General features: G+C 34.3%; 3 protein-coding genes across 15 annotated transcripts; 2 read left to right on the forward strand and 1 right to left on the reverse strand.

Annotated features, from left to right (window-relative positions):
* Window positions 1-3204: 3204 nt before the first annotated feature.
* LOC129953829 (protein pecanex) lies at window positions 3205-23363 on the forward strand. The gene is made up of 9 exons (XM_056067312.1): window positions 3205-3978; window positions 4054-4226; window positions 4287-4417; window positions 4476-8525; window positions 13742-13902; window positions 13963-14362; window positions 14416-14762; window positions 14819-16564; window positions 21437-23363. The coding sequence occupies exons 1-9, from the start codon at window positions 3826-3828 to the stop codon at window positions 21878-21880; spliced, it is 7605 nt and encodes a 2534-aa protein (XP_055923287.1). The 5' UTR covers window positions 3205-3825; the 3' UTR covers window positions 21881-23363.
* A 9444-nt stretch (window positions 23364-32807) lies between these two features.
* On the reverse strand, window positions 32808-36731 carry LOC129940449 (probable ATP-dependent RNA helicase kurz). Its single transcript, XM_056048796.1, has 5 exons — window positions 36564-36731; window positions 36319-36507; window positions 33276-36247; window positions 33017-33219; window positions 32808-32958 (listed from the first exon to the last, which is right to left on the reverse strand). Exons 1-5 carry the CDS (start codon window positions 36636-36638, stop codon window positions 32873-32875), a joined length of 3525 nt encoding a protein of 1174 aa, XP_055904771.1. The 5' UTR covers window positions 36639-36731; the 3' UTR covers window positions 32808-32872.
* Window positions 36732-44204: 7473 nt separating this feature from the next.
* Window positions 44205-108829, forward strand: LOC129943398 (amyloid-beta-like protein). Of its 13 annotated transcripts, none has more exons than XM_056052816.1 (11): window positions 44205-45025; window positions 81237-81407; window positions 82377-82515; window positions 93968-94189; window positions 94258-94727; window positions 94806-94946; window positions 95084-95233; window positions 95294-95910; window positions 95991-96135; window positions 96206-96382; window positions 103803-108829. In XM_056052816.1, the coding sequence occupies exons 1-11, from the start codon at window positions 44966-44968 to the stop codon at window positions 103902-103904; spliced, it is 2394 nt and encodes a 797-aa protein (XP_055908791.1). In that variant the 5' UTR covers window positions 44205-44965; the 3' UTR covers window positions 103905-108829. The 13 variants fall into 13 exon arrangements, with proteins under 13 accessions (XP_055908791.1, XP_055908793.1, XP_055908781.1 ...); XM_056052818.1 differs by having other exon boundaries at window positions 93971-94189; XM_056052812.1 differs by having other exon boundaries at window positions 44206-45025; window positions 94258-94739; window positions 94794-94946.
* Window positions 108830-138512: the final 29683 nt, after the last annotated feature.

Consider the following 138512-nt stretch of genomic DNA (forward strand, 5'->3'; position numbering starts at 1 on the left):
AAAACTACATAAGGAAATTATTGTTATTATTATTTCGTAAATGCCATTCTGATTTCTCTCCATTATTGAAATTAAAAACAAAACAATAATGCCTCTCCAGTTTAGCTCATTTATTAATGATTTTAAGGCGAAAGTTTATAACAAAAAAGTTGAACAAAATGAGCCTAAGAAATGAAGAATTTAAAAAAAAATATACATTTTCGAAAGAGAACATCATACAAACAATTGGAATTATCCGTTCGGACCTCAGCAGCGACAATAGAGGAGGCCACATTCCCATATACATCAAAGTAATGGGTGCTATAAGATATTGAGGACAGAACGAGGTAAGTTTGTACTAAATGTTCACAACTATCTAAAATCCATACCTTTTATGTTTTTTTTTTTAAATTTAAGACCATGGAGCAGACATCCACGGATTTAGCCAACCTACGCTTTGCCAAATTTGTAAGTGAGTGACAAGAGCATTAGCCACCAAAAGGCCTTTGCTCATTTAAATGCCAACTTCTTTTTCGGACCAGCTAAGAACTATGAACAAGTTCTCTCAAATACAGGAGTTTCCAAAGGTGGTTTGAGCCATTTACTGTACCCACATAAGGATCCCAAAAGAAGGAGGTCCATCAGGGCAGTACTATATAAACAGAAAAGAATACTACTCGCTGAATACCAAAGTAGTATGCGACAAATCCCCAAAAATTAATGACATTGTTGACATTGATATTGAGAACTAACGAATTTTTAGGGAAAGCAGAATTAAACAAAGATTTGATGATGGGGAGTTCAATGGTCGTCTGTTTGGGGATGGTGGGTACCATTGTACTAATATCCTCTTTTCCTCCGTTTTGAATCCTCGGACGGATGCTGAAATAAAATACAATAAAGAGGCTTTGGCGTCTGGAAGGAAATATTTCGCATTTTGTTATCAAGTAAGAGGTGCTTCTTAGAAAATGCCAAAACAACTATTATAGTCTTAGCAGTTCTTCATAACTTGGCAATTGATTTCCAGGATCTTCTTCCACCCACAACACAATTGTTTATATTTTATTTGTTGTGACAAACAGATTACTCCACTTTTGTACTTCTTTTGACTTAAACATTGTATAACTTAAATTTATAGTAGATTTTTTTACAAATGGGAATTTTTTGCAACGTTCTAGAGTCTACATTAATCCTTATGCACTGTATAACTATATATCTGTTTAGCGAATTCTATTAGGTTGCCTTTAATATGAGTCAATTTATAAATTAAGATATTTTATAATTTGGAATATTTTATAAAATGGGTTATTTTTTAACCTTGGTGAGGCCTGTCCTGCAAGGGTCTTGGGTTCAATCACTGCTTTTGCCACTAAGGTTTTTCACGGATACTGCCTTTTGCGACAAATTGAAAATCCTCCAAGAGTAATTCATGTCACGAAAACAGCTTTCTCAAATTAGCCGTTCGGATTAAGCATACAAACTGTAGGTACCCTCCATGCCTGACATGAATAACACACAAATTTGGTTAAGAGTTGTAACTCACTAGGTCTCGGTTCTCCACAGACAGTTGTCCCACCTAACTTAGTTATTTACTAAACCATTCGAGAATCAAAGAATACATAGTTTAAAAATATGAACACCTTATTTTCCTTATGCCTAATGAGTATTGTTAAAGGAAATAGTGCATATGCAGTTGTAACTAAGCAAGTCCAGAGTTTATGCTATTTATAAATAAATGTAAACCTTGGTTTTGGGCTAAGCCTGTATTTTAACTATAAGCATAGGAACACAGTTCACAGTTCGTGTTTAAAAAGTTATAATTACAGACAAATGCCAAATTTGATTTGAGGTGAATTAAAAAGCTGAAAAAGTTATTTATAAGAAATAACTGTATAATTTTGTTTTCGGACTTTTTCAAATTTAAGTTTATGTATCTCTTCTTTGTAATGACTTTCATTACAAATTTATTTGCAGCGTTAGTGGAGAACGTGCTTTCATTTTAACGTTCTTTTTGGTAGTCACCACATGACTCAAAAATTCGAGAAATCAGCTGTTAAATGCAAACAATGAATTTTGCCATCTTTTTTTTTAGTTGTGCTCCTAACTTTGCATTGTCCAGTGTCTCTCGTAAAATAGCTTTTGTTGGTAAAATCCTTGTTGCAAAATTTAATTCTATTTTGGAATTCCTTATTATCTTTATTTTCAAAAATACTCTGTTTTTTTTTTTCATTTGTGATCTTTTTTCTGTACATTTAAATGCAAATTACACTTTTATACAAGTTAGGACTTTGAGTCATTAGCCACATTTGTCTACCAAAATTGAGTAATTTTTAAAATCTCCCTTTATCACGGCATGTTCTTCTGGTGGTTTTGGCATCAATCAGATTTACAGTGACTCTCAGAACCTTTTCCATTTCAGCAGTGCTTCGTCTGTCTGCAATTTTTACCCAATGCTGCTCCTATAATTATTGTACTTCGTTGAAGTTTTTTTTTACAGATTGGTTATAGCTTTCAATGGAAATTTTCTATCATTGGAAACAAATTTCCTGATTAGAATCAAGCATTTGAGGTTAAAGTTGATCGGTAAAAGTAAAACTGACAGGTGGGAATACAAAGAAATTGGAATGCTTTCAATGGAACGATTATGTTCCAAAATGTGAAATCAACCATCAGCTGTTCATTAAAAACTGTTTAATCATTGAAAACTTAGAAATGAACTAAAACAAAAATTATGAATTAAACAAGGTGTTTTTTTATTAGAACAAATCTGCAAGTGATCAGCTCCATTCTGACACCAAACATATCAAATTTGACTTTTTTAATAGCTTTTAAATCTCTAAACAAAATTTTCTGTGATAAAAATCAACGAAACTGGCCCCAATTCTGTATGAATACGGCCAAATATGCCTTGTAAAAGTAACCTCTTTTGTAGTATAGGATTTTCTTATAAAAAGTCTCCCCATCTTATGTTTGGTATCTTGTTTAAGCTCAAAATGTTACTGTTTGCAGTCAAATTGAACTATTGTATTTCAGATTTCATATATCTGTCGTACACTGTTTAACAGTTGATTCGAAACAGACTTCTCGAAGGCTATTATGTCGATAATACAGGCTTGTATTGCAAAAATAGAGATACCCAAAACGCATTCAATTATGTTTTTGTTGTTGTTGACATTTACTACATTTTGACGTTTTGCCCTGCACTGTCATCCGCCGAGGAGCGCTCTCACTTAACTGTAAAAGTGTAAAATGCCTGTCAAAACTTGTCACTCAGCCACACAAGACAAGAAAAAATCAGTCCAAAGAACTCAACGACGATATTGGATCCCTTTTTGCATAAAGAAAAATTCAATAAAATCACAATAAAAACCAACTATTCCAATTAAAAATCCATTCGGTACAAACACAAAGTGCGTCCATAAACACTTTCCCACTCCAATCAGATACAAATCGCATCCCAATTGACCTCGCGCTCTCATCAAAGACCTCATTGCAAAATCGTGAAAGAAAAATAAGAAAAGAAGAAAACACCACTACCCGCAGTAGCAGCTATCGGAATCAGTCCAACCAGATACCAGACCTGTGACCAGGAGAGAAATTTCCAAGGAAAAGTGAATCACAAAATAAATAGAAATATGAGTAGGACTATAATTTAAATAACAATTCTTGAAATTGTTTCGCTAAACAGAATTAAACTAAACTAAACCAAAGATGATGTAAACTTGTGTGTAAAAGAAAAACAAATAGGAAGGCAAGAAACAAAAAAGAAAAAACGAAAAACGAAACAGATTTTGCCCAGACCCGTGTGCTGCCCGCTTCCGTGCGGGGGGAAATGAAGTGTTTGCAATGGGGTCACAAACCTTGGAGATACTTCGCCAAGGCGTGTGGGCCTCTCTAACCGGAGGCTACTTCTACGATCCGCATCAGGATTCGTTTTGCAATATTGTGCATTTGTATCTTTGGCTATTTTTGCTCTGCACTCCCTTTGTAGCGTATTTGGTAAGATGAACCTCTTTTGAAATGATACATGCTTAGGTTTTGTACTAACGTGTTGCTTTTGTTTTTAATTGATAGTATTTTCCAAAAACCCTGATAACATGGGGAACGTATTGCTTCTCTACCACCCTTGTCATAACCTCGGTGAAACTTATCAACATGGCCTTGCACCGATTGTACGACAAGGCTCAAGCCATGTCCGAATCCAACTTGAAGAATCCATTTTTTAAGGGCTCCAAGGATATTGAACGGTAAACTGAGTTGTAATAGTTTAGTTGATATGACTCTTAACCTTCTTCTTTTTATTATAGGGAAGAAGAATGCGGAATTGAAATGCAAGTGTTGGGAAATGATCTCCCCTCAAGGACGTCAGTTGATCAAGCAATTGCTGCCAGTGATGAAAACAGTATTTTATCAATGGAAAATATCAATAGCACCATTGGTTAGAGGCTATCAATGTTCTCTTTCTGAAAGTTTATAACCTATTGTATTTTTTGTAGATTTAAAAGTTGATGTTCATAGGAAAAACAGTTCAGAATCAGTTGAAAGTATATCGTTTTATGCGTCCTCCATATTGCCAGCAACCTCGAACACCCACAACATAGCCACAACCTACTACAAGGATCCTTCAATATCTACGTCACATTCGATCACGATTCAGCCACATCCGTGCTCGTCACGCGGTAGTGGGGCAGTGGCCAAAAGCAAATCCGAGCTGAACACTAAATACCTCGCAGTGTATCCAGAGCACGACGATCAACCGAAAGCACAAGATTCATGTTCCTCATTAAGTCATCATCGCAACAAAAACGACGACCAGAAGCCACAGGAAGACGGTTGCACCGTCGTAGCTGGTGGTGCCGGTGGTAGTCGAAGAAGACGGACAAGGCTCCGTTTGGAGCGACAAAACAGCTTAGATGCTGCCGCTGAATCAAGTATTTTATCCCGCATCGAGAGAATTCCCCGCGATTCCATGAAACCAATTAGCAATTCCTGTAGTCATCATCACAATACAAACACAACACTCAGCAAATCAACGAGACTTCAAAGGCATCGCAGCTCTGAGACGCACGACGAACGGCAGAAGCACAACAGCCGACATTTGTTCCTTCCCATTCATCATGAGCAACCGCAATCGTCGTGGATCCTGGGCTCGTCATCGGACATGTACCTGGAGGACAATTGCTACACAAAGTCCGATCTGGGCATTGAGAAAATCGAAGGTAACGTCAATCGCAACAAGGTGGGCTATCTTATGCTTCAGCATCCTCACCACCATCAACAGACTCCAATGAGAAAGGACTCGAACAGCACAATGTCAGCCCTGCAGCTGCCGGTGACGGCTGCTGTGTCCATCAACCCAAAACAAAGTAGTATGAAAAAACGAAGACATTCCAACGCAACCTCGCTGTATAAGGTGCAGCATGCTCCTTCCACATCGGGTGCGTCTACGGTGCGGCGGATCAAGAGCGCTGCGCTTGAGATTTCTTGCCCCCATCCATCGGTGTCGAATTTAACACCGCATCCGAACAGCGTGGAGGCGATATCGGGACAGCAGATCAAGAATCCGCTATCAGCTTTATTGCCTCCACCGAGTAAGTGCCTTGTAAGGAACCCACACCTCAATCTCTGCCCCAAGTTCGGAAGCTTCACAAACTCCAATATGGCCATTATGGAGCCAGTCTATCCGATTGTGGAGCAGGCCGACGAAAAGACATCTCTGGACTTGGACAGTTTAGAAAAAGTGACTGTGGATGAAGAGGATGGCAGTAATCGGGGTGATGACGACGATGAAGGAGACGGCGAAGAAGCAGAAGGCGATGACGAAGACGGTGGGAAAGATGTCGAAGCAAACGGGGAAGCTGAAGCGATATCCAATCAACAACAAAACGCAACGCAACGGCAACGTTGCTCAACAACCGAATCCGAATCTGAGGTAGAACGCCCGCGGGCGCACTCAACAGACTCTGAGACTGACAATAACGGCTCCCGTTCACCTCTCCTAACCAAATCTATGACCAATAACCAGAAACAACCAAAACCTCTTGTCAGTATTCGACAGCACATCATCGACATAAACCGCCAACATAACGGCGAAGGCGGTGACTCTGGCTGTCCATCCAGTGATTGTGAGCAAGTGAGCGCCAGTTCCAAGGACATGCTGCTCGCGATCGATGTAAATTATCCTGCTCCAATGGAGCAAATTCCAATTCAGGTTGATCAAATTGAAGTGCACCACGACGACGCTGACGACGAGAAGGCTACAACTTCGGCTAAAGCAGCTGGAACGATGGATGCAACTTCAAAGAATCTCGGTGCTATTCCAAAGGTCGTCAAATACAGGGAAATTAATGAGACCGGCGGCGGCGATGATACGACTGTCGACGGAGAGGATAACCTCGATCAGCAAGTGCACAAGCGCAAAATTGCCAGTCGGACATCTTCATCCACGTCCTCAAGGAGTTTGAGTGAAGAGAGTTTTTCCAATGACATCTACAAGACTTTGTACAAAGACCACTGGGTAATGTACAGCAGTAATGGTGGACAAGCGAGCAATACGGCTTCCTCTGCGATATCGCACCCGCACCACCATCAACACCATCAACATCAACATCATCACCATTATCCTTATTCCAATAACGAAGCGCAAGCGGGACTCGGCATAGCCGGTGGCGGTTACGCTTTCGACGGAGAGTACATGTTGCCCCTGTCCGATCGTGTGATGTACATGCGCGAGAAACTGAGGCGTTCTTCCAAGCAAATCTCAGATCCTGGCGGCAACTCGTCAATTCTCGAAGAGGAATTCCCCCCAGTCACTCTGCTTCCACCAAACCGGACTGCAGCGGCTGCACTCTCCATCCAGGGCTTGATAAGCGACTTTGAAGACTCGTCAGCCGCCGCCGGTGACCAGAACCGTACTAGGTGTGGCACTGCGGCCATGTTGAATGTAGAACCGCATTATTGTGATTACTGGCGACCAGCGTGTAGTCTTGCGACTGCAGCAGCGGTAGAGAAGGCAGCCCAACCCAAACGCTTCTACAAATACCAACTGAAGCTGCTAGGGGGCCATCACGAAGTTAAGATCGAGATGGACCGTCTGCAACTGCTCGCCCTGTTTGACCGTGACCTGCACTGGTGTCAAGTGCTACTGGCGATTGTACTCTCCACTGGCGTATCATTCTTCGGCGCCATCATTCTGCAGCTCGAGTACTATAGAGATTTATGCGCATTTTTGTTTTGCGCCGTGATAGCGGGGAGTCAGTACTCGCTGGTGAAGAGCGTTCAGCCCGATGCCGCCTCGCCTATCCATGGATTCAACAAGACTGTTGCTTATTCGCGGGCAATTTATTTTACTGTGTGTTCGGCTTTGCTACTCCTGCTTCATCATACGCTGCAATGCGATGCAGAAACCGAAACCGCCGCTATCATTCATCAAAAATTTAAGTTCTTCGGGATCGTTTTCGTGCCGGAAGTTGTGTTGGGCATGTTGCTGGACATAATGTGCATAGTTTTGCTAAGTTTCCCCGTCATTTTCAGCCTGGGCCTCCTTCCTCAGATCAACACCTTCTCCATGTACTTCCTCGAACAGATGGACATGCATATATTTGGGGGAAATGCCGATAGTAGTCTGTTAGGGGCGTTTCTTTGCGTGATTCGATCAATGCTGGGCGTGATGTTGCTCTACGGACCATTGTATGCTGCTTTGATAGAAGGCAAGGGCACCCAATTCATTCTGTTCTCGATATTTTGTGGAATGCTCATTCCGCTTGGCTATCATCTATCCCGATCAGCCAGTGATTTCAGTCACTTGTGGGCTCTTATTAAAACCAGTATCGCCAGCACATACCGCGACGATGATGATGAATCGAGTGGAAATAGTAAAGTGGAGAAACCAACAACGACGGTTACTAGTGGCGAACAAATCGAAATGTCCTCAATGGAAAAGAAACCTACCGAGGATGTTTCATGTGAGAAAAATAGCTCGGCTGATGTAGAGAGACCCTCAGCTTCAGTGGAAGTGGAAGAAGACAAAACATCCACTGGCACTACAACCCAACCAGATGTCTCAACTCTAACCGGCTCCGATTCGGAATCGCCCGATCCTCTGCCAAAGAAACTTCAGTACACAGTCAATACCCGCCTCAAGAATGATCTCGTCGTGACAACACTTCTGGCGACGATAATGTTTGGCCTGCATTGCAGTACCGTTTTTACGGTCCTACAACCAGATCTAAATGTCGTTCTTTATTGTTTCGCGGGTGTTTTTGGTTTATTGCTGCACTATGTGATTCCGCAGATGCGCAAACACATGCCATGGTTGTGTTTTGCCCGTCCAATTCTGCGACAGAACGAGTTCGCCCAATTCGAAGTGTCCGATGCTGCCAAGGTGATGTGGTTTGAGAAATTATACATCTATTTGTGCATGGTGGAGCGTAATGTGTTGTTTCCGCTGATAGCGATATCAGCACTTACCGCTGACTCAAAAGCAATTGCTGAAAAATTCGGTGTGGAATGGGGAACGCTTATAATTGCCGTATGTTCCATGAAATGTAAGTAGAACCTTCTTAAATTACTTAAACTTTATACTCATTAAGTAGTTCTAAATTATTATTATTATTATATATTTCTCTTATATTTGGGTTCAATTTCTAAGAGAATATTAATTGATCTTAATTATATTTGACAAACTTGGGTAACTCAGCGTTTGGATAATGTCGTTTCCATTTAGAATTTTCTCTATGAAAGGCTTCTTTCTGTTGCAGTTTTGTAGCAGGTGATGGAGGTCAGATGTAGTATTGCAGGTAGGACAAATGGGAGGAGGTTCTTTTTTGAGGAGGTGGAGGTGGGTGGGAGAGAGGTCAAGTCGGAGTCGGATAAAGTTTTTTATTTTTGATTTTTCGCTGTTTGTAGGGTATATAGGTTTTGATTAAGTTGGATTCACTCCTACATTGTGGTGATTGTATCTTTTGCATTTCTTTTCCTGGGTGCTAGTCAGTTTTCTTGTGATGTTCTTCACAAGGTCATTCTTGAAGTAAATATTGTAGAGTTAGGTTGGTGAGTTGCTTGAGAGGCTGGCGGCATTATCCGCTAGTTCATTGCCACGGATGCCAACGTGTCCAGGGGTCCACATTAGTTTTATGTGCTGGTTTGAATTTATCAAAAAGAAGAGGATGTTGTTGAAGAGATTGGGGGAGTTGTTGTTGGTATTTTTGACAGCTTTTATTGAAGAGAGACTGTCTGTACATATAATCTGCTTATTTCCTTCTTTTAAAGCCTCTAGAATGGCAGTAAAAATGGCAAAGGCTTTGTGGAAGTATTTCATTTCTTCATTTGTGATTGCAAAAGCTGTGGTTTTGGATCCATCCGTAAAAGTGAATTTCCAGTTTTTGGAATTGAGCTCAGATGAAATAAATCTTTCGATATATCTCAACGTTTGTATAGGTTTTCCTCTAAGATGCGAAGTTCATTATAAAGGGATTAAAGTCGATGAGCCAAGGAGGTTTCAGAAGAGCAGAATTTTTTGTTTTTAACAACTCTTGTTTTGGAAATTCAGAGTTACCAGATTGAAGGATGGTGAAATGGACGATGGTGTCTTATAATTCCTTTTCCGGTTCAGTGTTAAATATCAGTTTAGCATATAGTTCACATTTGATTTTTTCTCTTCGCTCTTCAAAAGTAGGGAGCCCAGACTCTGCCAGAATGTTTTTGATGGAAGTAGTACGGAAGGCGACAACACTTTATATTTCTGCTTTATGGTAGATTGGTTTTATGATCTCGAGTTTGGATTTCGGAGCGTTGCCATAAATAAAAATACCATAATCTATTTTACTTAATATAAGTTGTTTGGTTATATCAAAAAGGGTGTTAACGTGTTCGCTACTTTTCTTACTTGATAATTACTTAATAATATTAGACCGTGCAGCTAGAGATATCTTAAGATCTAAACAATGATTGTGCCAATTGTATTTACTATTAAATATGAGTCCTAAAATTTTTAAATTTGTTACATTTTCAGTTTCTACATTTTTTATATTAATTGACAGAGGTGTACAAAAATGTTTCCGTCATACATACAAGACTTTGCCTTTTTGCTTAACTTTCGTTAAGCTCCAGAAGAAACTGTCCATTCTTAAATGTCATTAAGAGCATTTGTGAATGAATTTTTAATTTCCATAACATTTTGGTTTTGAGGCAGTAATTCTAAAGTCTTGTGCTTGGTTAAAATGTCACATATATATTGAAATGCAATAGAGAACAAAACAACACATATTCCGTTGTGTAGTCTGCATGTAGCAGAATAGGAGTTATTAGTTTTTATGCAAAAATTTCTATTTTTAAGAAAAGCTTTAACATAATTTAAAAATATTAGGACCAAAGCCGCAATCTTTTAATTTTTTTTAACACTACATGTATTCCTATTCTATCGAATGCTTTTTCAAAGTATAGGGTGAGTATAGATGCATGGTTTTTGGAGCTCAGTGCTCTAGAGACATAGTCATCTATAAAAAGCAGGGCGTCTGTACTACTACTTGATTTAGGCTTAAAAGTTGTTTAGATTCTGCATACCACATAATTCGTTTTGCGACAATTTTTTCGAGGATTTTAGTGGTACAAGAGAGGAGAGAGATGGGTCGGAAGCTATCTGGAGTTAGTTTACCTTTGCTAGGTTTAGAAATCGGAAGAATTGCCGCAGTTTTTCAGCTTTGGGGAATGACTACGGTTTTAAGAATCGTATTATATAGTCTTTGCTTTGTCTCAGTTGAGAGGTTTTTAATCAAAGGGTACGATATTCTGTCCCTGCTTAGAGTTTTACCTTTTAGTTTATAAAGACAGGCTTCCAGTTCAACCATAGAGATTTCACACTCAATGAGTTCGGCTTAGGAATAAGCTGCAGACAAGACGATTGATTGGGTTATGGCCTAATGTTTCAATGTATTTAATTAATGTTTAAGGAGAACGGATGCTACTCGATATTTTCCCTGGTGAGGTTTCTGGACTTATTTTTGACGTAAAATCCTCAAAGCTTTTTGCTTTCTCAATTTTAAGCTGACTCCTGAACTTCGAATTAGCTTTTTTGAAGGCAATCTATTTATCTTGATTTGTTTTTGTTTTTTTTGAATGAAAAGTTTTTTTTTCAAAAAAAAAACACGAAAATCAGAAAAATGCATTAAATCTTTATTTAGATAGATAGGACGGTCCATATAAGTTAATGTTGAAGATCATTTCATTCAAATGTTGATCTTGACTGCGCCTCAATTGGTCCATCGGCTTAGACCAATTTTGGCATATTCTTTCCAACATTTCAGCCGGTATCTCAAGAATGAATGCTTCAATGTTGTCTTCCAATGCGAAAGAAATTACGAAACGTGCGTCAGCTGTTTAAACCAGTGTTGCCGAAAAGATAATAGCTACAAAATCACCCTTTATATTTAAATTACTTATTATCTGATGGTCCTCATGCCATTTCATTATCAGATAGCAGCCAAGTGTAGGCAAGCCTTCTTGAGTAAGACAAAAATAAACCAATTATCTGCAAATCTTCGAGTTGCTTCGAGTTGTTCTCTTACTAGTTTTAAGACAATCTTTGCTACCAGGCAAAAAACAAGTGCCTCTTATGTTTTGCAATTTATCAGGCTTTTTTTTGGGAGCCCTTCCCCCTTCTCCACTCTTCGGGGAAGAGCACAAAAACCAATGCTGGCTGCAGCAATGCGCTCGATGAACTTGGCGTTGATTGCAGCAATTCTGGAGGAATTACAGTCCTAACCCTACTTTGTTGTTTTTCAGTGCTTTGATTGCGATTCATATCTCTTCTTTACTGGGAGGTGCAGTACGTTATCGTGAATTTGTTGCATTGGGCAACTCAGAATTAAAATCTAAAGACATTTTACATTGATCTTTATTGTCTTAACTTAAACTTATAATTAAATATTAAACGATAAATGCATCTCCGTGGAATTTTCCTTTCAAAGACGAGAAGTTCCATCATGACTGTCTTTGAAATTGTGAACGACACCAGGAAGCTGTAGGCGATGATGGGGCCTAACAATTGCTTGTAAATTAGCAATTTATTTGGCTGGCCAAATTAGCCTTTCTTGAGACAGCTCTCGAGTGGGGTTGAATTTTAACAACTTATTAAAGTGAATACCCAGATATTTGGAATTTCTCTTTGCTGGTATTACTGATCCATCTGAAAGCGAGATTGCAATGCTTCTGCACCTTGTCGCCGATCGACCTCTAACGTTGCTGGATCTTCGGAAACAGACTAGCTCCGATTTCGTGGTGTTGGTTCTAGTTCTCCATTTCTTATAAAAGTGATACAGTCTGCTAAGATAATTACGGGGGACTTAGATGAAGTGTATGTGAGCGAGTCATCGGCGAAAAGAAGACGCTGGGTGCGGGTTGGTCGCTGGTCACCAAGCTGAAGAGGAACGGTTCAAGTTTAGAGCCTTGAGCTACTCCTGCTCTTAAGATTTTCACTGAAGATACATCTTTTTAACTGGACAAAGAAGTTCCTGGAAGAAAGAAATGAAAACAACATTTTAATTAGAACGGATAGGAAACCATGTAGGTTTAATTTATCTGTGGGCACTTCGATCCAAACGCTTTCAAACGCCTTTTCGACGTCCAGGAAGCAGGCAATTCAACCAGCGGGTTATGTGTTGAGTGCTTTTCCCGAATGCCAAACTTAAATTCCGGGATCAGGTTGTTCTCGGAGCTGAAAACTTTCAGTTTTCTAAGGACGACCTCTTCTCGAATTTGGCTGATGTTGTTGAGGAGAGAGATGGGTCTGTAGTTATTGATTTGGTTCCTTGCTCCTTTCTTTGGGATTGTCACAATTTTGGCCATTTTCCATTGTTGCGGGAAGTAGCAGTTGTTGAGGCGGTCGTTGAGAATGATGGTCAGGAATATGATAAACGCGTTGGACAGTCTTTTCACCATTATTACACACTATATTGCACTGCGCTAACTCGCCAAGCGCCCTTACAGGTCAAATATGAAAAGCGAACTCAACTCAATGCGTTTGCCTCACTTGACTAGATGCTTTATGCAGTTCTACTCTAAACTGTTATACCTTTGAGCAAGAGGAATTTCCCTGCTCAATAAGTTATACTGATTCTAAGGATGATTTACACTATGGGTTACATCATGATGTTGGAGACTCCATCAGGTCCCGCGGACTTCTTAGGTTTCAGGGTGCTGATTATTTCGCTGACTTCTTCCTTTGTGTATAATTTTTCATATTCGATGGGGTCATCGGCTGGGTGTTTCAATGTTTGGTTGACCAGCTCTTTGAACTGACCTCTCAATTTCCGCAAGAAATGGTCGATCGGTTGATGGAGTTGGTTTAAAGTTGTCTTCAAAGAAGGACGCGAATGCTTCAGCTGTGCCACTTATTGATGAAATCTCGGTGCCATTATTCAGAATGGTGTCAGAAATACTTTCTTTGCTGCCAGCTATCCTGTTTATTTCCTTGAATGCTCTGGGACCGGATTTTATTTAACAGTTATATACGAGAATGATGAGAGTTTTATACAGCGACATTTTGGTTACTCGAAACTGAGGGCTTTACTCAATTGTTAACTTAGTCCCAAGAAACAACGATTTGAAAAAGTATTTCTTGGTTTGAACTCAGCGATAGTTTCGTGCGAGTATGTTTAAAATTAAATAAAACTATTTCAAAACAGATGAGTATTTAAAATATTTTAAAAAAAATATAACAAAAACATGTTTTCTTTTATAACAATAATATAATTTATACTTTCAGTTGTTCGGAACTCTTATTCGGATGCAACCAATCAGTACCTGATCATAATATTCACGGTGCTTTTCTTTAAAGTTGATTTTGTATTTGCCAGCGAAACATTTCTGATTGATTATTTTTTCGTTTCCTTGGCCTTTCGAAAATGCTGTGATTTTTTGTTAAAGGTAAGAATTCCGAATACGAGCCGATACAATATTTTAATAACTTTCATAATTTTATTTTAGCTTCAATTTATTGTAACGTATATAGCCCCATGGCAAATAACATGGGGTTCTGCATTTCATGCTTTCGCACAACCCTTTAGTGTTCCTCATTCAGCAATGTTATTTTTGCAAGCAGGAGTCAGTGCAGTTCTATCCACACCACTGAATCCCTTTCTAGGGAGTGCGATTTTTCTCACCTCCTATGTACGTCCTATAAAATTTTGGGAACGTGACTATAACACTCGGCGCATAGATCATTCAAATACTCGACTAAGTTCACAATTAGAACGCGATCTTGGAGCTGACGACAATAATTTGAATAGCATATTTTATGAGCATTTAACTAGGTCCCTGCAACATTCTCTGTGTGGGGATTTATTGATGGGCAGATGGGGAAACGTAAATCAGGGAGATTGTTTTGGTATGTAAAAGAAAATCTTTTGTATTCCAACAATTAACCGCTTGTTTATTCAGTTCTAGCCTCAGATTACCTGAATTGTTTGGTTCACATTATCGAATTGGGCAACGGACTGTGTACATTTCAAATGCGAGGTCTGGAGTTTCGTGGAACCTACTGCCAGCAACGTGAAGTAGAAGCCATCACTGAGGGCGTCGAAGACAATGATGGATGTTGTTGCTGTGATCCTGGCCATTTGCCTCGAATGCTGAGTGCGAATGCCATGTTTTCTACTCGTTGGCTAGCATGGCAGGTAGTGGCGGCACAATATGTCCTTGAAGGCTATTCGATTTCGGATAACTTGGCAAGTGCAACTCTGCAGGTTTTTGAATACCGAAAAGTTCTCATTACTTATTACATTAAGGTAAATTGTAAATTTTGAGTCCTAGCTAATATTAATGGTTGGTTTTTATTTTTTAGAGTATAATTTACTACGTAGTTAAGAATCCAAAGGCTGAACGATGGCTCTTAGCCTCAGGACCCATTCAAGACTCTCTCGCGGATACCCTCAATAGGCAATTTGTTGATTTGGATCCAATTTTCAATTATAACTTAGACGAGGACTTTGATCTTCGAGCATTGGGTATAACCCGCTCGAGTTTTTGTTCAGTCTATCTGAGTTGGATTCAATTCTGCTGCGATAAAAAAAAAGATTTATTGGTCCAACCAAAACAGCAACCTACTGACGCGTCAGTTACTAAAGAAACTATCAAAACAGAACCAAAACTGCGAAGAGCAACACCTACTGATCATCCAAAACCACTGCCAAGCAAATCTCCTACGATAGCAAGGGACTCTCCGATCGTCTCGCTATGTCTGGCTTTGGGATTACTCGCACGCCGCTCGCTAGCGACGGCCAGTCATAGTTCTCTAACCGGAGTTGAGTTCTTCTTACATGGCCTGCATGCATTGTTTAAAGGTGACTTTCGAATAACATCGCCGCGAGACGAGTGGGTGTTCGCGGACATGGATCTCCTGCATGCTGTTGTAGCTCCAGCTGTGAAAATGGCACTCAAATTGCAGCAGGATCATATATCAAATCCTGATGAATACTTGGATCCTGCTGCTTTACATGAGGCGATCACATCGTATTCGAAAGATTTGGTAATTTCCCATGAAGCCGATCCGGTTTGGCGTAGTGCAGTGCTGAGAGGAGCTCCCAATCTTCTCGCTCTGCGACATGTCATGGAAGACGGCTCCGATGAGTATCGAATCATTCGGCTAACGAAGCGATTCCTTAGTTTTCGCGTGATCAAACTCAATAGAGAGTGCGTGCGCGGCCTGTGGGCGGGCCAGCAGCAGGAGTTGATTTATTTGCGGAATCGTAATCCCGAACGTGGAAGCATACAAAATGCAAAACAGGCCTTACGAAACATAATTAACTCGTCATGTGATCAGCCAATAGGCTACCCAATATATGTATCCCCGCTGACGACGTCCTATGCCGATACAAACGATCAGTTGTGCAGTGTGATTGGGGGTCCCATTACACTGGAATCAATAAAAACAAATGCTATTGCTTGGTGGCATCGTGTGCGGGAAAGATGTCGCGAAGGTTGCAGTAGCGGAAGTGCGACAGTTGAATCAACTGGTGACACAATTCCAGACATTCCTTCGGTGTACTTTTCGCCTGCGACAGCTAACAATCCCAGCAGCATAACATATGGAAGTCAAAGCTTAGCCACACCCGCAACAAGAAGTGGTCTGGTGGGGATGCATAAGCCAACGAGTTCAACTCTTTTGGCTGGCTTGCTGAATCGTGAGCGAGAGAGCCAGGATAACCCACCCGCACTTCGAGAGCAACGGATACGAAAAGGTCCACCCTATATACCACGAGGTGATCGTGAGAGGCGAGCCACTCTGCCAATAACTAGTGGTATAAGTACAAATGGTGCTGACTCATCAAGAGAACTAAATGAATCAATGGGCGGCAGTAGCACTACTTCCGAACTACGTCGGACAGATTTCTCGGAAAGCAGTCAATATACAAAGATGTCGACTTCGTCGGGGAATCTGGGGATAGGAAATATCATTACCACGCCAGGAGACTATCCCAGGAAGTCAAAAGGTCCAATAAGTTTGACTCGAACAGAGATTAAGTCAGAGGATAGTATAACCTCGCCCATAGAGCTAAATAAAAAGGTCATAATAGTAGATGGCATGGAGGTAAGTTCAATCATACAAATGCAAATTTTATTTTGTTATGTATTTATTAAAATATTAATATACAATTTGAATTAACTTGCTATGTAGTTAGAAGTTCAGCAGATACATTAAGCAAGATCCAGCTTAGTGAAACTACCGATTATTCGGAACTTAATCTTTTTTGTTATAGTTTAGTTCCATTATTCTATTGTCATGCCTATCAACTTCTACCACAGGATGGTCAGTGCAATAACACACAAGGAGCGTCATTCATACCTGTTTTATTTACCGTAGATCAAGTCTGGATAGTAGTGCGACTTCCAACGAATTCTATGTACTGTTTGACTCCATCCCATTTTCCGCAACGAGAGACTTTTGTTACGAGCGTTTTGAACGTACACAATTCTTCGTAGATATGCTATTCTTATCAGAAAACATCTGATGAAAAATTCATGGTTTGATTTGATCTGTAAAGAGGGATCAAGGATGTAAGTTTACGTATTTACAAAGCCAAACTCACTGAGGAAAACCGGAATAAGTTTAAATAATTTAAAAGGTCCGGTGAGGTGCAAATTACGGCAGAAAACACTGCATGTCCCGAAGGAAGTAAAAATTTGTGGTCATTTGTAAAAAATGTGCGTAATATCTTCGTCAGTACCGACGCTAGTTTCCAATGACAATGTTTGCAGCACAGTTTGCTGTTAATTAAATTCTGCAAATGAATGACATGACTCCTGCAGTAGAAGCAGCGCAAACAATTCTATGTGACGAACCTTCGCACTCGTAAAGTTGCTAGAGTATTCAAAAATCTTGACATACCCAAATCCTCTTGCCTGGATAGCATAGTATTGTTCTATTAATGCCACTGCGTAAGATTTTCCATTTTTCTACTCGACAGTCTCTTTCCAAGTGAATGGAAAACAGCATTTGTCCAGTCTGTCCTCCCCCTCCTAATATTTACTAATTGCACTTATGTCACTTGTTTCCAGGGTCATGGAAACGTTAATCAATTTTCAGTATAAGAAATATCTCGAAGAACAAAAGCTTCTTAATTAAAGTCAGTATGACTTTGGTAGCAATTATATGGCACCAATCTTTTTTCGTACTCGAACTGTGGCGAGAGTTCGCTGGCCCAGACGGTATCCCCGCTATTATTCTGAAGAGGTGTACCTCAACAGTTGCAAAACCACTGCGTAAGCTTTTCCATCTATCCTATTCTGGTCTCGTTCCGAGTAGTTGGAAAACTGCATTTATTCAGCCAATCCCAAAAAAAAGGTGAATCTTCTTCTCCCACAAATTACCGACCGATAGCACTAACGTCCCTTTTTTTTATCAGCTTAAGAAATATCTTGAGGAACGAAAGCTTCTTAATGACCGGCAATACGGCTTTCGTAGCAAAAGGTTCAATGGTGATCTCATGATTCATCTTACCGAACAGTGGAAAAAATCTTTACATCGTTTTGGAGAAAGTAAGATTATTGCACTTGATATTTCAAAGACATTCGATAAAGTCGGGCATCTTCCTCTCTTATCGAAATTGCGTGCTTTCGGTATCGACGAATCTCTTCTTCGTTGGATTAGAAATTTTCTTTCGAACCGTTCAATACAAATTGTTTTGACGGATTCAAGTCCAAGCCCCAGGGCTCCGTTTTGTTTTCGACCCTCTTCCTCATTTTTATAAATGATCTCCTGTATGCTACTTCTTATCCAATACATTGTTTCGCTGACGATAGTACTCTTAGCTTTTCATATTCGTTTCCAGACTCACAACCCTCCTCTTCAGATGTGGAACTGCAAGGGCAAAATATGATTAGGTCTCATTAAATTCCGACCTACAGAGCATTGTACAAGAAGAATAAAAAATCGTGTGAATTTAATGCTTCGAAAATCCAATGTCTTGTACCGTTAAATCGAGATATACCCTCCTTGCCACTATCTATGATGTCTAGGTTTTTTGAGACGATGCAAGAATTTTTTCTCTCCGTCTGATCTGGCTACAATCTACAAAACCCATATACGTCCGAAACTTGAATATAACTCTCATCTCTGGGCTGGTGCTCCAGTAACTTATTTAAGCCTCTTGGACAGTATTCAAAAAAGACCTTTTATCATCACCAACTCGTTTACGTTACTCGAACATCGACGCAAGGTTTCGTGCCTCATCCTTTTTTACCGTTATTTTATCGCCAGTTGCATTCCTCCCCTTAACCAATTTAACCGTAATACCCGCGCTTCTAGGAATGCCCATCAGTTTACAATTGAGCCCAACTTCGGCCGTACTATTAAGTGCATAGATTCATTTTTTAGCCGTACTACGCGAATGTAGAACGCCTTGCCACGCTCCATCTTTCCCTGTCATTGCAATGTTGAGAAATTTAAAATCAATGTATACCGACACCTCCTATCCAATCCTTCCCTCTTTTCCTAATGCTCACACTGTGTCTTTGGCATAATAAAGGTATACAAAAACATTTTAGTGCTCGCTAATTATAAAAAAGCAAGTTTATTTTGTATTGGTGTGGTTAGGAAAGCGTCAAAGCTTCTTCTTGCCGTTTGTTGCTCCAGGACAAGAATTATTGATTGCTAAACCATAATCAAGTTTAAATTAAGATGAACATTGCTCTCTTATGTTTCACAATGTTCATATTAAATTGAGTTCAGTTTAAAATAACGTTCAATTGGTTTTCTGAACATCGTTCAAAGCTACCCATCTTCGAACCCTTAGCTTCCATCTTGAGAAGATCTTGAGCACCAACGTGCCACAGAACTTTATATACAAGAGATACAGAGAATCAAATTTCAATCGTCAGTTGTGAGAACGGAATAAGTCCATTTTGCAAAAGTGTTGGGATCACGTGGATTTGAGTAGAATGAGATAAACATTTTGTTTGTAGTCGGTTCTGGAAGCCAGGTATAACGGTTTGAAAACGTTGGACTTATTCCGTTCTTGCAACTTAAGGTTTGAAATTTCAAATAAAACTCAAATTTTAATGAAATAAATACATAATTTATTTAAAAAAAGTTTTAAATGATAACAAAATAATTAAGATCCAGTATACTATCAGACGAAATGCTCGTTACTTAAAATAATCCATTTCGTTTTGCGTTGGATATTATTGTGTTGCATTTGCAGGGAGTGTATATCCGATCTGTTCTTCTTATAAGCGTTTTTACTGTACCAAAATTCCGATCAAAGCAGGAATGGGTGACCCCGTATAGGAAAGTACTGATGAATAACCTTAAAACGGCCCCATGAAACTAGTAGCAGGAAGAATCTTACTAGTGTTTTGTTCCTATTTATCCCTCCAGAACGCGTCACTAAATACATGTAGTTCTTTGATAACAGGATCAAGATTTTGAATACTCTTCCACAGCATACTGCAAACGTCATCAGGTCCTCGCTTTGCTATGCCTTCGTGGTACGTATAAAAGTCCGCAGTCATATCATGGACGCAAAATATATTGAGCCACAGTTTTCGCAAATAAAACATTTGCACTGGAATCTTCGGCAAAGGCAGATTCTGCATATAGTCAAAAACAATAGCTTCAACATCTTCTCTTTCACCACCACATAAAGCCAGCACTTCTTGTTGTTCATTGTAAAACTTTTTTGCCCTTCTCAAATGAATCATTTTTTTTTTGCGGCCGCCTCACGTTTAGCAGTATCGCTTAGTCCTGCACTATTCATTTTTGTACTTAGAACTTCACGACTTCTATCCGTTGTGCCACCTTAATTTTTAAAAAAAATAATTTTCGCGGATACTGCCTCTTGCGAGGAGTTGACAAATCCTTCAAGAGTAATTCTTGTCATGAAAAAGTGTTTTCTCAAAACTAGCCGTTCGGATTCGGCCTAAAATCGTAGGTCCTATAACAAAATGGAGTACGCTTGTCTGCATATTCTTGTTTTAACAATATTTGACATTATTATGTTGTTACCAAAGGAATGTTGTCGTTTTGCAGGGTTTTCGATGCCTGACAGAGGCCGTCTTCGATCCACTGGCATGCATTCTATAGGGCTCACAGCGTAAGCGGTTTAACCTTTGGGCTTCTTGCTTATATAAATGTTTTCTCCTTTTTCCTCGCTTCCTCTTACTTATAGATGGTGACTCCAGCGGAGTCACTAGACATTTCTGGGAGAGATTAATTTTTTTTTCCTAAAAGAAAATTTTGTTAGAAAAAATCCACGTCATCGCTTAAATGTTACACTTACATGCTTTTAAAACCTTTAAAAATATATTTATTTAAAAAGCAAAAATTACTTTCTGCAAAACCTGTAAAACTCAGAATAGTTTACTCTCTAATATTAAAAACAAAACTAGATATTGATGGAGTTTTTCGCGATCCGGGCACTTTTTCGCACTGTTTGAAAAAACATACCTGTTTTATATTTTCTTCTTCTTTTTTATAAAGTTCGTTGGTTTTCCTAATAACCCCAATATCTTTATGATTCCCTGTTTGCCAAATATTTACTTTTTGGTAAAAATAAACATTTCTCTGTAAAAAAATAGGTATCCAATAGAAGGGTATTATTACCCTTATAATAGGGCCAGGTATAAATAACGCAACTTCGCGTTACATTTCATTAACTCAAAAAGTCCTGGACTTATTCTGTTCTTCAAACTTATGAAATTTTTCACCCCCTGTAACTTCGACAACCAAATTATTTTTTTTTGTGTTTTTTTTCGACTTAGAAGATGCGTCTGCGTCTAAAGATAACATCTGCATCAAACAATGAATTTAGAAAAAAAGTGGACTTATTCCGTTCTCACCACAACTGACGATGCTTATATTTTTTTTAGGGAAAATGATCTTTAAAATGTTAAAATTAATACACTTTTCTTTAGAAAAGAGAATTGGATTTAAGCTCAATATGCTTTTTTGTTTCACATTTAGATCTATGACTGTCTAGATATGGGTCGCCGCATTGACGTAGTTTGGCCAAGCGAAAAAATGCGGGCGAATGGTGGCAGACTTTCTTGGAATGACTGGTCACCGCAAGAAGGAATGGTCGGATATGTAGTGCACTATTGGTCGCCAAATCATGCCGACCAACGATTTCGATCGCATGTGAATCGGACGTTATATTTGATAGAGATCGGTGAACATTATGTGCCAGTTGGCGAAAGGGGTATTAGAGAATATAACCAAATAATTGACAACAGAGAAAGTATTAGTCGCTCGTCAACAATAACAAACGCAATCGAGTTAGGATCACCCCCCGAGGAGGTTGGCACACCAGTGACAACAGCCAATAGTGCCGAACAAGTCGTGGAAACCATCGACCAGGAGACCACCATGAGCGAATCAATGACTGAACTAACAACGAGCGAAGTATGACAGGTACCTATGATCACGTTCCCTCCGGCTCTGCCGCCGCCACCATTGTCGTCGTCTGCGTTGCTATCGGAGTACCAATTAGGCCAATCAAGCTACCCTCATGTATGGCGCTTGTCTTAACTCGACGCCCATCTTTACCCTCTCTCTCTCTTTTTCATCTTAGATTCTTTTTATTCTTCCTGTACATATTAAATGCAAAGCAAACCAATCTGTAAAAAAATATTAACCATACATAAAATATATATATTTACAAGTACTCAATAAATATTATAGTTTTGTAGAAGAAATAAAATATAGTTAATAAACAAACAAACAAAAATAAACAACTAAGCAAATATCAATTGATTATAAAGGTTAAATAAAATATAACAAAAATAAAAATATATATATTATGGATAAGCTCTCATGTTGCCTTAAACGATTAGACTGATTTTCTATATTTTAACGGATTCATTGTCATTTTAGAAAAGAAAAAAATACACAAAAATATTAAAGCAAAACAAATAAACAAAAAATGTAGCCTAGACAAATAAAATAGAGGTTGCAGATAGAAGAACTCATAATCATTCTTCTTCTTCTCCTTCTTTTTCACAAAAATAAAAAACAAAAAAAATACAAACACAAAAAGAAAACAAATTAAATTTAAGAAAAAAAATTGTATTTTTGAATTGTAAATAGTTATGGTTTTTTCGTTTCTCAATAAGTTTATCATAAATCATTTTACACACCCTCTACCCCAACCCCCAATCAAAAAAAAAACACTCTTTAAAAAAGCAAGTGTCTCCTATCCAGAAATTTGTTCGTTCATTTCTAAAACAAATGAAAAAGCGACTTTTAAGGCTTATTCCCATTTTCTTCTTCTTCTAATATACAAACAAAAAAAAAAACAAAAATGATAACATTTAAATTCTATCTCTTCTAAAATTATATAAATAATACAACAAAATACCAAAATGCAACACACAAAAATGATACTTATTATAAAAACAAAAATTGAATTATATAAATTTTTAACAGTTAATTACTAAATAAATTATTCATTGAAAAGTAGAAAAAATAAAAATGCTGAACTAAATTAAAAAAAGAAAATTATATGAAGAATTGAAAATTAAAAATTAGGAAAACAAAAAAATGCTGAACTAAATTATTAGAAGACACTCACACACAAATGAAGAGAAACGTATACATTTAAAGGAAATAAACAATTATTGCATTCTAGTGTATTTATTTTAAATTAACAAAACAAAACAAAACAAAAATTAAATTTAAAAAAAAAAATAGAAAAAATAATAAAATAAACTTCAATAAACAAACGAAATAGAGTTACATAGGAAAAAATTAATGCATATATAAATAATAATTATTATCGAAAATACTACAAGTGTTATGTATATAGAAACAAATAATACAAATTCAGCAAAACATTTATTTAATGATATTTCTCGTAAATGGATCCAATAAAAATTATAATTCAAAATCTCTTTTTTAGTTTTAAAATTTTTCGAACTTTAAGATGTTTGGCAAGAGAAAGTAAAAGGTTCTTTTAATTGGGGTTATCGGGAACTTCTATTCTCATGGATTTGTTCCCATATTCGAAAAATTGGTATTCGGGAATTTTTCGAAATTGGGAAAAAATTCCTATGGAAAAATACCTATCAGCAACTTTTTTGTCATGGGAAAATCTTTCCCCGTTATTTAGATATCGGAATTAAAACATGAGCAAACAATGTAAGCAATTCTCAACAAAATAATAATGAAAATATTAATACAAATTTATCTTTTTAAGGTCGAATTCAACAAATACTCACCATGTTCACGTTTTAATTAGTTTTATGGAAAAAAAATATTGCTAATGGTTTCACAACAAATCGGCCTAAGGAGAATGTATCAGAATTTTGGAAAGAAGTAGACAAAGAACTTAACAGTTTGGGCCCAATAACAAAATCTATTTCTGAATGGAAAAAGTAGGTGATAAGTTGCTAACCCTGATTTTTTTTAGTAATTTAAGGTATGGGTTGATAACAAAAAGTACGTGAGGAAGAAAATGTCTGAGAACACAAGACAAAAAAAAGCAACCGGTGGAGGCCCATACAAGGAGTATAAATTTAGTGCGTTGGAGGAAACGATAATACGAATTTGTGCCCTAGAAAAATTAGTGTAAGAAGCTTTAACTTTTGGTCTCCCAGCTGAACATTGAAAACAGAACTTTCTCGTCCTACAAAAAAGCCACACAAAGGCATAACTTGTAACGTCGCTTTGCAACGAGAAATTGAAATCCAAAAAGAATTCTGCATCAAGGTTGAAGAGGCAGTTGAGGCTATGAAGCGACACCAAAAAGAAATGGAATACCATTTCAAGAAAACATACAGGTCCAATGACAAAATTAGTGAGTTTCTGAAGAAGATGTTGGATGAAACCTCAAGGCATAGCTTTGAAATGGAAGTGATGAGAATGCAGGAAGTTAAAGCAAAGTTCGAGTTCCAAAAACGTTTCAACACCAACAAAAACTTCGTTGTTCTCGTTGTATTTCATCGACTAATAATAAAAATGATATTCTTTGCATTATTAATTAAATATTAGTTCTAGGACGAAAGAACTAATTTTTGTCACTAAGAACTGACTGTCAAATCATCGAAAACTTTGTTCGAAAATAAATTTATTATTTTCATGTTGGAACTTACTCACGGAAAGGGAAAAATTCCATTTTTGAAGAGGCTAACAAAGCCATCCACAAGCATAAGAACAACAAATCCCCTACATGGGGAACTCATCAAATATGCCAACTCATTAACCCAATATGGGAAGAGGAAAGTATGCCCGATAACTGATCAAATAGAACAATATGCATAATCTACAAATAAGGCGATTCTGTGCAAATATTACAGAATCTAAATGCTAAATGTTGCCTAAAATACTCTATTCATCATTCATGTGAGCGTTTGAAAGGTTGACGTGACAATATCCGCATATACCAGTGTGGCTTGAAATCAGTCAGATTAAAAATATAAACAGCTCAGCCGAGCCTTTTCAGACAATACAGGGGCCTGATTATGGGATTCGCGGCGAATAGTTTTGCCAGACGGTTTGTCATTTTTAAAACAAGTGAACTGTGGAATAATATGTTTTAAATAGCTTAGGACCCCCTCGGAAAAATGTTGAAAGCTGGAAAAAAGTATGCATACATTTTGTTCTTTTACCCCATTCATACTATGATTTTTTAAGGTTTGAAAGGATTTCAAATACAAACCTTTCAGAATAAATATACACCATATTTGATTCCATTTTTTTAAATTTTGTTTATTGAACAAATCACCGCAAATTTCACGAATTCAATCAAAACAAAGTTTGTGGAAAGCTGTCAAATCACTGGAATAAGGGAAGAACTATTTTTGCTTCGCAGCTAATTATTTAATAAGGAAATACGACGCGAGTCGAATTTGAAAGGTAGAATTGAAAACGATCCGGTGCGAACTTAATAATTAGGCGCCCCTGATCAAAGAGCTCAATATGATCAGCTCAAGCAGATTAACAATACAAACAGTTCATTCGAGCTTTTTCAGACATATGAAGGATTTGTGCAATAGAGGAAATATATTATTATACATTTTAATTGTTTTGAAAAATAAAAGCTCGAACCCTGCCCCGCTTACTGCATCCGTTATTGGTGCGTTGCCATTTATTTAAAAGAAAATGTGAAAATCTGTTTGAATTTTGCAAAGACTCATCTCAATTGGAGTTCCCAAAAATGAGAAACGGTTTTGTTTTCTGACGAATCAAAGTTCAATATGCACTGATCGGTTGAAAATGTCAAAAGGCCAAGAAGTGAGAGGCTACATTCAAAATACACTAAAAGGACAGTGAAACATAGAGGTGGTTCAATTTTGGGCCTGCTTCTCTCGCCAAGGAATCGGTCCAATTCCACAAGTGTAGGGCATAATCAAGTCTGAAGACTTCACATGACAATGATCCCAAACACAAGTTTAAGTGGATTACAGAAAAAAGGTTGAGGTTTTACCATGGCCAGCCCAATTCTAAAACCTAAACCTAATAGAGAACTTGTGGGAAATTGTGAAGAGAAGAATTGGGGGCAATATTTTTTAAGCAAAAAAGTTACCTATTCGCTGGAATTCAGAGGTAGTGGAATGACATTCAAAAAACGGTTATTAATAACTTTATAGCTTCTATGTGAGTGTTAATATTGTTTCCAACAATTATAACGTAATATCAAAAAAGTAAGAAAATCATAGAAATAATTTTGCTGTTTGATTTTATAGACAATTTTTTTTTTAATGAAAAATGTTGGAGGTTCTAGTTGCAAATATTTTGCACAGTACTGTAGATGTAGTCCGAAGAGCCACTCGCCCACTAAAATGGTTCGGCTCCAGCTCCAAGGAAATCTTTGCATCCTAGCCCCCCGGTACATGGAACAATCGGTTACTGACTTAAGAGCGCTTAGTCTCGACGACTGGTGAGAGGTTGGGTGCGATGGGGAGACCCTCGTGGATCTAAAATGTCTCAATAATGCTATCGAAAACTAAAAAAAATGTTCTTTTCAGTAAATATATATATAAATAAAAGTTGAGCTTTGCCTTGAAGGAAGCCACTGAAAAAGGATTACTTTTATTCCCCTTAATGCAAATTTAATTCGAAACTAAAATCTTTTTTTTTGCCCAATAGAACGCAAAAAAATGTGTTAGGACAGATTCATATACATATTTTTTTAGCTGTCAATTATCAATCACTTTGCTGTCACGTTTTTAACAAAAGACTCAGATCAGAGCAGGACTGAGCAATTCGAGTTCGTTTTGAGCAGAGTTCAATCCAAACTCAGGTCACCGATTTATTTATAAGGTTTTAAATGGGTAGAATAAATCAATTTGTTTTTTAACTAGATCTGTCAAACCACAAATTTCCCCTGTTTATGCATTCTACTGGGCAAAATAGATGTTTTTTTTTTAAATTAAATATTAAGTCTGCAGATCTGAATTTTTTGCAAGATGTACCCCTCTTTGCACTAATACTAACACAATTTTGAGCTGCCAACTCCAATCGCATGGAAAACTCCATCAGTGATCAATTGAAAGAAAACTGAACTGATGTAAAAAGTTTTAAAATTTTGTATAGATCGCTGATGTCATGATGATGTTAGCCGCCTCTGTCAGCTCGGGAGATAAGTTGAAAATGTTGAACTGTTGTTTTTTTTTGAGTCCTCTCTATGCCTTTCATTCTTTCTTTCTAATCTTTTTCAATTTTGATGTTGGTAGGTTAATTTGACAGATCAACAATTTTTAAGAATTGAAGTTTCTTAATGATTATGCAGTTTACAATTCGTAACATGACATAACAACAATAGTTAATAATTGTGCAAAAAAGAACAGACCTCTGATTGGAACACAACCGTAAGCTCTAATAGTTCTGATGTGAGCTTAAAAAGAAAAACACATCGCAGGATCTCTGCTCTGAGCTTAAAAAGAAAAACGTCTAAGGATGTCATTTACTTACCGTCGAATATATCCTGTCGTCTCTCAAATTGATTGTAACTTGAACGATTAGCAGTTTTGTTATTGTGAATACAAATAATATATCAATTGTGAATGGTCACACTTTGACAGGTTGATTAACTGAATTTTGTTTGTCTTGTGAAGTTCATGAATTTTAAAAGAAAAGTTTAATAAATAAATTTAAAAAAAAAGTGGACTTGTTGCTGTTTTGAAAAACATAATAACATAATTGCGAATGAAAAATAAATCTTTGAAGATGTTTTGAAGGTAAGAATTTCTTATAAAATAAATGTCTTTCAAATGTTTTTGGTACTTTTTGTGGATTTATTTTCCATAACCGTTGCCAAACAAAAAACTACTAAAAAAGAGGAGGCCCTTACAGTGGTGGCCAAAATAAAAATAAGTATATAAATAAATGATATACTACAATTTTATTATCAAGTCTTTGGTTTTTGAAATATAATTTTAAATTTTCACAATAATTACAACTTGATATCATTTCCAAGTAGTTATGTGAATTTAAAAAAGGCGTTTTTAATGCAAAACGCCTAAAAACAATTTTTAGGCGTTTTTATTCCTTGGAAAGAAATAAGTTTAATCAGTTAAACTTCTACCTACTTTTTTAAGAACATGAGTAAATGGGTTATCCTTAAGATGTCAGTACTTGGTGGCAGCGCCTTTGTTTTTAACAAGTTCACCTTCTTGCCATAGATTCAAAAAGATTTCGATATTTTTCCTTATGTGTTACTTACCATTTGTCTTGGAATTCTTTCTTAAGTGTCTCGAAATTCGTAGTTGCATGACACTCAACAATTCAAATATTTGCAAAGACTTTTAATGTGGTTTAGATCTAGAAATTAAAGAGGCCACATTAAAACAACATTACCACGACTTAAGTTGTGTTTTCTGTGGTTATTATCCTGCTGGATTGATAGATAATCTTTTGCAAACCAAAGCATAACGTTTTCAAATATTTGAAGATACGTTTCTTGGATCACACTATTTTTGATCAAAAATGTAGGATCTACTCCATTATAAGAACATCTAACACCTACAAACAATTTCGGGCTAGAACTCGCTGAAACTACACATACATACGTCATTGGCGCGCTCTATCATGGGACTCTCATCATAGATTTTCATCTGGGGTTTTTTAATGGATCTAAGTGTGATGATAACAAGACCAATAGCAACATTAACGTTGCCTAACAATTATAAGAAAGAACACCCCCAAATGTTTATTCTAGCAGGATTCCCAGTTCCCAGGATTTAGTTTTTTAGTTTTCTTCTTTCTAATATAACACCAGCCATCAGATTAAAACAAATATATTACCTTCCCATTGGAAGTTATTGTAATCGGTCCTAATTGTCGAATTGACATTTTTAACATTTCTCGACGCTTCAAGATCACTGGAATTATCAAAGATTTTTGGAGAAATGTTTGTGTGTCAAATTGATTTTGTTTTACAGATGACAAGATGCAGATGCAAAAAGGACTTTCAAAAAATTGAGTGGGTGTTTTTTTTACTATACATTAAGGTTCACCCCTAATATATCTCAAACCAATTACGCCAGCGACTTCAATTAAGAGTTCGGGAAATCAGTTATGTAACTGTTTCTTTATATAAACCAAAAAAAAAATATTTATCACTTATAATTTTTGAACAAGAAATTATATAACTTCCAAAATTTGTATGCAACGATGAAGAATGACTTTTTTAACATCTGGTAGAATTTTTAGAAAAATCGAAAAATTACTAATAAAGTAAAAGTTTTAACTTCAAATCAGTGAGAAGTAGAATTCAAGTTTTATAAAAACAGAAACGAGAACTATCGTTTGTCTCTTTAGCATGAGTGCTCTGCCCTCTTTTGATCCCAAAATTGAAATTAATAAAAGAACTCGGTTTCGTGAAAGGACCATTTTAACTTTTTCAGTTTGCCTTTAAAAACACCTCCTTTGTTTATAATATATAACATAACCCACTGAGTCTCTTGGACAATTTAAAAGATAACTCTAAAACTGAAACGTTTGTATCTCTTGAGCACCTTCATCAGGTTTCATGTTTTCATTATTTCATCACTAATTTCATAATCAATCCTCTAGAGCAGCGGTTCCCAATCTTTTTAAAACGCGGAGCACTTTTTGCGTGAGAAATTTCACGCAGAGGACTTTTGCGCATATGCCATTTTTCGCACAGTCCCTGAAGTGGTGCACTCAAATCATTTATTTTTTTAAATATATCTACGCCAATTTCAACAAAATTGTCTTTAATGAAGAAGGTTCTAACTTCAGCTCTCATTTCGAAAAGCCGCGTCAGTTTTTTTCCGCGAAAAAGCCATCTTTCTTCTGCGTGAAGAAATAAAGACGTATGTAGACTACCTATGTTATCACACAATACTTTTGAAAGCCTTGTATTCTTTGGCCGTGATTTAATATAATTAATTATTTTCACGCTTTCGTCCAACTCGGGAGACCGGCATTTTATTCATTACGAAGGCATGCCGGTGTAGAACGCAATGGCTACTGGTGCATCCTTTAACAATTTGCTTTATTCTTGCGATGGCACCGGACGTTATTCCAGTCATAGCCTTGGCACCGTCCGTGACATCAAGGCAGTTACCCCATGGCAACGGCGTCTTGCAGAAGAGCAGATCTTCTTGAAAGGATTGTAGATTGTAGCGCACAAATACTAATAAAATAGCCAACCCTGCCACATCCGTTGATCCATCCATTTGCAGCGCAAATTTTGTGACTTATTCGTAAAAATAAAGTAGCTTTCACATTCTCCGCTAAGTCTCCGATTTGTCTTGATATTGTGTTATTTGACAAAGGAACGGTATCAACCAATTTTTTGGCCTTTTAAACGAACAAACATTTAACAATGTCTTTAACGCATGGCTTTATTAAGTTTTTAGTAATGATATGGGCTTCACCAATTTGCGTTATTCGGAAACTTAACAAGTAGGATGCCACCGACACATTTTCGTTCACTGCTTTTAAGTGATTGACTGTTCGACAAATTGCGGCAAATTACGGATTGATGTACCACGAATTCAAATATGATTCGTGGTACATCCTGTTAACTGATTTTTTTTTCTGTAGCATCGATCACTATGGCACTAGTAGGTACTAGGCAAACTATCAAACTCAAAACCTTCATTTTTCTTCGCACTAAAACAAGTTTATGGAAACCCAAAATTGAACAAACAAAATTAAATCATTAAAATCATACTATTTTATGTACATAAATTATGATTTTGTTTGGACATACCCGACAGTTGGAGATTCTTCGGCAGCTTCGGGTGCTTTTGCGGAGCATTCAGCGATTCATTTGAAAATTTAATGCATAAAAACAAAATAAATTCAAACTCACGCTCTAAAAGCACCTGAAAATAAACTTCACCGTACTACGTTCAAAAATTTCAAAATATCAAAATTACAAGGTCAGAAGCTTAAAATTAACTAGTTACTAGTCCGTCTTGGAATTTTTTTACTTTTTTCAAATATTTCCACGGAGCACTTGGATATTATTCGCGGAGCACACTTTGGGAAACCCGGCTCTAGACAAATAGCCTGCTGTATTTCTCCTCTTAAACAATTCAACCGTAATTAACGTTGTTCTAAGAATGCTCATCAGTTTACCCGTGAGGCCAATTTCAGACGTACTGTAAAGTACTACAAAAATGTAGAATGCTTTACCAGACTCAATGTTTCCCACTCATTACATTGTGCAGTCATTCAAAACCAATTCTCTCTTGAGAAAGCTAGCCGCTCCGCTAATTAAACGCTGGCAGTGAGTGATATGACTCCGCCTGTCATTGAGCACGTTAATTATTCTATGGGCTCAATTTTTTTCGCATTGTGGCGAGAGTCCTAAAAGATCTCAACGCACATAAATCCACTGGTTAGGATGGTATCCCCGCTATTGTTCTGAAGAGTTGTTCTTAAACGCTGGCAAAACCACTCCATTAACCTTTTCATCTGTCCTACTCCTCAGGTCTCGTTCCAAACGGACGGAAAACACCATTTGTCCAGCTTATTCCCAAAAAAGGCGAATCCTCCTCACCCTTTTATTACCGACCGATTGCACTTACGTCCCTTCTTTCCAAGGTCATGGAAACGCTGGTAAATTATCAGCTCAAGAAATATATCGAAGATCGAAAGTGGAGCAAATGTTTATCGTTTTGGAGAAAGCAAGATTATTGCACTTGATATTTCAAAAGCATTTGATATGATTTGGCATCAGGCCCTCTTATCGAAAATGCATGCTTTTGGTTTCCACGAGTCTCTGCTTCATTGGATTAGTAATTACCTTTCGAATCGTTCAATACAAGTAGTTTTGGATGGATTCAAGTCTGACACCACAAAATAAATGCTGGTGTGCCCCAGGGCTCTGTTCTATCTCCAACACTCTTTCTTATTTTTATTAATGATCTCCTCTCTGCAACTTCTAATCCAATACATTGTTTCGCTGATGATAGTACTCTTAGCTTTTCAGATTCACATCCCTCTTCTTCGGATGTGTAACTGCAACGACAAAAAATGATAAGCTCATTAAATTCCAACCTAAACAGCATTGTACAATGGGGAATAAGAAATCGCGTGGAATTTAATGCTTCGAAAACCTAATGCTGTCTTGTATCGTTAAAGCGAGATATACTCCCCTTGCCTATATACTTAGATGACACTTGCATCGAGGAGACTGAATATCTCGATATTCTCTGTATGTGTATCACCAATCACATTTTGGAACTATCACATAAGCGATGTCGTTAAAAATACCGCAGTTGTTTGGGTTTTCTAAGGCGGTGCAAGAAGTTTTTCTCCGCCTCTGATCTGGCTGTTATCTAAGCTTGACTATAACTCTTATCTCTGGTCTAGTGCTCCTGGAACTTACTTAAGCCTCTTGGACAGTATTGAACGTAGAGCATTTAAATTAATTGGTGATAACACCATCATAGGACCATTTACGTCGCTTGAACATCGTCGTAAAGTTTCTTGTCCCACGCTTTTTTAACGATTTATGCTCAAGAGAAATAGCCAGCTGCATTCCTCCCTTTAAACAGTTCAACCGTAATACTCGCGCTTCTAGGAAAGCTCATCAGTATACCCTCGAGCCCAACTTCGGTCGTACTGTCAAGTAAAGAGAATCGTTATTTAGCCGTATTACGCGATTGTGGAATGCCTTGCACTCTGTCTTTCCTAGTCATTCCAATATTCAGGAATTCAAAACCAATGTGCACCGACATCTCCTTTTAAACCCTCTCTCCTCTTCCTTGTGCTCCTAATTGCTCGCATTTTCTTCAATCATTATAAGGGTGTTCATATCGCTTGAGTACGTGTGCAATATAAACAAACAATTATTTAAAACAACGATATAGAGTACGTAAACAATCTTAAAGTTAATCAACTAAATAAAGTTACATACTTTTGAATTAGTTTGGTTTTATTTAAAATCTATTTACAACAATAAAAATAGTCCCTAGTTTATCAAACAGAATCAATAGGTGGCCATATGTGCGTCAAATCTGCTAATGTCACCTCATACAAAAGATCACAGTACTCCTGCAGAAGATCTGTAAAATATTGCAAAATAAGTATAGGTATTTTTTTTTAAATTCACTATTATCTCACAATTGGGGTCTCTCTTCCATTCATCCAACAATTTTTGCTTACAATGAACCTCTTTTGTGGTTAGCGCTCTCTTGAACCTTGTCACATTCTCATTTAAGCTAGACCAGCTTTTCGTTATCGAAGATGGTGTAGCTTTAAGGTTGGCTTTGAAATCCAAGAGTTTGGGGCAAACGTCTCCATTAAGGAAGAACATACCAAAGTAGCTATAGAGTAAATTAGAAATCAGTATATGAAAAATATAAAAATCAAAACAACTCACCAACAAGCCTTTTCACTTAAAGGCATTTCTACTTCAGCCAGAGGTATCTCCCAGGCAGCTTTTCCAAAAGTTGCATCTACAAAGCAATAAACTTTCCCCTCATCGGCGTTATACTTTGGCAGAGGGTCTTCCTTTATCGAACGAATATTGCACAGTCTCGGGACGTACATCAACAACCACTCGGGTTCGATTGCAGTCACTCCACGAATGAAGAGCTTTGTCGATTCACCGTTCTGAGTTTCATAGGCTTCCTGGTAGACCACCCATGTTGGTTGTTTTTTCCTCAGAATCGAGGACGAGTGTATAAAGACGGGCTCCTCCATATTAAGGCAGTTATAGGCGTACTTCATCTTTCTTTTTTGTTCCTTGTCATTGATGTCATCAAGTGGCACCTTTCTCGCCACTCGGTCACCCATTCCGGCAAGTAGAATTTGACGCAAAAATTTCGCCTGTTTATCACTCGGAGGTACCATTTCGGGGTCTACACAGAGGTCGACGTTAGCCATGTTTAAGTTTATCTCATTGGTCAGTTGCACACGCAATTTACGAACTTCTGTGATAGCTTTGTGGCGAAGGCCATTTTCAGTGCAAAATTTCAGCAGCTCACCCTTGAATCCGGCATATTCAGCAGCTCCCACAGCCCGCAAGAGTACCATTGGATCACCTAAAAGCTCAAAGTTTCCAGTCGAAGCCCACGATTGACGACGTCGCTGCATTCTACTCACATCCATTCCACCGTCGTCCTTTTCCTTGTCTGAACCAGCTTCAATCAGAAGCTCCTGGACAGATAACGCTGCCACCAGGCAGACTGTGTAGGGAAGCATATTTTGCTGATGACTCAGAGCCAACATCTTACCAAAGCGAGGAGCGACTGGGAAGCGCGATATAACCTGTCCTAGTTTCGTCACTGGTGGTACACATTTTGGATCATCAGGATTGTGCTTGGGTCCGAGTGCACCCAAGACTATCAACCTCGATTCAGCGGCTTGGAGCTGCTCGGCAACTGGTGGCGAAGGAAAAGGGAAGTTTATCACTCTGTCGATGCCCATGCACCTCATTTGCATCATAAGATCGTCTACCGGTTTCTTTTGAATGTCTGGCTTACTGAAGGCCTCGAACTCGTCGTTGTACACTGCACTGGAGTAAAGTCGATAACAATGTCCAGCACTCGTACGCCCTGCTCTTCCAGCTCTCTGGTCAGCCGAGGCTTTGCTAGTGAATGTCACAACAAATGCACTTACTCCAGTAATTTTGTCATAAAGACGCGTCTTTTGTCGCCCCGAGTCCACTACATATTTGATGTTAGGTATGGTGAGGGAGGTCTCAGCCACGTTTGTACTCACAATACAAAGTCTGCATCCTTCTGGTGGTGGCTGGAATATTCTACTTTGCTTCTCAGACGACAAAAGCGAATACAGAGGCAGCACCCACAGGGGCTGGGAGGTTGTTACTTCATCATTTTCGTCATCGGACTCGTCGTTTTCCCCATTTTCCTCATCATCTAAGTTTTCCATATCTTGATCGTCTTCATGGAGGTCGGCTTCGGTGTCGTCTATTGGAAGCTTGTAGTCATCCAAATTGATCTTTGGCAATGCGATCTGGGACACAAATTTCTTTTTGGACTTTTTGACATTCTTTATGGCTTTTTTCATGTCAAATTCATCATCGTCATCGACTTCCTCTTTGGCTGGTTCGTCCTTGTTTTCATCGGATGATGTCTTATCAGGGGCGGCGACTGGTTTGTATGGAAACGTTCTTCTTAGCTTCCTCACCAAATGGTTAACCTCTTGCTGACCTGTGACAAAAATTAAAATCCCCCCTTCGGGAAGCTTCGAATGGATCTTCATGGTCTTCTTAAAAGCCTCTTCTACATAATTTTCAGCGGTGGTCTTTTGAAAGTGAACTGTGACTGGGAACTGCCGTGCTTCCACTTTAACCAGTGGTGGAGGAACTCGAAACAGTTTAGAGTTTTCGAGGAAATCCTCTACTTTCAGAGTAGCTGACATGATAATTAGTTTCAGTGGATTGCCGCGCTTTAATCGCAAAGGAACAATACGCGAAAGCAGCCCAATGAGGATGTCAGTATAGGCGCTCCGCTCGTGGGCCTCGTCAAGTATGATCACTGAGTACTTAAGAAGCATGAAGTCGGATTCGATTTCCTTGAGAAGCACACCGTCCGTCATGAATTTTATTTTAGTCCGATCTGTGACGTTGCCCTCGAAACGAATCAGATAGGAAACTTCTTTTTCGCTGAGATTCATTTCCCGAGCTACACGCTTCGACATGGAAATGGCGGCGACACGACGCGGTTCGGTGATACCAATCATTTTGTGCTCCCCATAGCCGGATTCGTACAGGAACTGGGGAATTTGGGTGGTCTTACCGGAGCCGGTTTCTCCAGCGACGATAATGATTGAGTTTTCATTTATGATTTCCATGATAGCCTGTTCTTCGGCAAGAATGGGAAGTCTCAGACGAGCAGCTTGAATTTCTGGATCACGATCAACGGGTATGTAAACAGCAGGCTTAGATGAAACTTTTGGTTTTTCAAGAACCTTCTCTTCTTTGACAACAGCAGGTTCTTGGTTTACCTTTGCTTCAGGGAGAACCTCCTTATCATTTTTGTCATCTTCGTCTTCATCATCTGACGATGATTCGGCTTCCAATCCAATAACGTTTGGATTTTTCTTCTTTGCTTGTGTCTCACCATCACTGTCACTTTCGTCTGCCTCATTATAGCCCTTCAAGAGTTCCAATCGTTTGCGTTTGTTTATTCCTGCTATGCTGCTTATTCGTCCAGCAGCGTCCTCTTGTTGCTTCTGCTCCTTCTTACGCTTTTGCTTTTCTTGAATCGCCTCAAAATTGCCAAAGTTTTTTAGACCAATGGTTTGCACTTGACTGATTGATTGATACAAGCTCAGTTCATCTGGAGATATTTTGACCTTTTCCAGACCTTCGAGTATAGATGCTCTCTTGAAAAATATATTCAAATGGCTCAGGTTAGTTGGGGGATCCACCAAGTATCTTTAAAAGGATAACTTACCTCTTCCTTTTTTCGTTTTTTGTCGACAATTGTTTGCAGACGTTTCCTTTGCTTTTTGGTCAGGATTTTGGTGTGCTGTACGATCTCGGGTTTAGTTTTAGTTTTGCGTTTCTTGGACGGCAGCACCAAAGGATTAGCATCGTCATAACCCGAAGAAGTTGCAATGGAATCACCTAGTTCAAGTTTGATCTACAACAGAAAAATTTATAAAGGGTTTAATCAGATGTTTTTGAATATTGGGGTACCTTTTTGACTTCGGAATTATCGATTGTGGTCTTATGAGATTGCCGAGCCTTGGCATTAAACACTTTTTTACCCATATCTACTTTGAATATATAAAATAATAATTTTATAAAAATTAATTTCGTTTGTTTTGCTTTTTTAGCACATCGCACGTGTGATGAAAAATGACAAGTAAGAATCAACACAGGTTGAACGTTTGACAGTTCTTTTGCGATGTTTGTAAAAGAGTGCGTTCGGAAATGTATTATTATCTTTACTACATTACCGATTGAAATATGTTGTTTAACACAAGAAAGATAACCTACGTAGAATCGACGTATAACTCATTGTGTATCTCTTATGGTCTATGAAATATGGTTATCTTTCTAGGGTTAAAGATGTGCCAAATCTTATACATACATAATGAAGCTAATAGATTTGTTAATATTTACGAAAGTCGGGATTTCTAAATCTAAAGTTTTGGTCACGATTGAAGTGAGAAATGTCAAAACTCATTCCAAATCATTGTCAGATCTTATACCACACCTATTCTAAGTTGGTAAAGATAAACTCTATAGGACACATGTATACGAAGCAGGACAGCTCACCTCCGCCGGCTTACCTCAGCCAGTTTACCACCGCCGGTTTATCTCTGCCAGTTTAGCTCCCCCAGTTTACCTCTGCCAGTTTAACTCCAGAGCAGGTAAGGTAGTTGATTATTTTGAAAATTACATTTTGACATTTAGTTTCGTGCTGTTTTTAATTTTCATTATTTATGAATTATGGGACTTCCACAATGCAATTTTAAAAAGCAAAATATTCGATATGATAATATAGTTAGTTTTTGTATATTTTTGTTTTGTTTGAATATTTATGGGAATTCAATCATTTTAATACTGGAACAATGGTGACGGAGCCGGAGTTGTAACCGGAATACTTGTCAAAATATTAAAAGTACTCAAATGCAGATGCACGAACACAACGCGACGGAAAATTTAAAAAAGCTCAGCCAAACTCAAACCAAATGATAAGTATGAAATAATTTCAAAATACAACTAAATCTATTTCAAACGTCAAAAAGTCGTACGCATTGTGTGCGTACTTTCTGTAAACGTACGAGAAGCTGTGACAGCTATTCCGACACCGGCTCCGGCTGCAGCTCCGATTTTTGCATTGTGTTCCGGCAGTTAAGAACAAAAATATTCATACAAAATGAATCCTCTAAAAAGGTAAGTAAATCTCATTACAGTGGGTGTAATAAAAATCATTTTTTTATAGTCTACTAAGTGTTCTTGGATTCTGCTTGTTCGTTAACCATGAAAGAAGGCTGCAAATGATAGTCCTCAGAGTTATGCATTACTAACTTTTGACCTTGATATTAATTGGATTGGTTAACCAAGCTGTAAGTCCGATTAATACTAAAACCAAAAGTGAGTAATACCTAACTATGAGAACTGTCATTTGTAGGTATTGAAGAAACCTAGCAACAGATGTAATATTCTTCAAAAGACAAAACATTAAATTTACCATAAAAACATTCAGGAGTAAGAGTATTTAAAATTAATAAACTCTATAATATAAAACGCCAAAAACAGAAAGATCGTTCTTCTTATTACTAAAGAAGTACGCTGTAAGCAAAATAAGCTACATTTCAAACTACCTTACCTGCTCTGGAGGTAAACCGTCCAAATGTAAACCGGCGGTGGTTAACTGGAAGAGGCAAACCGACAGAGGTATACAATCACGTACCGATATTTATAAATGTTTATTAGTCTCTGCTAAGTTTTAACTAAACAAGTCGAGAGTTAAGGCTATTCTTAAAAAACATAAATAAATATAGTCCTAAGTTAAGGGTCAAACCTGTTGTTTAACTTTAAACATAGGAAATGTTGTGTTTAAGTAGTTATTAGGGGCGTTTTATTATCGTCAATGACTTGTATAAATGTTAATATATTTAGCTACTTTTTGCTATGTATGTCAATATTTTTGTTTTCAACTGGAGTTCACACTACCTTACCATTTTTTAACTCAAAGGGCTTAACCAATAATAAATCGCTAAACACAAGTTAAGACATCAAAAAATCAAAAATCAAATGGGGTGGCGCAACAGTCCGTTGTGAACCAGGGCCTAGTGACTTACAACTCTCAACCATTCCTGTGTGCGAGTAATGTTGTCAGGAATGGAGGGGACCTACAATTTTATGCCGAATCCGAACGGCTAGTTTGAGAAAGCACTTTTTCATGACAAGAATTACTCTTGAAGGAATTGTCAGTTCCTCGCAAGAGGCAGTACCCGCGAAAATTAATTTTTTTAAATTAAGGTGGCACAGGCAGGGATTGAACCCAAGACCCCTTGCATGACAGTCCAACGCACTAACCATCATGCCACGGGTACTACCCGTCGGGTTAAATTTTAACAGCGAGTTAATTTGCGTATAAAATAAACACGCTCTTTTCTAATTAGCCATCTGTTACATTATTTACAACATTCGTTGTCAAAACGAGGGCATTGAAGTGACATATGTAATAAATGTGTACAAATAAATCAAAAAAGAGCCTGGATGATGTGACCCACACTGATAACTTCCCATCCCGTCTGCCCATTTCTATTGCTTAAGAGGTTTGTAAATTTTCTTGTTTTGTATAAAAAGTATTTTCATTATAAAAAATTACAAATTACCAACAAAATTTTGCATGTAGTTTGATTTTAAATCTTTTTTTTTTTAACGAGATTTTAAGTCGTAAACCAATTTGACCAATTTTAGAAGCATTTGCTTACTAATTTTTGTAAATTTTAATTTTTTGTATGAAAAAAACTGACTCTTGGATTTTTATAAATAATAAACTGAATTGTCTGTGAGATGAAATTAGTTTGAAGCCGAAAATCAATTTTTATCAACTTTTAGTATTGTTTCTTTTAGATTTTCAGTTTTTGTAAAAGAACTGTCCATTCGATTTTACTCAAAAGTTTACCAGATAACAATTGCGTTATTTTTTATTGCATACAATCATTTTTGAGATAAAATCAATTTTTGGTTTTAAAATATTCGCGGTGACAATTATTTTTTTTTTTCACCTTTTTCGATTTATAAAAAAAGCGTTAACTTTTTTTCCAAAAATATACTTGTTTTTTATCACGTTTATATATAATATAAAATATATAATATAAAATTTAATTCAAGTCACTGGCGTTATTAGTTCGTGAGATATTTGGGGTTTATATCTAGTCGATATCTCTTTGAGGTACATATATCCCGAACGTACGGAGGGGCATCTCTCTAAAAATCTGTTATTTAGACCTGAGGATGGAAAGTTTTTTCGAGATTACAGGCACAATATTTATACTTATGTATATTCCATATTTCAACTAAATGCCCAATATTCAACCATTAAACCATTTTTAAAACGATGCACAACAAATTCTAACACTTTTGACCTGAAAATATGTTTTTTTAGTTTGCTGTCAAAAATCACGAACCGTTCGTTTCTCAACAACAATATTTAACAGGGCGGTAAAGTAGTTATCAGTAAGGCGAAACATTAAGAGAGCAGTAAAATATTTAAGTAAGCTTTAATTTTGATTAATGGTAAGACTCAAAATAGACTACTCCCCGTCATAAAAACTGTTATTTAGGTTTCAGAAATTGATCTTATTAAAAGATAATCCATTTCTATCATTTTTAATAATAAAATGCAGCTAATAACTCAGGAACCAATAATGATTTATATTAAATTTTATATTATATCACGTGATACCAAAACAAGAATAGTTTTGGGGAAACAAAATTAATTAACGGTTTTCTTTATATGAAAATTACTACAAAAAAAATCTGTTTCCTCGAATAAGTAACAAACAAAAAACGGTTTTACCTTCAAAGTTATTTAATGCAACGTTTTTGACATCTGGTAAAACTTCGAGAAAAAAAACGTCATTAAAAATTGATATTTGACTTCAATATTTTGGAAAAATTAAAGATATTGACTTCAAACTAGTTTCATCTTAAAAAAAAGGTTTGTTCATCAAAATTTTGTATAATAAACCAACAATAAGTATTTTCATAAAAATAAATTCTACACAAAATTGTTACAAATTGATGTTTGATTATCGATATTTTGTGAATTAATGAAGGTATTGACTTCAAAATGGTTTCATTCTGTGCTTAACTTTGATATTAACGTATTTTTAATATAAAAATAAATACTTTAAAGAAATGGGTTTTACTCGTAACTTACAATCTCGATAACAAAAACAAATTTTGAATTCAAACTTATTTTATCAAATGCAAAACATTTTTGGTAATTTTTAGCTAATTTTTTAAACAAATTTAACTGACAACTTTTTTTTACAAAACACGAAAACTTTCAAAAACAAAAACGAATACAACAACTATGTGATCATGATAGTTAAGGTTTAAATAAATATTTAAAACCATGCTCATGGCGTTACTAACATTCTTTATTAAAAACAAAGTTGGTTAGCATAAAATAGGTTATAGCCAACTTTAAAAGAAAGTCATATGCTGTTTGTAGACTTTAAAACTATTAAAAGGGATCAATTGTGCCATACATAATTTTTAAAAACAACTGTTTCCGCAGCGCAACTGTTTCTAGCTTGCTGCCTCCAATGTCGAATACCAAGTTGACGTGGGTCGGCCTCAACTTGATCCTTCCACCGGAGATGAGGCTTTCCTCTGCTTCTTGCTCCCTCAGGCTTGGCCTTGAATACCTTACAGGTTGGAGCTTCGAAGTGCATTCGCTCGACATGCCTTAGCCATCTTGAGCGTTGAAAACGCAGTTTTATGACCAGTGGTAAGTGGCGCTATATATAGATGTTACTTTGCCTGTCGACACAAACCGGACGATAAATCGTACACAGAACCTTCCTCTCGAAGATACCAAGAGATTCTTCATCTGCCTGGGAGAGGGTCCATGCTTCTGCACCATACAGCAAGACTGGGATGATTAAGGTTTTGTACAGTGTCTCTTTGGTAGCAAGGGTAATTCTACGTTTGATTTCGCTGATGTAATTTGCAGAATTAACAGCAGTGCCCAGATAAACAAAATTTTCTGGTGGTTTCTAAGGTTTTGGTTTTTTGAAAGTCATCCTGATAAGTCGTATCAGTTTGGCAGGGATACCAAAACTCAATAAGGCACGGTGAATGTAGTTCCTTCCTGTCTACACTGTCATAAGCTGCTTAAAAACCTCTGAAAAGATGGCGTGTTTCGATGTTATGTTCTTGGGTCTTTTCCAGGATTTGGCTTAGAGTGAAAATTTAGTCGTTGGTAGATTTTCTAGGCCTGAAGCCACACTGGTAAGGGCCAATTAGTTCTTTTTTCTTTCTTCTGAGCGAGCGGATCTCATCCCTTCTCTTGTCGAGCTGGTGGGAAGATCGTGATCTTCTTTGCTGCCACAATCTGTATGCCTCCGTTTTGGCTTTGGTTGCCTGAGCAAATTCAGAGTCAAACCAGGGGTTTCCTGGTGGCGGCTGTGAGAAATCTAGCACCTCTTCTGCAACATTCCTGATGAATGGTTTGCAGCTGCCAGTGGGTCTCTGGGCACATCTCGTTTGTTGTAGGGTTTCTTGCAAGCTCTAGGGATACTCGGTTGTCAAAGGCATTGTCGGTATCCTCCTGCTGCAATCTTCCAACGTTGAATCTTCTTGTCGATATTCTTATTCGCCTTAGAGCTTCCATGGATATTCGTACGCGCAGTTTAGCACCAACTAGGTAGTGGTGAGTATCTATGTTGGCTAATCTGTAAGTACGAACGCCAAGTATGCTAGAGTAGTGTCTTCCGTTAAGGGGGACCAGCAAGTACCTTTGTGGATATCTGGGCGAAGGAATCTGGTGCTACTGAACACCATGTTTTTCTCGACTAGGAAGTCGATAAGCCTGAGTCCGTTTCCACATGTGATGTCGTTTGGGCTATGTGTTCCGATTGACCTACCAAAGATGCCTTCTTTACCAATTTTGGCGTTAAAATCTCCCAGGAGAATTTTAACATTGTTTTTGGGACATTGCTCATATGTTTTGACGAGGAGCTTATAGAATTCTTTTTTGGTATTGTCATCCTTCTCTTCCGTCGGGGCATGCGCGCTGATAAGGCTCAGGTATTGGAATTTGGCCTTAATGCGGATTGTCGTCACTCTTTCGCTTACTTCTTGAAAGCTTAAAACTCTTTGCCTTAGTTTCCCTCTGGCAGCAAAACCACATCCAAATAAGCGATTCCTCCCATCGAGTAGAAATCATAGACTTCAATCTTTCTACTGCTTGGCCCATTCCATATCTCCTGGAGGGCTGTCACATGAGCTTTGATTTCGTCGAAGGCATCTCGGCAAGCTGCTCTGCTTTGCGTGGTGGGTTGAGTGTACGAACATTCCATGTACATACACGTAAATCGTTGTCAGTTTTTCGTTTGGGGGGGGGGGGTGTCAACATAAGGTTCATCCGAGGCTATTACTTGTGTTTTTATCACACTTTAAAATTTCCTTTCATGGCCGCCTTGTGAGGCCTGCGCATGACTGAGATCGTTAGAGCTTGTTCTTCAGAGCGATATCTGATCTTTTGGTCTTACTTCCTGAGAAGGTAACTCAGGTGACACAGCTTTAGATCCGATGGATCCAACGTTCGTCGTTAGTTCACCTTTCGGCTACCCAGCGGACACCCCTAGGAGGTGACGATACGATTTTGCACCAACATATAGATTAAGTTAAAAAAATGATTTGATAAATAAATAAATTGGATGGCGCAGCAGTCAGTCACTAAGGCCTAGTGACTTACAACTCTCGACTATTCCTGTGTGCGAGTAATATTGTCAGGAATGGAAGGGACCTACAGTTCTTATGTGCTCGAGAAAGCACTTTTTCATGACAAGAGTTACTCTTGGAGATCTTGTCAATTCCTCGCAAGAGGCAGTACCCATGAAAAGACTTTAGATGGCATAGGCAAGGATCGAACGCAAGACCTCTGGCATGACAGTCCAACGAACTTTTTTTTTTTTTTTTTTTTAAATTCATTTTTATTAATTCATTCTTAACCTATCTTAAAGCTAGACAAAAATTCATAAAACTAGCCTAATTATCCATAACTTACAACTAACTTAATGGTAGTCCAACGAACTAACCATCATGCCACGGGCACTACTAAATATGATTTAAAAAACTTTATTTCCACAATTTTATTCAAATATTTTAATATTTGTAGAAAATTTGTGTTAAACAATAATTCAAAAAATTTAAAAGAAAACAATTTATACCGTTTGTAATATGGGTATTTCCAAAACATTCAATGTTCACTCCTGTCGCTGTGCTAAACAAAGGATACAAAATCTCATTCAAACACACACAAAATTTCCCCATAACAGAAATTTCACAATTACAATAAATTTGTTATGAATCAACCAAAAAATAAGAATAATATCCTTTCTACCTTTTCGAAAGACACAAAAATATCCTATTCGAATTTAAACTCAGTCGAACACTGTACCTACCCCGCGCACTGCTTGCTGCCACCCCCGCAATTCCATTCAAGACCATTACAACGCATACGCAAAACAACATTCCCCCATTATCGCATACAAATCTCGAACAACGAAAATTCGAAAAATTCGAACTAAATATCGGTCGGCGGAGTTTTTATTTAGATTTTAAGGTAGACATCAATCGGAACGTTTTAGTGTATCGCAGTATCGTGTACAGTTGAAGAACTATTAAGTGCAAAAAACGAATCAAACGCAACTTATTCAAAAAAATAAAAAAAAAAAAACAAGAAAAATTGTATCTCCAACTTTAGCACTTTATTTCTAAAAATACCTAAAACACAAACGAATCAGTTATAATTTTTCAATATTTTCTAAACCATGTTAAATTCGAAAGAAGAAAATTAATATAAAAAGTTATTCAACGAAAAAAGAACAAACAAAAAGAAGGATTTTCACAGCAAAGATTTAGAACGTAAATTTGTCGTTGGTTCTTTTTTCCATTCCCTTATTTCGAACCTACTACATACACTCATCTGCAGTGGGTATCTCAAAGTATAGAGAACGTACTAGCAGCCAGCAAAGATACTTTTTATTTTAGGGGTGTGCCTGGTAGTTTCGATTTTTTTCTCTCGACTCGAAAACACAACTTCTTCTCAATCGGGGTCGTCGGAGTTTTCTAACTTAAAAAAAAAAAAAATTAATTATTTTATCTAATTTTTTTCTTTTAAACAAATTAATATAAAAAATAAAAGAAACAAGAAAAACCAACACTCTTAATAATACACATTTCGATTTATATACTCGTATACCTACCTAAATGGCTTCTTGTGGGTTTTAATAAAATAGTTAAAATCAAAAAATAAAAAAATAAGATACAAGTGAAAGAAGTGGAATAAATTTTGGTACAATTTTTATAGCGAAATAAAAGTTACCTACATAAGCAAAATGTCTTTACATTTTGTTACATGTTTGTTTGCATTATTTGCCCTCATAAGCAGTTTAGAGGTAAGTTTTTTTTTTTTAGTTTGATTTGAATTGAATTTAGGTTTAAAGAAATTAAATGGATGAAGAAAAGTTGGATTTATGTCTCTAATTAGAATTCTAACAAGTCGGGGAAATTTTATTAGATTCTTTTTTCTACTTTTAACAAGTTAACAAGGGTTGCATATAATCATCAAGAAAGCATCTTGTACGCATGTGTCTTTTTGGATTTTAAATTTTAGAACAAGAAAAAATAAAATTGAAAAATATAAAATACTTAAATTTATCGTAGAACAAAAAAGTCGAAAGACAGAAAGAAAGAAAGAAATTCCTGTACAAGGATATCGATCTCTTGTGCTACACAAAAACAACAACAACAAGAAATCGACACTTAAAGGAATTCCCCATATACAAAGCACCATCATCACCAATACATGCATTTAGTGATTCACCGCACTCACTCACTTGTACATATTACATATTAGCACCACTATACACCAGCAGTAGCAGCAAAAGCAGTAGCAGCAGCAATAGGAGCAAGTTTCTTGTGTTGTTTCCAAAAAGGTAACCCTAAGCCCTACTCAACCCTCTCTATAGTCCCAGCCAGCCTTTAGCCTCCTCCACCCATATACTCACCGTAAAGTTACAACACAAAACTCACAAGCTCACCACCAATACTCAGGTAGTATCTAATAGCTGAACAGAACAGCCACCTTGCGCTGGGAAAAAGCCTGTCAGCTATTTATTTTCGACCTATAGATACTATATACGATTTGAGAGATGCCATTCCAGCTCGAAGGACCATTTTTTTCTTTCTTTTTTTTTTGAAAACATTTCATTTCATTTAAAATTTCAACAAACTACGGTACTGTGCTGATGCTGGTTTTGGTGGCTATATGGCTGTGGCGCTGCTGATGCTGATGCTGCTGTTAAGTCCTCTCCATCCTTGATTTATTGAGATCGAGAAGGAAAAGGAGAAGGAGACACCATCATCACAAGAGCGGAGAGCACATCGAACAAAATTTCCATCCTAAAGAGGATGTACGAGTAGATATAGCTTATTCTCGATTCTCGTACCGACTATACTGACTACGACGACCTACCTAGGAAATGATGATGATGATGGTTGCTTTGGTTGCTGCACACGAGCAGGTTTTAAAGGCTCTTTTTTCTCATCTTCTGCTCCTCTCATCGGCTGTATAGATACTCAATTAGTCGAGATAATTGAATTTTAAGGATTTTTAATGGGATGTATGCTAATGACTGCAAATTCCATTATACTCGTTTGTAATGAAATTAACTGCAGTGTCTATCTCTCTCTTCCTCTCTGTGCCTTGAAAAAAACGACCTACAATTTACAAGCATCAGAATATTCAAGCAAAATAAATGATTTAAGCTTCAAAGTGAAGACACACGACACACGACAATTTTTTGGAAAACAAAAACTTGACAAAAACTTAACAAAACATAATAATACAAAATTTTCATTCGTTTTTATAACGTCGTCGTTTGTGTGTCTTTGTATATTTTGGAAGTGAGTGTATGTGTGTGTTTTTACTTCAGCAAGAGCAGGAAGGCAGAAAGAGTGCAGGGGAAGACGAACACCCCATTAATTGGTAAGATATTGCTTGTAGCCAATGTGCTTGCGCACTCTTGCATAACTTCGTTTGGTGAGTCACCCAAAGTCCTTACGTACCGTACATATGTTTGTAGGTATGTAGGTACGGAACGTGTACTCAACTGAACTGAACTGAACTGAACCGACGACGACGAACAGAGCCAGGCCAGGATATTCCATTAGTCATACTCATCGTACACTGTATAAGTGTATAGTGTATAAAATGGCAAAGGCAAAAAGGATGAAATGACAAAATAAGTGTAGACTTTTTATTTTCTGTGTGCACTGTGTGTACTTTTCTGCTGCTTGCACAGAGTCTTGGTGGGATAGGGAAAAGTTTCTTTACATTTTTTTTGTTGAAGGATTGTTGTGTCTTCCTTTCAAAAAAAAAGAAAAAGTTGTCCTTTGTGTGAAAGAAGAGACTCTGGAATTCATCAGGACATAGGATATTATATGGGAACAAAGAACGTTTAGACGGCAGGTTTTTGTCTTGTTGTTGTTTCAAATCATAAAGTAAATGTCAGAGAGATGTCACACAGAGAGGGAGTAGCAAATTCGAGTTCGGGGTTAAACGGGTTGGATCTTATTTTTCTGGTCTTCAAGCTTAGATTTAGAAGGATTTTATATGCAAGAAGACCGACAGAAATATAAAAACGAGGAGCAATGACCTTAGTCACGAAATCCGTTTATGGCGTCGTAGTTGTCGTCGTCGTTGTTGTCCACGTTACCATAACCACCTTGAAGGTCCCAACAACAAATAAGTAACAACAATATCGTTCATAACTCCCCCAGCTCCACTCCAAGCCTATGTGTATAATTTGCTATACCATAAACACGAATGTATAAATTGTTATCGGGTAGTTTATCGATTGTTTTTGTAGCCTATCTCTCGACCAAAAAAGCCAAGACAGTCGAAAAGCATTAGATAAAGGTTCCTTACCTATTCCTATTTTACATATATGTAGGTATTTTATTTAAGTTGAAGGAGTCACACAATTAGAAGAAACTTATGCTCGTATCTTTTGGTGATTTGTTGTGACATTATCGGCTGGAAAGATTTGTTTTATGGTAATTTGAGCAATTATTCACCTGGGCAAGGATGAATCTCTTCCAGTTCCATGGGTTTTTCATCGTCATCGTGATCGTCCTTATTCTCGTCCTCGTTGTTGTTTGGTTGTTGTTTGAAGATTAGTAAATATACTTGAGAATGGTGATTATGCTGTCTAAAAATATATGTCGTCCTCTATTGTGTCACACGCAGGAATATATAAAGGAAATACCACACCCAGTCTCACGTGGGCTATATATTGAAAGTTTTTTTGTTTTTGTTTTTTTCTGTTAGAAAAATGAATTAGGGACGTTTTTGTTGTTGGTTTTGGTTTATTTTTTGTTCACTTTGTTTCGAAAAATATGCCATAAGTAGGCACCCCCAAACCTATCCTTGGACTGTCGAACTTTTTGTTGTTTTGACTTCGAAAACTGTAACTTTTTTTTCTGATGTTTTAGGGTAACAATAGTGTTTTGGAATATGCATGTGATGATGGTTTATGATAGATTGTTTAAGTTCCTTTTTATTTGTTTGATTGTGTGTGGAAGGCTGGTTGACTGTGCTGTGCCTTTGGCTAGACGTTATTTCATTCACGAAATATCGTCTGTATACAAACCTACCTACCTACAACTATAATAGACCCCCTTAGTCAAAGTTTTGTTTTTTTTTTTTCTTTCATTTTCTTTTTCTTTTGTTTTAGTTTTGCTTTTACGTAATAGGGTTTTAAGGGTTGAGTTTGCGTTGGGGTAGTCATATTTCTGTATATGTATATGAAAAAGGATACATGTATAGGTACTGAATATGAAACAAGAAAAGTCAATGGAACATTCGAATATCAATCGATTAAGTTCACTAAAGAATTGAATAACAATATAGATGCAAATTGTAAATATAGGGGTCGGTTGTTTTTCCCCGACTAGAAAAATTCTGTTTTCATTTTTAAAAATAAATATTATGTGTATGAGGCTTTAGTGAAAGAAACTAGGTGTTCATGTTGTTGTTGAAAACTAAAGCTGATACATTTTGATTGCATCAGAGTCACAGCACTTATTCCATCTATGACATCCAAAAAAGCTTAAAGAACTTGAAGGTCATTTTTAAAACAAGGATGTTTAAAAAAATAACCAGAAAATACATTAAAAATAAATTATTATTTGACTTAAATTGTTAAATGCGCAATATGATATTTTTAAGGATACTTAAATACATTTTTCAAAACAACACAGAGCAAGGACAGATCCATACTTTTATTCTCGTAAGGGGGAGGGGGGTTCACACGCTTATAAAAGGAAGAAAATTGGACTTTTGTTTGAATGAAATAATACGCATCCATCTGAAAGTCAGCTAAAAGTGTTTTTTCTTAGATAATTGTGGTCCAGCAAAGCGGAGTATACATAGGTTAGGTTGAAGTCGCTGTCGAAGATGGAAACGGACACACTTAGGCAAGTTTAATGGCCCATTTAAAACCACATGAATCTTGAGGCTTCCTCCTAAGCTCAATGGAACCAGTTTGAGTCCCTTACGAAACATAAGAGGCTGATTATGCTGATATGATTTAGATCGTTAAAGAAGAATTCTCCTAGGTAATCCTTGAACGTTTTATATCTAGTGTGATATTGTTCGAGCTGGTACCTGCCCTCCTCACAGCATCTTGTACTAGCAACAGTTTACAAGTAGCGACTGGTATGCCAGTATGTGCCAAACATGGCAGGATGGGCTGCACTGTAGCGTTCCTGGCGAGTTCATCTGCCTTACAGTTACCTGGAATGTCTCTGTGGCCCAGCATACAGCAAAGGTGAATATTAAACTGTTGTGCCATCTCCATTAGAGACGATCGACAGTTATGGACTGTTATAGGGTTTTATAGAGACAGAGTCCAGTGATTTGATAGCAGCCTGACTATCTGAGAAAATACGGATATCAGATGTTAATATCACGTTTTCTTTAAGCCAGGACAACACTTCTTTTATCGCCAGAATTTCCGCCTGGATTAGGAAGGCGGAATGAGAGACTTAATTTCAGTCGTTCAGAGTACATACCTCCACCAACTGGATCTGGGATGTATAGAAATCTTGAAATTGATGTCGAAGGAATATACATACGAGTAAATAAATACTTCGAAAACTCCTAACTTATGAAATCTTTCGAATAGTTTCTTCAATATGCTGCACTAAAGTGTTAAGGGTTGAATGCAGCTAGAGCTTAAGTTTAGTTCACTTTTTTTCTCCAAACTTGAGCTAAAAGCGGGATATATATTGACAGAAGTACGTTGTGTAGAAAATCCAATTGATCTTGTCGAAAATATCATCTTAGTTCCAAATTGACAGATGTTGCCTTACGATCATTGTTTTTTTCGTACCTCGTGTTCTCTTTTTTTTGCCTCCAGTCTTCCAGAAATAATTTCTTAGGCTCGTTTCACACTACACGGTTTTGATTGTATGGCAAAAAACCGGACGGCATAAACCGGATCAATGGCTAATTACACATTATACGGTTTTAACCGTAAGGTAAAACACGATATATGCAGGGTTTCCGTGCTTGGTATACATTTTTGTAGCATTCATATCTTTGTATAATTCTAAACCTTTGTCCCACAACACTGGTCTCTCTTGCACGAGAGTAATTCAAAATTCGTCATGTAATTCCTCCATTATTTAGACAATATATTGTAAGTTTAAGCACACGTAATTAAGTAAATAGTTAATCACAAGTAATCGTGTCTTGAAGTGGCTGATCGAACTCTGCGCACGAATAAAATCTTAGGATGTAAAAACGTTTTGTATAAAAATTTCCCAAACGATTTCAATCGAGTTCATCTGTATATTTTTGGGAATTTATTTTGGTAGAAAAAGCAGCTTATGGCACCCCAAACCTTCAACGTAACACATTCAAAATTGCCATCATTTCTATGCTGCTTTTCGGTTCGTTTATCTTGCCGAAATTATGGACAACGGCCTCCTCAATTTTGTCTCGTTCCAAAAAAATTGTTACTTTTAAGCTAAAGTCAATCTGTTCGCTTTTGACAAGATTTAAGTTTTGGTTTCGGCATGTGTTTCACATATTCAATATTTGTACACCTTTCAAAACTTGTTGCCTTGGTAACACATTGAGTTTTTAATGTTCAAAATTTTCGCTCGGCTTATTTATTCATTAACGGTTAGGCGTTTGATTTCTCCCTAGGTTACTTGAGGTTTTTACCTGAACTTTGCTTAACTCCATAATTTAACACAGCTTTAAGAAAATGTCTTTAACAGATTTGCTTCTTGAATGTATGCCACCAATTTGGGCAAGTGTCTTCTTATGTTGTCGGTAATCAGCTCTTCTTTAGATAATGGCTTTCAGGAGGCATTGAAATTATGAAATCATAACGACATGTTTTATTCTTATAAATTGAATCTATTTACGTGGTTTCCAAAGTATTTAACAATCTTTTGTTAGCTGAAGATTTTCTTATTGTTGGTCCTTTTTAATAACGAATCTTAATTACACTGAATTGCTTTTATACATTTTTCGTTCCGCAATAGATATGAATACATTAAAGTAAGGCTAACGATATAAGAGAGAGAAAATTAGTTAAACCGTTATACAAATATAAAATTAAACAAAAGGTTTGCCATTTGTTGATAGTAATTTTTCATAAAAATAAACGGAACAGCAGTGTTTTCTTTGTTGGTTCTTATCGTTATTTCGCAGAGTGTATGCTCTTCTTCGCGCCTCTAACAAAATGTCGCCGTCCGGTTTTTTGCCGTACTATCAAAACCGTGTAGTGTGAAACAAGCCGTAGTATGAACTTTCTTTAAGCACAGCAAAAAATAAACACAGAAAAACAAAAATTAATTTTATGACAGCACACTTTCAGAAATGAAAATACAGTTGTTCTCTAACTCAATTTAACGTAACCATAGAAAATTTTAAAATAGGGCCGTTTTCAGACAAAAAACTATTTATGATGTTTGTTTAATTCTTTTAAAATTTTGATTGAAATAAATGCGATGAGAAACTTATCTTAATTTTGACAACTCAATAATGTACACTATGAAACAAAAATATTTAACTCTAGGTTTTATTTGCGTACCACTGGGCTTAAATGCTTTGCTTAATTTTAGCTTGACCACGTTTTTTATAGAAGCTACACTTCAGCTACGACAATATTCCATTAATTAATTTAATATACAACAACTTAGATGAATTTTGAGGACACCTTAGAATAAGTTTGGGAGTTTGTACAACCAGTTTAATGTCTGAGTTAATAAGAACGTTTATGCTGGTATATTATCTGAAAAATTACATTAAATCCGTTGAAGCTTTAAGGTATTTTTTGATCAAAAATGAATCAACAAAATTTAAAAAATGAGAAAAATCTGGACAGATGCGAATTGCGGTTCAAAGACGAATTTCGTAAGCAGTGGCGTTGGTAGACCTTTGTGGGCCCTGTATCCAATTGGTTTTGCTCATGTAGGCATGTTTTAAGAGCAATTAGTTGATTGCAGAAATCACCAGATATATCTATATTGTACTTTTCGACTAGCTTTTTTGATCCTTTATTTATCTCATCATTTAAGAACGATAAAAGCTTATCTGGTTCCAATACTTCAAACATACTACTAAGACTATGAAGGCTTTGAAATCTTTGCTAAGTTTGTCCAATCGAAATGCAGGAATAGTAAATATTGAGTTTGAAGTAAATTTCCGGATCAGAAATTCTATGATCTTCTGCAAACTTATCCAAAAAGCTCTTCGTTATTTTCCTCCTTTTATTTTTGAAGACAGGCGTCACTCCCCACTCGTTGGCTAAATCCTTGGACTTTTTAAGTAAATCCCTGAATTTCTTTTGATTTCTTTCTTTTTCTATACGGTCTAAAAGATTTTGAAGCAAAATACTTGCTTTTTGTAAGACATTTTCCTCAACTTGAAAGGGCTTTAGAAACTGCACTTATAATATCACAAAGCGAAGAAAAAATTACATCAACACAATAAAACCGTAGGTCTCTAAAATGTTTATAGATGCCTTCGTCTTTTTTTGTTGAGGTCACATTGATTTGGTGTAAGATTTTCATTATCAATGTATAGTTTGATCTTATACGACATAGTGCATCATTTCGTGACGACCATTTCGTAGGACAAACCTTTCTAACGGTAATTTTAATTTATTAGAATAAATCGTTGTGAAAGACCAGCGCTTCATACTGATACCAAAAAAATTAATATATTTTCTCTAAATTATCGAAAAATGTTGACACTCCAAGTATATTTTTTGCTGCATCATTAAGTTTCAAATTTAATGTATGTATGTGCTGCGCAATGAACACATTCGCTATTTGGAGTGTTCTCCAAAGTTTTATTTCACTTGAAAACACCGATATTCAAGCCTGTCTTCCGAGGTTCCCAAAATAATGTTATCTTCTTCGACCACGATTGCGAAGTACAGAAAAGCTAAAACTATCCTTAAAAATTGTGGTATCTTGTGAACTATGACATAAGATTTGTTAAAAATATAAATATTGGACAAAATGACACCGTTCTTAAAAGTATCTTTTATTGATTTTAAATGGTCCTATCCTATTTGTTTTAATCCTGTTAATATATTCAACAAAACCCGTGTTTTCTTGGCATTCTATAAATAGTATAGTAAAAAATTCCCAAGAAAACTCATCGGTAGTAGCCACATTTTTGTATTTAAAAATTGGTAAAACTGAAAAAAGGCCTATCATAATAATAATAAAAAGCAACAAAAATAGAAGAAATTTTTGTGAAAATCTAAAGTTTTTAAAACTAATAAAATGGACAATTTTCAAAAAGAAATAATAAGAAAACATCACGAAATTGAGATTTTATAAACAATATTCATTTAACAATTGCAGCTTTGACATAAAATACAAACTTTAAGAAGGGGGTTTGTTCGTCGACTACTACATTAACATGTGGTGTTGAAGCGAGCTTGAAGCTCGACTCAATTCTTTATATACCTGAATCGAGTTGAAATAAGCTTAATTCGACTCGATTCCGGTCGGGGAGTCGATTCGAAATTTGTGAAGAAAAACCTGTGTGAAGTAGTTGGTTTTACAGATAATACGTTATGGTCTGTTTATTTGCAAATTTGTGAACAAAAGAAAAGTCTTGTTTAAATCAAATTTAAAAAAAATCACATGGAGTAGGTATCGTATTCTTATCTATTGCTAAACTATTCAGTTCTTCATTGTTTAACAGGAATCAAAATATCTCACTTGCACTTCATAAGAAACATCCAAACACTATTTGCATTTTAGAAAATGCTGTCATACTTAATCATTTTAAAATCTTCTTGTGTGGTGGAAACACCAAAAAGATTTATGTAATCTAAACTGAGATAAACCTTTGGTGGAAACTAAGCAAAACTTAATTTACCTTTCTATTATTTTCTCTTGCAAAATAAGCCCAGTTAGTCCATTTGAATTAACAAAACTAAATAATATCAACAGAAATAGATTGATTTTTATTCCCCAATGGAAAACACATGATTCCAAATGCACAACTTTTCAACGAACACTGCCATCGAGATACGATTGCAATATCAATCGTACCAACATTTGAGAACAAAATCAAATAAGATCCATTCGAGACTCGCCTCTTATCGGTAGTATTCAAACTGCGGATATTGTTTTTGTTATTCGTGAAAAATCCTATTGATAGATTTAAGTCGAATGTTAAGTCGAATTGGAAAATCTCATTTTTATAAAAATGCCCTCAAAGATGTTAAACACGACATTCAATGCTTTAGAGCGGTCGTATTGTATATAATCGATACTGCCTTTACCTGTTAAAGCAATATTTTTGAAAATTTACACTTTTCAAATAGAAAAATTATAATTTTTTAAAAATGTTACGCTGTTTTGACCCCTAAAGATTTTAAAAGTTAAATAAATGTTAAAAAAAAAACTTTCAAAAAGCTCCATGCAATTTAAAAACTAAAATAAAACTGAAGATGAGTTTTCAGAAATTGAAATGGTGTAAAAATATTTTCAAAGCAATAAGAGTTCAAGGATCTCCAAAAAAAAACTTGTGCTTTAAATTATAAAATATTTGTACACAAATCAGCGATTTTATTTAATGGTCATGATACAATTTTAGATAAAAAGTAGGTGTTTATAAAACTAAACTCTATAAACTTTACGGATCTTTGAAACTTTGTGTAAAAAGGAGAGTGGAGACCTCTTCAAATATAATTCTGTTCAAATCTTAAAACCGAAAAGCAAATCACCATTTTTCGTTTATTACATCTTGTGTCATTTAGATTTTCAGCAACTTTTCAAAATCTACCATAAGCTAAATGGGCTCCAAACCAAATGCCTTGCTCTGTTGTGAGTATGGCCTGGCCAATTTAACAGTTTAGCAAACAAAGCCCTACAACACACAAAAAAGAGGACAAACAAAATTATATTAATATCCACATTATAAAAAAATCATTTCGTATTTAAAGACCTTTGGGGAATCTTAATGTAGGTAAAGGTTAAAATGAAAAAGGACAAAGATAAGATAAAGAAACACGAAGAGGGGACAATTTCTGTACATAATAATAATTAGCTGCTGAATCACCACTTCAAATGCTTTCAAATAATAATCATTATCACAAATCCTTATTATAAACATTTAACTTTGGTTTTTGTTTAATGCGGCAAATATAATTTGAACTCAACGACATGAGACAAAGACGTGCAGGACTTATTTGGAGGAACAAATCGTATTTAATTGCCCTTTAAAAATGATGAATTGTTGCGACAAATAAAATAAAAAAATATATCAATATTCTTAATAGCTTAAATTTTATTGCCAAAACTTTATTTTTCAAAGATTTTTATACCATGTCTTATAGGTCAAATTTTAAAGGTTGTAAAATATATCTTTTTTCTTACATTTGTGCCCATGTTACACCATCCATTTAATAATTTTGTTTGCCAACAAAATAAGTTAAAGTAAAGTAAAGACATCTATAGGCAATCTTTGGATTGTAAGAATAGAATGTGGAACAACTGCTAAAAAGTTGCAGAAGGTCTTTCTTTGAATGTTGCTATGAATTCAAATGATATTCCAAAGAATTTTCGTTGTACTGAACAGCTGCTACGATTTATTCATGTGGGTCTATAAATTTCTTTAAAGTACTTACATACTTTCCAAATTATTTTATTAGTTTTTGGTTTTGAGTACAAATCATTATTCATTACACTAAGTGTAACTCTTGGCTTATTTACAATGAAGAAAAGGCATTGAAAAATAGAATTATTTGAATTATTCCAAAAAGAGTTTTAAAGTAAAATATATTTTCGAATTTATAAGATAAGTGCAGAGTGCATTTTTGCAGAAAAAAATTATATTTATTTTCATAAAAACTCTTGCCAACTAAAAATTTCAACGAATTCTTGACAATTGACGGTCTTTCCTCATGTGGACTAAGCCAATTTAATGGGATTGCCAACAACTCCAACAAAATATTGGATCTTATATTCTTCTCGGAAGCTCGATGCTGATATTGCTGTAAATTCAATTAATACCCTACTTGTCGAAGAAGACCGATATCACCCAACTTTAGACCTATCTTTAATAATTTAAATATATGTCATGTTCTTAACTGCTTAAAAGAAAATCTTGAATTTAACTTTAAAAAATGCAGACTCAATGAACTTTTCAACCTGTTAGGTAATGTTAACTAAAATCATTTGTGACATTAATGCTATGTGCTCTAAATTCTACTGTATTCTCTTTAACTTTTTTTTATAAGACCACATCATTTACCAGATTAAATCATACCAGCTGAGCTCTAAATTACAATTGACATAACTTTGCCCATCATTGAGATGATCTTTAAAAGTTGTCTAGATATGGTCTATATACTTCAGCGATAGAGAGAAGTAAAGGTAGTTTTCATCCCCAAAGCGGGCAAATGTTCGCATGTCAACCCTTAAGATCTAAGACCTATTAGCCTATCACCATTCATTCTCAAAACTCTGAAACGATTGATTGATATCCATGTACGTAATAGCATTGAAAAGAGACTATCGATGTCTCAGCATGCTAACTGCAAAGGGAAATCGATAGAAACAGCCTTACACTCTCTGCTAAGAACTATCGAATACTCTCTTGAGCAAAAGGAATATACTATGATGGCCTTCCTGGATATTGAGGGCCCTTTCGACAACGGTGACACATCCGCGTTCACTTCTGCTATGACGAACCTAAACGGGATTTTTATACGAAAAGGTCTGTCGGTGGAGGCACTCCACAAGGTGGTGTTCTGTCCCCTCTCCTGTAGAACATAGTGGTTAACGAACTACTAATATCCCTTGAGAGGGAAGGCCACAGAGTGGTTGCGTATGCCGATTATGTTGCCGTCACAGGAGAACACCCTAATACACTGAGAGACCTTCTTCAAAACGCACTTAATAAGCTCACTAGATGGGCTGATCACCGTGGACTTAGTATTAATCCTCAAAAAGCAGACCTTGTCCTTTTTACACGGAAATACCCCAGTAATTGAACTTCCTTCAATAAAAGGTGTAGCACTAATTTTTACCAATGAAGCAAAATATCTTGGTCTGATATTGGACAAAAAATTAAGTTGGGAACCTAATATTCAGGAGTTAAAAAAGCTGCAGTAACTCTTTTCCTTTGCAAAAAAGCCATAGGAAGTAAATGGGGTTTTCAACCTTGCATAACCTATTGGCTATACACATCAGTTATCCGACCAATACTTTTGTACGGGGTTGCAGTATGGTGGACTGCACTGGAGAAAGTCACATACTGCGACAAACTCAGCAGAGTCCAACGCACTGTATGTCTATGCATGTCTTTGCATAAGCGGGGCATTAAGAACCACACCCTCAGCAGCGTTAGACACTCTCCTCCATCTGACACCCCTCGACATTTTCAGCAAACAAGTGGCAGCAAGTACAGCTATAAAACTCAACGCCTAATATCAATGGACCAAAAACACTCCATCATTTTGAACCTATTTGGTTCTATACCAAAGTACATAGACTACACTATTCCTAAACCCCTATTTTGAAAAAACTTCCAGGTATCCATTCCATCCAGAGATGAATGGGAAGACAAAAAACTCCTGGATGACAAATGCATCCATTTTTATACAGATGGATCTAGGACAGATAAGGGAGTTGATAGTGGTGTGTACTTAGAAAAGCTTACTCTAAGCATCTCATTCCGCCTCCCTCATTGTAGAGTCTTCCAAGCGGAAATATTAGCGATCAAAGAGATCCTCTCCTGGCTAAGAGAAAACGTGATATCAACTCCTGATATCTGCATCTTCTCTGACGGTCAGGCTGCTATCAAATCTCTTGACGGTGTCTCAAGTAAATCTCTAACGGCCCTCGATTGTCGATTGTCTGTTATGGGGATGGCGCAGCAATTTAACATTCACCGCTGTTGGTGCCGGGCCACAGAGACATCACAGGAAATTCTAGAGCAGATAAACTCGCTAAAAATGGAACCGTCATGACTATTTCACCTGAAAGGGAGGAGATAGGTATACCGATAGCTACATGTAAACTCATGCTAAAAGAAACAGCTTTTGCGATAGCAAACTCTAGGTGGCACAATTTACAAACATGCGCAGCCACAAAATTCATATGGCCTTCACTGGACCTAAAGCGCTCTAAAGACCTGTTATCTCAAAGGAGACTTCATATTAGCTCCCTAATAGTTGTTCTTACGGGACAATGTCTTATAGGCAGACACGCAATACGACTTGGTGTAGCCTCAAATGACTTCTGCAGGAGCTGTATTGACGGGGAAGAAGAGGAAACAATCTCTCACCTCCTCTGCACTTGCCCTGCTCTTTCACTAAGAAGCAAACTTCATCTGGGAGAATACTCTTTTGAAAATCCCAGTGAACTAGCTACATATATCTATCAAATATCTCATTCGCTTAATATAAAACTCAAAATGGTTCGACTAGTGGGAAGCAACTATATAGATTCATGTGGTACCACAATGAGCCTTTTCTTTTGGCCTAAGTGTGTAGATTATGAATTCGCAGCCACTTTAACCTAACCTATCACCATAGAGAAAACCGCGCAATATTTCTAAATCAACTCCATGGCTTGACTTTTGCTTAAAAAACTTAAAAGAATAAAAGGAACAAGGCCTAAGGTGGGCTAAGATATATGTTTATTGACTATTCAGATATTATTTATGATGAATTTATTTTAAATACGGAAACCAACATAAAATACAACCCAAACAACTTTGGAGCTATGTTAATAATACGAAATACTTGACGTGCGTCGTCGGTCTTAACTTGATCACTCCACTGGAGATGAGGCTTTCTTCTGCTTCTTGTTCAATCAGGCTTGACGTTGAATACCTTACAGGTTGGAGCTTCGATGTTCATTCGCTCGACATGCCCTAGCCATCATAAGTGTTGAACACGCACTTTTTTGACCAGTGGCAAGTCGCTGTACACCTCGTATAGCTCATGATTTATCTTCTCCGCTAGATGTTACTTTGCTTGTCGACACAAACCGGACCATAAATAAAGTCAAATACCTTAGTTAGTGTTGCGCACCACTCTTTCAAGAACAAGAACAATTTAGCTCAAATAAAAAAAAATGTAAGATAGATTAGAAATGTTTGCTTGAGTTTTACCTTTTTGTTGTTAGGCTGTCTGAATTCAACCTCGTAAAGATAATTCATTACACTAATAATTGTAAGATTGTATTCTGGATTTAATATGAATTTAATTTATTGTATTTAATATCAGTTAAATTTTATCTACTTAACTTTGCAAATCGTTGCATTATGCACTAGACCTAAATATTAAGCTTCATACGTTCCTATATATCAAATCCTAACCTTAACAATCAAAACAACTAAAGCTGTAAACTAATTTATACAACAAACAACCATATTTTAACAAAGTTTTAATCAATCTAAATAATAGTAGAAATAAAGAACATAACTTAAATCGCAGTTCAAACCAAAATCTCATTTTTAATTGTATACAAAATATTGTTTCTTTCAAAACCAAGTTGACCGCTTCTCAATACTTTGTTTCTTGTATAAAAGCCATCTGATAATAATCTCAAGACCAATCCCATTTTGTTTGCAATTTATAAATAATACGAACAAATTAGTGGTCATACTTTAGTCAATGAATTATATTCACGAAACTTTTACTGATCTAATGGTTATTTGCATTTTTTTTAATTATTAAACTCTACTTCGACACTCACAAACAATTATCTATCAAATAATAATAAAAATGGAACTCACTACCACTAAACTCTCCCACTTCATGTCTGAAAAGCATTAAATGTTACTTCAGGTGTCCCTCAAGGAAGCCATTTTGGTCCTTCACTATTTCTCTTTCTTGTAAATGATATTCCAGATGTTTTCGTATAGTTCCATTATCTAATGTTCGCTAATAACTATAAAATATAAATGAGAAATGATTGAATTGTCTTAAGCTTTAAGAAGATCTGTGTAATCTTACTGATTAAAGTAGTAGAAAAATAATCACCATTTAAATTTATACAAATGGCAATGTTTGACTTTAAGCCGTTGAATTTCTCCCATACATATGTTTTAATTACACTTTAGATAACATTCTTCTTTTAATGATGGATGAGAAAAGATATTAAGGTGAAATATTTAATTTTTGCATTTCAAGGAATCCATTTTATGCGTCTCGTTTCATTAGAATTAAAAAAATACAAAAAGCTTTGTACAACCTTTGCGAAATAAAAAGTCCTTGATCCCATTTTAAACGAAAACTTTCCTGAAAACTTATGCCGTAATGAAAGTAACAAGTGTGTGAAACTTTGCCTTACAAGAAAAAAGAGTGCAGTTTTCTCTAATTAATCCCCTCAAAAATCTTGAAACGAAGAGCATACCTACATTTTTTGTTTTTAATTTCTTTTACCATAAAGATTTTTAGCAAATTTCAAAACAACACTAAACAAAATTGATTCCAAAACAAATGGTTAGCTCTGAAAATATGGACAGCATAATTGTTTACCCCAGATTTCAAACCAAATTTGTTCGCTAAGGAGAATTCAATGATTTCGGGAGTCTTTCAGAGTTATTGAGCAGAACACTCAGAAATTAAACAGTGACAAATTTTACAAATAAGGATCAATCTTAATATTAGGTTATTGCACTCATCTTTTTTTAACTGCTGCGCTTGTCTGTATAGACATGAGCTTTAACATAGTGCCAACAAAAATACTCTAAATAAAATGTTCACCGAACTCACCTCTCAATAAGTCCATTGTTGCGCGTGTTGTGTGGCATGTGTGCACCGTCTTGTTGAAACCACATGTCATGCAAGTCAAGCTCTTGCATTAAGGCCAAAAAAAAGTTTTACGCCATCTCACGGTAGCGCTTACCATTCACAGTAACGCTACGGTTAGCATCATCTTTGAAGAAGTACGGTCTAATGATGCCACCAGCCCATAAACCGCATTAAACTGTCGACTTTTTCTGGATGCATTGGTAACTCTTGCAATGCTTCTGGCTGATATTCACTCCAAAATCGACAATTCATCTTATCATTGAGACAAAAATTATCTTCGTCGCTGAACACAATTGTTCGGTAAAAAAGTTGATCTTCGACCAACTTTCCAAGAGCCCATTTACCAAAAATTTTACGTTGCATTAGTTTGTTCGGCTTCAATTCCTGCAATAGCTGTATTTTGAAAGGCATCACACTTAAATCCTTCCTTTCCACGTTGTTTTTCGAAACAGAGGCCCAATTGCTGCCGATACAGCTGCGATATTGCACTCTACGTAAGCGTGTGGATGGTCTAATGTCCAATAATGTAAATTTGGTGCGTAAATTTAGTCACAGTAGCCCAAATATCCGCTTCAGTAGGTCGATTAAACTGCCCATAAAATGGAAGAAGCACACGATGGACTTTCTTAGCAGAGCATGCTAAGACGATTTATGGTTAAATTATATACCAAACTGAAGATGTTTATGATATTCAAACAAAACACAAAACGTGCGTCAGCTGTTTAAACCAGTGTTGCCAAAAAGATGATAGCTAACAAATCAACCTTTATATTCGTTTTTTTTCTATTAAAAACATATTTCAAAACTTTACATTAAACTTTGAAAAACATGTTTGACCTATATATTATAATGGTTGGATACATAGAATAGCTTTTACTCCTGACTTCAGTCCTGGTGAATGTCTTAAATAACCATTGAACACGTTCATTTATTCTTTTTGATAATGATGCCACACGAATGAGAAAACTATTCTCTTTCCATCGCAGTACCTATAAACCTTCTAAAGCCTCCTTTCGTCTTTAGATTCAAATACATTATATATTCGTGTATTCCGTACATTTTATACGATCCAGACATCCAATATTTATGTAGGTAAACTACATATATTTTCCATTTTGCTCTCAATACTTTACATCTTGAATTCAAAATTATTTTCAAAAACCTACGTCTTACTGTAGCTTCTATTTAGTAAGTGCATTTGCTGTGCTGCATGTAAGAGAGTAAATATGTATGTCGATTTATTTTTCCATTGTATATGTATTTGTAACAAAAATGTTCATTCTTAATTCTACATATATGAAGGTACTTAAACTAAGTATATACATGGCTATGTGATTGTTGTTTTAATAACAAATAACAACAACCTTATTCCCACGAACTTAAGAAAACATAAAATATAAAATACACAATACAATACTCGCATCACGCTTACTTTCTCAATAACAGTATAAATGCTGTGATGCTGTAAAGTTAACAAAAGACATTTAAATTTCTGGTTCAAAGATTTTCATGAACTAAATACACATTACAAGACATCAAGTAACAATACATTTGCATAGGAGTTTCAATACATAATTTGTACCTTAGCAAAACTATACAAATATTTATGCATTTTATTTGTTTTGTTTTTTCAGTAAAAGATGCCAAAAATATCAGTTTGGTTGAGAAAAGCTTATTTCCTTTAGAATTGGTTTTGATTCTTTACTCATGCTCTAAAGAACATCAATTGGGATGTGCAGTGTATAATAAAATATGGCAACAGGATTTTTAACTTGTTCATCATTTGTTTTTAACATCAAGTTTTATGTACAGTCAATCAAACTCGCATTCGTACACTACATATCTTATCAAACATAAACAAAATAGCATCCTCAACAAAAACAAACCAATTAATCAAAAATTTTATTTGGTAAGACTTGGGCAAGTGTCTTGTTGTTTCAGCCGAAATTTTGTGCAATTCTTGTATTCTCTTATGTTATGGTTTATTTTTTCAGTTACTGGTCTAAATGGTGCCATAGATTTTAGATAAGAATAATATCGTGTGATGTTTCCATAACCCAAGGGCAATTATGTAGCAATCACACCCGTGTATTGTAAGTTGTATGCTTTGGGTCGTTGTACTGGTAAAAAGTGAACTAGTTTTGTAGAACTAACTTTTGTGTATTTTCTCCCAAATTTAGTTTTATAATCTTAATGCAATTCTTGTGGTCCATTATAATATCAATAATATGCAGTTTTCATACCACATATGCAGAAAAACAAACCCAAGCCATCACCTATACTCCTCTATGGCAATTGGTTTCCGCCACACCATTTGTCGTCCATCTGAAGCAGCGATTTTAAATGTTGATTCGTCTGCAAAAAATGCTTTTTATTTAATAGTCAAAATCCTTGCATGGATGCTCTTTTTTAAAGTTGGGCTGTTAAACTTTGTTTACAACACTTAAAAACGATTTCTTAGGACAACTCTACATTTAAAACCATGCTCTCGACTGAAGGTTTCTCAGATTTCTGCTAAAAAATCCGTATTTAGTTCCTCACCCAACCCTTTAAAAAATTTGTATACACTACTTGGAGAATTTTTCGCCTTATGCACATTAAGTAATACAGAATCAATTAAATAAAAGGCGTATTTAAGAACTCATGATATCAGCCATATCAGTTTTATAGGAATATGATTTTCAGAAAAATTTCCTTGTGTTTTCTGTCAAGTATTGAAACAAACTTAATAGTTTACGTTGAAGAAAAAGTAAAACATAGGACTTTAAGCGAAACTTTAATATTTAAGTTTGTTTTAAGCAAATAAGGTTCTAATGGAATTAGGTTAATTTATCAGTACCAAAAGGCAGTAATTCAATGGGGTCGAGTTTGTGCAACATTTTTTGAATTCGAGCGTAAGTGAAAATGTTGAAAATTCCCTGCAATGTTAATTTTTTAGATATAAATAAGAACTATAACTGCTTGATACTCGTTATAGAATGTAGGGTAAAGGATGTATAAAACATTTTAAAATTCGTGTTCAAGTTGTAAAATAAAATTCCTTTAAATTGGTTCAAAATGAAATAAGTCCCACTAAAAATTAAATGGGAGTTAGTTCATTTCCTTCAAAAGAATTTAACAAGCTCTTTTTGGAATTTAAGGCCTTGTTTTTAACCATTAATATTCATTTAGAATAGAACATCATTATTTTGAAGGACTTAATCTTTAATAATGAAAAATGTTTTTGTCTGCCCGTAACAGAAAGTAATCTTAGTTTAATCTTTGAATTTGTTTTTTTTTAAACTTCAGATTTTTCAGAAAGTAATAAGCTTATAGCAATTGTCAAACTACGATCAGCGGGTTATCATAAATGTGTTAGTTGTTAGTAAAAAAAATAATACAATTATGGTCTAACACACGCACAATATACAAAACATAATTAACATTTAACTATTAGAGAACAAAAAATAAAATGAGAAGAAATATTAAGTTATTATTAACACGCCTTTAATGGAGAGATTGCATTTAAAGAAGCAGAATACGATGTTCATAGGGAGGCAGATCATCCCAAGGAAGACCCTTTAGGGCAAAGAGAATAAAATTATGTTGAATTGATTCAATACGTTTTTTATGAATTTCGTAATATTGAGTCCATACCTACGAAGAACATTCAAGATGAGGACGAACATGACAATTGTACAAAGAAAAAGTAACATAGGGATCATTGAACTCCTTTGCCCATCGTTTTATAAAACCAAGCATAGAACTTGCTTTATTGATAATAAAATTAGTGTGATGTGTAAACTCTAAGTTAGAACAGAAATAAACACCTAAATCTTTAAATGTGGAGACGCGACAGAGTTTTTACCGTCTGGCATTTTAAAAGGTTAAGTGAAAGACTATTTTCAACAGACTACCTCGTCCAATATTTTGTTTTTCCCCGATATTAAAATACTGTCAAAAAGTGACTCATTACATAAAACTAGGCTTAGTTTCTATTATTTTCCTAAAAAAAGTTAATAACAGTTTCTTAATTTTATAAAACTAGATGGTTAGTGCGCAGATCTGTCATTCCAAATGTCTTGGGTTCAATCCCTTCCTGTTCCTTCTAAAGTTTTAGTTATTTTTCACGGGTACTGCCTTTTCCGAAGATTTGGCAAATCTTCCAAGAGTAACTCATTACATGAAAAGTGCTTCCTCAAATTAACCGTTCGGATTTGGTTTAAAACTGTAGGTCCCCTCCATTCCTAAGAGCATTACTAGCACACAGAAATGGTTAAGAGTTGTAAGTCACTAATTCTCATTGGATTGATTCGCTACCTAGTTGTATTTATTTAGTTATCTGAGAAATTCTTACATTCATCAATCGGTATAATAAGAGACTAACAAAGTGTGTTGGCTTTTTCGGTCAGCAGCCACCTTAACCAAACCTAATCTAAATCTCGTTGCCTTTGAAGTATAATTTATTTCCTTTTAAACTTTGGGGGTTATGAGTGAATGCCATAGTTTTGATTTCTTAATTTTTATAGAGAAATTCCAAGTTTCACAATAATTTGCTATTAATCACCGATAACCAAACCATATAAAAGTACCGGGTATACATGAGACTTTGTTATTTATGAAGAGCTTGAGAGTAAGCTCATTTCCTTTAAAGTAATTTAACTAGCCCTTTCGGAATTTAAGACCTTGTTTTTATCTATTATACTATTGAAATACATATATATGTATACCTATTCATTTTACAAAATATCAAGTCCATTATAATTTGGAAATCATGTAAAAAATTTTGGGTCTGGACAAATTTTACACATCACAAAAATATTGTCAAAAATTTACTCATTTAATAATTCCGAAATAATACAGTATTTTTTCTTTTCCTGAAAACTTAGTTTTTTTTGTTTAATCAATAGGTGGTATTTTTTCAAAAATTTCATTTTCTTATGAATATTGATACATTTATGTCAAATACCTAAACAGTTTAACGTTCTAACTAAATAATAAAATTAGTTAGTTTAGTAAGCCCAATCCAAATTGGTGATTTAATTTATGGGAAAGCTTAGCTTTAGAAAAGAAAGTAAATGTAGAAAAATTATTACAATGAGCAAAAAGTAACTTTGAAAGTTTATTCTTTAATTGGACTGATTTCCTAAAAATTTATAATAGTATGTATGTGATTCTGTAGCCGAAACTTATCTTAAAATGCTAATTTAATTCTTGTTGGCGAACATTGTCCTAAGACTACAAATATACATTTTAGTGCCTTAAATGATAAGCAGTGACTTTTCTAAAGCTTTTGACCAACTAGCCACGGAATTATTTTATTTTAACTTAAAGCTCTTGCTTTTCCACCATTTTTCTTAGCTTGGATCAAATCATACCTTGGAAACAGATCATATGATTTAAAATTTAGAAATTGTCATTCTGAACCTTTTGTTGCTCAATCTGTTGTTCCCCAGGGGAGATCTTGGCCCTTTTCTATTCAATAATTGGACAATAAAGTCCACCCAAGATCGTATCCTTTTGCAAGCCGACATTGATAGTTTCACATTTTGGTGTAGCAAAAATAGACTCAACCTCAACCCTTTAAAATGCCATGACGATAACTTTTCCAATTTTCATGTTTGTCCTCATCTTGAATGTGCTTCGCAGGTATGGACTCCCTATTACGAAATTCATAAAAAACGTATTGAATCAATTCAACATAATTTCATTCGCTTTTCCCTAAAGAGTCTTCCTTTGGATGATCCTTATGATCTGCCTCCCTATGAACATGGTATTCTGCTTCTTCAAATGCAATATCTCAATCAAAGGCCTGTTAATAATGACTTAGTATTTTTTCATCAACTCATTAATGGTGAAATTTATGCACCTTATTTGCTATCTAGTTTACATTTGAATTACCGATGCGGTACTCATCACTACAACTAACTATGGGAAGAATGAAGCTTCAAGTCTAATCATCATTTTATATAACTTAAACTGTTCATCGATGTATTTAAATTTAAATAAGGTGGGATTAAAATCATTGTTTAGAACCAGTGCTCCACTATCGTAAACGGTCTCATTTTATGTTTTGTTCTGTAATAGTTAAATGTTAATTATGTTTTGTAGTTTGTGCGTGTGTTAGGCTATAATTGTATTATTTTTTTTACTAACAACTCAACTAACACATGCACTTATGATGAGCCTCTGATCGCAGTTCGACGCTTGCGACTTACTACTTTCTGAAAATTCTGAAGTGTAAAAAAAAGGTATTTTATTTCAACATAGTTTCAAGTGAAAAAAATTCAACTGCCATGTATGTGTGAATATATACGCAATACCCTAAGTGAATTCATTGAAAGTAACTAATCTCAATTCATTTTCATATTTAATTTTTATTAAACATCCATTAGAGTTAACTATTATTGATTTATTATGTATAATAATGTATATGACTACATAAATGTGACTCACACTACTTGCATAGCATTGCGACATATATGAATAACAATATGTGATGTAATCGAAATGAATATTAAATATGTTCACTGGGGCGTATACTCATTTTTTCATATTGTCTTTTAAATAACTAATTTTACTTTTTTCTTCGGTAAATTGAATTTAAGATCAATTGGCTCTTTGATTGTTTTATTTATGGCAGATTACATTTCATATTTTATTCATACACAATAAACCATCACTCCACAATTCCTAAAACACAAAACGATTATTTTACAATGGAAAGCCTTCTCAAATCACATTCAGAAGGCCTCTGTTGCCGCATTTGAAATGTGGGTCTCCTCTCGTACTCGATTAAGATTCAAACATTGTGTACACTCTCAGAAAACCTTGAGTATATATAAAACAAAAGGACCCACCAAAAAAAACATATTCCATGAGGGTCATTCTATTGTAATCCTCCTCCCAATTCCCTATAGGAATTCCCAAAAAAAAAGAAAAAAAAAAACAAGAAAAAAATGAAATCCTTTCAATGACAAACTGTCACCATTAGCATTTAGTTTTAGTTTAGCATAATGTATATGTGTAACATAAGTTTCTATAAAAATTCATTCATATATAAGCTAAATTAACAAAAAAAACTTACTAAAACTTAACATAATTAAAAAATCTCCACATTGTTCATCTCTGACATCTCCCCACAAACACACATATACAGACACACACACAGACAGATAGGAACGTAGGCAAATACACATCCACAATAAAGGACTCTTCTGTTCTATTTTCTCCATAATTACACATTCTTTGTGTGCTGGAAGAAGAATATGTTATTATGAAAAAGAAAAAATTAAAATAAAAAAAAACGAAAAAAATCCACACCATGGAGCCATGCCATGCCATAGAGCCATAGAACCATAGAGCCATGGAGTACTGAAGATAAGAAGCATCCATGAGAAATAAAAAGGACACGCACACACAATGTGCACTCCCTACAGCACCAGCGTGTGTCTTATATGGAAATGTAGGACATAGTGCTTTTGAATGGTGTTGTGTTTAGTCTTTTGCAGCTCTGCATCGGTTCTGCAATGGAAATGCAATGTATGTGGGCTACCCTATTTTATTGTGGGTTCACCACTCTGTCACTCCCACAACCCACACTATACGCCCCATTTCCCACACCCATCACCCAGAATGCTAATAGCAAAAAATAATAATAATATATCATTGTTAAATTAAAATTTATATGCAAATGGCCAGAAATGTGTTTCTGTAGTTTCTCAAGTCCGAAAGTAAAACAATAGGCCACGGATACAGACAGTTTCCTTCCCACACAAAAACCCTTAAGCTACATCCTACATAGGAATTATTAAAGATCCTTGAGATATACTCTTTCTATCTCTGTTGTCTTTGTCTTTGTCTCTGTCTCTGTTCCTCGCCCTAAGCTATATAGTGAAATTTTGTCTTTTCTTCGTTCTCCTAAGGGATTATTAAGACTCCTTGTATATCCTCGTATGTGCGCTTTTTATTAACAAGGGAGGAGATAGAGAGTGCGAGAGGTTTGTTGGATGTCTTGCTGTGAAAGATGATTGAAATTAAATTGTTGCACCATCATAAAGTTTATTTTGGTTTTGTTATTTTTCGGTTTTATTATGATTTAAAAAAAGTCATAATTTATAGGTCAAAGTGTTGTTGTTATATTAAATCTTTTACAGTGCTTTGTTAAAATATCATTACAAATTAATGGTTAATAGAAATCATTTACAAAAACAGTTCCAAATTTTGGTTTTCTTAGTAACGTAAAGTTACAAAATTAGAAGAGAATGCATAGACCCGTTTTTTTTTTAAACAAATTTAACAAAAATACACTAATTTTTTGAAAAAATATCGAACTTCAAAACTAACAAAGTTTATTCAAAATAGTTAAACAAGTTTCCATTATATATTTTAGACTAAACTTCATAAGCCAAGAAGTCTGACGATCCGCTTGGTATCTGTGAAACTTATTTGCTAGCATTTAAACTTTGAGAGTTGGTCTTAGGGGCCAATAATTTAGCATTTTGAAAGTGGGTCTTAGAGGCCAGTTATAGCTAAATCATAGTTTTTCATCATTGAAAATTTTGTTGCAAAATTTCAAAGCAATTAAGAGAGTCAAAGTTGTTGTTTGATGGCGAAATTAAGCTTGTGAGTAAGAGAGTTGTTTACTTTAAAAAAAATGCATTTTTTAACTCAGGTCTCTTCTTTTAGTTCATTTTAAATTTCCAATGATAAATTAGTTTACAATGAACAACTGATTGTTTATTTCGCAGTACGAAACATAATTGATTGTCTGAAAGCGTTCTAAATGTAAATAAATAAATAAATTGAGTGGTGCAACAGTCCCTTGAGAACTAGGGCCTAGTGACTTACAACTCTCAACCATTCCTGTGTAACCTACAGTTTTAAGCCGAATCCGAACGGCTAGTGCCTATTTTACTTAAAACTAATCTCTAAAACTATAAAACAAGTATGTAAGCTGGCCAAGGCTTATAACCCCATCCCGAATACCCACTATCAAGTGCCGATTGAAGCCACCAAAACTGGTTCTCCTGCTTCACCCTATCAGTTCGGTCCCGTTCGGACACAGCCCTACTGAATCGAAGGAGCTCTGCTCCGCCTTGTGCCATGACGTCCCGATTGTACAGGAGTCACCTATCCACGGTTTGTCGTCTGTCGTGGTAGATTAGGGGAACTGCCAATCTATCCTTTATCAGACCGCATCTGTCTAAAAAGAGGAATGCCTCTGGTAGAATGAAGCCGCTCAAGCGTGCACTTTCAAAATACTCGTCGTTCGGATAGGACGCCCCGAAAATTAAATTGTTAGTCGAAGACATAGCTCTGGCAATGTGACCTCGAACGAGTTTAATCACGAAATTGTCAATTCTGTTGAATCGAGCCCCGTTGTATAGGACCTTGTTGTAATAGTAATGCACGTAAGAGGATTCGGCTGTTCGATATAAGCCGGTAGAGCGTCGTGAACACTGCCCCTCAAACACCCGAAACTGCTCCATCTGGGAAGGGGCAACGTTGAACCACACAGAAGAACCATAAACGACATCGACCGTATGAGGGCCATGTTCTTACCTTCACTCTGGGGTCAAGCCGACTGCTGTGAAACAGCTGTTTCGTCAGAGCGAAGGCTCCTCTGGATTTGGTCAGAGCAGCATTTATATGTCTGATCTAACCAGATACCGATACTCGCTAATCGCTGCCCGTGAAGATCAACGATGACCATCTTGCGCCAATTCGTGCACGTATCCCTCGTGGCCCAACGAAGTCCGGAACAGAATTGCCTCCGACTTCTGGACATTTATTTTCAGCTTCTAGTCGTCGCAAAATCGCTGAATCTTGTCGAAATCAAGCTGCAAGAGAACAACCTCAATCTTTCGGGCCGTTCTGTACACTATTAGATCGGTGGCGTACACAATTGTCTTAATAACTTAGCCTTAGAAGTTACATTGACACTTTTGACAACAAACTTTCTACCGTTAAGCATATCATAAAGTATATACAACAATGGCTTTCTTATGCCAAGCCTGCTTAGTTTTACTCTAAGAGCCTCTAACCATACGGTGTCAAAGGCTTTTTCCAAATCAACCAGAACAGCACTTGTGCATTGTTGTTTTGATTTATTCCATTGCAGCATGAGTTGTGTCATGACCCGCCTTGAAGCCAAACTGTTTGTCCGGAATTATTTTGCTGTCCGCAGCCCACTTAGTCAGAGCCCTATTGATGATCTTCTCGAAAACATTGCTGATGCTCGGAAGAAGACTTATCGACAGAAGATTTGACGGGTTGGAGTTGGTCTTTCCCTTTTTCGGAACAACAGCGGTCAGTGCATTATTGAAGAGTGTGGTGTAAATGTCAATTGCCTCCATCCATTGATACCTGCTGATTTTTTTGTTTTTTTGTATTGAGTTCAAGATGAGCTAAAGCTTTGCCAAGGAATCGTCATCGAACCAAATGAAACCACAGTTCTGAGATCGCCATTGTGTCATATCATTTCGAAGGTAAAAGTGATTAAGTAAGGCTCTGTTTTCCAGGTCGTGGTTGAGGCGAATGCTAACATTCACATGGTAAACTTGCTGGAAAGCAGCTCCCAATGAATATCTTGTTGATTTTAAGGAACATACTAAGTTCAACACACTAACCATCACGCTGCGAGTACTACTCTGTAAATTAATAGCTTTCATTTATTGAGGCTATATTTTTAACCTTTTCAATACCCATATACCACTTAAACCTTGATCAAACGTGAAAAATGGCCCATTACGCTTCACTTACGAAGATAAACGTGACCGAAAGTAAAATGCCGATTCCACTCTCCCAGACTACCCGTAGCATGATGGTTAGTGCGTTGGACTGTCATGCAAGAGGTCTTGGGTTCAATCCCTGCCTGTGCCACCTTAATTTAAAAAAATAAATAATTTTCGCGGGTACTGCCTCTTGCGAGGAATTGACAAATCCTTCAAGAGTAATTCTTGTCATGAAAAAGTGCTTTCTCAAACTAGCCGTTCGGATTCGGCCTTAAATTGTAGGTCCCTTCCATTCCTGACAACAGTACTCGCACACAGGAATGGTTGAGAGTTGTAAGTCACTAGGCCCTGGTTCACAACGGACTGTTGCGCCACCCTATTTGATTTGATTTGACTCTCCCAGACTATATCCCTTTAAAGCCGAAGACAAACACTGTACAAAATTGAAAAACATTGGAATTTGTAAACCTAAAGAAATCAATAACACATTTACTTCCCTGCCCTTCTCTATCCAAAATAATGCACACATCCCTAAACATTATCAACATAATCTTGAAAACCCTGGTGATAAAAACCTTCAGTAGTGTTAACGAAATAGATTTGTTGGATAGTTGCATTTCACTTCATCCAAATCGATCGGCTTTGATGAAATTCATCCAGATGTCTCCGCCAAGCCTATCCTTCTTATACATATATTAAAAGCAATTACTCAAATGTTCAAAATCCCAAAGATTGCCATATTACCATTTTTCCCAAGATAGTGGAAAACATCTTTAACACCTGAAACGTAGTTGCTAACTTTTTTCAAAAACCAGTCTGACTTTCGCCCTAAACACAATCGCACAACTGCTCTTATAAATGTCGTTAAATACCAAAGACAAGTCATAGACAATTACAATACAAGCTTTCTTGTTTTATCAGACTTCTTCAAGGCGTTTGACACTGTAAACCATCACATTCTGTGTAGAAAACTTTAAAAACAAATCAATTTTCAATGTCTTTCATTCATCTTATTTCTTCGCATTTTAACCATAGGAATCACTTGCTTAGGTTCTCAGGCCTGTTAAGTATGTTGGGAACTCCTTAAGGGGCATAGGGCCTCTACTACGCCTACGCTCCATAGATCGGGTACGGTTTCCGGAGATGTGCTTCAGCTCCCTCCAACTTTTGTCTAGTAACGCTGATTCCGCCTCTACAGCGGAACTGTACTTCTATGAAGGACCTCATTTGATATACGGTTTTGCCAGCAAATCCTTAGGGTGTTACGAAGACATCTATTAACGAAAGTTCGCATCTTTCTTGTAATGGCTAAATTAACTCTCCAAGTGCTGCACCTATAAAGAAGCACAGATTCAACGTTTGTGCGAAACAGTCGTAGCTTTGTTCTTAAGCTGATAGAGTTATTCCTCCAAATTTTTGACAGCATACCGTATGCCGCTTTTGCTTTGCCGATGCGGCAGATGACGTCTTGTTGGATTCCGCCTTCGATGGAAATGATACTTCCAAGGTATTGAAAGCTCTCCACTTTAACCAGCGGTTGCGAGAAAATAATATTTGAAAAGATGGTCGGGTTCCGAGGCTGATCATTTTTGTTTTGCAGGAATTAATTTTCAGCCCCTCAATTTCTGATTCTCTCTGAACACTTGTTGTCAATTGATGGAAATCCATGAAATCCATCGTCCGCATAATCAAAATGCTTTAAATAAGATGTCTAAGTCCATTGTATCCCTCCGCTATCTGACACAGTACATCGCTTATCACCTACAAAAACAATATTGGCGACAGAATATAGCCCTATCTGACTCCGCTACGGATTTTAAAATCATCTGACAACCTACCATCGTGCAGAACCTGACACTTGGATCCATCATATGTTGCTTTAATAAAAGCAATTAGTTTTTCTAGGATGCCCTTTTGTTCATAAAGCTAACCAGATATACTCCCTGTTAACGCTATCAAAGGCCTTCTCGAAGTCGATGAACAGCAGGTGTAGTGGTGATCGATAGTCAACGCACTGATCAATAATAACCTGCAGGGCTTTGATATGATCAATACGAGAGGATCCAGCGAAGATTCCTGCTTGTTCGGCATTGAGTGTGTCCTCAAGGTATTCTCTGATGCGTCCCAGTATGACATTTGCTTTATTTTGGAAAAGGCAGGTAAAACACAAATTCCTCTCCAATTTTCGCACTTTGTTAGATCTTCTTTTTTTGGGAGCTTGACGATGATTCCCTTCTTTCACTCTTCGGGGAAGCTTTCAGTAGTCCAGACTTCTTTTATGAGCTTTATTGGCTTGATGACGTTGGTGTTGCTTGTAAAAGCTCTGCGGGAATTTCATCAAGTCCTACCGCTTTGATGTTTTTAAGTGCTTCAATTGCGGCAACGAACTTATCTTTACTGTAAGGGGCGGTGCGGATTCGGTGATTAATTTGTTCATTCACTTCAGAAGGCATCGGAATGAAGCAATAGTCGCAAATAATTGTGTATCAGAGTTCTTTCAACTCTGCCACATGCCGCAGGGCTCAATATTTGGTCCAGTTTTCTTCACAATACATATAAATGTTCTACCTTCAAGCATTGTTATTTGCGATGTTTAAGCTCGAAAAAGTTTTTCTTTGGGTCTCATGAAAAAGCAATTTATTAGGTCAATTAAGAAAGAATTCCGATCTTGTTGCGAACTATCTTATTTATACAAATAGGGAATAGGAAATAGTGAAACAATGGGATTGACCTAAATTAAACAACGTATTGGAAAATCCAGTGTGTTACAAAACCTTTGTTATTCTTTTTATAGTCTAGAGTCTATTACCATTTTATAGCATTATTTTTTGTAGCAGATTTCATAGAAAAAATAATTTTCATTTTTAAGGACTTGTTTTTCTATGTTCAGTTATTTGTACTCCCCGTGCTTATATTTACTAAGAAAAAGCTATTGTTACGGTTACCTATGTATATACGAATCCAATTTTCCCAGAGTGAACCGAAAATGTTTTTGAAGATCAAATTTGCTCAAAAAAATCATTAACCTTTGGCGAGTTGGGCCCTTGTTCTTAACGCAATGTATTGCTACAGAACTTATTTATTTAAACAAAACTTTGTATGTATCTAACTAGAGCTTGTTCCAGTTTTAGTTTTTTTGGTACCATCACTTTGAAGTATAAATTCTAAATTAAAATAGTAAATGATAATTCGGTTAAAGTAAAAAGTGGACATACGCCCCAGTGTACCATTTTAAATTTTTCATTTTTAAACAAAATAAAACTAAAACTTTGAAAATCGTTTTAGACCAAATTTTTCAAATTGTTGTATGATAGTTCTTTTCAAATGCTACAAATATTTTAACTTAATATTGAAGAAATGGATTATGGGTTTGAAAATCCATCACGAATTTTATTGAAAAAAGCTACTTCATGTATCTAGGTAGCCTTAAAAAGGAATTGGATTTTAGAAAGCAATATCTCAAAAACCTTACTTGATTCTTGTTATTATTTTATTTATTTTTATTATAGAATACATTTATTTGACGAATTCATTTTCACAGTACTGTTGTGTTTTTCAAAAGTAGTACAAAGTACACAAATTTCCATAATAACATACCTATACTACGTTCATATATAGTATGTTTGAAAACCACTCTTACTTCGTTTCGCTTACACACAAGCCTAGAAACATCAAGGATTTGTAATTGCATATCTGGAATAAGTCGTTTGTACTTTTTCTTCTTTTTTTTTAATCAACGTCACTTTGTGAAAAGATTTTGTTGTGTGTTTTCCCCCTTCCTGACTCTTTTCCTCTAGAAAAATAAAAAAAAACTACAAATCTGTCAATGACTATGAAGAAAGATTTTTGTGCGAAAGGGTTTAACTGATGTAGCGGTATATATAGTATTAGAGGCAGTAAACACTCTATAGTGGGTTGACAAACGACTTGTTGTTGTTGTTGTTTATGTTATTTTGAATATAGGACAAAGTATTCATTAAAAAAGTTCTCGGAAAATGATTTTTTTTTCTACTTGATTCCCTCGTAGTTTTGAAGTAACTTTTAATTTTGACTTTTTCAAAACGGAATGATTAGAAAGTTTTAAAACAAAAAAAAACGAACTCACCGACTTGATTAAGGTGCTGACGTGCCGAGTGACTTACGGTTAGGTATGCCTAAAAGTTTTGTGGTGTGACATTTAGTGACATTTGTAATGTTCTTCCTGATGTTAAAAGTTATAATTTGAGAACATTGGAAACTTTTGTAGGTTGTTATTTATTTAAAGGAATGTAATAAAATTAAATGTTAAGAATCTATTTAAGGTTCCCTTTTGTTTTATTAATGTCTAAAGTTGCTGTAGGTAGTTAGTGCCTGCAATAATTGAATTGCAATTAGTCGAGGTTTTTGGTAAATGTTTTTACCAAAGGGTGACATATCTAATGAATATCTAGGCCTTCAGTATACATGCATAGATTCATTTGTTTGTGAACTATGGGAATGAGGAATGCTTCGATGAAATGTTTTTCCAATATTCAGGAATTTATGACGCGCTCATTATGCAAATTTTAAAAACTTCAAAGATATAACACTTTAGTCACTTGTCAAAATGTACGAAGTATAAGTTCGTTATTGGTTCCAATGAACTTTTTTTGGTTAGATAGTATGCTTTTCTTTTATCTGAAGGAGTTTTCTTCAACGCTGGAAAAATCATAATCTTATTATTGCATAATAGCACTTATGTATATACGTCCCTTCTGTTCATAGTCATCAAAACTTTTATTTCAAATCGGAAAACTACAAAGTAAGCCTCAATTTGTTGTCCAACTTTTGTGTTGTATTCATTAATGATATTTACTTGAAGCTTGAAGGTTAGTTCGTAGGACTTTCATGCCAGAAGTCTTGGGTTATATCTTTGTCTGTGCTATCTTAAAAGTTTTTCACGGGTATTGCCCCTTGTGAGGTATTGACAAATTCTCCAATTGCCATGAAAAGTGCTTTCCGAAATCTGACGTTTGGATTCATCCCTGACATGACACGTGCACAGAAATGGTTGAGAGTTGTAAGTCATTAGGCCCTAGATCTCTACTGACTATTGCACTGTTGTTATTTATTTTTTTAAATGATGCTTCGTCTAAAGAGTCTTACTTATTGAAAAGTTAAAATTTGTCGACAAACGGACCTATCACTAACATAAAACTTACATAATGGAAATACATTTTTAGGGGGTAGATTTTCTCTCATTATTTTCCTTATTTTCTCAATCCTTACTGTCAACTGACAAATTGTTTTTTTTTTTTTTTTTTTTCAAGGTTGCCAACTCTTAGTTACACAAATAACAATCAATTTAATACGTAGCCATAATATTTTGACAGCATTGTCTAATATTTTGAAATGATCTTGTGTTTAGCAGTTTTCTTTTTTAATTTCCTGGTTGTCTACCATTCAAAAGAAAATTATTTCACCTTACTTCACAAATATTTTGAAAATAAATTTGTATTGTTTCGCTTGAGTGTTATAAATTTAACCGGAAACGTATTTTTCAATAACATTTTCTTTATTCCTAAATCGGAAATTACTTTGGTAAATGAAGTAATGTTTTGTTCACTAGAGGTTCATTTTTGAAACTATTGGCTCCCGTCCCGTTTATTTGTTTGTTAATTCGTCAAATACGCAGGTTTTACTTTGTAAAATGAAGCATTTTAGGCGATTTTTTAAATTGTTACTAAAATGTATGCGATTGGATTTTTATTTTGATTTTAACCATCAGCTGAAATTAATCAGAACACATTTCCAACGACATATTGCCTTTTTCTGTTAAAACTTTGTTTTAGCATAGATACTTTTGGGCTTGTGTTGTGATTTAGAAGTCAAAGAGCGAAAGTTTTGATCATATTCTGACTGTGAAAGGAATTTGGACGGATTCCCTTTAAGCATGACTATAAGTAAGAAAAATAAAACATCCAAAATGTTTCCAGAATATTTTAAGAGTGCCTATGAAGACTTTTTCTCATCAAATTCTCGATTGTCGAATATCTCTTCAAGCTCGGAATAATTTCTACACTTGGGTATTATTAACCTTAAAATGTCTGCAGCACTTATACCAGAAAATATTTCTATCATATCCATTTTGTATCTATTAAATATTGTAGTTTTCCAATCTAATGGAAATACGCTAAACTGTCAGAAATTCCAAAATTGTTTGAGTCTCTTGAATATGATATTCTTTGTTTTAATAGCTCTTCTGTTTTCTGTAGTAATGAGCATTGTTTTGTAAAAAAAATCGATGGAAGCAGATCTTCTTGAGTTTAGAAATCTACAAGTTGATTGGGTATTTACGGATATCAGTAAGACATTTGACAAACAAAGCCATAATATACCTTTAAGAAAATTGGAGAAAATTGGAATTAATGACAAGATTATTTCTTAGATGTCATCACACTTAGTGGCAGATATCACAGTGTTGTTTATAAAACTAATCGTTCAAGTAACCTTTTAACTCTGGTGTTCCACAGGGAAACCGTCTTGGTCCACTGTTATTCGTTTTACTTATAAATTACCTTACTTGCATTCTACTGAATTCAGTGACATTAATGTATGCTAATGAAGTACAAATATTTTAACCAATAATATTTTTAACCGACTGAACCATTTCAAGACGACCTTAAAAATCTATGGGAATGGTGGAGTACTAATCCTTTGTTATTGAAAATTGACAATTGTAAAAAGATGGACTATGATTATTTTCTAAACTCAACGAAATTGGAAAAACTTACTACTCTTTTAGACTTTGGAATATAACGAAAAATGTATTATTACATAAACGGCAGATAGCCATGTCCGTATTCTTAAGATTATAATTGTATCAACATCGAATCGAAAAAAATAAAGAATTTATCTATCTATCTATCTATCTATCTATTATTACATAAATATAACATGGCAAAACATTAAAACTGAAAGTTGTCTATGATTTTCGAAGAAGCCTTGTACAAGGGTTCGGATTCGATATAAGACTAATGAACGCCTTCTGAAAAGTATATCATGAGGTTTTGGTGTGTTGCATAATAATGCAAAAAAAAAACTAAACGCAAAGTACAAAATTCCATTTAAAGTATGCGAAATGATAACTTTAAAAAAATAAAAACTTAAATCTAAAATAGTTTCTAAATTAAAAGACTTCAAGCCATTGCGTGGAGGCCTGCGCATAACAAGACATATAACATCGAGGAACTAAAAAGATTCAAACAATAGCTAATGTCATCACTACAGGGACCCTTCGATCCATCCCTATGCCTTAAATTTTATTCTGCACTTCCTACCAGTATAGTATTGTGCAGCGAGCTAAGGTTTGAAAAAACTGCTAGTTTTATAGACCCTATGGGCATAGCAACACTATAATGAACTGATTCGAACATATATTTTTGCAACATCAACACCAACTACTGCAATCCCTGCCTCGAACCTTAGTAAAGATTTTAAAGTCATCTTTCCTGTCAGAAAAAAAATTGAGAATGGCGTGGTTACGAAAGACTTCGATATCACTATCTTTACTTACGGCTCAAAGACGGAGTTGAGTCCAGAATCTTCTCTGAGTCCTCAAATGTGTCTAAGTCTCTTCGGCTACCTGATTTTCTCAGTGTATTTCAAGCTGAATTACTAGCAGTCAGAGAAGTATGCTAAAAACTCAAATCAAACTCAAACCAAAATAGAAGCTTTCTGCATTAAAAGCCAGGGGGCTATATAGGCCACAACAACGTCCCCTGTACTGGGCCAACAATATCGGGATAAAGTATCCAGCCTAAATATCAACCTCCGTGTTGCTCTTTTTTTGGTTTCAGGTCATAGTGATAAAAATAAACAGGCTGATGAGTTTGGCCGGCATGGATCGGCCCTTCATAGCTCATTCTCGGAAAGGGTTTATATTCATCTTGGAGCTAAAAAGGGCAACATTTTTTCAATTTTTCTGACAGAATCCAACCGCAGGCTGAACAGTCTAACCGACTGTTATCCAGGAAGATATGTCCTACCTATAACAAAAATCGTTCTATCGAATTTTTATGCAGACCCAGGCATAACATAGTCAGGGTCACTGCTGTATATACGGCACATTGGCCGATAGGGAGCATGCAGCAAAGTTGGTAATCCCTTAAAATACTCACTGCCATAGCTGCGGACACCAACTGTGCTTCACTTTTTCTCTCCAAGTGTCCTATCCTGGCCAGTTCTAGAATGTTAATCTTCAGAATAGCATTCCTTAAAGATCATGATGAAATTTCTGGGATGAAAATCAAAGACCTGATTTTCCTTCTGAATGCGACGAAATTGCTTTTTTTTGTCGGTAATTTTTGTCAATATAAATTCGTCATAAACTTATCTTTTTTTTTCAAAACATAGGTCCAACGAGTTGCTGGTATCAAAACGGTGCCTTACAGAGCTTATTGAGTCACAAGCAAGGGCTGCTTCTAACTGTCATCTCCTCCTCAAGCCAACAAATTGTGAAATAATAAATGTTAACCTATAAAATTTAACCTTTAAAGACTTGATGAACATCAATTGAATGAATGAATAGTTGATGTACAAAAACACGGTCTTACCTTATTAAATTGTATAGACCTATAAACTGATCTTCCCCATATAAAAAAGAGTGAAAGTTCACCTCCTAAAAAAACAATTTCGCTTAAACTTTTACTGTTGTTCAAATTTAAAATGGAAATCAAAAAGGAAAACCCCAAGCATAAAATACACTCCTGTTTTAAATTGTATATCTTTCTATATATATTCTCATAGATACATACATATGTATCTACTTTTCATATATAGTTCACTTTGAAATATACTTGTATGTATGTGTGAATTACACGTTTGGTACTTGATTTGGATTTAACAACTCACAATCAATCATTTCCACAAATTTAATAGCCTTTTTCAAGTCCCATTCCAATATATCGTTCAGCTACTATCATATGCCTCCCTCCATTTATACATATGACGACTATTTCTGGATTTCTTTATAAAAAAAGGGATGCAAATTGCCAAGTGATATATATCCTTCATTGAAAAGCCATCATTATATTGATGGCACTTTACAATCTACATTTAAAAAATAGAAGTAGAAAAAAGACCTTCTCCATTTTGTATGAACTAAAATTGCTTTGCTAACCCAGTTTGATTCCAAAAAGAGACATGAGCTTTTTATATCCTTTAAGCAGCTTCTGCTATTGACATGTTGGATATTCAATTTCAAGTAATTTTGTTCAATCGGCTCCACAACCAAACCGTTCATTGGGTTTGGTTCGGTTCGGTTCGGCTCTGTTCTACTATCTACCTATACTTGTCCTCATCCTCCTCCTCGTCGTCGTCGGTCGTACTCGTACAACAAATAATAAAAACTAATCAAGGATTCAAATCCGCTTTTCTCTATTTTACTTTTTTTCTTTTTTACCAAATACAATAAATTCTTTATTACATATGTAGATATGTATGTATATTGTGCATGTAGATATCTAGGTATAATGTAGATATGTATATGTACTTCAAAAAATGTATATTCTAACCATTTTAAATTTCTATTCTTTTTAATATTGGAAAAAAAGGCTGCCTCACCCCGATGGGAACCACAAATTGCAGTTCTATGTGAAGCTGGACAAGTTTTTCAACCACAATTTCTATCCGAAGAAGGTCGATGGGTAACGGACTTGAGCAAGAAGACTCCAAGCTCAACATGTCTCCGGGACAAAATGGATCTTTTGGATTACTGCAAAAAGGTTTGTACATAATATACCTACTTACATAAACTATAATGGGTATACTATATATACTTTGGCATGTTGTATAAAACCTAGGATACGGATACAGATACGGATACGGATACATAAAATATACATTTTAGAGATACACAAATAAAGTATCTACGCTGCTGTAGATACAAGTAGAATGTAAATATTTCCTCTCTCTCACATGTTGACTCCTAATGATGCGCGCTGCTATCCCAATATAGAATTTTAAATTAGCTCAGTTCAAGGCTGTTCCTCCTCATGCTCGTGTTCGTAGTACCTACCTTATGCACATTCACATACCTACATATGTTTTTATTTTATTCTATCTACTATTTTATATTTGTTGTCCTTTAATGACTATGATGATGACGATGAAAATGAAAATGACGAGAGAATGATGATGATGATGCTATAGGAAAAAGGATGTGCGATGATGTTGGCTCGGCTCCGGAAAATAGACCCTAGAAATATTTTTTGTTCTTATTATAAAAAAAGTAAAACGAAGAAACGGAAAGAGAAGAAGAAAATTTATGTTGAAAAGGACATTATAAGCATGGATTGCCTAGCGGCGCGGCAGTCCTTTGTAGGTACACATACGTATGTACCTACCTACATATTTCCATGTGGGCGGTTTGTGGGTGAAAAATCAATACCTATACCCGTGTATTTTATTTTCTTTCTCTTTTATCACGCATGAAGAATTTAATAAAGTTTTGTAAGTTTATACACAAGTCTAACCTTGGAGTATAAAAATATATCCTTCCTTTATCATCGTCATCATATAGCATTCTGCTCGACAAATAATAATTATTGTGGTATTAAACATTTTTTTTACCTTCCCCTATGTACATATGTACATTTATATGTATAAGTATCCTGTTTGTAAAGATATCGTCAATTTTCTTTGTTTGTTTATTTCTATTTGTCTTTCTTTTCTTTGCTTTTTGTATTGGACAGGTCTATCCAAATCGTGACATTACCAATATTGTTGAGTCATCTCACTATCAGAAAATCGGAGGATGGTGTCGTCAGGGAGCTATGAATTCGGCCAAATGCAAGGGTGTCCATCGATGGATTAAGCCATTCCGGTGTTTGGGTAAGTTTCAAAAAGATATTGATTGTAGTTTTTAAAAAGTTGCAAGAATTTATAACCAATTTAATGTTTTAGCCACTTTATATTTTTATGTTTTTATAATTCTTCTTTGTTTGTTTGGTACTTTTATGGGCAAAAACTGCTGAATGGATTTTAATGAAATTTTACAATAACATAACTTAAGGAAGACATTCCGACTATCCGAAAATAACTATTATCAAACACCTTCGTAGTGGAAAATGTCATACAATTATGTATTACAAACGGATTTCGTGGTACGGACTTTCGGAGTTCACAAAAGTATCCGTTTCGACAGGACTAAATGCCTTAATTGTACAAAGTACACTCCGTTGTAATTGAACACGCTCATTATTTTAAATACTCTTTGTTAATTTTCTCTAAATATTGTGGGTGTTTTTTCAATTGAACAATTACTGCCTTAAAATGTTAAAAATAAAATTCCGAAACAATTTATTTAAAGAATCTGCTATTTTTTCCCCGACTTGCAAAGTGTTTCATATGCAAAAAAGAAGCTTGTTTTTTGAGTATAGCGAAAAGCTAAAATCGATTTGCTTAGAAACCAAGACCTAACCGGACGTGCAATATATGATAAGATTGGATGAAGTTTTAATGGCTTTTATTCTTACTTAAAAAAGAAAGATTCGTACGGAAGAACATGAGGAGAGGTAAGAAAACCGTAGCAACAGCAGCTTATAGACGAACAATTTTATAATGTACATCAAATTCTTTTGCTTCTGTGAGAAAAATAAAAAAAAAAGTTTGCATAAAGGGAAGTCGCTCAACAGTTTTAAAAGTTACCAAAATTCAAGCAAACTTAAAGGAATGAAACTTAAGAAAAAACCGCGCTACTTAATGAAAAACGGAAAGTTTGGCGATTAGTTTTGAAGACTTCAATAAGTGGACAAAAAATGATAACACATAGTCTTTTCAGACGAAAAACAATTTAATTTTGATAAGGGCAGTGCTTCCAACTTTTATTTCCACAATTTGAGAAAATAAGAAGGTGTTTAAAGTCACAGTCGTGAAGGAGGTGTTTTAATATGGGAAGCTTAAAGCTATAATGGTAACAGTAAAGCTTAATCTCATTACGTATAAGTATGACTGAATCTTGGAAGCAATTTTTCCTGAATATTCTAACATTTTTTGACAAATAAACTTGGCAAACCATGATAAGGCGAGAGGAACACTATGAGTCAATGCTGAGGATATGAAAAGACCACTTCGGCAGACTGTATAACGGCAACGACTAACCGCATTCCGCTTTCAAGCAGGATGATCGATGCAACATAGACGACGAAAGCCAACAATCCCGTCCTCCTGACTTAGAAGAAGTAAAGATTGCCATATCTAAGCTGAAGTTTAACAAAGCCGCTGGAGCGGATGACTTGAATGCCGAGCTTTTTAAAGCAGCGGGAGATAAGTTGGTTAGGAGCATGCACCAACTTATCTGTAAGATATGGTCGGAAGAAAACATGCCCGATGAATTGAACCTTAGTATTGTTTGCCCGATCCTAAAAAAACTGCACCAGCTATAGAGAAATCCGTCTTCTTAACATCGCTAACGTTAAAGCCCATTGTCAACAACCTGATAGTGTGGTTTCAGTGTGGTTTTAGACTAGAAAGTCAAGAGTCGATCAAATATTACGGCAGATCCTGGAAAAAACCCAAGAACACCAAATCGACACCCACCATCTTTTCATCGATTTCAAGGCCGCATATGACAGCATCTACAGGGACGAGCTGTATAGAGCCAAGCCCAGTTTTGGCATCCCTGCCAAACTCGTCCGTTTGTGCAGGATGACCATGGAGAATTCACGCTGCTCCATAAAGGTTGGAAACAACTTAACAGAACCTTTCGATATCAAAAAAGGTTTTAGACAAGGTGATGCGCTGTCATGTGATTTTTTTAACATCGTGCTTGAAAGAATAGTGCAGAGCTCACATGTCAACACTAGAGGCACTATCTTTCAAAAGTCTGTCCAATTACTGGCATATGCTGATGACATTGACATAATCGGAAGAACTCAGCGTGATGTCAATGGAGCTTTTGTGAGTATTGACGCATAGGTGGCAAAAATGGGTTTAACGGTTAATGAGGGCAAAACAAAGTACATGCTGTCGTCAAGAAAGGACCAACAACACCGAAATCTTGGTCAAAATGTCATCATTGACGGACGTAACTTTGAGGTAGTGAAGGACTTCGTCTACCTAGGCTCCGCTGTAAATGCAGAAAACAACACCAGCGCTGAAATCTAAGAAAGCAATTGAGTATTAAAGACCTCTCTCGAGAGACAAAAGTGTCGCTATATAAGACCCTTAACATCCCCGTCCTGCTAAACGGTGCAGAAGCATGGACTATGACAAAAGCGGATGAAATCATCTTGGGTCAGTTCGAGAGAAAAGTTCTTCGTGTGTGGAAGTGGAGGAGAACATGGAACGACGAGCTGTACGGTCTGTACTGCGACTTAGACTTACCCAAAAGGGTAAAAGTCCAACGACTAAGATGGCTGGGTCACTAAGAACGCATTGACCTCATCCAACTTGAATTGCGAAACTGGAGATATCTAGCTAGGGACAGAGCTAGATTAACACAGGGCTTTAGGGCCAACTTAAGTTAGTAAGTAAGACTTGGCTGTCATGTCAAGCATTGAGGGGACCTGCAGTTCAAAGCCGAATCCGAAAGGCTAATTTGAGAAAACACTTCATGACAAGAATTATTCTTGAAGTATTTGTCATTTCCTCGCAAGCGGCAGTACCTGTGAAAAAAAAAACTTTCAGTTGACACAGGCAGGGAACCCAAGAACCATAATACCACCGGTACTATAAAAGAGTAATTCATCAATGACAAAATTCGACACACGATGAACTACTTCTAATGCAACACCGTGGAATTCGGATCCTTTCCCGTCCCAATAGGGCTAGGGACCTAAACCATTTTTCTTTGGTTTGCTTTAAATAGAATTGTAGTTTATATCGAATTTAAGACAACACAAATTTAATGGTTACTATTCATTAATTGATTAATTAATTGTAGTACCCGTAGCATGATGGTTAGTGCGTTGGACTGTCATGCAAGGGGTCTTGGGTTCAATCCCTGCCTGTGCCACCTTAATTTAAAAAAAAAATAATTTTCGCGGGTACTGCCTCTTGCGAGGAATTGACAAATCCTTCAAGAGTAATTCTTGTCATGAAAAAGTGCTTTCTCAAATTCGCCGTTCGGATTCGGCCCAAAATTGTAGGTCCCTTTCATTCCTGACAACAGTACTCGCACACAGAAATGGTTAAGAGTTGTAAGTCACTAGGCCCTGGTTCACAACGGACTGTTGCGCCACCCCATTTGATTTTTGATTCATTAATTGAAAACTCGCTTTTGTCGAAAAAGCATTTTCTAATATCGAAGTGAATTCTAAGTTTCCCTACTCTTTTGTCACTACTATGAACTAACTTCTAACTTTTCAAAATGTTCCTCAAAATTAAAAAAAAAAAAAAACATTTTAATGAACTGCATAAATCAAGTTCCATTGAAGTATGGTTATACGATGTTAATGGATTAAAAAACTTCTACAAAACTAGACATTTTTTAAATTGAGATTAATCGACCCGTTTGGGAAATTTTCAAAATTAAAAAAACTTTAACTTCTTTAGATGTGTGGTTTCAATCTGGCAACACTTTTTTCGGAGTTGGTATTTTTGACAGCTGTCACTTGATTTATGCTCAGTTTGGTTCGCCTTTACATTTTGAATAGACTAATTTCTAAACAAGGTTTGAAAATCAAATTTAACACTGTTAGTCTATTTGTTGTAGAGGTGACGTCGCTTGAAGAGAATATTTGGCGCGTTGCGCTCTTAAGACCCCAGCCGCTGCAAAAAGTGGTCGAAAATTGGGACTCCCTTCTGGTATTTATTTTAAAACATAATAGAAAACCCGTATCATTTATTTCTTCTTGAAAACCTCGCTCCTAAAAAAACACCCTTTTATTAAATATCGCCAGCAAATCTTATTAAATATCAATTTAAAAATGTAGCTTTATTTTACATTATTCTCCAACCCTGAGTGAGTGTGGTGGTAATGACAATGATTCCGATTCCGTTGAACAAAAATAGGAAGACTTAAAAAGTAAACAGCCTGAAAATAATAACAGTTTCCTAACAATGACGAACAAAATCTCATTTTCAAGACAAGAGCCACCACATTCTATAAGCATAAGCAAACTATATGCATATATGCTCAGCTCAGTGCATACTTTAGAATTATCCAAAAAAAGAAAAATGAAAATGAAAATAAAAATAAAATCGACTGCACTTGAAGGAAGAAGACGGCAGCTTTTAAAGCAATTGTAAACACTTTTCCGTCTGATTGCAATTGAAATTCTAGCTCACAAAATGGAGAGATGGAGACTCAATGAGAATGAGAATGGCGACATTGATTGCAATAATTGTATTCATTTCTAGAGAACCCTTTTTTCTTTTTCTGCTTTTTAAACGAAGAAAAAGGACGAACACAACAACAACTATAACAAAATAAAGGAAATAAAAATGTTTTAACAAAAGTGGCACAAAATGAAAAATGCAAAATAAAAAAAAGTTCCAGATTTTTCATTCCTAAAGTGCCAGCAATTAGTGGAGGCTTTCAGTTTTATGTGATGCAAAGAAAGTATAGTTTTATAATATTTTTCTATTCTTAGTTTTAAGGCATGTACTTGAGGATGGATTGGTCTTGTTTGGTGCGCTTTTGAATCATGAAGTGATCATTTTGATTCATTCTTCATGGATGGGTTATTTTTGTCAACTGATGGAAGAATTATTTTTCTCTCGAATGCATTTTCTTCGTCTTCTGCATATAGATTATGGCAACATCTTTAAGTAAATAGTTTTTCTTTCTTCTTGGAAAATATGTTAAGTTGTTTTGAAATTAATATGAAAAGTGTGGAAAATAATTTAAATGCCTTTTAAGGACATTTAAATGATGCTGTAAGTGAAAATTCTATTTGTAGCTATAATTGTTTTCAAATTAAACGAAAGTAATACGACTTAAGTAATTTAATGTAATGATGATGATGACTTCTTAAGTCACATTAATGTAGGAGTACAGATACGAACAATAATCTAGGACGTTCTACATAAAAATGTATTTTAGTATGTCAAGATGGTTATACGATTTTATTTAAAGATACAAAATAACCTTTACCTTAAATAATTAGATTAAGAACATTTTTGCCTCTTAAGCAAAATGGGAAGATCTTCCAATATTGGCGGAACTGTCAAACGTCTTAATAACATCCAATTGTGTGTCCGTTGCCAATGTTATATCAAGTGAACATTGTCTGTTTAGGCGATTGAAAGACTATAGAAAAAAATCAATTGTTAAACTCATTGAAAGGAATTTTTCTTGACAGATGACAAAGAATATGTACATTTGTTCTAGAAGTGAAAACAATAGGTCTTGAAAAATAAATTTTAGAAAAGAGGCTGGGATCCGATCCACACTCTTAACTTCCCATCTGCACCTGTCTGCCGATTTTTATAAAACTTTAATAATATATCAATAACAATATTTGGTTAGAGGGTGATTGAATTTTAAGGGCCAATGTTGAATGTGAACCAAACCTAAACATCAAGTTTGTTTCTGAATTTTATTTGATATTTCTTAATCTCAGACTAACTCAATTTGAAAAGTGGACAGATACATAATCAAATAACGCGATAAAGTTATTCGTTCTTATCATAAAAATGGGCGTACGAAATTGGAATGCATATCGTTCACTTCGTGATTTTTTCGGTCAATTCAGTCGTCCAAATGTGCATAAAATTTGGAGAAATAGTGAATTTGAGCAAACCGGGTCCTTAGGAGATATGAAAACATCAATGTATCTTCGTAAAGCTTGTACTACAGAAAATATTGCTATTGTTTACTATAGTGTAGCTGAAAAGAGCTCTCGTCGTTTCGTCGTGCCCAACAATTACACCTCTCACGCTCGTCGTTGATGAACATTATGCATATAGACTTGCGTTTTCATGCTTACAAGGCTAAGTTGACTGAAGAACTAAACCCTCTTGAGCATTTCAAGCGTCGTCAGTGGTTAGAATTATGGCAAGAAATAGCAGCAGTGGATGATCAATTTAAAGAAAATCATCTTCAGTGATAAAGCAAATTTCCATCTCAATGAATTACTCGCGCACATGAATGGTTAAGAGTTGTAAGTCACTAGGCCCTGGTTCTCAACGGACTGTTGCGCCACCTAATTTATTTTTGGATTCGCCAGTAATGACAATCCCAAAGTGATTGCCAAGAACCAATCCACCTACTAGTAGTGACTGTTTGGTGCGGTTTATGGGCTGGGGGCATCATTGGACCGTGTTTTTTTTCCAAAATAAGGTCGGTCAAGCAGTTACTGTGAATGGTGTTTGCTAACGTAAGATGATAACGAAACTTTGTATGGCTCGGATTGGAAAATATGGATGTAGACGATATGTGGTTTCAACAAGACGGTGTAGCTTGCCACACAGCTAAGGAAATAATGCTTCTTTTGCGTGAGAAGTTGGCTGCCAAGATCACATGATTTGAACGGTTGGGCTTCTTTCTTTGAACTTATTTGAAAGAATAGGTGTACGTCGATAAGCTAGCAATAATTCAATAGCTAAAGATGATATAATTCTTCACATTAACGACATTTAACCAATTATGAAGGTGAATGAAGGTGTGCCGCCGAGATCACGGGGCGACCATTTTGCCGATATTTTATTACATACATAATTGAACCATTAAAATATATTCATGACAGAAAGATATCACAATAATTTCCTTAATATTTGTGTTTAATTTAAAATCAATATCGGGCCTTAAAATTTAACCATCCTTTCTTTTCGTTCGTCAACAAAAATATTCACTTTTTTAAAATTTCTATTGTAAAAAAATTTCTTGAGATATAAACGTACAAATATCTTTGATTTAGATTCTAGGGACCTTGAAACGTCGAGACTAACTACTAGTTATATAATTTATAAAATTTATAGTGCATTTTATTATATAAATGTTTAAATGCACTACGAAAAAAGTGGTAAGGACTTAGAAGTCACAGTTCACACTTTTGGTTCGTTCACAAAGCACCTGCAAAAATATAAAACAATTTATTTGTTAAAGAATTAATTTGTCCTTTCAATCTCGACTTTAAAATATTTCTATCACATCAGTTTTCAGTTTTTAAAATATGCATCTTTAAAAATGTTAATGACAACTAACAACTGGTTTTTGAAAGCTGAGTTAAAACTCAACATTTTTCTAAGTATACAATTTAAATCATTTTTGTATCTTACTACTTACAAAAACTAATTCTGTAAATTCTGAAAATCTTAAATTTACGTTCATAGTTTTGAAAAATACGTTTTGAACTTAACTTTAAATGCTGGTTTCGAATCCAAACTTTAAATTTGAATATTTGGTCAAGTTTAAAACATTATTTTTATTTTTTGTAATACAGGGTCCGGCAAAAAGATCTCCCATATTTTAAAAGGCACTGACAAATAAATAAATAAAATAATCATTTAGGTCAGAAACAGGTGTCCCACAGGGTTGCATTTTGAGTCCCTTGGTTTTCTCGCTCTTTATAAATGACATTGAAGATAATATACCAGGTGGTGTTGTTTTTGGTGATCTAGTTATCAAGGTGCTACTTTATGCGGGTGACCCTGTTATTTAAATTGATAATCCTGTGACGCTTCAACTCCAAATTAACAAGTTAAAACAATATTGTGATTTGTGGGACCTTCAAATAAATACTGCGAATTCTAAGATCATGATATTCAGACACCATAATAGCAGTGCACGTAATGACCGTTCTTGAAACTTGAGCTGTTCATATATAGAAGTAGTGAAGGACTTCAAATATCTAGGTTTCACAATAACACACAATCTGAACTTTCGAAGTCATATAAGAGATAAATTGACCGCAGCAAAAGCAGGTATTAACTGTATGTGGTCAAATTTTTTCAATACCAAAATATAGATCCAGCTTCGAAATTTAAGTGTTTGATTCAACCGTTAAAAGCTGCCTTTCCTATGGAAATGAAGTTTATGGCTACATGCAATTAGACGAAATAGAAACTATGCAAAGATATTTCTTCAAGCGTATCTTAAGACTCCCATCTAATACCCCCAATTATGCCATACACGTTGCGTTGGGACTACCACCAATTTTTTAAAGAATCTAAAAGCGAATGCGGACTATATAATCTAAGTCATGCAAAGATCTAACAACAATATGCCATTTTACATTCAATAAAATAATTACTTAGTTTTAAACATTATATCCGTTAAATACTGTCCTCTATTATTAATACATTTACGAAGCCTTTGCCGGAAGTTTTCAATTGCTAATCGAGTCATTTGTGGTGTAATGGCTGCCACTTCCTGAGTAATTGCATCCTTAAGTGCTTCCAAAGATGTTGGGCGATGAGTGTAGACTTAGGCCTTTAAATGTCCCCAAAGAAAAAAATCACAAGGTGATAAATCGCGGGACCTTGGTGGGGTAATGTCTCTTCGTAAAGAAAGTAGATACCCTGGAAACATCTCTTTCTAAATGGTTAGTGAACGCCGTGAAGTGTGTGCTGTGGCTCTATCTTGGTGGGACCAGACTTCTTAATGGTTCCTAGTAAACTGATTTAAGTTTGGTTGTAGGAAGGTCTCAATCATGTGATAGTAGCGAAACGCATTAACTGTTACTTTTTGCCCATTTTCTTCGAAAAAATACGGACTTAACACACCAAATTCAGCCACAGCACACCAAACTGGAAATTTTAGCGATCAAAGAGGTCCTCTCCTGGCTAAGAAAAAACGTGATACAAACTTCTGATATCCGCATCTTCTCTGACGTGTGTCTCAACGTCTTGAGGGTGTCTCAACCAAATCTCAAACGGCCCTCGATTGTCGATGGTCTCTTATGGAGATCGTGCAGCAATTTAACATTCACCTTTGTTGGGTGTATGGACGAGGAAGAAGAGAAAACAATCTCTCACCTCCCCTGCATTTGCCCTGCTCTTTCACTAAGACGCAAACTAAATCTGGGAGAATACTCTTTTGATAATCCCAGTGGACTAGCTAACAAGGATATAAAATATCTTCTTCGCTTTATAAAAAGCTCAAAATGGTTCGACTAGTAAGAAGTAATTCTCTAGATTCATGTGGTATCACAATGCTTTTGGCCTAAGTGTATGGATTGGCTGTGAAGTGGTCATTGATGAATTTCTTGAGGGTTTTCTGTTGCCCAGTATCTGAAATTTTGTTTATTTACATTACCCGATAAATAGAAATGGGCCTCGTCAGACGAAATTAAAACAGCACCAACGGGAATGTTTTGAAAAATGTCTTCACAAACAGCTCTGCAGAACTACTATCGCGAATATATTCTTCTACGACAAATGCGCGATGCTCATTGTGGCACGCCATTATGATTACTAAAAACGGCCCGTAGACCTCTATCTATCTATATCCGGAATACTATTTTATCTACAAACATGGAGGTTTTTGCCGGGCCCTGTATTTCAAACAGATTCGTTACATTTCTATTTCCTATTTCTGTTAAAACTTAGAAAAACCTTGTTGACCGCGAAACCATTCGCCGGGAAGGATTCCACGTTCTGGAAGAGTGTTATATGAATCCAAATTTAATATATTTGGATCCGAAGGGCGGTCTTATGTGTGACAAAAAACCGAACACAGAGCTTCGAGATAAAAACTTAAGAGCAACAGTGAACCATGGAAGAGGGCATGGGCCTGCATGTCTGCAGCTGGAGTCATGGATTAATTAGTGTACCTCAATATTCTCAAAAATAATTTGCTCCAAAGCTCTAAAAAACTAGGCATAAAGGATGCATTTCGATTTTATCAAGGCAATGATCCGAAACATACATCGGGCATTGTTCAAACTTGGCTAATTTACAACTACCCTCACGTCATGAAACTACCAGCATAGAATCCAGATTTGAATGTCATCGAAAATCTTTGGGCAATTTTGGACACAAAAATACGCGAGCACCATATTTCTTACAAAAATGACCTAAAGATGACTTCAGTTGAAGAGTGGGAAAGAATAACTGTGGGAACGATAACAAAACTGGTGGATTTTTATAGTAATCGGCTTGAGGCAAATCAAAAGAGAGGACATACCAAATACTTAAGTTATGCAAAATGTGTCTTTTCATTAATAAATAATAGTAATTTTACTCGATTCTTAAAATTGGTCAAATAAGCTGTTGCACCGAAATATTTATTTTAATTCGATTTATTTTTTAGTTTAAATTAAAAATAAATATATGAAGTTGTTATGTTTTAAAAACTTAAGTAACAAGTTCAAATAAGCTGTGATCCACTGAACATAAACATTTCAACGGAATATAAAAAAAAAGATAATGGATTTTGAAAACCAATTATTTTCGAGAACCTTACATAATAGAGTTATTTTGAGGAATTAAAGTGCCAGTGTTTAGTTGGCTTACTTATTTATTCAAAAATGCAACTCGTATAATATTTAATGATTGACCATAACAAATTTGAAACTGAAATATTGATCGTTGAAATGTTTCTTGTCTCACCCTATTTTACCTTTTTTTTTAACGGTTTATGCTCTAGAGAAATAGCCAGTTGCATTCCTCCCATTAAACAGTTCAACCGTAATACTCGCCCTTCTAGAAATGCTCATAAATGCACCCTTGAGCCCAACTTCGGTCGTACTCTCAAGTACAGAGATTCGTTCTTTAGCCGTACAACGCTAATGTGGAATGCCTTGCCACACTCTGTCTCTCCCAGCCATTGCAATATTTAGGAATTCAAAACTAATGTGCACCGACACCTCCTCTCCCCCTTTTCTAGTGCTCACACTGTGTCTACATAATAAGGGTAGATTATTCCCTTGACTATGCATTTATTATAAAAAAATATGTAAATGACGTTTGCTTTTAACAAGACGGCGACGCTACAATGCCAACAAGTAAAGAAACAATCGCAAGTAGCATGAGAAAAGGTTTTGACCTTGTTTTTCTCCAGGAGGTGATCACAATTGAATTCCGAGATCTCGTCAGTTAACAACTTCACGACTTTTAACAGTAACAGATAATGTTTATGCCAAAATTCCACAATTATTTTAAGACCTTAAAGCTGGGATTCGTTGAGCTATCAGTTGTAATGGCGCGTATATTCTTCTTTTCAATGAAAAAAAAAAAACAACTATATTGATTGTTTTTAAAAAAAATACTACTTTCTGGAGTACCAATGAATGACACGCATAAAAATTGTTTGGGAACCACCTTATTTAATCTATCAGTAGCTTGATGTTTACAAAAACTTTAGAATTGAAAAATATGCAACTTTTTATTTCGGACTATCATAAATTGAAGCTCTATCATCGACATCTAATCTCTTACACTTATCCTTTTGTCACAGAAGGTCCCTTCCAATCCGATGCGCTTTTGGTGCCCGAAGGCTGTCTTTTCGATCACATCCACAATGCATCACGATGCTGGCCATTTGTCAGATGGAATCAGACTGGAGCTGCAGCCTGTCAAGAGCGAGGCATGCAAATGCGAAGCTTTGCCATGCTCCTTCCATGTGGAATCTCATTGTTCTCTGGAGTTGAATTCGTATGCTGTCCAAAACATTTCAAGGGTAATTATTAGTTAATCAACCACTAACCAATTTATTATTGATAAATTATATTGTATTTCCTTATTTAGAAGAAATTCGTGTAAAGAAAACCGATTTGCCAGTTGTGGTCCCCGAAGAAATCGTTTCGGCCGATGATGATGATTCTAATTATTCAAAGGACTCAGCCGATGATGACGACGATGAAATTATGAATGACGATGAAGACGATGACATGGTTGCCGACGAAGCAGCTGAAAATGATGGTGCCGCTGACGAAGGAAATGCTGAATATGACTCAAACGAGGAGCTTGAAAACTACGAAGATCTGGACGATCAGAACGATGAGGCATGGGATTCAAATGCCAATCCAAAGCCAAAAACAACCGAAACTTCAAAGGTAGCCTCTTCGTCTGAGACATCTGCTCAAGTGGTCATCACAAAACCATCGTCCTCGGATGCGATTCCCTTGCCACCACAGCAACCCCCATCGACTAGCCAGCCCACAGCTGATCCATACTTTACTCACTTTGACCCTCACTATGAACATCAGAGCTACAAAGTAAGTCAGAAAGTAAGTGATCCTTTTTCCATTTCAATTTCACGATATGACATATTCTAAAACAAGGAAGCTCAACAGCGCCTTGAGGAAAACCACCGAGAGAAGGTGACTCGTGTGATGAAGGACTGGTCAGATTTGGAGGAAAAGTACCAAGATATGCGATTGGCTGATCCAAAGGCAGCACAAAGCTTCAAACAGCGCATGACTGCCCGCTTCCAGGTTTGTAACTGTTTGTCAAGTTGTTTTGTTTGTTTTTGTAGTCGGACTCCTGGTAGGTAGGGTCCATGTGTGTTACGTTATGTTGTCATTTTTGATATCTTGGTGTTCATGTGGACTCTATGGGAATGTAATTTTAGACTTCTGTTCAGGCACTCGAGGAAGAAGGTAACGCCGAGAAACATCAACTCGCTGCTATGCACCAACAGAGGGTGTTAGCGCACATTAATCAAAGAAAACGTGAAGCCATGACTTGCTACACTCAGGCCCTAACCGAGCAACCACCTAACGTAAGACCATTCTCCGATTTTAGTCTTGAGGATGCTGAACCATCGTACTTTCCTCCCCAGGCTCACCATGTTGAAAAGTGTCTGCAAAAGTTATTGCGAGCTCTGCATAAGGATCGTGCTCATGCTCTGGCTCACTACCGTCACCTTTTGAATTCGGGAGGTCCTGGTGGACTTGAGGCTGCTGCATCTGAAAGGCCACGTACTTTGGAACGACTCATTGACATCGATCGCGCTGTAAATCAATCAATGACAATGTTGAAACGTTACCCTGACTTGTCCTCAAAGATCTCACAGTTGATGAACGATTACATTTTGGCATTGAGAAGCAAAGATGATATTCCCGGATCAGCCTTGGGCATGAGTGAAGAAGCTGAAGCTGCAATTTTGGACAAGTATCGTATTGAAGTCGAACGTAAGGTTTCAGAAAAGGAACGACAGCGATTAGCCGAAAAGCAAAGAAAGGAACAACGAGCTGCCGAAAGGGAGAAATTGCGAGAGGAAAAATTACGCATGGAAGCAAAGAAAATCGATGAACTCGTGAAGACACAAGCCGATCAAGAATTGCAAGCCAAGGAAGCCAAAGAAGCAAAGGATGTAATTACAGTTGTAGACCCAACAAAAATGTCACACAGCGAGAAGGAGACAACACCAGAAGAATACAGCGATTCGACAGCAAGGTATGTACAATCAATAAAGTCCCAAGCTTCAAACTTGATATTTAAAAATTAATTCCATCCTTTTTGGTTCATATTTGTAGCACCAAGACTCAAACTGTATTGCCAACAGTCGATGATGAGGCCCTGCAGCGTGCTGTCGAGGATGTGGCAGCAGCTGTTGCCCATCAAGAAGCTGAACCACAAATGCAACACTTCATGACACACGATTTGGGTCATAGGGAATCGGTAAGTTTTTTTTGTGTTGTAAAATTCATAAATACTTTTATAAAACATATTGTATATTTTTTCTTTGCAGAGCTTCTCTCTCCGTAGAGAATTCCACACGCATTCCCCCAGGGAGGGTAGAAACGTTTACTTTACGTTATCATTCGCTGGTATTGCATTGATGGCAGCAGTATTTGTAGGTGTTGCAGTAGCCAAATGGAGAACATCTCGCTCACCACATGCGCAAGGCTTTATTGAAGTTGACCAGGTAAATGACACAAAAAAAACCTAAGACTGTACACTTTTCGAGAGTAGATAAAATACTAATTGTACTAACCTATGCATATACATACTTGTCTAAAGTTTGTACCTAATAATGAGTATTGAGGACTGATTCAAGGTCATTGGGATATTTAGCATCTCATTTGTAAACTTTTGAAAACGTTTGAAAAAGCCATGAATGGCTTTGTATTGATCTTAGTTATCGATTAATAAAAAATAAAAAAATGGCAGCTCTACAGCTTGCAACGAACCAAGGCGTCTTGAATTACAACCCTCAACCATTTCTGTGCAATAATTACTGAAATGTACTCTACATGATGTAAATTGGGCAGGTTCAGAAAACATTAGGGACTTCATTTGTAGTCAACTGCATTCTATAAACGTACATTTTGACCAAGTCAACTAGTTAGTTTTTCAACTGTCATAATCTTCAACAGTTCGTTGTACAAAAACTATTAAAAAACATTATTATCTACAAAACACTCCTCAGGCAAGCTGCAAATCCATCACGATTTGTATTTTGTATTATGGAAAAATATTACTTATTTCTCTTCCAATTTCACAAGGAAACCTTTTACACAAAAGATTAAATTAAATTGTGCAGAAAATAAATAATTCATGGAGTTATAAAGTTCAGATTTTAGTGAAATTAAAAAAAATCATCAATTGCCTCTGTGACTTGATAGTTAGGGAGATTTTTCTTGACTGATTTTTTGGTAGCTGGCCAACCAGATCTGTTTGGGATCTGTCAATTTTTCATGACGAAAAGCCCAGAAAGTCTCAATAAATTTGCAGCCTAAGTCCTGGTATTTGAACGTTGAACTTGTACCAAAAAGGTCATATAGTTTTCAAATATAGTCCTAGAGCCATGAAATGTGTTATGTGATTATAACCAAAACTGTAAAGGTTTGATTTTGAGTATTTAAATCATAGAAGTCGTAGAATTCAAGACAGCGAATTTAATGAAAAGTAGTTTAAGCGTCGTTACGGTACTAACCATGCAAATTTTTAAGTTATTCTCTTAGTGTAGGGCTGCCATCTTTGCATGCGAAGGCTATTATTTTAAAACTCTTTAATTCCACTTTTGTTTTAAATGAGTTAAGTATGGGAAAGGGTTCTTTGGAAGGGCCCTCATGTATTTCAAAATTTAAGTGAAGCTTTTTATAAGTTGGATGTGGTAGTTGCAAAATCTGTGCTTCGATTTGGGAAAAATTGGGGTTAGGTTTTTTTCACCCAAAATCATAACGCCAAAATCCTAAAATATCATAAAGCACAAAATTGGTCACAAAGCTCAAAAATTAAAAAAAAAATCCAAAGCGAATGTCATAACACCCAAATAAATTTTAAATAATAGAGAACTGTATTGTAAGTTGCTATTTTGTCCAACAGAATTTTTAATATACAAGTCAAGTGAACTTATGTCACAATGACAATTGATGATGTTATTTAATTCAAGTGAAAGCTGAACTTTATTACTCCATTAATTATTTATTTTTTGAAAAATTCCATTTACTCTTTTGTGTAAAAGGGTTCCTTGTCAAATTGGAAGAGAAATAAGTAATATTTCTCTTCAATACAAAATACACATCATGATGAATTTGTAGAGGAAGAAGAGAAGTGTTTCGTAGAAAATAATTATTTTGGTAGTTTTTGTACTATGAACTTGAAGGTTTGTGAAGTAAAGTTCTGAATTTAAAATGTATGCCACTTGAAAAAGTAATTAGTTGCCTTAGTATAAATTTGCATTCAAAGAATGAAGTTGAATGCAAAGGAAGTACCTTATGGTGTCAAATCCTGCCCAAAGTCATAGCGCTCAAAAGATTTCTTGTTGTTTGTTCAATTTGGGCTATATGACATTTATAATAGACGTTAAACGTTTTCTTAAATGTTCAACCCCGCAGTTAAGTTACTCTTCTTGCGGTAAAATGTAACGATAGAAAAAAGTGTTGATTCAGAATAAAACTTAGTACTCAGTGGGGTATATTAGAATGGGGTTGTAACTCGTACTCTTTTTGTTATTTTTAATTTCATAAAACCCAAAAAAGTCTGCACCTAAAGTTTTGGTAATGTTACCAAATCGTACAACAACAAAATGGTATTAGCTCTGACTATGGGTTTTTTGATTAAAGATGATACGAAATGGGATATCGCAAGGCCAAGGGCGGATCCAGACTTTTAATCAGGGGTGTCAAACACTTACCAGTCGCTTAAAGTTGTTTAATGTTTTCTAAGGGAGGACGACGTAACCAAGGCTTATAATAATAAAAAGATAGATAGATAGAACGCTGGGGCCTGATTATGAGGTTCGCGGCGGATCGTTTTCAATTCGACCTTTCAAATTCGACTAGCGTCGTATTTCCTTATTAACGAATTTGTGGCGAAGCGAAAATAGTTCTTCCTATATTCCAGTCATTTGACAGCTTTCCAAACTAAATTTGTTTTGATGAATAGAAAATTAAAATAAAATTCGAATTCCCTAATTGGTCGAATTCAAAACGAAGAAAGCGAAAGCAAGAATTGAAAAATTGTGAACTCGCTAGCAAAACGATTCGCCGTGAATCCCATAATCAGGCCCCTGTTGTCTAACTATTTACTTTAAGCTACTCAATACGTATGAAAGCAAGATTCCAACAGGATTCAAAATGTGGCATACATTTAATAGTTAAAATACAATATTTTAGGTGTTGTTTATGCATTTCACTCAGAAATGTTAGAAATTCTGTTGAAACCAAAAAATTTTCCGAAATTAACATATTCAGTTCAGAACGCTACAAAAATTAAGATGCAGAAACCTACAAAATGAGAAAGTGATCTGTTTTCGTAGGAAAATGAAATAGAATCTGTTTTTTTTTTGTACGTATTTTTTCGGACTAAATTTTTGGGAGTCTACCTTTACTTACTTTAAAATGGGAGCTGATGCTAGAAGACAAATTTTAAAAAATGTTTGTTTTACGTAAACCTTTTTAAAAAAAAAATTAAGAGAGAAAAAAGTTTGGTTCTTGAATTTAAGGAACTATATGATTTAAGTACATAATTTCTATACAAATTATATAGAAACAAAGTAAGGTAAACAAATAAGTTGAGAAGAAACGTCGCAGAATCCTTTTTCACATCAGTTCTCGAGAGATTCAAAGCTTTTATATCTAATTAATAGCCATGAAACATTCATTCAAGTTTTTTTTTATTAGCCATTAGTTCAACCAAAGTATCCCTTTTGGTGTTTTCGAGACATTTATATTCTTGGAATTCGTGCTTAAATTTTAGTTCTAGAGCAGATTTAAGAAGCCTTCCTTGCAATATTTATGTGCTCAAAAAAAAAATAAAATGGAATTCAAGACGAGTTTTAGGACTTTAAAGGCAACTTAATATCAAATTGGTGATCTCTTTTTTAAAGTTTCTTCTTAAGAACCTGAATACTTCCTCTTTCTCTCAGAAAAGATCTTATTAAATCAATTTAAAGTATTAATAAAGTTTTTTTCTAAATTCTAAATGGTGTGAAAACATAGATTTTCGTTGTTTTTGATAGCAAACCGCTTTTTGGTAAATATCATTAAATTACTAACAAATCTTTAAGACTCATATGACCTCTCCGGGATTGTCCATTGGTCAAAAGTTGTTGAATTTGTGCTGCGCGATTGGAATAGGGTTGGATTTTCGATTTATAATAAGCTTTTTGTCCAGTAATCAGTTAAAACTAGCACTCTTAGCAACCAAGTTTAAAGTAGTAAAATATGAAATATAAGGGGGTCATTTCCATTAGACCAATACGATAAGTTTTGAATTCAAAAAAATAATAATCTCTCAGGGGTGGGGGAGGGGGATGTCATGACCTTTAGACCAACCCATCTGGATTCGCTATTGCCCAAAGTTGTTTTCACTGCACTTTGTCGTTTATTGGGAAAAATATGCCATACTTTTATTTTTGAAAAGATTACTGAATCAAAATTTTTATGTTTTAGTTAAGTTATTTTATATTTTTAATTGTATTAAAAAATTTTCTTTTACATAAGACAACATTTCAAAACTCTTTTAAACTCCTTCAAATCGTTATTCTCAAACCCCTTCTCTTCTTAGTTAAAATTATTATTTATAATTTGCTGGCCTGCCTTAAAGATTTAAAACCATAGGAAATATGTTAAGATTATTACTCACTTACGTAAGGTGGCGCTACATTCCTGTGTTTGAGTCCCTTGTAGTAGGGGAGCCCAGGATGCTAAATCGGGATTTACTCGAGCGTCAAAGAGACCTATTGGATTGCGAAGCTTAGATGATAAGAACAAAAAATGTTATATCATATATACACTTTCATCGGTGGGGGGAGCGGCTATAAGTTTTCAAAAATGTAAAAAAAAAACAGTTGCATGGACATACTCGAGCGCGTCAGATATTAATAGCATCTATGTTCTACGTATTTTTGAAAATATACATATGTTAATCTGATCGTTTCCATGATGGGGGCGGTCGTATATGTAAGGGTTGAAAACGGTAAAAAAAAATTAACCGAGCGCGTCAGATTTTCAAAGGGGATGTTATGTGAACCTTAAAGAACGTTCTTAGGTAATAATCTGACGATTTGGATGTGACTCAAACTCGCGGCCATTATTAGAACTTGCAAAAAAATCACCATTTTGAAATACTCGAGCGCGTCAGATTTTAATATATATATTTCATGTATATACCCTAAACGTGTTGCCTCTTAATCTGACGATTATCTGGAGGGATTCGCCTAATCTGACAATGGAACGACTTTTTTTTTGTTATTATTATTATTATTATTTTTTCCTTGCTTAAGTAGTTGAGATAAATTTATTTTTCTTAAATCCCGCTTATTTAAATGCAAAAGAAAGTTTGCATGCACCCCATCTTGCATCCATAGCGCCTTTCACCCTCCCCAACTTGCACATACTGCACCTTGGACGCACTCCAAATCCAATAGTGTGCCCAAGCAGGGGGGTTGCATACACACCTCGGAGTGGCGTACACCCAAACTCGCACACACCCCACTGTTGCATACACCCACATTCAGACCTACTATTATTACTAAAAAAAATAAAAAAAAAAGTTATTTTCAACTTTTTTAAAAACTAAAAGACATAAAATCATCTGGTTTTCAGTTTTTGATCAAAAACAATTAAGAGCAATAAGTTTTGAAATAAAAACAATAGTAGATAATCTTGAAGTATTGAAAAATTACACTTTAAACCTTTTTTTTTTTAACTTTTTTTACTCAAATTTTGAGTTCAAAATTAACTTTTTCAAAAACTACTCATAGTTCTGACTTGAATTAAAAACTGGCTAATAAAACAGAATGTTGGCATTAAAAAAATGTATAAATCTTAATTGTAAGTATCACCGTTATTTTTAATTATTTTTTTCCATTTTTAATAATAATTTGTTTCAATTTCCCCTCCCCTCACTTCGGCTAACGGAAATCGTCAGATTATATATTATTTGTAAACGTTGAATTATTACCTTCAAAATAAAAAAAATGTAGCCGAGCTCGAGAAAGTCAAGATGACGTTTTTTTTTACAAGTTTGTAACCCGCCTACTTCTTATCGTCAATCGAAAATTGTCAGATTAGTGGAATATACACTTTTAAGCATAACTAACTTACCCTACCTTAGTCTTACGCGCTCGAGAATTTCAGATGATCAATTTTTTTTTACTAATCTGATCCTTTATCCTTGACGCTCGGCCACATATACGAGACTAATACTTGGTGGAGGGATTCAATGGGGTACTAGGTACCTCCATGTATATTAATCTGCTGCGCTGTAGTAAATCCCAAAATCCCTTCTTGGGCTCCCCTACTATCGTATGTGGCATCCTTTCTTTTCACTGTAGTTCAATTATCTGTGATGACCAGCATGATTTTGTTAAAAAGCGTTCAACTATTACTAATCTGTTTCACTTTACGTCCTTTTGTTTAGATGTTTTTTAAAAACGCGAACAAGTAGATTGTATCTTTACTGATTTCAGCAAGGCCTTTGACAAATTATGTCATACAAAATTACTTTTAAAACTATCATAGCAAGGTTTTAACGACTTTTTCATAAACTGGATCTCCTCATATTTGCAAGATAGACGTTATAGTGTTAAATTTCGTAATGAGTGTTTAAGTTCATTTGTTGTGAATTCTGGTGTTCCCCAGGGAAGTCACCTTGGTCCTATTCTATTTGTTTTATTTATAAATGACTTTGTTTTGATCATACAAATACGTCTGTCCTAATACATGCTGATGATATTCAAATTAAAACAAAAAATTTACTCTACATCTGACTGTTTTCTCTTGCAAGAAGGCTTAACATTATTCAGGGAATGGTGCAATAATAATCGTCTTATTTCAAACGTTGTCAAATGTAAAACCATAAGTTTTACACGCAAAAAAGTTCAAATCGTTTTTATTTACATGTTTGATTCTTGTCCTTTAAGTAGATTATATGTATTTTCTGACTTGGGTGTTGTCTTAGATCCTAAACTAACATTTAATGAACATTTTAACTTCATAGTTAAAAAAGCAAATAGAGTCCTGGGTTTCATAAAGAGATTTGGTCGTGATTTCCGTGACCCATATGTTTTAAAATTACTTTTTGTTTCATTCGTGAGACGCCGTACATGTCACAAGGCTCGAAGCCATTCAGAAAACATTTTTGCGTTTTTGTCTACGATCGCTTCCATGGTTTCATGATATTCATACATTACCGCCTTATTCACAAAGACTTTCTCCCATAAATCTTCCTTTTTCACAAATCGTATGATGTACTTGCAGTTTTGTTTTATTGTTGGAATAATAAACGGACAAATTTTATCACCATCAGTTCTTTGTAGTTTAAACTTTAGTTTTAGTCGTTCAAGTATAAGACTCCAGAAACCATTGAAACTATGGTGTACATATCCCCTTAAATCAATTAATTCAGATCTATAATACATTTCACTCTTGTATTATTTCACCAAATGATAATATAAAAAGTATAAATTGCTAATTAATATTTTTCAACAGTCTAGTTTACGTTTTTAGATTTAAATTATATATTAAGAATTATTAACGTTAGTATTTAACAAATTTAATAAATAAATAAATAACTAGAGCCTCACCAAAGATTATTACAAACATATAATTATATGCCTTCAAACCAATAGCCAACATCGTTTTAGAAACTTCTTAGGGTTTTTTTCGTTTTACTCAAAATTCTCAAAAGTGGAAAAGAAGGAAATTGAGATTCTGCACAAATCCGTCTTGGCTTCTCAAATAAAGCTCACTGAGAGGCTTCATAGCACCAAAAGACTTGACTTTAAACTTATTGTTAGTTAAATTATTTCTTTGGAATTTATTTCGTCTCCGAATTTCGAACTTCAAGATTATACTAACAAAACTATAATTTAACACATTCTCTAACATTTCCAGACTGCAGCATTGCCCGTGACACCAGAAGAAAAACATGTTGCGAACATGCAAATCAATGGCTACGAGAATCCAACTTATAAGTATTTTGAAGTTAAGGAATAAACCACATTCTCTTAAAAAGCCCGAAAAAAATAATAACAAAAGAAAGAAAAAAACCAACAACATCATCAGTTCTTATTTTTCTTAAAAAACAAAAAATTATAAAAAAAAAACAAATTCTATTTTTATTGTTTGTTGTTCTTGTTTAGAATTATGTGTATCAAAAAAAATATATATTAACTAAGATGAAAAAATTAAAAAAAAAGAAAACTCAAAACACACTCAATATAGCTATACTTATTAGTTTTATTTTTTAAGTTTAATAAAGGAAGAAAAAACAAAACAAAACATAACAAAAATATTACTCTCATTATAAGTTAAAGCAACTACCTAAGAGAAAACAATAATAGCATAATAATTTATTTAATTAAATAAAGAAAAACAAAAGAAAAAACTTTAAAAAAGGTCCTTGCTGTGAATTTCAAAACAACAAACAAAATCATTTACAAAAAAAAAACATATAATTCATTCTAGTCATACTAGATTTAATTTATTTTAATTTTTATTAATTATTGACTTATTTATTGTTTTATTTACTTTAATTGTGTGATAGATTATGATCTCAAAATTTTTGAAATATATATTATTTTTCAAAACTCAACTATTTAAAAACTCTCCAAATTTCAAAGAAAAAACAAAAAAATTCGTTTAAAAAAAAAACAGAAAATGTGGAGAAAAGGCAAAAAACAGAAATCAAGGATAATAAGTTTAATATTTAAATATAGATATTATAATTATGTAATAAAGAAAGAAATGCTAGGATATAGGCTAAAAATACAACATTGAAATGAAAAATAATAATAATGAAAAACAAAAACAAAAAACATTTCTTTAATTGGTTTTTACATGTAAAATATAAAACACTCGAAACAAAACAAAAACAAAAATACATTAAAAAACGATTTTATGTCAGTCAACCTACTCTTTCCATTACAAAAACAAAATCAAACAAAATGAAAATAAAAAAAACACCCCAATGTGCGTTGTCCCAAATGATTAAATGTGTGTGTATTTGTATATGTTTAACCCCTTTGTTTTACCAAATCACTCCAATTCCTACCCCCCTCTCAAAAAAAAAGAAAAACAAAAATAAAATTCATTAAATCCACAATAAATGCAATTTAAAAAATGATAATAAAATAATAAAAACAATTTATTGTAATTTCTTAGTATACAAAAATAATAAACAACTGATTCAACATTTTACAACACATTTTTACTTAAAATCACAATTTTTTCAAAACAAACAACAATTTTATCACACATAAAATGTAATAAAACAACTTTTTTATTCAACAAAAAATGTAAATTTATAAAAATTGGCAATGCATATATATTTTAATTGTATTTATATCAATTTGAACAACAATATAATGTAATGAAACTAAAAAACAACATGTGGATGAATTATGTTTCGATGATGAAATGATGCTATTGCTTTTTGGGACACGTTTTTGGAATGACCTGTACAAGTGTACAATACTGAAGTAACTTTAAAAATATTTAATTGGCTTTTTCCAAAGATTACTTAAAAGAAATGGAAGCATTTTTGATGTTCTCTGCAATCAACAAAACAAAGGATCCATCACTATTCAGCCCTGATTTCCTTCAAAAGGGGTCTTTAAAGAGGATTACATGAATTTGGTGAAACCTTTCGGAACCCTTTGGTACTAATGGTTCTGGTCTGATCTTTAAGACTGTTAGTCTTATAAGACTATGAAAGGATATTGAAGTTAAGTAGAATTCTGCTTATTTCTTCTTCTGTGGTTTTGATCTATCTCTTGATCCGATGGTACCCTAAGTACTCAAGTTGCGTCAACTGATAAACATAGAGGTAAAACTGACCACACCGTAAAAAAGTCACAATAGATATTTAACAATACATTTGTCATACATTAATTCAAGAGCTATTATTATTGACCACGACTGTTTGGCTAACACGCCTTGTATGTATGTACTTTGTTCTATAATGTTTCAAATGCGGCCTTATATAGACAAGTAATACGATATAATATGCTATCCCAGATATTTTTAGAAGCTCTAAAGCTTTACTTATACTTTCATAAGACCAAGTATATATTCAAATCACTTGGCATTAGGTAAAGACAAAATTTATTTAATACAAGACTGGAGTTTAGAATTCTAATTTTAAACCCATTTATTTTGAAACGATAAATACGACTTGTATTTTAGGGTTACATGTATTTCTAAACTCCTACAATGGGGAAAGGTGAAATTTCAATAATAATCTGTACTTGGTGAAGCCTTTTCCCAAGTTTTGCAAAGGAAACTCGAGTAGAAGTTTCATTAAATGTTTAAAGTAAAGTTCGGACATCGTTGTTAACGTTATTCTGTCCTTTTGCTGGACTAAGTATAATTGTTTTGCTTCGATTTGCTGGGAAGCTTGAAATATTTGAGCAGAACTTGCAATATATTTAGAATTCATATTTAAAGTAAAGTTAAAAATGCAGCTTTGAATCTAAGGCCACAGATTTACATTTCTTCTTTGTTTATAATGATAACACACTTGAGTCTTTGGGAAAAAGTTTCGATTTCGATATTAAACCATCTATCATACCCTTTAAAAGAAAGAAGACTTGAATCTTTCTATATACAGATATTTTAGCGTAGTCATACGTGAACAAATCCCTTAACTGAGAGTTACTTCAGTCATATTGTTAAATTGAATTTCATATTTCAATTTGAAACAAGCTTAAAGAAACTTTTTGATACCATCTAGAAAGACTTTTGGGGGCATACAAATGGGAAACTATTAAATTTGCAAGGAATACATAAACATTAATATGTCATAACTTATGATCAAAGTCAGGTCTTAAGACATTGTATATCATCGTCCAGAACAATGCACTTAACATTTAATTGTGCTGTGAAACGTAAGAGAAAATAATCCAAACACAAAACAAACACCACGATATAAAAAAAAGTTTATTAAATACAAAAACAAAATTATAATAATTTTAACTTAAAGTAAAACAAAAACAAAATTAAGAAAAACAAAAAACGAAATAAAATTCTTATATATACATCAATACAGAATATTTATTGAATGCTTTTTAAAACTAACAACAAAAAATAATAATAAACTTATTAATTTAAAAAACAAAAAAAAATAATACTTAACAAATAAAATTAACAACAATAACAATACATATGTAATATTATCTTATTCACATTATTTTTGTATAACAAAATTAAACATATAGAAAAAAGAAAAAAACAAAAATTAATAAATAATAACAAAAAAAAAAAACACTAAAAACATATTTACAATGCTGCCCTCCAAGTTTTTTCAACAAAAATAAAAAAACACAAAAGACCTTTAAAATTTCTCAATATATTTATATATATCTTATTTATAAATAAATATATATAGATATTACCTTGCCTAAGCCCTGAGCTGCTGAAACACAAAAACCATACAAAACAACAAAATATGTATATCACCTTAGTTGATGCACCACAAAATTAGGATTAACAAAAATCATAAATTTTTAAAAAAATGTGGCTATACCTATACTCTCTCTTTCTCTCTATATCAATATGGATATTAAAAGAAAATTTAAAAATTGCTCGTTAACAATACCCCCGCCGCCGCTAATACTCCTCACTCTCCCTGGTAGGAACAACAATTTAAAAAACCAAAAACAAATACAAAAACTACTTACATCGTACTTTTTCTTTGCAAAGTTTTAATATTTTTGTTTTTATTTTTAATTCCCTTTGTTGTTTTTAGTGGATAAATAAATAATTTTCTTTTTAATTTTTACAAAAAAAAAACTTAATAAATATTCAAAATTAAATAAATAAATAAATTAAAGAAAAAAAAAATAATATAAAAATAAACATCAATGATTATATATGAATAAATATAAATCATTGAAAAATCAATTCGTCCTCTTTTATGAAAATAAGCTTAAATAAAATAATAAAAATAAAAAAAAAAAACAAAACGTTAAGAGTATAAGAGCGTTTATCATATAGTTTAGCACAATATATTTTATAAAGAGAAAACAAAAAATAAATAAAAATAAACAAACAAAACAAAAACCAAAAAACAAAAAAACCAAAACCAAAAAATAAATAATAAATAATAAAAATAAAATGCAATGTAAATGTATTCATATGTTCTTTTTTATATAATTATTATATTATATTATTATGTATAATGAATATATATGTATGAAATATATTTATCTGCTCGATCTTTGCATTTTTCTTTTGTATATTTATGCAAAAATCCAAAATTGCATATTAATATAACAAAACCAAAATGTCTATTCGTTTTCATTTATTTATTTATATATATATATATAAGTATATAAATATATACATCTCTACAGAAATTCAAAACAAAAACCATTGGGTTAACAGAAAAAAAATATATATATATATCTAATATATATGTATATATAATCTAAACAAAATCACAACAACAACAACAAAATCCGATTATGATGATGATGATGACATATAAACAAAACAACAACAACAAAAAAAGAACTAATATGTAAGTAATTTCATTATATTTTGCAATTTATATTGAAAAGTTTAAATAAAACAAAAGAAGAAGAAATCATTATTATTATTATAATTATAATAAAATAAAAATAGGAACAACCAAAAAAGGAAAATTTTAAAAAACAAAACTATAAAACTCAACTCAAAAAATAAACTCAAGAAGACAAAAATGTAAAACACAGTGGATGCGCATTGCTTTCTTAATAATACAAACAAAAAAATAGTATATAAACAAATTATAAACAAAAGATTAAACAAAAAAAATCATTATTTGTTTCTCAATATTATTTTATATTCAAACACTCATAAACAATATTTGTGTATGTACATTCAAATAAATAAGTAAGCAAACCTGTGCTGATTAAAGAAATAAACAATAAAAAACATCATCGTTATTTGTGTTAATTTATTCCTTAATCCGTCATTTTTAACGCCGCTCGTCGGCCGAAGCTCAAACCGCCGCTATCCCCTCCGCACTATAGGACCAAACGAGCACCAGCGTTTTAAAAATGAGTTTGACAAATTTCATAGATTTATAAAATATACAGCCCTATTCTGCTATTCACTTGGATCGTATATTCGATTTACCCGTTCGATTCCTTCTCACACTGCCTTTGCATTCTGCTATCCATCGGGTGAACTACATTATCCTAAACCAATTTGACATTCACGTTAACAGCTGTTCATGCGACAATCTTGAGAATGTTTTGGTAAATTGTTTGGATTGTAAATAGAAGAATAAGAGAATCCTCAAACAGAGGGCTTCGGAGAAATGTTTGAAAGTCAAAAAAAAAAATTCAGCCACGTCTTTCATTGGTGGTCCTAGGAGGTTGAGCCTGTCTCTTAGGCTATTCCAAAATTCTCGAAGGTCTTATGTTTTGCAATATCTGTATTTTGTTTCATTACAAAAATAATTTTTGCAAATTGTTCCTTGTTTGTCGCTCTTCCCCTAAAAATGTTAATAATCTTTCATGTATACAAATATATTCTAAATTAAGCTATAAATTAGTTTTTACTTACATTTTGATAACAACGATTAACAAACCAGACATCAAATGGAAAATCTTCTTCATTTCTTATGCGGATCTGAATTGTATAGAATAAATGCGTTTACGTCAATAGAAGAATACAGCGCAGTTTTACCGACGTTACCGACATACAGAGATTCACTTCGAATGAATAGCGGAATAGTGAAAATTCAAGAAAAATTCCAACCGATGAATAGCAGAATAGGGCTGATAATTACGGAGTCTTCAACTAGAAACTGTGTTCTTTTCGGAACAGTATTTTGTAAATTGTTTAATAAATACAACACATTGATTACTAACAAAGAGCACTAAAAAAACAATGACTTTTTAAAGTATTAAGATGTCCCTAATTCGAATCTCACCTGTACATTTTTCTATCACATCAGGTTCTCAACATAATGCTCTTTTTGAAATGCTAAAGACAACCAAAAACTGGGCTTTTGAGTCTAAGTTAAAACTCAACATGTCCTTTATCTCAAGATACAATTAAATCACTTAAATATCATACTTCGTTTTTGAAAATTCTTTGTTAGTCTTTATTTGACTCTATATGAAATTTTGTGTAAACCTTGAATTTAATACTTTCAAAATTTTCAGAAATGTGTTTAGTTAATTGTTAATGCTGTTTTCGATATCAAACTTTAATATTAACTATTTGCTTAAGTTTTAAAAGTACTCGTTTTTAACATTAGATATTTTTATATCGAATCGCTTAGACGACTAACGGCTTCGTAACAACAAGACAACTTTTTTTCAAACGGTTTTACGGTTTTTCTTTTGTTAAAATATATTTGATAATATAATATTTAAAGATCAAAAATATCAAAAACATTCATTAAATCAACAAAATTACCTTACATTTTAAACAAAAACAAGTTTTAAAAAGTTAGTATAGCAACTGCACCATAATATCATTCACTTAAAAATTTACTAAAGATTATTTTAATCATTTTTATAAAAAAAATTGTATTTTGAAAAGTTTTTGCAATGCCATAAAATTCGTGAAGTTCAAATATGTATCTAAATAAATACTATACATATCTTCAGGATAGTTGCCATGTTCTACATTTCACTAATTGTGAATACAATTTGCAAAAGTGAAATGGGGTGTTCCGCAATTCGTTATAGTAAATTGGATTTTCGAACATGCAAATGGATGTTCAGAATTTCGGTTTTTTCCATTTTCTGAACGCATTCAAATCACATTTTTTATTTCTGTGAACTAATCTTTGATAGAGTTTTTGAATTGAACGAATCGATTAAGGTATTATAAAAGCTTCTACTTTCCTTAGAACTTATTTAAAAGCGTCTTTGCTTAATCTAAAATTAAAATGAAAGCTTAAAAGAGGAAATTAATACTTTGTTTATCAGAACAATTCTTAATAATTTTCACACACTTACACTATGTCAGGTAAAACCAATATATTTGATTTGTCTCTCAAAATTCATCTTCTTATTTTTTCTCTTGAATTCTGCTTCCTTTTTTCACTTAAAATTGACAGTAACATTGCACCCATCTTCAAAACAGTAAAAATTTTACTTCAGAAAAAAAATAATTGAAGCAATTTCGAAGATTTCGAAATCGGTCGAATTGAAGAAAATGCAAAATCATTTCACGTGAAATTGAAATGTGATTTCAGTTCACTTTCAATCGAAATTTGAACATTTGCGAGTTTGTTTCTAATTCTACTTGGAGAACAAACATATAAATTATAGATATTTTAAACTCAAATTTTGTGTAGTTTCCTGCTTGATTTGATTGAAAATAAATGAACATGTTTGTTTTGAAACCAGTCAATTCGATTTCAAGGATTGTTATATTCGATCTTACAAAATAAGCTCAAAAAGTAACGATTACTTCTTGCAAAAAGTAACGAACATTATGGACTCTCATCACTAGTTTCAATATATTCATATTGATATACGTATATTGTCATACCCTTTTCATTTCTTTATATGTAGTGCTTATGAAGAAGTAGCAAACTAATACAAAGCTACGCACATGGAGGAAAGAACATTTATGTAGTGTGTGTTTTGAACAGAATTGTATACCTCCATCTGAGCATGGTCGCCTGGTAAATAATTGAAAATTTTGTTTGAAAAATTTCTTTCGCTAAGGCGGTGAATTTTTTCTTTCTCATGTATAGCATTTAATAGAGTTGATCATATTTGCTGAAATATAAATTATGGTTGTGATAATGATAAAAATGAATAATATATTCCAATTAAAGAAATATGTTGACCAAATAAAAGCTGCTAACTTATTATTTTAACAAAACAATGGTCATAAGGAGAAATAAGGTGGCAATCCAGTTATACTTTTTCTGAGGTTTCTCATTGCTTATGTCCAAATCCGTCTTCAAAATAATCTTTAATAATTCTAGAATACAAACTTGATCTTTACGAGGCTACGCAGATTTTGATTGCTTTAGGCATTTTTAAACGAGAAGGTATATTTTAATAACCTGATGAGATAAGCAAAATTTAAGGCGAGATTCAAATTCAAAAATTCTTTCCCTTTTCAAAAGAAGTTTTGTTTGAGCTCCTATCAATGAAATTAAATACATTTTTTTTAAGTGGACCAGGTTATGATGATGAGGAATAGGGACTAAGCATGACAACAATTAATAGAACTGTGTCAGACATCTCACTTTACGTGTAGACTTTTGAAAGAAGATTCTCTTGGAAATCACATTAGCTACATAGGTTCTAGAAATCGAATTTTAAAAAGCAGTAAATATTATTTTCATTATCATTTCAATTAATTTTTAAAATGTTCACAAATTATTCTAGTCAAAGGAGCTTTCCTTTTTCTGAAAGGAATTGATTCAATGGTCGCATTCACAAAGCTAGTCGCTACGTAGTCAAGGGATTTTGATTGGCTTAATCTAACTACAAAAGTAGTTTAAATTTCCTCTCTGATGTAGTTACAAAAATCGGCTACAAAAATAGTGGAGAATGATTTTGACGTTTCAGAACCAGCTGCTCTGTAAAGGCACACGAATTTAAAATGAAATAAATCTTACTGAACGATTTATTTCATAATACAAATATAAATCATTCAAATTGTGTTTTAAATTTGATTTAATTGAATTTAAAAATACAAAAGATGTGTTAAAGTTATCAAATCAAAAATTTTTCTTTTATTTTATATATTTGCATTTGTCAATAATATGACAGTTCCAGATTGGCTAGCTTTGTAGTTTAGTTTTGCATTCACAAAGCTAGTTGAATTTTGACTACGTAGCTAATAGCTTTGTGAATGCGATCAATATCTTACGAGTAACATTTTTTTAATTCGATTTCATTTCCATTGTAGGGGAAATGCAGAACCTGGCTGATATCTACGTAAATCAAATTTCTAAAGGTTTGGAAAATACATATTTGTTTTTGTTTAACCAGGCTACTATCAGGCTGCACAAATACTTACCTTCCTTGTTGATATTCAGCTTGTTTTCTCTCATATTCTTTTTTCGCTCAAAATCATAACTACCAAATCCTAAAATGTCATAAATTTCAAAATTGGACACAAAGTCCAAAAAGTTAAACAAAAATCGACAGAAAACGCAAAGCAAATATCGTTACATCCAACAAATGTTTTAACAAAAGAACGTTGGTTGCTATTTCACCCAAAAGAATTTTTTTATTTTAATTTGGGTTTTATGACATATGCTTTGTGTTTAAGTTTAAGTTGAACATGGCGACGGTTATGATTTCTATCGTTTTCATGTCTTATCACCCAACGACATAGAACCCAAATCATAAAATGATATAAAGCCCAAAAAGAGAAATGTTGTTAAAAATATCACTAAGAAAATGTCACAAAGCCCATTTCATAATTGTCATATCACCCAAACTAAAGATCAAAATTTTGTTTTTAGCAAACATTCTGGATGGTTGCGGGTTCTGGGAAGTTTATTACAGTGAGTTATGTACAGAACATTGCGTATAAACACTAAAATATGCATGGGGAGTTATGCTGCTATCCCTGATTGTGCTCACTATAGGATTTGATGTAGGTGCGAAGTTGGGTGTATGGAAAGTTTCCTTAAAGAATCTAGATTTAATGAGACTTTGCATATACAAACACGCACGGCATACCCCCAATACATTTGAGCAAGCAAACCAAATTTGTTTTATTTCACTTTGAAAATTGTCCTTATTTCATTTTCTTAAAGTGGCTTTATTTCACTTTATTAAAGTGGAATAAAACCAAACATATTTTTAACGCTTTCTTTAAGTTTTTAGGCTATCTGATATATTTCCGTTTAGTGTTTGAGTTTGAACGATAACATCTAAAAATTCAAAATGTGGTAGTGCACAAAATAAACACAAACTTTTTTAGAATGTCCAAATAATTAAACACATGAAATATATGTCGATTAGTAATTTGGGCGTTATGATATTTAAAAATTGATTTGGGCAATATAACATTTATTTTGGGGTTTGTGGGATTTTCTTTTGAAAAAGTTTTTGGGCGATAGAGTTATTTTGTGTTATTTTATCAAGCAATAATACTGAACTCTTCTTTTTGTTTGGAATCTCAAAGACATTTCAATGCCAATGAATCGGTAATATTGCCTTCGTACAGCAACAAATTGCCTATGCTCTGAGACCTTGCATACATCTTTTTGTGTAAATAGATAATTAAACATTTTGTTTTAACAAAATCAAAGCCAACATAAAAAGTTCAGGATAGCTGATTCGTCATATAGAATTTGTTTTCAAAAGGAATTTTAAAGCTTAATTAAATTTATAAAATTAAACATTAAATTGTCAATTTTATAAAAAGTAGTTTAAATTTTAACGATTACTTTGGAAAAAGTAACGAATTGAATATTTTTTCCATCACTATGTTGAAGCTTCTCTTCAAAAAAACTAACGAAACAAAAAAGGCGGTGAAAGAAAATGTCAAAAGAAAGTTGGTAAAACATCAAGTGCAAGATTTGATTGAAAATAAAAGAACATGTTTGCTTTGAAACCAGTCAATTCGATTTCTAGGAATGTAAAATTCCATTTTAAAAGAATAAACTCAAAAAGTAATTATAACTTCTTGCAAAAAGTAACGAATGTTATGAACTCTCATCATTAGTTCCAATATATTGATATTGATATACATATGTATATTGTCATACCTGACATTTCTTTATGTAGTGATTATGAAGAATGCAAACTTATACAAAGCTACTCCCATATGTATGCGAGATTGAAAGACAGAAGTATGGATAGGATAAAGAACATTGACGTAATGTGTGTTTTGAGCAGAATTGTATACCTCCATCTGAGCATGGTCGCCTGGTAAATTATTGGAAATTTTGTTTGAAATGTTTCTTTCGTGCAGTCTACTACGATGGTGAACTTTGTTCCTTCTCATTCATTCAATGGTCATAAGATGTTGGTGGCAATCAGATTATACTTTTTCTGAGCTTTCTGATTGAGTGAGTTCAAATCCCTCTTCAAAGTCAATCTATGTATATAATATAACTTCAGGTTTTTGAGAAACAACCTTTTAAAAGTCGAAAATAAAAACTATGTACATATGTACTTTTTGACTGCTTTGAGCATTTTTAAAGGAGTGTATTTTAATAACCTGATGTGATAGAGTAAATGTAAGGCGAGATTTGATTTCAGGAGATCTTATCCTTTTCAAAAAAGTGTTTTTGCGCACAAGTGTTATCAATAAAATCAAAATACATTTTTTTTTTAAGTGGACTTGGTAACCATGATAAGGAATATAGGGACTAAGCATAACAACAATTAATAGGTCTGTGTCAGAAATCTCAATTTACGTGTGTGGACTTTGGAAATAAGAATCTCTTGCAAATCAAATTAGCTGCATATGCTCTAGAAAGCTATTTTATTACGATCGTAGGGGAAATGCAGAACTTGAGTTCTATAATTGTGGGAAAGCCATATTAGTTTTAGCTATCAGATTGCACAGACATGAACCTTTCTTGTTGTTATTTAGTCGTCAATTTCATAGGGCTCATAATTGGGCACAAAACCTAAAAAGTAAAAAAAAACCAACAACAAATATTCCAAAGTTAGTGTAGCAACGCCCAAATAAATTTTGTATATAAGAATGCCCAAATTTTTAGCTGTCCTTTTACCCAAAAGAATTTTTAATTTGAGATTTTTGTAATAGGGGTTTGGCATTGTGTCATGTATTTTAGGTGAAGATTATGTTTTCTATCGTTTCTTATGTCTTATCACCCAACAACATACATATAACCCAAATCATAAGATGATGAAAGTCCCAAAAAGAGAAATGCTTTAAAAAATATCACTAACAAATCATTTCACACAAACCAACTTTCAATGTCGTAATGCCTAAATTTATAAAAGTCATAACTCCAAAATGTTGTTTTTCTCAAACATTTTGGGTGGTTGCCGGCTCTGAGACGCTTATGAATAGTGGAGTGTGTATGGGAAGTGTAAGCTGCCCCCTGTTTCTGTGCATTAAACAAATTTGGATTAAAAGAAACTGCATACACACAACCTTTTACCTAGCCCAATTCCTGTAGGGAGTCCAAGCAGGGGGTTACAGGGAGAAGTATACAAGTATATAAGCAAGCAAATCATTTCAAACACAATTTTTGCGCTTTCTTGACGTTCTGAGTTTTTGGGCAATCTGAATCTGACATAACTTTGTTTAATGTCTGCGTTTGGGCGATAAAATTTAAACTCAAAATATCGTAGTCCCCAAAATAAACAAACATTTTGTCAAAATGTCTAACTGTTTAAATACGTATGTGAAATATTTTGGGTGATATGTAAATTGTTTACTTGAGAGTTATGATATTTAAAAATCTGGGCAATATGACATTGATTTTCGGCTTTTTTACGTTTTTGAGGAATAGATCCATATTTATTAGATAAAACATTTTCAATATTTTATTTGGCAATAAAACCGAACGCTTCTTTTTATTTGGAATGTCATAAAACCCAAAAAAGTTTTATTGCCGAAAGTTCGGTAATATTGCGTAAATCGTACAACATCAAAATATTGATAAAATTTGTTTTGGCACTAGGAAATTTTTAATTTAAATGATACGGTTTAGGCAAAAAGTCCGAATGCCTATTTCTGTGACCTTGCATACATCTTGTTATGTAAATAGGCAATTAAAAATTTTATTTTTACGAAATCAAAGCCAACATAAAAAGTTCAAGAAAGCTGATACGTCATCTAGAATTTCTTTAAGCTTGATTAAATTTATAACAACTCTTACTTCGACATTAAATTGTTAATTTCATAAAAAGTAGTTGTAATTCTAACGATTACTTTGGAAAAAGTAACGAGTTTAATATTTTTTTCATCACTATGTTGAAGCTTCTCTTAAAAAAAACTAACGAAATAAAAAAGGCGGTTAAGGAAAATGCCAAAATAAAGTTGGTGAAACATAAGCTGTAGTGGTAGAGGGAGATAGAGAGATATACTGAGCACATAAAAGTACAATAATGTGTACCTACTCTTTTTCATGATCGCCTGGTGATTAATTGAATTTGGTTTAAATTTGTGTACTACTTTAATTTTTTCAACTCTTCTGAGTTTGGAAAAGCATACGCTTATACGGTTTTTCCACCTTGTGCAGCCCTAGAGTAAATGCATATTTTGAATAATCTGATTTCATTTGTTGAATTTTCGTCTGTAATCAACTTTTAAAAGGAAAACACCAACAACTGAATAATAATTTTTGCATTTGATAACTTGAAATTAAAAATCAGCTTTTAGGTACAGGGCTATAAAGGGTTTGAACATCTATTTATTTTTGCCCTGGAGATTATTCTTCAGATTTCTCAAGGTCAAATAAACTAACTTGACTTATCATGCTCCAGATTCCAGACCATATGCTTTATGAATGTCTTTATTATGGTCATCACTCTCTGCAAAACGGTTCACTGAAAGAAGGGAATTTAAAAGAACTTTTATGTTGTTATGGAAAAAGAAAAATTAAGACACCTGATATGCCACCATGTTAGCCTGGTGTAATTAAAACGATTATATTTCATTTATAAAGCGCATCATTCGTCAACTGGACGTTCATATCCTTGTCACATATCTAAGTTTGGCAGGAAGCATGAGAGATCATAATTGCATAATTGATCTCATTGCTTGAGTCCAAATCCGTCTTCAAAATCAATCTACATATAACTTCAAATTTTTAGTAAATAATCTTTAATAATTCGAAAATAAAAACTTGTATTAGATCTTTACGAGGCTAGGCAGATTTTGATTGCTTTGAGCATTTTGAAAGGAGTAGGTATATTTTAATAACGTGATGAGATAAGAAAAATTTAAGTCGAGACTCGATTTCGGGGCATCGCACCCTTTTCAAAAGAAGTTTTTTTAAGTGCACCAGTGTTGTGTTATCAATGAAATCATAACACATTTTTTTTAAGTCGACCAGGTAATCATAATGAGGAACAGGGACTAAGCATAACAACAATTAATAGGACTGTGTCAGAAGACTCACTTTACTTGTAGACTTTCGAAAGAAGAATCCTTCGCAATCACATTAGCTACATAGGCTCTAGAAATCGATTGAAATCGAATTTCAAAAGGAGTAAATATTTTTGTCGTTATTATTTCAATTAATTTTTAAAATGTTCGCAAACTATTCTAGTCAAGGCGCTTTGATTTTTCTGAAAGACATTGATTTCATAGCTTACAAGTAGCATTTTTTTTAATTTGATATCATTTCCGTCGTAGGGGGTTTGCAGAACCTAGCTCATATCTACATAAATTAGATTTCTGTAAATTTGGGAAATACATAGATTTTAGTTTTTGTTCAACCAGGCTACTATCAGGATGCACAAACATGTACCTTCCTTGTTGTTATCCAGTTGGCATTTTTTTTTTCTTTCATATACTCTTTTCGCCCAAAATCATAACGTCCAATTCCTTTAATGTCATAAAGATCAAAATTGGGCACAAACCACAAAAAATTGAAAAAAAAATCGACAAAAAAACAAAAGCAAATGTCGTAACGCCGAACTAATGTTTTAAAAACAGAACGCCCGAATTGTAAAAATTTAATTTTTAGCAAACATTTTGGATTATAGTTAGTTGTGAACAGAACAGTGTGTATAAACAGTCAAATATGTATGGGGAGTTATTTTTCTATCCCTGATAAGCCTCACTAAAGGATTTGGGGTAAGTGCGTAGTTGGGTGTATGCAAAGTTTCTTTTCATTTAAAGAATCTAGATTTAAAGAAACTTTGCATACACAAAACTCGCTTTGTCATTAAATTGTCAATTTTATAAAAAGTAATTAAAATTCTAACGATTACTTTGGAAAAAGTAACGAATTCAATATTTTTCCATCACTATGTTGAAGGTTCTTTTCAAAAAAACTAAAGAAATAAAAAAGGCGGTAAAAGAAAATGTCAAACGAAAGTTGGTGAAGCATCAGCTGTAGTAGTAGAGGGAGATAGATAGATTAACTGTGACCACATCAGGTACATAAAAGTACAATAATGTGTACCTACTCTTTTTCATGAGCGCCTGGTGATTAATGGAATTTAGTTTGAATTTGTCTATTCGGGTTTTTTCACATTTCTTATGATAGTGGAAAAGCATATACATACGTCTGCTCATACAGTTGGTCCCCCTTATGCAACACTAGAATAAATGCATATTTTGAATAATCTGATTTCATTTGTTGAAATTTCGGACACGTGAAGAATTGTAGAAATCAACTTTTAGACAGAAAACACGAAAACATGAATTATAATTTTTTTTTATTTGATAACTAGAAAATACAAATCAGCGTTTAGGCTATTAAGGGTTTGAACATTTATTTATTTTTGCTCTGGCGATTATTCTTCAGATTTTTTAAGGTCAGATGTAATTTAAAAAAAAAAACACCTTGATTATTATGCTCCAGAGTCAAGACCATATGTTTTATGAATGTTCATTATGTCATTCGTCAACTCGACAGTTTTTCTTTGTCACATATCTAAGGTTGCCGGGAGGCATGGGAGATCATAATTGGAAATGAAGTAAGTGTGGTGTTTCCGGTTTTATTAAGTAGTTATTTCGCTAATGATGGGTTATAAGAACGAACGATTCCTTAGAAAAAACAAGAAAAATTAAATTAAATTTTAAGTTGATATTTTATTTACATACTCGTACATACATATTTTTGGTATTTGATTTTTTTTTAAATAAGTTTTTTGACAAAATTTTAAAGGTCCTTACTTAAAGATAAGAAATAATTAAATTATATTTACATATTACACATGAACAATTTATATGAGTAATATATGTTTCCTTCTCTTGAACATTATTAAAGTCAATGATGCTTGAAAACTTCCCTCGAAATTAATTGGTATCCAACAGTTGAGTTTTTTGGCAAAATATCCGTAGTGAAGTATTATTATTTTGCACGTATTCTGCATTCGTAGTTCATGTACAGAAAGTAGGATCCAAATTGTGATAGGATTTTGATGTTTTACTCGAGTCTCGTATACAAGTGTTGATGCAACTGTATTTCGGGGGCATGTTGGTAGAGTATGAATAGAGTATTTTTTAGTGAAAACTTACATCTTTTACTGTTTGCTACACTTCTTTAGATTTCATGCCTTATGTGCAACCAAACTAGCTAAGAAATAGGTACGCCGCATTTTGTATCGTACTGGTGTAGAAAGCTTTGTAATATCTCCTAAGCCAAAGTGTTTTTAAAACAGCAATATATGTAATTGCAGTCTAAATTTTAGCAACCAATGGTTACTAAAATGCATGTTTTCAATGATTCTATAGCTATACAGAATTGTGTGATTACGATGTCATCAACTGTAATACAACTACCTTTCATAATAAAACCTAAAAGATATCTTGGAAAGTCTTCAAAAAAAAGGTAAAAAAAAAGATAATTCAAATATTTCTTCTTATTTTGGTTTTCAACTTTGCTTCTCAAAAAATCGATCTTAGTTTAGTAAGATTTTACACGAATAACAAAAACAATATCCGCAGTATGAATACTTCCGATAAAAGTTGAAGTAGAATCTTACTACGGATGGGTTTTCGACATTTATACGAGTTTCGAATAAATCTTATGTGATTTTGTTCTCAAATGTTGGTACGATTGTTATTGCATTTGTATCTGGAAGGCTGTGTTCGTTGAGTAGTTGTGCATTTAAAATCTTGTGTTTTCCATTGGGGAAAAAAATCAATCTCTTACTGTTGACATAATTTAGTTTTGTTAATGAAAATCGACTAACTGGGCTTATTTTGCAAGAGAAAACAATAGAAGAGATGAATAAATTAGTTTGGATTAAATAAGTCTTTTTGGTGTTTCCACCGCACAAGATGATTTAAAAATTATTATTTTGACATCACTTTCTAAAATGCAAATGGTGTTTCGATGTTTCTTATAAAGTGCAAGTGATATAGTTTGATTCGTGTTAAGCAATGAAGAACTGATTAGTTCAGCACCATATAAGAAAATTGCAGTTGCTTGATTCGATTGTTGTAGATACAATTTTTTTTTAAATTTGATTAAAACAAAACTATACGATATAAACATGCAAATAAACAGAACATAATGCTTTATCTGTAAAACCAACTCGTCCACACAGGTTTTTCTTAACAAATTTTGACTCAACTTCGATCTCCGACCGGAATCGAATCAAGCTCATTTCAACTCGATTCAGGTATATAAAGAATTGAGATGAGCTTCAAGCTTGCTTCACCAACACATGTTAATGAAGTAGTCTACGAACAAATCCCCTTCTTAAAGCAATTGTTAAATGAACTTTTTTTTCATTGAGTCTCAATTTCCAGATATTTTATTACATTTTATTCTTGATAATTGCCTTTTTTATTAGTTTAAATTAGTTTTTTATTGCTGAATTTAATTTTAACTTTTGATTTTCACAAAGCTTTCTTCTACTTGTGTTTTTTTTTTTATAATTCTGACAGGTCTTCTTTCAGTTGTACCAATTTTTAAATACAAAAATCTGGCTACTGTCGATGGGTTTTCTTGGGAATTTTCTACTTTACTATTTATAGAATGCCAAAAAAACGCGGGTGTTGTAATCTTTTTTAATAATTTATTAAAAAAATATTAAAATATAATATTTTTTTTGGAAGCTAACTCGACAAAGTTTGGAATTGTTCGGAAATAGACATAACCTGTAATATTTGTTTGTTGTTTTGCAAAAAGTTAGTGTCAACAAATATAGCTCCAATTGTTAAACGGAAACATATACATATGCAGTTAAATCATTTTGCAACAGAGACTAATTAAACATAAAGTATTGCTCTTAGTTCCTTAATATATTCTCTTAAAAATTGTCAATTTTATTAAGTTTAAAATAAATATGGTCTTTAAATTATTACAATTTTGTGATAAATTATTCGAGCTGGATGGAGAAGTTTGTTAGGTGAGGCCCTAGTTCACGCAGGATTGTAGCTCCACCTTAAGTAAGTAAGTACTAACCTGAAAATTTCCGATAGTGCCAATATTCATTTATTGGACATGAGTCTCGATGTTTGTATTGAAACATACATACTTTTTAGGTTAGTTATTTTGAGTTTGGATATTGACAAATTTTATTTGCATGGTAGGAAACCGTCGTCGTTAACATTTTAAATGAAAATTAATTATATTTTAAAACACTTAGGTATCTATGAATTGTTGTTTTTGGTTAAAGTATAGATCTTTATCTATATTTAAATTTGATTTTATGCTTATTATAAAAAATATCGTTAACAACAGTATAAACTTCTTTTGTTTGCTTACCATAAAAGAGTCGTTTACTACACCCTCTTCTAAAATCGAGAGGTCGCTCGTTACTTTTTGTTTGGTTCGTTTGTCCGTCGCGGGACGCGCGCTTCATATTCACATCACTCTTCAACTTAAGTATGTTCTTGAGAGCATTTTATTTTGTTTGAAGCACTTCATTAATAGTTGACAGCTATGCCTGTGATTTTTGATTTATTTAATTTCTTTTTGTATTCTTATTTTGTAGCACAAGCTTCAAAATAATTTATATCAGATCATCCACAAGCACTTTGCTTATCATGTGTTTTTTTTTATTGTTGATTTGCTTTTAAGCAATTAATAAGGTTTAAGTTTGAATCGATAGAGACGTTTAATCGGATACTTAGTCACTTATGTACATATATATGTAGATACATATATAGATCGCAACAATAGTCAAATCAATGTATGGTATGGTAACTCGTTGGATTAGCTAGACAATATTTAATCGATATTATAATAAAGTATAATACTGGGTTTTTAATTTTGTATTTTATTATAGCTACGTTTATGATTAATAATTTTATCTGTAAAGATAGGTTTCCTCTATGGTGGTAAAATATTTAAAATTTTATAAATAAATTGTGTCCAATTATTAGACTATTAATTTAAAGTATGGTTACTAATGTAGAAACGTCTTTATCTTCTTTAATCTTTACTTATTACTAAAGTGCCTTGTTAGCAGATTTGGAAGAAATGATTACAAAAAATGTATTACAATTACGTGTAATAGAAATGTTCATACAATTTTGTAATTAATTTAAAATGTTATTGAAGAAAATTAATTAATTGAAAACAAAAGCGATGTTCCAACAAAGAAAATAAAGATTCACTATTCTATTCATTGCACAAAAATGTAATTAAATACTATTTGCGTCCATTACATTTTTAGCGATATCATAAAATAATGTCAAGATATAAATTTATAATGAAATAAAATCAAAATTGCTTTCCCTCAAAAATTTGAATAATCCCATTACAGTTTTCAATTACATGTAATTAGTGAGGGCATTTTTTTTCAATTATTATTTTAAGTAATTGAAATTTTTAAATGTTTTATTTTTCTATTGAAAATTCGTGTAATTTAAATGGAAAAAAGTTCAATTACTAATAACTTGTAATTGAAATGAAATGAAAGTTAAAATTATTTACTAACTAGTATTCAGTATTTTCCAAATCTGTTTGTAAGTAAGAAGAATAATAGGAATAGGAAAGGCTTATATTTTGAGATTATTTATTTAAAGCCACGACCAGCTAAAAGAACTTTTTTGAAATTTTCCATGTTTTGGTATGGACTTTCTAGTGATGTTCATATGGAAATGATCTTTGAGAGGCGACTTGAATGTCCTTTGGGGCATGAATTACTTAAAAGACTTGTGTTGAATATTTGAAAGACTTATGTTGAATTTTTTGGGTGATAGTTTATTTTGGAAATACGTCCTATTTTTGTGATTCGGTCTCCTTTAGAATCGTATTTTTATCTTCGTAAATGCGCGTGATCTTTTATCTTATTTTGGAAGCTGATTTCTGATGTCAATAGTCTAGTTATTTTATTTTCTGAGAAGAGTGCAATCTTTTTTTCATTACGATAACTATTGGTTACAGTTTGCAGCAGAAATTTGAATGTTTTGCTAATACATACACTTTCTAATTGAAGAAGAAGAAGAGAATTGCTTGAGTACATTATAGTGACTGCCAATTATCTCCCACAATTAGGTCTGAAAAGATACAAAATATGTTATGTTATATCGTTATTTGATTTTTTTTGCATCAATTTTAAAGAATTATCTTTTAGGAACGATTAATTTACTTGTGGTACACTTAGACGTATGCGTACTTTTTTATTTTATTGAATTTTTCAATAATTTGTTTTCTTCCAATTTTTGTTGAAATTATTTCCAAAAAAATATATTTTTAATATTTAACATATTTCAGATCCTTAAGATTTTCGAGATCTAAGAAATCTATCTACACAGCGACATCATCAACCACTGCTAAGTCACTTTAAAATACAATTTTCTTTGTAATATTTAGTACTGACTATAATTTTAGGAACAGTGTTATAATTCTGTTCTAAGTACACTGTGTCAATAGTGATAGATAGCTATGCGGACGACGTTGCTATAGCAGTTTCAGAAAAGCATCTTAACATCCTAAAAGAACTCTTACAAAATGCCTTGGACAGACTAATACTTTGAGCTGATCGGTGTGGACTGGGTGTTAACCCACACAAAACCGATCTGGTCTTATTTTCGAGGAGATACAAAATTCCATTTGTCAACCCTCCCTATATTAAAGGAATCCAATTAAAATACTCAGACGTGGCTAAATACCTGGGCCTTGTCTTAGACAAAAAACGAAATTGGAAACGCAACGTACAGGAAAGAGTCAAAAAAGCTACTGCGGCACTGGACACCTTACTCTACCTTACACCTCTTGACATATTCAGCAAAAAAATAGCTGCAAGCTCTGCTATTCGCCCAAATGCTTCGTCACAGTGGACTAACAACAACATTGGCCACTCCGTAATTCTAAGGTACTTAGAATCAATTCCAAAGCACACAGACTACACCATCCCCCAACTGCAATTAGACAGAAACTTCTAGATTTCTATACTTACCAGATCTTTTTGTGAGATTAGGACATTCTTGGAGGATGAGTCAATCCATTTTTACACAGATGAGTCAAAAACAAAAGAAGGGGTTGGTGGAGGTGTGTACTCTGAAAAACTGAAATTAAGTCTCTCATTCCGCCTTCCCAATTATTGTAGCGTGTTCCAGGCGGAACTTTTGGCGATTAAAGAAGTCTTGTCTTTGCTCAAAGAAAACGTGATATCAACATCTGATATCCGTATCTTCTCAGATAGCCAGGCCGCTATCAAATCTCTGGACTCTGTCTCTACAACTCTATAACAGTCCATAACTGTCGATCATCTCTAATGAAGATGGCGCAACAGTTTAATATTCACCTTTGCTGGGTGCCGGGCCATAGAGACATTCCAGGTAACTGTAAGGCAGATGAACTCGCCAGGAACGCTACAGTACAGCCCATGCTACCACATTTGGCAAGTACTGGCATACCAATTTCTACTTGTAAACTGCTGCTAACGCAAGACGCTGTGAGGAGGGCAGGCACCAGGTGGAACAACATCACCACGTGTCAAGTCACAAAAAACATCAGTCCAACACTGGATTTAAAGCGTTCAAGGTGCTTGCTCTTCTTAAACAGATCGCATGTAATCTCGATAATAGGTGTCATAACCGGATACTGTCTAATAGGAAAGCACGCCACGAGACTAGGCGTATTCTCAAATGACTTTTGCAGAAGCTGTATGAACGAGGAAGAGGAAGAAACGGTTCTTCATCTTTTCTGCACATGCCCTGCTCTGGCTCGAAAGCGCAAGAATTACCTAGGAGAATTCTTCTTTAACGATCTAAACGATCTAAATCATATCGGTATAATCGGCCTCTCACGTTTCGTAAGGGACTCAAGCTGGTTCAATTGAGCTTAGGAGGAAGCCTCAAGATTCATGTGGTATCACAATGGGCCATTGAACTGGCCTAAGTGTGTCCGTTTCCATCTTGGACAACTACTATAACCTAACCTTACACTGTGTCAAATAAATGAAATGGAGCACATGTTGAAAGCTAAGTTTCTCATAACTGATTCTCTTTTTGGTATGAAAAGAATTATAATTTAAAATGATTTAAATAATAACTGCTCAGATAGAAGCTTTACTTTTAGATTTCTGGCAATTTAGTCATATACTCGTAAGTTCCTTTAAAATGAAAACATTTTGTATGGAGATAACTGAACCTGTCCTTACTCTCCTTCCAAGACTTCAATGGAAAGGCAGCTACAGAGACCTATTCCAAAGAAACCTAAACATACAGCTCGAAACTCAAATTACTTTGAATGTTCTAGCTAACCTAGATATGTACATGTTAACGAGCATTATCAAGAAAGCAGTGCCCAAAAATAAGGAGGTTTTGGCAAATAAGCAAAAGTGAATTTTAGGATCTCTATTCGACAGCGAACAAAAATTCAAAAATCTCTGCAAAGCAAAAAAGCAACAGCGTGAAAAACTCAATTGAGTTCTGGAAAGCAATTAGTCTTGTGAGTGGAAAAAAGATCCAATGGCTTCAGTACTGCACATTGAACAATTAAAAATCCATTTTATAAGTTTCAATATGCACCACCTTTAACAATTGATGAGTTTTTGAATGCGGCTATATCCCAAAAAGAGGTGCAAATATTCATTGAAAAAGCAAAAAAGATAAAGCCCCAGGGGAAGATAGAATACCGTAAGAATATTTTAAAAATTTCTTATGCCTTCTAACTTTGAAATGCAACAGAATTTTCGACATCGCTGACGTCATCCCCGAGAGTTTTCGAAAGGCAATCATTTTTCCGCTACATAAAAAAGGTAATTTTGAAGATCCATCAAATTATAGAGGCATCTCATTTTTAAATACAGCAGTAAAGATCCTTGGCTCGGTATTATATAATAGACTCAACGAGTGGCTCGAATCTGAGCAAATATTAAACGAATTACAAGCTCCCTTTAGGAAAAACTGCTCGACAATTGACCAAATTTGTTCATTAATAAATATTGCTGGTTTTTATAAGAGTAAAGGAAATAGCTTTATGCTTTTTTTGTGGATTTTTGAACAACCTTCGATTCAATTCCCCGGGAAGCACTTTTTTACAAGCTTTATAAAAATGGAATCTCAACTAAACTTATATCTGTCATTAGAGCCATGTACGAAGAAAACATCGCACGAGTTTGGAATGGAAATTCTCTTTCAGATGAGTTTGGTACGTCAATGGGCGTTAAGCAAGGATGCGTTTTAAGTTCTCTGTATGTTATACATAAATGACATAACTGATTCAGTGAAAGGTGGTTTTGATATAAGAAGAAAGAATATTCCAGGACTCATGTTCGCGGACGATATAATTTTCCTAGCTGAAACTATAGACGGAATGCAGCTAATGATAAATAAGCTTCAACTTTATTGCGAAACATGGAATCTGGAAGTAAATTAAAAATGATGATATTCAGAAACGGTTGTGGGAGATATTCCAGGAGGGAGAAGTGGACGTTTGACGAGCAACCGATAGAAAAAATAAAGGAATACAAGTATCTAGGAGTCTTGATTGCATCTAACTTGAATCTAGAAAGACATTTACAATGCAAACTATCGGAAACAAAGCGTGCTATGGGTTCTATGTGGATAAGTTGCATTCTAAGAAATAGCGTTTCGCTAAACACAAGGTATTTCGAGCTACCGCAATTGCAATACTGTTTTACCGAGCGCAAGTATGGGGGTATCTGTTATTTGAAGCTGTGGAAAAGTTTCTCCGTTTTTTTTTTTATTAAAAGTACTTTCAAGTTGCCAAGTACGACGCCCAACTATATGTTACATCTTGAACAGGATTAGGACCCCTATTTTTAGGCACACTTAAATTACATTTTAACTACTTGTGAAGAGTTTTGGCGATGGGTGACGAAAGAATTCCGCGAATAGTACTCACACAAGCTGTCAATTCTGAAGTTTAGTGAGTTAAAGAGTGGAAGAAACTGGCAAGTGAATGCTCAACTACTTTTTCAATATCAGCAGACGAAAGTATCGAGGTGCTTAAGTTGAATTTTGATGACTTGCTGAATAAAGTCGGCAACATGATGTACGATCAGTTTATGAGTGAAGCTGAAGCATCTATTTTCAGATCTTACTACAGTAAAGTTAACCATTTCTTGAACCACAACACCTACTTCTTGGCCAAAAACAGTACACAAAAATCAGATTGTTATTTAAAGTAAGAGAACTCATCAATTGGAACTACATTCCTCACCGTCCAGAATTTCCAATATTGTGCGATTTATGCAATCGCAAAGAACGCGAAGATGTATTTCATTTCCTGAGAGTTTGTCCAATACTCAAGGAGTTCCGAAAGCGCTATTTTGGGATAAATATACTCGGTTTAGAAGAAACTATCAAAATCTTGAATGGATATCTACGTCGGGACCTTCTGTATGAATACTCATTGAACGCTCTTTGCTATAGAAGAAGAATAGTTGAGGAAATTTTTTAAGATTTTAAAATTTTGAAAATTATAAAAAATTTGTATTGAATTGTATCTAATTAGCACTTTTTTCGTATAAGTACATTTAAAAAAAAATTCAGTCTGATAGACTTCCTTCGGAAAAACCATTCAAAGACTTGTGTAATCTTACAATTAAGAATAAAATGTTTTGTTCTTGTATCTTTTCAGGTCAAAAAAACTAACTAACTAACTGGTCAAATAAGTTAATTCTTTCAAAAGGATTTGTTTGTAACTATTTGTACATAGTACCGTGTGTGCATTGATTCGAATAATCCTGAAAAATCTTTCATAATTTGTCTGCGTATTTTTAACTTCCCATAGGAAGTTATTGTAATGGGTCCGATTTGTCAAATTGAAAATTTTGACATTTCTCGACGTTTCAAGGTCCCTAGAGTCAAAATAAAAGATTTTTAGAAAGATGTCTGTGCATGCGTGTGTACGTACGTATGTACGTCCGTACGTCCGTACGTTCGCGACGTTTTTTTCGTCGTCCATAGCTCAAGAACCAGAAGAGATAGCGACTTCAAATAAATTTTGTTATACAGATAATAAGGCAGAAAGATGCAGAAAGGGCTCTCCAGAAAATTGCGTGGGTGGTTTTTTTACCATAGCAGTTTGAAAAAAAGGTGAAAATTTTGGTTAACCCTAAATATCTTACGAACCAAAAACGCTAGAGACTTGAATTAAATTTTATATAATATATTGTCACGTGACACAAAACAGGTATATTTTTTGAAAAAATCAATATAACGGTTTTTTTATAAATCAATAAAAGTGAAAAAAAAAATTTGTCACCTCCAAAATTTTACGACTAAAATATGATTTCATCTTTAAAACAATTTTGTGCAACGAAAAATAATGTTTTTGATATCTGATAAAATTTTGAGAAAAATCTAATTGACAGTTTTTTTTACAAAAAATAAAAACATAAAAAAAATGTATAAAAGTTGGTAAAAATTGATTTTCGACTCAAATATCTTTTCAAAACTTTGAGATATTCGCTTTAATTTACTTTTATCTTTCAAAACATCTTGTTGTCAACATTCAGTTAAAGTTTGAAAAAAATCGATTTGACAGTTTTTGTACAAAAAATTAAAAACCGAAAAAAAATTAACAAAAGTTCGTAAAAAATGATTTTCGACTCAAATATCTCTTAAAAACTTTGAGATAAAAGGTTCTAACTAATTTTTTTTATAAGAAATATTGTTTTCAACATAAGGACAAATTTTGAGAAAAATCGAATTGACAGTTTTTTTACAAAAAATAAAAACCTGAAAAAAAATGTATAAAAGTTGGTAAAAATTGATTTTCGACTCAAATATCTCTTCAAAAATTTTAAATATTGGCTTCAAACTAATTTTATCTTATAAGAAATATTGTTTTCAACAGTTGGTAAAATTTTTAAAAAATTCGAATTGACAGTTTTTTTACAAAAAATAAATCTCTAAAAAAAAAAACAATACTAAAACTTGGTAAAAATTTACTTTCGGCTCAAATAGCTTTTCAAAAATTAAAAATATTGGCTTCAATCTTATTTTATTTCAGAGAAAATATTGTTTTCAATATTCAGTAATTTGTATATAAAAATCCAACAGTCCGTTTTTTCATAAAAAATAAAATCTACAAAAAATAGTGCGCAAATTTGGTAAAAATAGATATAGACAAACTTTAAAGCAAGACAAATCGACAGACGGGATGGGAAGTTATCAGTGTGGGTCGCATCCCAGCCTCTTTTTTAGTTTTCTTTTTGGACCCGATCTTGAACATACATATGTAGGTGCATACAATCCTAATAGATTTTCATTTTACCGAGTTTCTTACACGATCCTACCCATTCTTTCTATATAAAATCTTAAACAGTAGTGTCTTTTTCTAGACTATGTAATAAGGTCCCAACGTTATGCAAAGGAAGGAATGAAGTTAGTTAAAAGAATAAAAGGCCAACTTCATAAAAGTGATTTTATTCACGAGAAAACGATAGATTCCGAGTGTAGACCGCCTTACTTTAAATAGTTTTCCCCTGCACGTTGCTGGCATCACAAAATGTAAACATTAAAGAAAAAGAAAGAAAAAGAAAGAAAACCTTCAGTTTCCATCTATAAGAAAATGTGGTCCAATCCCCAAAGTCATTCCGTGGATGTACACTGACATTGTAAGGTGTAAGGCCAATATTGACAATTTGAATTTAAAAATTTAACAATCTCAAAAATATGCCGTCTGCCAGAAAGTAACATTTCCTTTAATAAAATATAATACAATTAATATTTGGTAGGTTTTCATTAGATTTCTTGTTATAAAAAAAATCTAAATTGTTGTTTTACATTCGCTCAGACAGAAAAAAATAAATGATCTTTTTAATGTTTGCGTTTTAGTAAACGTTTTTATAAATTCATATTATAAATTGTTTTAGAAATTTGTAAATTAATGTTTTTAGGAAAACAGAATTTAAAGAAAAATTTAAAAGGTTAAAAGATAAAAAAAGATATTACACCAAACATTTGTTCTCTAGAGAGGACACTATGTTGAAAATAGAGCCTTCGAATTTCTTGTAGTATCGGACAAATAGCTATAAAATGGTATATATCGTCACGCTCATTTCTGTTACAATAATTGCAAAGGAGAGATCTGACCGATGCGGAATATAATTCAAGTGCAGTATTTCAATTCTTGCCCTGAAAATTGTAATTATAGCTCTCACAGAAAGTTTATTATTGAAATAATTTGTCGTATTAGTATTTAAGGAATGGCTTAGATTTCTATATATTTCTCTTGTTGACGATGATGATGCTCTATTTAGATGTTGATGATATATATTTTTATCAACTTTGCGATAACATTTGAAAAGATATTCTGCCAGTTATCTATGTTAAACTCAATCAGTTAAAGAGAAACATTATGCAATCGAGCAAGTTGAGTCCATTCCTTAAATGGCGATGCTTCTGTTTGCAAAAGAACCTTTATGATAGACGTGTAAAGATTTGAACTTGGTTTACTCATCACACTTGTTAGAAAATCTGCATGCAATTTCAAATTTTTAATATAAATCCAGACTCAACATGAATTGCATAGATTGAAGTCGCATTAGGTAACCGAAATAATCTTTTGAAAAAGATGCGTTGTATCAACTCAAATTCTTCAAAATAGGTGTGACCTATAGCAAGCGTCAATGGTTGCTTAGAAAACTCGGTTTTAGATCCTAAGTTTATGTTTGAGAAGAGAGTTGGCCACATTATGTTGAGAGCTATTTTAGCTTCTTTACTCTTACGCGGAACATGTTTTTTGAAGCTACAGTTAGAAGACATTAACACTCCTAGATATGTATTTGAATACCTGTACTATTTCAATAGGGTGGTTGTTAAGGAACCACCTTTCTTCTCTCAACCTTCTTCATCTCCGTGCCTCTAATACCATTATCTTCGTTTTATCTGGAGTTTATTTTAAGGTCCCAGATCTAGCAGTACGTTTGTACCCTATTGATTTGTTGCTGGAGAGAAGATGGGTTATCCGCTAGCATTACCAAGTCATTCGCTTAAAGAAGTACTTTTATACGAATATCAGAAAAGCAAACTCCACCGGGTGAATTATCTGAAATATCATCAATGCAGAGGCAAACAAGATTGGACTGAGGACACATCCTTGGGGAACACTTGCAGTCGTTTGAAACCAATTTGAAATCTCCGCCCCATCCCAAACTGTAGCATAAGTTTCACATACAAATTTTTCGTAAATATTAAAAAAATTTACGCGATATATCAAGTGAGGCAGTTTTTTTTGAAAATAAGAGCTTGTCGATTGACGGTATCAAATGCAGCTTTTGAGTGGATAAAGCAAGCATACATCTTTTTTTTTTCTTTTGGTTAAATTTGTTAGCAATACTCGATAAAGCAAAAATATAGTCAACCGTTGAAAAGCCCTCACGAAAACCAGCTTAAAACATATTTAAGCGATTGTTTGATTCTACCCAACTGATAATTCTTTTGCATAGGATTCTAGCAATGGAATGACTGTATCTGGCAAGCGTAAAGAAACGAGTGAAAGTCATCTTGACATGTCAACAAGGATCGGAAATGGGATGCCAGAACTTCAGCTTGTAATACACTTGAAGACGTACGATTGTTTCCACCCAATTAAGATCATTATTGACACAGACATGGACACTCAACAGTGGTCTTTCCTCACCTGAGGTAAGTAAGTACTTATCATCTCAAAATGGATCTACAGAGATTTGAATGAGATGTTTTTCGGCTCCAAGGTTTTAAGACTAATGATTTTACTTCTCAACTTACATATGTACTGAATTATATGATGATCGTGTTGCTGTCATCAACTAGAATTCTTCTTCGATGAAATTATACCAATGAAGTCATCTTCGTTGCCAGATTGATAGTGTCATGTTAAATCATAACCTAGAAAAATATAAGAAATATGTACATATTTATATTAAATAAAAATAAATATTTTATTGACAAAAAAACTATAAGTTATATAAAATTAATTAAAAATTGAATTAAAAAAAAAACAAGAAATATGTTTTTACATCAAATAACAAACAACAAATTTCTAAGTGCAAAATAAAATTAATTAACTTGATAAAATACCATTTCAACAAGTTTCTATTGTTTTTTTTTGTAACTGTTCTATAAAATTTCCTTCATTTTCTTAGACAAATAAGTAAATAATATGAAATTGCAATTTTCAATTCTTATATTTTTAATCAATCACAATAAATACGTTGATAGTGGGTTCTTAAATTCTTATTTAATTTTGTCTCCATTTTGTGTTTTTTTTTTGCAACTAAAAATCAGTTCAGTTATTCCCCCACTTATACACTTGTCTTCGAAAAGTGCCTGCATAATATCAAACCTACGTTTCTGCTGCTGCTGCTTCTGCTGATAAGCCCTCTAATGGCACAAATTGTCAGCGAACAGAAAAACCTTATTCAAACAAACTGGCCCTGTTATCGATACGCGATATTATTTTTCTTATTTAAACAAGTCGACAAAATAAAAAAATAAAAAACTTATTAAAAAGTCTACCAAAATAAATATAAAACGTCTCTCATGGCTTGTATCTCTATGTACATATAAATATATGTATGTGGACAATTATCAGATTGATAAAATAAAATTCGCTGCACAAATGCACATTGCATGTAACAGTGTACACTGTACAGCAGCATACGCGTATATATTTACGTTGATAGGTGACAGTGACAGAAATTCATGTGTTCATGTCTATGTACAATTCCTTATAATAAAAATATTGGCCACGTATTACTTTCCGTTAAGCAAATATTGACAAATGACAATTCAAAAATGTATAGTTATTGAGATCTAAAAGGCGGACTGACAATAAATTTGATCATAAGGCCCTATATTGTCCTCAAGGGTAATATTAATACCTAAGACTTCGCAAATACATGTGACTTAGGAAAGCCTTGCAAGAAAAACTCTAAAAGGGTCAAGTCGCACAATTTTGGTGACTTAGGCAAGTAGCCTTGGCGGCGTAAGGTAACCGTGCCATGAATCCGCTGGCATGACGTAGAATATTGAATACCCGTGTTTTTTTGGCATTATATAAATAGTATAGTGGAAAATTCCCAACAAAACCCTTCGGCTGTAGCCAGATTTTTCATGTTGGTAAAACAGAAAGAAGACCTGACAGAATAACTATTAAAAAACACAAATAGAAGAAAGTTTTGTGAAAAAATTAACTTCAACAAAAAAAAAAAATAACTAAAACTAATAAATGGACAATTTTTAAGAAGAAATGGTAAGAAAACATCTGGAAATTGAGATTCTATAAAAAAAGTTCATTTAACAATTGCTTCAAGGAAAGGGTTTGTTCGCAGACTACCACTTTAACATGTGGTGTTAAAGCGAGCTTGAAGTTCACCTCAATTCTTTATACACCTGAATCGAGTTGAAATGAGCTTGATTCGACTCGATTCCGGTCTGGGATCGGAGTAAAATAAGCACAGTAAGTCCATATTCATTAACAAAACTAAAATAATATTCCGCCAATGAAAAACACATGATTCCAAATGCACAACTACTCAACGAACGCAGCCATCGAGATACAAATGCAATATCAATCGTACCAACATTTGAGAACGAAATTACATAAGATCCATTTGAGACTCGTATAAATGTCAAAAACCCATCCGTAGTAAGATTCCGGATATTGTTTTTGTTACTCCTGTAAAATCTTACTATGCTATTGATAGATTTTCCAACAAATTACGGGTAATGTGTCTTGAGCTGTTTGGAACGTAGCGCCATCTCCTTCGGTGTCCATATCACCAACAAGAAATTGGTAATCATCGACTGTTAACGGTGATAGCCTGGCCACCATCATATTAGAAGGAGTACGGACCGATGACGTGGGGAATGGTTTCATATCCGTCTATTTTGCTTATTCATGTACCCATTCATCTAAAAATGGGCCTCATCATTAAAGATAATTTTTCCACCAAAATTAGGATAAATTTCCAAGTGCTCCAAAAACCAATTAGCGAACATATGACGCTGCATAAGGATGTTTGGTTTCATCTCAGGGATCAGTCGGGTTTTAAATGGGTACAGGCCCAAATCACGACGAAAAATTCGACAAGTTGTGGTCTGCGACAGGCCAAGTTTTTGTGAGCGATGCGGAATTGAGTGCCTCGGAATCTCTTGCGCACTTTCTCGAACAGCGGAGATTTTTTTAGCAGATCTTGCGTTTCGTGTTACTGGTGTTGGCTGATATTTCACTAAGATAGTGGAATCAAATTTCGAAGGACTATTCCCCATAAAATGGGCGCAACGCTCGCATCGGTGCTACAAAAATTTAGATTTATTAAACAGACAAGGGCTTGCCATTATGTTTTAAAAATGATTTCGGGCAAGTTGAATTTTTCGCCAAACCCAACCATTATTATGGTAATATATTTGCAGGATTTCCAAACGTTGTTCAAAAACAAGTAGGATTCAATGATCAAATGGAAGATCAAACGGAGAGTAAATCAAGTGACAGCTGTAAAGAAAGTATTGCCACATTTTAAAACACACGTCTAAAAAAATTACACAAATTATGCATGACAATTTGACTTATTAGAAAAATAGTCAGTTGAAGTCTTAGGGAATAAATAAGAAGTTGTCACTAAGCATTAGCAGCATTTAAGCCTTTTTATTCTAATTACAATACAAAATAGTTAAGCACGTTCGTCTAAAAATGGATGTCCTATTGTAAATTCATATATTTATTTATTTGAATCGGCTTAGTACAAGCTTTACGGAACTTGTTAACATTTAAGAAAACGAGTAATTGTCGAAGAAGTTGTATTGAATTTCCATGATATTGTTAAACAAGTTGATATTTTTAACATTAAAGTAAGGCAATAATTTTAACATGCTATTCAAAGAAGAACATTGTTCAAAATTAGTCCGACAGTTTGGAATTTGTAAACAATCGGTTAAGTTCGTATTCTAGAATTGGAAGAACAAATGTTACACAAAGCTAATCTCACCAAGAATTGGATTAGCCTTATTAATTATTGTGGAAATTTACATTTATCATCAAATAACACCCCAAGAACAGACATTCTATTAACACTCGATAATGAAACCTCATCAAAGATATAATTAAAAGAAATTACTGAAAGCTTTCCTACAAAGCTCATAGTTTTACATATCTATCAACTTTAAGAAACAGCCAATTACTACGAATGCCCATTAAAAAAACCAGTAAGATCACATTGCAATTCTTCACAATTACGAAAACTTGAAACAATTTTAAAAAATTGTAACTATTATTTATGCTGGGGGCATAATTGATGCACTTAAACTGCATATAAATAAAATAAAAAGAATAGGGCCTAAATGACTGTAGAAAAAACACGAATAAAGCTGTTTTACGGAAAGTTCACTAAAACCCATTTTGCTTATTTTAAAAATCAAAATAAAGTAATTTCCTTGACGAACAACGCTTTACTGAAGTAAGTCAAAATACAGTCCAATTTTGTTTTGCCTTTAAATTAATCAATACAGTTTTCAGTTAGTCCAATTGAAAATGTGACAGCTGAACGCCCTTTTGTTATGATCGTTATGATTTGGAACGACCATAGATTTAACATAAAAACATAGTGATTCACAAATAATTAACTCAGAGTTTAGGAACAACTGATAATCTTGCAATAGTTCTGTAATTTGTAAATTTTTATTTTTTTGCATGTACGGGAACTATACGGAATTTTTCAAAATAGATGGAAAGACAAATGAACATATTGAGACTTATACAGCTTTTCAAAATAGCAGGGGGTATACCATTAGGACCTTGTACGAAAGTAGCATAAAGATTAAATTTAAAAAAACTGTGCAATGTTGTCAGCTGAAATATTAAAGTTCATATCATACAAGTAAGCAAAAGATTTCAATAGATCAAAGTTTTGTCCTATTACGTTAGATTTATCACAGGTGAAGTATCACATCTTAGAGCCGGGTTTCCCAAAGTGAACTCCGCGGAGTAATTGGTGCTCCGCGGAAATGTTTGAAAAAATATAAAAATTCCTAGACGATCTAGTAACTAGTTAATTTTGGGCTTCTGATCTTGTAATTTTGATAGCAGCAGTCGGATTTGAAATTCATATTTAAAACAATAAAATCAGCATATTTCAAATTGAAATAGACACAGTTATTGTTCAATTCATGCGAACTTTAAAACGTAGTACGGTGAACTTAATTTGCAGTTGCTTTTGGTGTGCGAGTTTTACTTTATTTTGTTTTTATACATAAATCTTTCGGATGGATCGCTGGAGTGAGTCTGGATCTTTGGAAAAAAGCATATGAATGCTCCGCAAAAAACCCCCGAAGCTGTCGAAGAATCACCCACTGACAGGTATGTCCAAACAAAATCATAATGTACGTAAAAGAGTAATCTCCGGTTAATAATTTTTGCTTTTTAAGCATTTAAGCGCGCAAAATGATTTTAATGATTTTATTTTGATTGTTCAATTTCAGTTTTCCATATACTTATTTTAGTGCGAAGAAAAATGATGCAGTAGAGACAGCAGCGTAAGAGATTTCTGAAGGGTCTGAGTTTGATGGTTTGGCTAGTACTAGTTTCACGTTGATCAATGCCACAAAACAAATCAGTTAAAAGGAAGTACCACAAATCATATTTATTTTGGATTTGCTGAGACAAGTGACAACAAACCTCAATGTGTTACTTGCGGCAAAGTATTTCCAGCAAAAATGAAACGAAAAAATTAACTTACTAAATCTCAAAACATTAACTTATCACTCAAAGGCAGTGAACTAAAATCTGTTGTTGGCGCCCTACTTGGTAAGTTTCCAAATAGCACAAACTGGTGAAGCTCATACCATTGCTGAAAACTTAATAAAGCCATGTGTCAAAGACATTGTTGAATGTTTCGAGCCCTTTCCGCCAATTTCTTGTAAGCGACAAAATAAATTTTATCGTGAACGTCAAATCAAAAGCTTACTGCTGGTCCTTGATACAACTTGTACCCTTGCTTAAGTAAAGATGACAATAGTTTTCAAGGCTCTAAGTGTTACTAGCAACTTTTAATAATTAAGTTGTCCTTTTTATTGAAAATATCGCTTACGATAAAATAGCGGGAAGGGCTCGGTTTGTTGTGTGAAAAGGCCAACAAATTAGTTGACACCGTTCCTTTGTCAAATAACACAATATCAAGACGAATCGGAGACTTAGCGGAGAATTTAAAAGCTACTTTACTTTTACAAATAAAAGTAAAAAAATTCGCGCTGCAAATGGACTAATCAATAGATGTTGCAGGGTTGGTTGAAATATCTACAGTCCTTTCAAGAAGATCTGCTTTTCTGCAAGCTTTTGCAAACTACTACAAATGGTGCTGAAATTTTTAATTTGATTGGAAAATGTAAATGACATACAATGGGTTAGCTGCGTGGCCAAGGCCATGATTGGATAAACGTCCGGTGCCGTCGCAAGAATAAAACAAATTCTCAAAGGTTGCACCAGTAGCCATTACGTTATACACCGCCATACCCTCGCAATGGAAAACATTTCGGTCTCTCTTAAAAAGGTGTTGGACGAAAGCGTATTAAATCAGAAAAAATATTATATATATAATATATGTTATAGTTGAAAAGTACTTTGTTCTAAACAACTTTATATGATCACTTTCAAAATGA

Source organism: Eupeodes corollae, chromosome 1, assembly GCF_945859685.1.
Source record: "Eupeodes corollae chromosome 1, idEupCoro1.1, whole genome shotgun sequence".
Taxonomy (NCBI): Eukaryota; Metazoa; Arthropoda; class Insecta; order Diptera; family Syrphidae; genus Eupeodes; species Eupeodes corollae.

What these genes read in the sequence shown, in the direction of transcription:
- LOC129953829 (XM_056067312.1), top strand. Translation starts at nt 3,826, where the DNA reads ATGGGGTCACAAACCTTGGAGATACTTCGCCAAGGCGTGTGGGCCTCT. An exon ending in CTCCCTTTGTAGCGTATTTG is followed by an intron (nt 3,979 to 4,053) that starts GTAAGATGAACC and finishes TTTAATTGATAG; the next exon opens with TATTTTCCAAAAACCCTGAT. An exon ending in TCATTACTTATTACATTAAG is followed by an intron (nt 14,763 to 14,818) that starts GTAAATTGTAAA and finishes TTTATTTTTTAG; the next exon opens with AGTATAATTTACTACGTAGT.
- LOC129940449 (XM_056048796.1), bottom strand. Translation starts at nt 36,638, where the DNA reads ATGGGTAAAAAAGTGTTTAATGCCAAGGCTCGGCAATCTCATAAGACC. An exon ending in AAAAACGAAAAAAGGAAGAG is followed by an intron (nt 36,248 to 36,318) that starts GTAAGTTATCCT and finishes ATATTTTTCAAG; the next exon opens with AGAGCATCTATACTCGAAGG. An exon ending in TTAAGTGAAAAGGCTTGTTG is followed by an intron (nt 33,220 to 33,275) that starts GTGAGTTGTTTT and finishes TTTACTCTATAG; the next exon opens with CTACTTTGGTATGTTCTTCC.
- LOC129943398 (XM_056052806.1), top strand. Translation starts at nt 44,966, where the DNA reads ATGTCTTTACATTTTGTTACATGTTTGTTTGCATTATTTGCCCTCATA. An exon ending in TTTTGGATTACTGCAAAAAG is followed by an intron (nt 81,408 to 82,376) that starts GTTTGTACATAA and finishes TGTATTGGACAG; the next exon opens with GTCTATCCAAATCGTGACAT. An exon ending in TACAGCGATTCGACAGCAAG is followed by an intron (nt 95,911 to 95,990) that starts GTATGTACAATC and finishes TCATATTTGTAG; the next exon opens with CACCAAGACTCAAACTGTAT.